This window comes from Eleutherodactylus coqui, chromosome 2 (genome assembly GCF_035609145.1).
Source record: "Eleutherodactylus coqui strain aEleCoq1 chromosome 2, aEleCoq1.hap1, whole genome shotgun sequence".
In the NCBI taxonomy this organism is placed as follows: Eukaryota; Metazoa; Chordata; class Amphibia; order Anura; family Eleutherodactylidae; genus Eleutherodactylus; species Eleutherodactylus coqui.
The window spans coordinates 133,455,690-133,577,585 of record NC_089838.1 but is presented as its reverse complement, the minus strand read 5'-3'; the positions used below and the strand labels follow the sequence as shown (position 1 = coordinate 133,577,585).

The 121,896-nt window shown below is 42.4% G+C and overlaps 1 protein-coding gene across 6 annotated transcripts; it reads left to right on the top strand.

The window, feature by feature from the left end:
• The first annotated feature begins 416 nt into the window (after nucleotides 1–416).
• On the top strand, nucleotides 417–64,822 carry TBC1D30 (TBC1 domain family member 30). 6 transcript variants are annotated; one of them, XM_066591576.1, is made up of 15 exons: nucleotides 417–494; nucleotides 950–1,869; nucleotides 18,875–19,039; nucleotides 33,225–33,286; nucleotides 35,215–35,280; nucleotides 41,672–41,797; nucleotides 47,332–47,517; nucleotides 49,363–49,531; nucleotides 53,386–53,554; nucleotides 54,128–54,233; nucleotides 55,904–56,016; nucleotides 58,582–58,721; nucleotides 60,620–60,826; nucleotides 60,925–60,984; nucleotides 62,879–64,822. In XM_066591576.1, exons 2-15 carry the CDS (start codon nucleotides 1,377–1,379, stop codon nucleotides 63,628–63,630), a joined length of 2,814 nt encoding a protein of 937 aa, XP_066447673.1. In that variant the 5' UTR covers nucleotides 417–494; nucleotides 950–1,376; the 3' UTR covers nucleotides 63,631–64,822. The 6 variants fall into 6 exon arrangements, with proteins under 6 accessions (XP_066447673.1, XP_066447676.1, XP_066447674.1 ...); XM_066591577.1 differs by lacking the exon at nucleotides 417–494 and adding an exon at nucleotides 502–616; XM_066591578.1 differs by lacking the exon at nucleotides 417–494 and adding an exon at nucleotides 580–595.
• Nucleotides 64,823–121,896: the final 57,074 nt, after the last annotated feature.

The window sequence follows — 121,896 nt, the reverse complement described above, 5'->3', positions numbered from 1 at the left end:
CACGTTGTGTTGTTTTTTACGCACATATTATATGCAAGCAATATTTGCGAGGGGAACAGCGAAAATCAATTTATTTAAATTGCTACGATTTACCACATATTATGCAATTCACATGCGCTGGTGTGAGCCGGCCTATCTTATACCCCCGGTACCATCACACATAGAAAGTCATGACAGCTCCATGTGGGTGCTGGGTGTTTATAGACAATGAGGGTATATTTCTGCTGTGCCTTTACTTCTTTTTACTTTTTAGGTGACCCCAGCCTGCCATGTATGAGGCAGCCTGTAAACACCCTGAGCACATAGCACTGTTTGCACATCCTGGCACATGATACCGGTGTGAGGCTCCGAGCGGCTGACATCAGCCTGTGTGTCTCCTCAGCCGGCCGCTCCCGCCCTACTCCCATGGCTCCGCCCACTGCACCGCACGGCGGGGGTCACAGCTCTGCCTCCCGCAGCAGGTGGAGGAGTCGTGGAGACTGTCAGCATGCCAGGTGTGTATGTTGTGCCATGTGCCGGGGTGCACTGCTGCAGAGAGGAAATGCCAGAAGTCCCTGCATGATCACAGTGCACGGAGACAGCAGGCACACACCAGGTTGGCACCATCTTGGATAAGGTGAACCTGCTGCCCCTCACCTGGCACGGGGAAGTGCTTGAGGCCATAGTGTGTACTTGGGGTGCTGGTTTCTATTTATGGTGTATTAGGTGTGAATTAATGGGAGGGGGATCCCTGTGTCCAACTTTGCTACTTTTTAGAAGTTTCCTAGTACTAACTGATACTTATATGTTTTGCTGCAGTGACGGTAAAGTGGGCAGGGGGCACGCTGCAGACCCACAGGTGTCCTCTGATGTATATAAAGCCCTTGTGTAAACAAACAGTAACTTGTTACATTGTATATTATGTCATGCAGAAGTCCTATTTTGTGTAACTCTCTGTTTCTGCACACAGGGCAGACGCCACCAGCTGCAGCGGGTTGTAGATTTTGCAAAAAGTAGCAAATAAGGCTCAGTTTTTTTTCCTTTCCACTGTGAAGACATTTTGGGATGGCTTGTCCTGTGTCTCCTGGTCACCCCACCCATCCTGCCAAGGAGCAGAGGTGACGTGTGTGAACGCAGGCTGCCGCAGGTGGAAGGACTGGAGGCGGCACTCTTCTTCTTCACTTGCTCCTCAAGTCACTGAGAAAAAGTTACCAGACCAGTTCCAACCATTGTGAGCTGAAAGAAGGGGAGAGTAAATAAATGTGTCGGCTCAGGAGAGAGGACGGAATCATGGAAAGCGCTTTACTTCCTCCCTGCCGCTGTGAATAGTCCATTCCCGGAACTTTTCAGTGGAGGAAAATAGGACTGCAGCGGTATGGATATTGTCTTAGGATGACATGAGTACTAAAGCCATGTCTGCACAGGAAAATGGGGAGGAACTCCTCTATGATGAATTGGATGATGAGAGTGGTGTTTTTGTTAACAGCACTCAGCCCGACTCTGGGGGCACACAAAACTTGAATTCGTGGCCCAATAGTCACCCAGTTGTGGTCTGGCCACTACCGTCTCCTGAGGATAGTGAGGCACAGACGCTTGCTAGTGAGAACTCAAGTGGAAGAGGGAGCACTGATGGGGCCAACTGTAATGATCCCCAAGAAGTCCGCAGCCGCACATCATCCCTGGTGAATGGTTTACTCACAGAGCTCTATGACTCTTATCGGAACGGGGCCGGGTCTGCGCTTGGCCTGTACCATGACAGTGTGGACAGCTCGACGGAAGCGTCCGGGTCCGATGCCTTTCTTAGTAGGAGTAACCCCGAGTCCGGATTCCTGCTAGAGCTGTCGGAGAAGCAGAGCCGCAGGCACCAAATACAGTTCCTGGGGCAGAAAGGTAAGAATGTATCACCTCCTGTGGCAGATTGCACAGAAAATAAATGCATTTTTAAGCCGGTCTCGCATGTTGCATTTGGTGACTTTTTTCCCCCCACTGTAACACATTTGCATCATCCTAAGGGCTCATGTCCATGATCGTTTTTTTTTCACAGCGTATTGTGCATGCGTTGCACGGCCGCATGATATATGGTGAATAGAGTCAATGAAAGGCAATGGACTTGCATTGATCTATGTGTGTGTAGACACTGCGTGTTAAAATGCACGAGAAATAGATCACAGCATGCTCTATTTCTCTGCGTACCATACAGCGAGAGCCCTATACATTTGTATAGGCAGTGTATGCAAACTGTCCATATGCAATATGTTACGTATTTACAGTGTTTTTAATACTCCATACCGATTATAAAAGAGCGAGGGGAAAAAAAAAGTCTCACTGCGAATGTTTGTGTGCGTGAGAGATGCGGAGACCCACAGCGTTTTACCAATACATTCGTAGACAGGAAGCCTCAAGGCCGGGCTCACGTGAGCGTAATTTCATTGCGTGTTATAATGTATAATACATGGTAAATGGGGGCAATAAAAAGTACATTGATTTTCATTGATTCATACACAGTTACATAAGTTACACAGCCCCCAAAAAAGAACAGAACGTTCTATTTTACCACATATTACGCGTCATAGAGCCCTATTGTTCTCTTGGTGTGTGATAAATGCTGTACATACGTAATTATATTGTGTTGCGTTGTTCTTATGCAACGTTGCTAAGCGTCAGAGATGGAAATGAGAGTAAAAAAAGTCAAACTACGCATGTCAGCGTGCGTGAAATATGCTATGCTGCACAGTCAAAAATCGCTGTCTACGCCGGCTCACAAAGCGATTAAACGCTGCGTTATAACTGCAGCATTTTACCACACACCTGCGTGAGCCCGGACCGACTTTTTTCTAATATCTAATCTGTCTTCTTCCTTACAGTTTCGCATTGCTTCTAGTCTTTCCTTGTGCAAATGAGAATAGGGCTGATCCCTCTGCACTGTGACAGCCCTTCAGATATTTGTAGATGGCATTAAGGCCTCATGTCCACGGGCCCGCACGGTTTCCCCGTGAAGAATCCCACAGCGGATTACTCCCAGCTCACAGACATGAGCCCAAAAAATACATTATACTCACATGTCTGGACGCTGACGAGTTCTTGTCTCTCGCGGCCGGATCCTCTCTCTTCTGCACAGCGGATGTGCTTGAGACTCCTGCTTCTGCGGTCCGTGGCATGGACGCGGTGACAACTACGGAAGTGTTGTGGCTCCCATTAGCTTCAATGTAAGCCGTGGGAGCTGTCCGTACAAGAAAACTGCGTAAAAATGGAGCATGCTGCGGTAGTTTTCCCGCTCGTGCGATCCGCACACTGGGGGAAAATGACATCCACAGGTATTTAATTACCTGCGGGTGCCCAATTATTCCGTATGGGCGTTGATCACACGTGTGGGAGACCCGTGCAGATTTTGTAAATTGATTTATGCCATGGGCATGAGACCTGAGTTTCCTCTTAACCTTCTTTTTTGCAAGCTAAACATTCCCAGATCCTTTAACCGTTCCTCATAGAACATGATTTGCAGACCGCTCACCATCTTGGTAACTCTTCTCTGAACTTGTTCCAGTTTGTCTTTGTCTTTTTTAAAGTGGGGTGCCCAGAACTGGACACAGTATTCCAGATGAGGTCTGACTAAGGAAGACTAGAGGGGGATACTTTTTCACATGTGCTGCTTAGCCCAATTCCTCCCATTCTGTATGTCCTTTTTTCATTTTTCTTGCCCAGATGCATTTCTCCCTGTTAAATACCATTCCGGCTGCTGGCAGTTTATGAACAGGTTAGATATAATTACGCGGGATAGTTATTAATCGTGCTGGTTAAATATTAATTCTACAATATGGATGGTATCTAAAGACCTCACACACTAAACTGAGGCAGAATTATCATGGAGGTTTTTGACTGCATCAAAAATGGAAGTGTCAGGATGAAGAATGTCATGTAATAAGGTATAAGCGGAGCCGCTACTAGTACAGGTGTAGCCGGGTCTGGAGAGTCTGACCTCCTTGTCATATGCAGTCCACCTTTTTTTCTCTTTTTATATTTCCCAATGGCGTGTATACACACCGCCCATACGTAATCACATTGCATATGGCCGCACGTATATACACACCCATAGAGAACAATGGGCTCTCATATACGCTGCAAATAGAATATGGTGCGTTTTTTTGCTCTTGCATATTAGACAATTCCAACACACTAATGTGTGTTGGAATTGTCTAATTCCAAGAGTAAGGCTAAGTAAGGCAATGTAATTGATTGCCTGCGAGTTACCACGTATCATGCGGGCGTACAGCGCACGCGTAATACCCAGTAATCATACGCCCGTATGAGCTTGGCTTAAGGCTGTATTCACGCAGGTGATTTTCATGGGTGAATTCTGTCACATTGCGAGATGGACAGAACTTGCACGTGAAAAGTAGCCATTTTTTCCAGTGGGTTAACACGCAAACTATTTTTCTCTTGGGCCAATAGTCCAAGATGGAATAAACCACAGCATGTCATCTTATCTTTATGCGATTCTTAAAGAATTACCCATTTTCTATGGAAGTGTAAAAAAAAAATAGCATTGCATGTGATTGCCATATGTTTGTCATGCAGGTTACTTTGGGGACCACCTGAAGAAAAAAAAAGAACTAGGAAGTGCAGAGAAAATCACATGTAAATCTGATGCAAAATGCATCACTCATGCATGAAAATCACATGTAACATGGCAGTGAAAACGGTTAGTTTCACTGACCTACATCGTACTGAACGTGTGAGGTACCCGTGGATGCGAGGAGTTTTTTAGAGCAGTAAAGTAGAGATCTCCGGCCTGGCTTTCAGGTAGACTGCTTTCACTAACTGCTGCATTTAGGTGAAAGATGGAGAAGTAGTCGCATATCCTGTGGATATGCCATAAACGTCTGCACTGCGAATACTTCTTTTAAGTGTCGTTTTTGCATCCAGCATTTTTTTTTAAATGCATATTTTTCTTTTAGCCCTTTCATGACTAGCGCCATACATATAAGGCATAAGTAAGGTGTTACTGTATACCTGGGCTCGGCGTTAACTAGGATTGCGTCCGCTAATACTTTAGATGCTGATGTAAAAAAAATTTTCTGACAGTGTTCACCATGTATGATAAATATTATGTTAGATCAGACTTTTACAGATGTGGTTATACCAAATATATTTTAGTTTTGCTTTTTTTATTATAAATACGGCTAAAGGTTTTTTTTCCATAGCTTTCATAGCCTTCTTTACAGAAAAAAAATAAAAAATTAAAAAGAAATTCAAAGTCGAGTGAAATGGGGAGAAAAAAAGAATTCTGACATCTTTGGAGGGGGGGGGGGCTTGTTTTTATGGCGTACATGCGGCACATAACTTTATTCTGTGGGTCAGCACAATGATTACTATGATACCAAATTAACTTTTTTTTTTTTTTTTTTGCTGTACTGCTTTTAAAATATAGAATATCTTAGGAAAAAAATCAAATTATTTTCAGCCACCATCTTCTGACAGCCATAACTTTTTTAAAAAATTTTTTTAATTTTTCTGTTGACATAGTTTTGCAAGCGCTTGTTTTTTGCGGGAAGTCCTGTAGTTTCTTTTGGTACCACTTTGGAGTACATACATACGACTTTTTGACTGCTTTTTATTACATTTTTTATTGGAGATGAGGTGACCAAAGAAGCGCAATTATGGCTTCTTATTTTCTTCTGACGACGTTCACCATGTAAGGTGAATAATAATAATAGTTATCCTATAGATAGATCACACTATTATGGATGTAGCAATATCAAATATGTCTTATGTTTTTTTTGTTTGTTTTTTTTAAAATTTAGATTCTTTTATTATAAAAATGGGTATTTTTAAAAATATTTTTATTACCCCTTTATTACCCCCCCCCCCCTTTTTTTTTAACTGTTTTTTTTTTTTTTGTTTATTAGTACCGATAGGCGACAGGAGCTTGTCATGGTTTTATCACTCCCACAATGTTATGTAATACTACAGCATTATATTATACCGCGATCTGACAGGCAAACTATCAAGCCATGCCTGCAGTTCTCTGTTTGTGGCCTCAGACCTAGTTCAAAGTATGGCCAATACAAATATTTGCAGGTGTAAGGGCCCGAGACTGCTTCCGCCCGCCCCACATCCATTCACAGTAAACAGGCAGTCATTCATAGATGAACAACTGTCTGTTTACAAGGGCCGATCATTGTTTGATTTTTATGCCTGCCTCATCTGAACGATGAACAAATGATTGTTGCTAGTGCAGATGGTGCCGGCATTTACACGGAACGATGTTGTTCACAGTCCCACCATCCAGCGAGAATCTGAGCCATAATTGTTCAGTGTAAAGCAGCTGCCTGTGGGGTGAGGGGAAGTAACTGAAGCTCCACAAACCAAGGACAGTTCAGAATATGCAATAACTACTCTCTGGCTCTCCCCACACATCGTGCCACCCTGGGATTGTGGCCTACTGGCTGCTGGTGGGTTTTTGTGAATTTAAAAAAAAAAACCAAACAGTAAAATGTAAAAATGACAGTGTGTGTTTACGGTCCCAGACATTGTTTGAAGTTGTGAATCTGGCCAATACAGATTACTAGCATACGTGATGCAACTACCAGGGGTTTTCTGCAAACTACAAAGCTAGCTAAAAAGTTAAGTAAAACCTAAAGACAAAATGAAAACCTAAAGAAAATAAAGGGTGGGTGACCTGTTGGTCATGGTGGTAGTAGTAAAGGACGGGCCAAATTGGCATGTCAAGTGGTTTCCACTGAAGCATGAGCTCCACGTTCTACAGGAAGTGAAGCAAGCCGGCTGCTATCCTGCAAAAGGGGTTCTACATGTCTTTTGCATGAGCAGTACACAGAACAGGTCGTAAAATGAATGATAAAACATGCCTCAACTACCGCCACCTCCTCTTCCTCCCAGCTGCACACACATGGCAGTCAGCCTGCACTACTTGGCCACGAGCATGCCCCCTCTACCTCACCCCATGCCAAATGCCCCGCACACTCTAAAGCAGTCCACATAGATTTAGCAGCTGTTTGATCCAAAAAATTTTTTTTCCTTTTAACCACCAGTTAGAATTTTTTTTTGAGTTTTCCTATACATTAAACTAAATGGTACCACTGAAAAATACAAATTGTACTGCAAAAAACATAACTTATTTTTCTGCATACATAGTTATGGTTTTTTTTTGTTTTGAAGTTTGAATGGAAAAATGAAAAAGGGCTGCAATGCTAAAGGGTTAAAAGCTGCAGCGAGATGTTGGTTCAAAGTCAATAGAGAAGTATAAAAGTACTATAGTGTGTGTGTCTTCTGTTGGTGTTTTTTCTTGTTGTTTGTTTAGTATTTTTTGTCAGCTTGCTTTAAGCCGGTCTCACATGACTGGGTTTGAATTTCAGAATCTGCCATTGTCACCTGCACGGACGATCAGCGGCATTCTGCAGACATTCAAACAATAGAACATTCGCACATCCGCCCACATGAGCGGACAGCGATTTACGATTTTCCAGTCACGGAAATAAAATTGCAGCATGTTCTATTTTGGTGTGGACCCGCGGCCCAGTACAGATAGGTCGTGGGTACCCGTGTCATCACCTAGCAACCGCGCGAGAAAAAGATTATTTTATTAATTTTTAAAAAATCTGTACGGCACATGTCTGAAGGTGGCTTGCTGTGACCATCCACAATACAAGAATTGAAAGGTACATGCGGACGCCAGCCGGGGACAGGGACGGATTCCGCTGCAGGCTCCCGCATGCGGAATCCGACACGTCTGTGTGAGACCGGCCATAAATGTGGCTTTTCATACATTTTCTCCAGGGTTGTGGAGTCAAAATCCGTTTTTGAGTTGGAGTGAGACGGTAGAAATGTATCGGTTGCAGCTTTAAAAGAAAAATCTATTACTTATTATGTAATAAGTCTGATTTTACTACAATAAATTTGTTAGTACTAATTCTACATGAGCCATTTATCAGGGAGTTGGAAGTTTCATTTGCTGATTTTAACCCCCCCCCCCCCCCCCCTCCAACCCCCTGCTGTAGATTTCCCATGGGCTTGGAAAAGACACATGTAAAAAATAAACCGTCAGCCAATAATGCTTGTAAGAAATGCATTCAATTCATGGAGTTTCTTTTACAAACCAAAAAACACAGCAGAAAAGTGTGACTGCAATAAATATATAATCCTGATGTGTAAATGGTAAAGGATGGCTTCTTCTATATACAGGCGTCTACAGCTGCAACAATCAGTCATCAGGGATAAGCCCGCAGTAGTATTTGCACAAGGGCAGAAGACAAATGGCACAGTATTTTTAAAAGGTGTCTCTTAGTTGTGTGTAAATAAAGCTACTTCACCTATCCGGTGGGCATGCCATAAATGTCTATAATAGGAGTAACCTTCTAGAGCGAATCTGTCACCATATTTATGCTGCTGTACTATTGCGAAGTGGGCTAATGAGCTTTGCCTATGCTATTACAAGTGCCTGCTTTATTACATAGCTGGCACCCTGCACAACTCTGATCCCGGTCTTGGCAAGCGCAGGAGAAATTGCAGCATGCTCCATTTTTGTGCCGGCTTCGCATGGACTGCTTACATTGAAGTCAATAGAAGTCGTTTGATCCGTAGCCCATCGGCAATTATTATTGTGGGCAGGCCGCAGATTCCGCCTAGCGACGCCGCGGGGGAAAAAGATTAAACAAAAAAATCTAATATCTGTATTGCGCATGTCAGACGGCGACTCTAGTGGACTATCCACAGTACAAACGTAGTAGACGAGAGAGGTACATGCGGATGCAGCTGCTGCCAGGATCGGATTCCGCATGCCGAATCTGCCGCATGCATGCGGCCTTATAATGCCTTCACATTGCAATCGCGAAATCACTGCGTTTTTTTTTTTTTATATAATGCAAATGTCAATACGACTTTCTAAAGTTAAAAACGCTTCGTACACAAATCGCAGGTTTGTGCTCTGCGATTCTTGGGCGATGCTTTTTTTTAACAGAAAGTCCTATTGGCATTCACAATAAAAAAAAATGCAGCTATATCACGTTCACAAGTGTGAAGGCTCCCTTAGATAAACTTATTGAAAAAGAGACGTTTTGGTATCTTCGCAATTGTAGCAACCTGCAGAATAAAATTATGTCATTTATAACTGTACTGTGGATGCCATAAAACAAGAAAAAAGTTGGAAGTGCTGTGGTCTTTCACCCTGTGCTGTAATTTTTAAACTAAATTATAATCTTATGTTGCCATTAAAAAGTCTTGCATTTGAAATATGGAGATAGATGTAATTTTTCTTACAACAACAATATTGCGTAACATCAAATTAATTACAAAGGTTTACGCTGCACAAGACCGCGTGCGTGAGGTACGTCAGGCGCAGTGCACTCGCTGCCATATGCGTTCTCAGGTGGGTCACACAGACCAGTAAAATGCTGCATGACCCGTGCAGCGTTGATGTACATGCTCATGTGAATGAGCCCAAAGAATGCATTCAAAACCAGAAGTGTTAATAGTTCATTTTTATCAATTAACAGAGTGCAAAGTGAAGGAACCAAAGATAAACCTAAATCAAATCAATATTTGGTGTGACCGCCCTTTATCTTCAAATCAAAATCAATTCTTCACACTTGCACACAGGTTTTGAAGTCACTCAGCAGAGAGCTTGTTGCAAACATCTTGGAGAACTAACCACTGATCTTCTGTGGATGTAGACTTGCTCAAATCATTCATAAATTCCCAGACAGACTTGAAGATCTTGAGATCAGAGCTCTATGGGTCTATATCATCACTTCCAGGACTTCTAGTTCTTTACTCTGAAGATGGTTCTTAATGACATTAGCAGTATGTTTGGGGTCAATAAGGCACCTTATATTTTTGAAAAAGGACTTCTTAATTTGCAGCATTTTATCTACACCTTTCACACAGTACTGTATACACTTTTTGTAAAATAAAAAAAACAATTTCTGTCAAACTCGGCATGCAGTTACATCTCAGGCAGGTATGTAATTGATTAGAGTTGTGGTGTGATTGATGAACAGATTTGCCACCTGAGGCCCTAAAAGTTGTTCCAGCTGTGGCCTATAAAAAGGCTCTCAGAGAGGACTTGAATGGAATCCCTATACCAGAATCCTATGGCCTCTGCAGGGGTAAACTGAATCTTCTCAACCTCATTCCCCGTAAGAAATGGCACTCGACAGGGTTGCCCACTATCTGCCTTACTTTTTGCCTTATACTTAGAACCCCTGTTGAGAACCATCAGAACTAATCCCAACATCACAGGTCCCCCAGATTGACAAAAAGGAGGTCAAAATAGCTGCATATGCAGATGACCTTTTGCGTTTCATAACTAACCCGATAACAACCTTCCTTTGCTTATTAGATGAATTTCATAAATTTCAAATTATCTCTAATTTCAAGATAAATTTTCAGAAATCAGAAGCACTGAATATATCCCTATCTCAAATATTACAAAGTTCCCTCTCCTCGTCGTTACAGTTGAAGTGGTCCCAAGATGCCATCAAGTACCTAGGTTTGTGGGTCCCTAAAAACCTAGACTAACTCTATACGCGTAACTTTGTCACTGCTTAGAAACATCCGGAAGACTTAACGTGCTGGTCCAAGGGCCTATACACAAGGTTTGGACGATGTGCAATCTACAAAATGAATGTCCTACCACACATCTTATACCTCTTCCAAACCTCTCCTTATCAAAATTCCGGCCCATTTGTGCAACTCAATCTCCTCAGACCTAATAAAATGTATTTGGGCAAAGAAACCTGCAAGATTATCGCAATCCAATCTTTGTCTACCAAAGTCACATGGGGGAGAGGGCTTACTAGGCCTCAATCCTACAGAGGGTGGTGGACTGGTGTAGACATGACTCCCTGAAGCAGTGGGTTTCTATAGAACACACCTTTTCTCCGGCTCCCCTGCACCTTTTTCCCTGGGTGTCCATCCCCATCTAGTCCTCATTACGAGTTCACGCAACGATAGGACCAACACTCTCCCTATCAGGAAATTGTTACCCAAGACAGCACATGTTTTGGAATTCCTTCCCCCAACAGAAGGTTTTTGTAGATCAATCACGATATTAGAGAAAACCTGTCTGGGGCAAGGGCCCATTCAGCATTCAATATCACTGATATACGCTATGTTGATCTCGCAGCCGCAAGAACGCAAACCATCTTATTGAGTAAATGGGAGCGAGAGCTCGACTGCACCTTCTCCACAGCCCAGGTTAACAGAATATTGGAATGTACACACACAACTTTTATCACAAGTAGATATCAAGAAGCACGTTTTAAGCTCCTATTGAGATGGTACTTGGTCTCCGACAAACTACACAAAATTCATCCGTCCTCATCTCTACTGTGCTGGTGATGTAATTCAGAAGTTGGGTGTATTGCACATTTTTTGAAAGTGTCCACTAATACGCAATTATTGGAAGGCAGTACACTTTACCATTGGGAGGATACTACATGTGAGCATTCAGCAATCACCAACCCTATACTTATTCCATCTCCTTGAGCTACCCATACGCACATACTGCAAATCAATACTCGGACACCTCATTAATGCGGAACAAGCTTGCATCCCAGTACTCTGGAAGTTTTTTTCCACCCCTCACTGTCTCAGTGGGTTCATATGGTGGAGGAGCTCACAGCCTCCCTACAGGATAAGCATGACCTTTTGGTACCAAACATGGACGCCTTGGGTTTGAATCCAAAGTGTTAGGTCCATTGTTTAGACTTTCTCCTCTTCCCCTGTGTATGTCAGACGCAGGCATCGTCCTGCGCTTTTTGTAACCTGAGCTCATATCTTCTTCCAGTACTTCTAGAGTGAATGGCTTCAGAACTTCCAGCTCAGCCGTAGGACCTTTTCAAATCCCTGCCTTATATAGCTGACCTGGGACTTCCTTTTAGTGCTGTAGTGTTGTTGTGAATTCAACTCCTGTAACTTCATGCTTAGCCCATGCTTCTGCAGTTATCTTGTGATCATTCCATACTGTGTACCTTATTGTTTTTCCGTCCATGTAGACTGCTGTCTGCAGTTCCTGTGTACCTGCTCCTCTATTTTCCCCTTGTAAGCCTGTTCCTTCTGTTTCTGTATTCCTCTCTGTATAGGTTTGTCTTTGTTTGTATAGGTGTTCTGTCCTGTCAGGGTCAGTCAGCGCCTAGAGGAAGACCACAGGGTCGTCCTTATCAGGACACCAGCCCTGCCTACAGGCAGCATCTTCCCTCTCCCTATTAGTAGCTCAGGGCAAGATACCTTCCCTAGTTCTCACCTACGGACTGGATTTCATATATCTGGTATCTTCCCTCCGTACTTCAAAGTCAGGTGTCAGCCGTGCTGGGCTGAGTCATCACCTATCTGGTAGGTTGACACAGCGGTTCTACATCCAGTGTCATTTCACAAAGCACTTTGGAATATCGAACAATAGTGGATTCCAATTAGGGGAGAGGGTAAAGGAATTGGCGCCGAGAAGTGGGGAATGGGATAAACCCAACGAGCACATCCCATCATATTGAGATGGGAGACTGATGAAATCCTGAGCTTGTAAGCAGGTTTTTTGTTTTTGTTTTTTTCCTTTGTGTGATCGTTTTTGTTTTTTTTGTCTTTTTTTAATGTAGCCCCAATAATGAATTATTGTTTTGTTTTTTTTGTTTTTTCTGCTTGAATCAATCTTCAGGGTATACATAAAAAAACTGTTTGAAATGCAAAACACAATTCTTATAGTGGCTAGAAATAGAGCTATTCCTTATGCAGGGGCTTAGCTAAAGCGGGGCAGGCGAGGCATGTGCCCCTGGTACAGAGTTACTAAGGACTGGAAGGATGCATGTACACCTAGAAGTATGTTTGTTTGTTTTTTTCTTTCACATTTTGTCTTTCTTTCCTCTAATCCAGTGAAGTGAATGCTTGTACACCTGCATCTATGTTATCAGGGCTGCAGGGGTTAACCTTCCTTCTTATCTCCTTTAGGCCACCTGCACACAGGATTCCCACAGCAGAGTTCGACCCGGTGCCCAGCCGGTGATCCGAGCGTACCTCTCCTCCATCTTCTCCTCTGCTGCTGATGCACCGTCCGGAACACATGCACGTAGAACGAGGATGCCGTGCATGCTGCGATTTCTTCCCCGTGAGCAGAAAATCGCAATCGATTTCTGCTCATGGGCAGGAAATCGCGTTTTGCCATAGCATGATATGGGCTGGATTTGCTGCAGAATCCAGAGGTGGAATTCCGCTCCAGTTTTCGCAATGCCAATCCGCTCGTGTGCAGAAGGCCTTAATTTGCTGGATATCTCCTATAGATCTCCTCCTACCTTTACTGATTAGAACTGAGCTTCTAATGGCTGTAGCTGGGCGAGTAGGAATGAGTTTGTGGACACATTGGGAGAGCAAGCCATGAAGAATTCAGGCCCAGCCCAGTCCTCTGCTTTCCCTCTAGAAGCACTTTTTTGTATGTATTATGTGTGTGATATATCTGTGTGTGTGTGTGTGGTACTGTGTAGTGATACTACCAGGCTGCAACCTGAAGGTTGCGGGTTCAATCCTCGCATGGTTCATGGTTAACTCAGCCGTGGTCGGTAAAATGAGTACCCAGCTTGCTGGGGGGTAATAAATTACCTGAAAGCGCTGTGGATAAGTTGGCGCTATATAAATGACAAGTCCCTTTCCTATTTAGTGCCCACAGTTACATTTAAACATCTTGTCTTCCTGAACAGGAAAAGAGAATGCCAGCTGGGGATGGATTCATCTAATGATGGAGCAAATGACAGCCAACATAATTAATTTAATTATAGTGGGGTCCGTTGAGCTTCTGTTATTTCACCCAGCATTTTCCTGCATATATAATATAATTATAGAATTCCCTAAATACCACACCAAACATTGACCTTTTGCAAACACATTGTTTCTGATGAGTCAATCCAATACCGGAGATTGTGGTAATTGACCTTATTGTTCACATAAAACAGTGCAGAAAATATACGCAATATGGTTCGCAACCTGAAACTGCAAATACTTCTGTGCTGTGAAGAAATATTAATGCATTGCGCCCCGTCACATGGCAGCTTCTAGTGAGCGCTAAGGCGCTGGCTTGGTGATTTGGAAGTGGCGATCTCTCTTCATACACCACGTGTGCCTTGCTTATTACAGCTGATACCCGGCTATGGCATTACATCATACTGCAGGAGTGATTAAAGCATCGAAAGTTGTTGTCGCCTGTGTAGACTGAAAAAAAAAAATAAGACCAGTAAAGTTTTAAACTTTTTTGTCATATTTATAATAAAAGAATCTAAATCATAAAACAAAAATACATATTTGGTATTGCCGCGTCTGTAAAAGTCCGATCCATCAAAATAACGCATTATTTACCTCGCGCGTTGAACGTCATCAGAAAAAAAAAAACACACCAGAAATGCACTTTTTGGTCACCTCGTCTCCAAGAAAAAATGCAATACAAAGCGATCAAAAAGTCGTATGTATTCCAAAATGGTACCAAAGCAAACTACAGGACATCCTGCAAAAAAAAGAGCCCTCACACAACTGTCGTCGGAAAAATAAAAACGTTTTAAAAAGTTATTGCATGCAGAAGATGGAAGAAAATTTAAAAAAATACAAGCAGTGCAGCAAAAAAAAAAAAAGTTTAGTATCATAGTAATCGTACCAACTAGAGATGAGCGAACGTACTCGGATAAGCACTACTCGTCCGAGTAATGTGCCTTATCCGAGTACCGCTGTACTCGTCCTGAAAGATTCGGGGCGCTCCGCTGCTGACAGGTGAGTCGCAGCGGGGAGTGGGGCAGAGCGGGCGGGAGAGAAGGAGAGAAAGATCTCCCCTCCGTTCCTCCCGACTCTCCCCTGCAGCTCCCCGCTCCACAGCGCGTCCCGAATCTTTCAGGACGAGCACAGCGGTACTCGGATAAAGCACATTACTCGGACGAGTAGTGCTTATCCGAGTACGTTTGCTCATCTCTAGTACCAACCCATAGAATAAAATTATCATGTCATTTTTCTTGCAGTTTGTGCGCCGTAAAAAAAAAGACGCACCGAAAGATGGCGGAATTTCATTTTTTTTTCTCATTTTACTCAACTTAGAATTTTCAAAAGTTTTTTAGTACATTATATGGTATATCAAATAGTACCATTGAAAAATATAACTCGTCCTGCAAAAAACAAGCCCTCATACAGCAACGTATATGGATAAATGAGTTATGATTTTTTTAAAGGGGGGGGGGGGGGAGGGAGACGGCTTAGACATTAAGGGGTTAATGTATTTCTCATGAATTATCAGTGATCAATTGTTGTGCTATTGTGAATACGTATTTAAATGATGTTGCACAAGTCCCTCAGAAGTTAAAGGAAATCTCTTTCTTTCTTTTTACTATAAGTAGAAAAGAACTTAAGTCAGCAACTTCCTAACTTTGTTACCCAATTGTTTATCCCAATGTCACCCAATGGGATAAAAAATATAGGGGAGGTTTATTGGCTTGGTCACAGAGGTGTGTCTGGGTGACACTGAGCCACCTATTGTGGAAAAGCCTTAGGATGTGGTGGTAGGAACTAGGTGTAATGACTGGTGCAGCACTAACCATTAACCATAATACTAGAGTAGAACAGTATGTAAGAGCTGTAAAATGTCATTGAGGTAGTATTCGCATGAGCTACAAAATTTTGCTACAATGTGAAGCCCATGGTTTCCAATGGGTTCTTTCACATGAATGATGTTTTGTAGCGAGATTTTGCAGCCCGTGCGGATGCAGCCTAAGGCCTCATGTCCACGGGGAAAATCAGGCCCGCTCCAGATTCTCCATGGAGAATCTGCAGCAGGTCCCTCCTGCCCCGCGGACATGAGCGCTGAAAAAAAGAGTAAATAAGAATAAACTTACCTCCCGCCCGCTCCGGATCTCCTTTTCGCCGCGACGTCATCTTCTCTCCGACGCGGCCGGATCTTCTTTCTTCGGCTCGGCGGATGCGCAGGATGACGTCGGTGACGTGCCCTGCGCATGCGCCGGCCCGAAGTAAAAAGATCCGGCCGCGACGGAGAGAAGATGGCGCCTCGGCGAAGAGAAGAACCGGAGCGGGTGAGTAAATTCCTATTTTAGGTCTCCCGCGGATCCGGACGGCTTCCATAGGCTTCAATAGAAGCCTGCGGGAGCCGTCCCCGCGGGAGACCCGCATGAAAATTGAGCATGGTCTGGTTTTTTTCATGCTCCATTTTTTTTAAAATCGCTTTTATTGACCATCCGCGGGTATTTATCTACCCCGCGGGTGGTCAATGCATCCCTATGGGCGCGCGGACCCGCGTGCAGGAGAAGAGTTAAAATCCGCTGCGGATTTTAATTCTTCTTTTGCCCGTGGACATGAGGCCTAAGGAGCACATTGTGGATAAAATGTGAATCCTCTTATTTAACTTTTTTTTTTTTTTTTTAAATGAATGAAGATTTGAAGTCTTGTTTATGTGGACACCTGATCATCACACCTATATGAGCACGTCTGTCCTCTCATTCCAAAACTATGATTATTCATTTCGAGCTGGGCCCTCTTTTACCCCTGGAACATCATACACTGGTCTGTGGAGGTTTTCCCCAAAATTGTGAAGTGCACCTGTGAGAATTTGTATTTGTGAAATCAGACATTAATGTTGCAGTCGCTTATCTAATTTATCTCGAAGGTGTCCGATGGGGTTGAGGTCCCCATGCCAAAATCACCAAACTTTGTCTTCATGTCCATTGCTCCATAGATGGACAGTGCACAGGGCTGAAGTCTTAATGGAATAGGAACAGATCTTCCCCAAACTGTTGTCTAAAATGTGTTTTGTATGCTGTAGCGCTGCCCTTCACAGGAAATAGTTTACCATTTCCTCTCCACCAAACGTTACAGTAGGCACTATACGTTCTAGTAGGTAGCGTTCTCTGGGCATCTGATCTAATGTGCCTAAACCCCTCTACTCCAGAATAATAGCACTTACAGTTGACAGCTCTAGCAAATCAGCAATCTGGCTTGTGGCAAAGGTAACATGACAGCGCCACATTTGAAGGGATTTCCCACTATAAAAAAAAAGAATAAACTGTCTGGGCATAGCATAAAATAAAAAAGGAATATACTCTCCTGTCTTCAGCCCCTTGGGAAACAGGACAGCAGCTCCGACTACTGGAAAGTAAGTCCAGTCAGAGGCTACAGTGTCAGCGTCCCAAACTCCTGGCAACATGGTGCCCAGGATGTGAGCACTGATGTCAGATGTTTGCACTGTGAAGCTGCAGGCGTCACCTGACGTAGAAGACAGAGCTGCTTAGCTTTTTCCCAGAGGGCTGCAGGCAGGTGACTAGAATGCATTTAATTTAGCCTTTGGGAGAAAAAAATATTTTAAGCAAGTAATACCCTTTAAAGTCATTGAGCTCTTTATGCACCTGTTTGCAAAAATAGGTGTGGCCGAAATACCTAAATTTAATAATAAAGGGGGTGTCTGGATACATCATACATTTGAGGGGGGTAATTCATAAATGTGCATTCACATGGGCATATTTAGTTTCAGTCCTTGAATACGCCGTGTTTTCACAAACCAAAGCTGTGCCTCTTCCTGTAGATTTGGCCCTGCTTATGAATCTTTGTGTGTAGATAAAGTTTTTTTTTTTCATGGGCGCAAAAAAAAATAAATAAGTGAATATAAAAAAAATAAATCTTATTTGTATAGCTCCTATTTATTCCGTAACACTTTCAGGTATTTTTTTTATTTATTACCCCCCCACCAAGCTGGGTACTCATTTTACCGACCTCGGAAGTCAACCTTGAGCCGGCTACCTGAACCATGTGGGGATATTTCGGTCCGTAATACGGATCAAAATACGACAAGCCTTAAATTTTTTTTATCCCCGCACGTAAGTACGCTTGTGAAAAACGCAGATCTGACTAAGGCCGCCTGCACACGGGCGGAAATCCTGCGGCGGGATTTCCGCCACTGAAAGTTTGCATAGGAGTGCATTACAATACGCACTCCTATGCAGACGGCCGCGGTTTGGCCGCGCGAAATCTCGCGCGGCAAACAAACCGTGGCATGTCCTATTTTTGTGCGGGGCACGCACTCACCCGGCCGCCGGCTCCGGTCTGCGCATGCGCCGGCTGCGCTGCAGCCGGCACATGAAAGAGCCGGGGCCGCCAGGCGCGGGTGAGTACGCGCTCGTCTCTGCAGGCTCTCAGGTCGAGTCCCGCGGCGAGAATTCTCGCTGCCGGATCCGACCCGCTCATCTGCAGGCGGCCTAACCCAGTGCAAAGAAGGGGTTTTAGTAGTGCATATTACACAGCACAAATACACCTGTGTGTATGAGCCGTATTTTACACCAGAATTCTGACATAAAGTTGCAAATATTTGTGCAAGTCCCACTTGACAAATAACTGCAGCTGTTCCCGAAAAATGAAACAATTACAACACCCATGTAAGAAAATCCCCTAAAGGGATTGTCCAGTTGATCAAGAAGACACAAAAGTAACAAATGTTCTACAATTTAAAAAAAAAAAAAAGGCAAAAAGATCATTTGTCGCCACTTCAGTTACCAGCCAACCCAACGCTGGAGCTCCAGTGGCCGCCTGTTGGAGTTTCTTCACAGGCTGCCAGTGATCTGCCATGCCAGCATGTGACTGCTGCAGCCAATCACTGTTAGGCACTCATAGGCAGCATCGCTGGCATCCTCGCTGATCGCTGCAATGTGTTTATCTTAATTTATGCTTTGTTCAAACATAATATTTTGCCACAGCATGTTAACTAATTTCAATTGATCTGCACCGTGTTCATACACATGGAATAACCAACTGAGTATAATTTAACCTGCTGGTTTAAATGCTTTCTTTTATTGAATATACATTTCCCATGTGCTTCTAAATGTGAAGTAGTTTATTTCTAATTAACTGAATTTGATATTTACAGATTGCAATGAATTGAAAGCTATAAGAGAAGAACTAAGACGTCGAACTGGAGTTCAGTCTGCCAAGTTACTTCGACAAGTGAAGCAGAAGGATAGACTTCATCAAAAAGTGCAGAAGAATTGTGACATTGTCACCGCTTGCCTGCAGGCCGTCTCCCAGAAGCGCCGTGAGTATTCACTGGGAAGAAGCATACAGGATGGCATGTACAAAGCTGTGAGCTTTACAATATGTCTGTAGAGCTATGTACAGGAAACGTGCAGCAGCACACGTAGTTTCTTTGGCTCTGTCCTATATACCCGTAGGCACTCCATGTGACACTGTATGCTGCTCCATATGGCACCATACCTTCAGACATATACTCTACACATAAATCAATAATTCTAATTAATATTATGAAGATATTACATTATTTCTTTAAACATGAGACTAATGAATCCTACAGAAAAGGAAACCTTTCTGTGCTTCTTTATGAAATCAGAGGTACAATAATGCTCCATGCACTTCTGTGGGCACTGTTTTATGGCTTCATACAATTTGTGCAGAGCCATAATACTGCTATATGCTTGGGGCCTATCTTGAGCACAATGTAAAGTGTTTTTTCCATAACTTTAAAATTTTTCTACCACCTTGTCCTTCCTGGTTGCTGCTAACCAGGACCTGTTACTGCTCCAGCCAATCACTGACCACAGTACTAGTTATCTATAGCCAGTGATTGGCTGCAGCAGTCACCTGGCCTGGTCAGACGCAACCAGGAAGAACAGAGTGATTGTGAAGCAATTTTAATTTGTGGAAAAACCCCTTTAAAGGGGTTTCCAAAGCTTTTACTGCTAGAAATTTTCAGTATTTGCCGCTTTCAGTTGAAATGTAGGCTTTTGGTGTCTTAATGCCCTACCCGAAAAGTTGTTTTTATTAATGTCCTCTCTCTGTTTCATTGACATGCAGCATGGCATTATATTGTATTAAGGTACAGTACAACTGCACAGAATGCATGATGTTTGTGATGTTTGCGTCAATGTTTTTCCTTGCATCGAATTAATAATTTGCAATGTTTGGAGTTTTTTGTGCCTCAGTTTCAGTTGTGTATGTTATGTATGTTATAGATAAATTACACTGTTTTATGGCCAGTGTGAAAACTAGTGGGGAGGAATGGGGATGGCTTTCTGTCTCTTTAAGGCCCCCTGCACACGGGCGGAAATTCTGTGGCAGGCATTAGAATACGCAATCCTATGCAGACGCAATCCTATGCGAGAATTCTCGCAGCGGGATCCGACCCGGCCACCTGCAGGCGGCCTATGAACAAGACCTAAATGTGTTTATTCACCCACAATGTTATGCTTGTTTAGCCTACCACAGTCCTTAATGACAGCATGTAAGCAATTGGACAAGGATGGGACTTCCTATGTCTCCCCCTCAATATCGCAAGATGCCAATGCATTGCCGCCAAGGTCCTAACAATGGCTTAACAATTATTGCTTGGATAGCATCCAAGTAAAAATTCTATTTTTTTTGTTCCCTCCCCTTCCAAAAAGTGTAATTAAAAAGTCTTAGGCCTCCTGTCCACGGGCGATATTTCATTGCATTAGCCGCGTCAATAATCCGCATGCGCTTAATGCATGGAACTCTTTCCATAGGATAACTATGACCAGCACAGCCTAATCTATAGGAGCAGAAATCCGCCACGATTTTCCACTCGCATATAAAAATCGCGGCAAAGCCAGCACATTGTGCAGTGTAATAAAATGTAAAAGAAACTACACTTCGTCAAAAAATAAAAACAAGAACCTAGAAGTTGTCATTTTGCTGCAAAACTCACTATGCAGTTACATTTAGCAGATTTGTAAATGATAAGAGCTGTGGTGAATATATGAATGGTCTTGCCACCTGAGGCCCTAAAAGCAGTCCCCCCCCCCCCCCCTTGGCCTATAAAACGGCTCTCAGAGACTACTTGTGTGTATTAGACCTAGTTTTCAACTTGTATAGAGCTTGTTGACCACTAGACGCCTCTATGATGCAATCAGAGATTTCACCCAGTTAACAGAGTTTGAGAAGAGGCACGTTATTGGAATCTGAGAAATTGGATGGGCGTTTAGACGAATAGCCCACCAACTGGATAGTTCTGACCAGACTGCCAGGAGGTGTTGGGACCAGTGAATGTGTAAGGGCAGGCGCATAAGTTGACCGGGCACAGGATGCCTTTAACAGATCACCAGTAGAGAGGATTGTCTGACAAGCACAAACAGCTTCAATTCCTTAGTTATCTGCCATATGGAGACAGGTGGCACCATCATTACAGGCCCCTTTTGTAGGTCTAAACCACTTCTAGGCACTTGGATGAAGGACATTTGGTCTCATGGCACCCATTATATGTACTGCCTTTGACACCCACCCACCATCGCCTCCGTTTACAATGGTGTTGGGAACAATAAACTGGACTGCTATGGCGTGGATCCGGGTTGTCTTCAGTGACAAATCCAGGTTTAGTTTGTGCACTGATGACGGACGTGTTCATGCCTGGAGGTGAGCGCCTCAATCTTGCCTTTGATGTAAAGTGGCACACTGTCCCCACTGGTGGTGTGATGGTCTGGGAGCCATCGTATACAACAGGTTGTCTGAAAATTAGAAAAAAAAACCCTTTCTGTTGACATTTTCTGAGTTTTTAAAAGGAGTACAACATGGACTATATAATGCTGTAAAAACGCACCCACTATCCCCCCCCCCCCCCCCCCAATTTTTTTTTAAAATTTGCATTTATTTTTTCACCCACATAAATCTTTGATGTTTTTCAGTGCATTACATGGTGCATTAAATTGCATCATTAAAAAATACAACATGTTCTGCAAGAAACAAGCCCTCATACCGCTATGTCAGTGGAGAGATTTAAAAACGTTACGGCTTTTGGAAGGTGGGAATGAAAAAGCAAAAACTTAAAACTGAAAAAACTTTTTTGCTTTGAAAGGGTTACGGTTCCTTTCAGCGCTTACGTTGGGAATGTTACCTTTCATGAAAAGGTGCCGCCACACATTAATCTATTCAGGAAAGAAAATCTCATTTAGGAAGTGTGAATTCTCCCTCCATATCTTAGCGCTGGCTCTGTGTATGTGTTTATGAACGTCCCCGGCCTTTAGTGACATTATGATCTGCAGTGTGGTTTCCATAACGGCTGCTTGAGTTTGATTAAAAAACGAGGTTCTCAGAAAAGACATCGATGACATATTTGTGAGTGTGACCTGCACATCGCTGGGATGAGGTGTCAACGCTGTTCACATGCTGGCCACTGACCATTAACAGCCAACCTTTACTAACCACTTCCTGGCATTGACCCCTTTTAGAAGCAACGTGTTAGAAGTATATTGTCTTATGAGACGCGGCACACAAGGTCCTCAACAGGTTTCCATTACAGAAAATCTAAATGCTGTACTGCATTCTTTTTCTACTTTGTTGTTTTCTTAATGCTGGTTGACCACAGTGGTACAGAGGGTAAATAGTAAGTGTTTCTACTAATTTCTTACAGCACTGTATTAAAGAATCTTTCTTGCAGTGGTCATTAGGGACTTCATAAAAGCTAAAGTGTCTGCCATAACATGATGGGTAGCATGTGCTGGCAGTTGCAGTTTTACAAACTTTGCAGAGCCACAGGTAAAAGGCCACAGTAGTATACTAATATTATTTTTTTTTAAAATTTTCACATTTTACTTTATGCTAATTTCGACACGTTTTCTATGGAAACTGTTTCATGTCCGGTGGCATCGGTTGTGATACTTGACAGAAAAATGTTACATTCAGCATTTTACTGTCTGGCTATAGACTGCAGACCGATGCACTCAGTGCACAACATTGTCATCAGTTTTGTCTAGTCCAGGTTTAAAAGACGTGATGTAGGAAAGGAAATGTCATCCAGCTCCGGAATAGGCAGAATAAAATACTTCTTTATTGGAGTCTATTAAAATCCAGCAATATGACTCCTCACATGCACATTATTGTTGCCTGGCAATGCAGGATCCGTACATCGGAGTGGGTGGATATACACAGGACTGGTGAGCTGGTTGCCCTTTCTTTTTAGAAAAGAAGTGACAAATATAAACCCAGCCTTGCAGGATTACCTGTGGGCTGTACAATATTACTCACCTGCACGAAGTTGTACACAATGGCATTGTATGTGAACCAGGGGGAAGCAGCCTTAGAGAGGTGGAAATATACTGTTGTGCCTTGGGAGAAGAATTTTGTCTAAATTTAAAATATTGTGTTTTTTTTTCTTCCCATTTCACATCTGCGTTGGAACCGCCGGCTGAAGGTTCCGTCACAGATGCGGCTCAAAATACCAGAAAAATTAGTACTGCATGCAGGGTTTTTTTTTTCCGTCCAAAACTGAGCATGAAAGCAGAATTCCCAACAGAAATGTGAAACCACCCAAACTGCCTACAAGAATACCAGGACACCTTTATTTAACATAACTTAAATGCATGCACAGCAGTGCCTGCACTCCAACCTGGGCCACTGCATTACATGTCAGTTTCTGCATGGGTTTTGGGTGGATTGTTTCTACAACTTGTGGACACAATTTTTAAAATCTCATCCATTTTGCCACTACTGTAAATGCAGCGGGATTTCTGTGGAGGGAGGGGGGGGGGGGGTAGGCACATGGAAATTCTGCAGCAAATCCTCCCTATCTGGACCTCTGTTTAGGGTATGCTTACCCACTACCGATGTTGGTGCGGATCTGCACCAAAAGCCTCATCAAAATCCACCCTATTTGGGGCGTATTTTGCTGTGGTTTTCGATGAGGATCTGCCACAGATTTCGCCCTTTTCAATTGAAGCGGTGAATTCTGCTTTGGATCTGCACCAATGGTGCGGTTATTGACGAAAATTTTGGTGTAGATTTTCTGCTGCGGATAATCGGCACCAATTCTGTGCATGTATTTCCATTATATAAAAAAAATAAGGGGAAAATTTCTAAATTACAAGTATATGAAACATGGGGTTCTCCAGTCTGTAGAGCCCCCCCACTACATCAGCATCACACCTTCCCCCCCCCCCCCCCCCACAATGGAGAAAGTTCACAGATCAGGGGTACAGCACACATTAGGCAAATTGGGGCAGTGTGTGTTCTCACTGAAGACCCAGAGCACTCTGCTTGTCTCCTTCACTGTTTAGATAAGGATCAGCACACAAGAGATGCTATAACACCCTCCCATCCTGCATACAAGGTCACACTTAACCCTATACACTACACAGCTGAAGGGACACGCAAGGACAAGCCGAGCCCAGTAGAGGACACAGAGGAGGAGGCAGGGCTTCTCAAGCTAACCCTTTCACTGCTGCATGGACTCCACTCACCCACTGAAGAGAAGCGTTGCACCTTTTGCAGTGCACTTTGCAGGTCCTCCTACTTGCACTGCCTCTCACTGCCCCCTCTCCTACATGTGATGAGAGGATGCTGTGGGATAAATTAAATTCCGCAATTTTCACGAAATTCCGAACCGTAGAGCCCCGAAAAGGCAAATTAATTTAATTTGGTTAATCACCCAGCTCTATTTGGGAGGTTCTTCAGCTCTAGACATTTGTTTGGTGCCGAGTTGGAACAGAAGCCTGCAGATGGGGGTTGGTATGAGATATCTAGGATGGACATCACTTTTTTAAATTACATTGAGCTCTACAGAAGATGCAGAAGACCCTGATGATCAAGTGCAGTCACAGCACAATACACAGCAATCTGATGACTCTCAGTGGATATCTTCTCTGATACTAGTCGTTCTCCTTTCTCTTTATATCCATTTAGCAATGACGCTTCTTCTAGTCGTGACTCGCCTGATGCCATCTTGGGTTCTCCACTTTCTCCATCCTCCTCCTCGCCTTCTCAGACACAAACTCCCCATCCTGGTGCCATAATAATGTCATCTTACTGCTACTCCTAATACGGTGCTTAGTGTTCTATGCAGTACCCCCAAATACAGTACTACGGAGATATTAGCAAGATAGTAATCCTTTAAATATATTGCTATGGAGTTAGTGCACCAAAAATTTTGGTGCACGTACACCTAGTGTAATTGGAGCCACAAAAGGTACCCCAGAAAATAATTGTGTACAGATACTGCCCCCTACAGTAATTAATGCCATACTGTTCCCTTGACAATAGTAGTGCCAATAAGATTGTGCCCCTTGACAATAACCCTACTAAGGAGACAGTGCCAACCAAAAATAGCTGTGATCAACAGATGCTTTGAATCAGTAATAGTGTCCACATAGTACCCACAAAATAACGTGCCCCCATAGTGCCTGGACATTAATAGTGCCAGCATTGTATCCCCCAAGATAACTGTGCCAAAGTAGAGATCGCCCCAATTTACCCAAAACATTAATAATCGCCAAAGTGACTCCAATATTCAGGGATGAACATGCCTTGTACCCACTGGGGAAAAGTGAGCTGGTCGGGTGCTGGGGCTGGAGCAGATGGAAGTGGGAAAGAAACCTTATTCTCACCTGCGTCTTTCCTCCTAGCGCTGTCACATGGTTGCTTCATCCAGCATGGTAGAGCCCTTGATGTAACGTGACAGCGTAATACTGAAGTCACAATTTGTCCTGAGCGGACTGGACTTCAGGAGCCAGGAGGAGAGACACGGATGAGTATATGAGCTTTTTTTAATACGTGTAAAACATTGCTATAAGGGTAACAAGAGGGGGCGTTAATACCAAAAAGAGGGCCAGTAGGGGCAATATTACTAAACAAGGGTCTTGAGGTGCAATCTTACTAAAAGGAGGGCCAGGATGGGGCATTATTACTGAATGTAGGCCAGGAATGGTATTATTACTACTAATTGCACGCTAGAAGGGGCATTATTATTTGAAGGAGACCATGAGGGGCCTTATTACTGAGTGGAAGCATAAAAAAGGGCACTACTACTGTGTAGAGGCACTAAAAGTGTCACTTACTGTGTGGGGCCTCTAGGGAGCACGCAGAGGAAACTACCATGTTTCCCTGAAAATAAGACAGGGTCTTATATTAATTTTTGCTCCAAAAATGCACTACGGCTTACTTTCAGGAAATGCGTATGAGAGCCCGGCACTTCCAACCCTTAAGCCTCCCTCACAGACATTTTTTACTGCGATTAGCATGGCGCTTTCAGCACTGCACTAATCTAGGTATAACGCTCCCATTGTTTTCAATCCGACCCCCTCAGACAGCCGCTCGATCGCAGGGCTTTTCAGCACACACCACAATTTAAATTGCATCAATTACTGCAACGCCTGTGTGAGGGCGGCCTTATTGTCGCTCGCATAAGGCCGCGTTGTTATCAGTATTTGTACTGCGTATTTTGCGCAGTAAAAACGCTGACAAAGCCCTTGGCTGCCCACACAGGATCACTTCCTTGGTACAGGATTCATAAATTCCGCCTCCATGAAAGATAGCTGTGATTGGTTCTTTGAGCACTGCAATGATTGGCTGAGCAGTGGGAATTACCTGGACCAAGCCTCCTGGGTAAATGACTTGGCTGACCTGCATAAAAAGCGCTGTAAAAATGCAGCAATTGCATTTTTATGTCCCTTTTCCATTACCTAATGCATTTCTATTTACTTTTTTCATGAACTATAACTTGGGTTTTATTTTGGGGGTAGGGCTTATATTTCAAGTCTCCCAAAAATCATGCTAGGGCTTTGTTTGGGATCTCTGCCTGGATTTGACAGGAAGATTAGTGCAGCACACAGCACTCTTCTGTCAAAAATGACAGGCATCATGTGGGGAACCCAATGAACTCCACTGTAAGGTCACCATGGTGTCCCGGGGAACCTAATGAACTCTACGGTGGTGTCTTGTGTGATGGATCTGGCACTGCATCATGGTTTGCAAACCGGAGATGGGAATAAAAAGCTGCACATTTTTATACTATGTCTTGCCAAAAAATACATATGAACGTCTCTAACAGGTTCAATGGATACAGACCACACACTAAGCCTAAATAGAGAGATGTTGTTTTTTTGCCTTCCTCTGGATCAACAAAGGGGGGTGGAAACAGGCTGAACTAGATGGACATTGTCTCCTTTCGGATATATAGTAACATAGTATGTTGGGCTGAAAGGAGACATTGTCCATCTAGTTCAGCCTATACATCCTAAGCCAGAACCTCCTTTTATGAAGACCCCAGATCACACCTGCTAAAAATTATAGACCCCATACCATTTCCCTGTGTATATAGAGACTAATTCTCTATATATGTATGTATGCATGTGCATTACTTTTATATATGATGTCTCCCTGAAAATTACATAGCCAAGATCAGACCCCCCCCCCCCCCCCCTCCTGGTTGAAAACCCTTATAATATGCGGATGCCAGATTAAAGAGTGGGCTACCTGTGCTCGGCGGGCTTTAAAAGATGACATGGTTACTATGTGAACTTTGTTGGCTCACAGATTAGCCCCCTAGCGACTAACAAGAAAACATTGTTGGACTCTGGGGATGTCTTGGATTTTTTTCCTTCTCCCAACCATTGTACCTCCTGAGGCTGCAGCACATTCTCCCTAATGTATGTGTACAAGGGCAAGTCTTTCCACAGTCTCAAAAATAGAACACCTTGCGTTCTGGTGCTGTGCCTTTACTACATTACACAAATGTGTTTTGTTTCTGGGATTAGGCTTTTATCTTGACATGCAACAGTTTTTGAGTGTTTTGCTCACAGATGTGTTTTCTAACCACAGTCAGATTCTACATTGTAATAAATGGGTTATCAAAAATCTTGTAACATAACGCATCACAGAGCAGAACAGTATCTCAACCTGCATTATTGTGCCCATCTGTTGACATATCAGGTTCTGAAGCACTTTTGTATCCATTAGTGTTTATATGCTGGAGTGACCGGCTAATTGCCACGATCAAGGGTGCATAGCTCCAAATGTCACAGCACATCTAGAAAACCTCCCAATCCAAAAACGTTTGCAATATCAAGACAACAATGCCTTTTCTGAGTCCCCAGACTTTGAGATGCCAATGGAGTCCCTAAATTGTTGCAAGCAGTAGTGATTACAACAATATGTATTACAGTAATCAGTTGAGGCAGCTGCACACAACCGAATTCCAATTGCGGAATCCACAACCGTCACCCGCGCAGACGATCCGTGGTATTCTGCAACTATTGAAAAAAAGGAACATTCGCATGTCTGCTCTGACAATATGCCTTTTTACTGACCTCACTAATGGGCTTTAAGCTGCGCAGACAACTTTTTAAGGTAGTGGTTTGGTCGCCTACTTACAGCCAGGCTCCTGCTCTAACTGCCATTAGCAGTGAAACCTTGGATCCTGGTAGTTTAATACCTTACACATCACAATAGTAACTGCCACATGTAAGTAGATGACAGGAGAGGGTATTCTTCCCATCACCAATTGGCACTTCATAATGATGTCACAAGGCACAAATGGCCTTCAATGGCAGCCGCAGGCCTGACCAAGGCCTCTGTGAAGACTGAAGAACGATAAAAAAAAAAAGGTCAACAAAAACCAGAGAGTCAGAGTTTTGCACTACTTGCCAGAATTAGCAAAAATGACATTTCTTGGTGTATGCGTCAAACATTTAAAAAAAATATTTAAAATGGCTTACAAGAAAAGCTACTGCATAATCACCGGCACTGACAGGGAAGGTGATCAATGAGTGGAACAGGTTACCACAGGAGGTGGGGAGTTCTTCAATGGAAGTGTTCAAACAAAGGCTGGACAGACATCTGTCTGGGATGATTTAGTGATCCTGCACTGAGCAGGGGGTTGGACCCGATGACCCTGGAGGTCCCTTGCAACGTTACCATTTTATGATTCTATTCAGGATCCCCCAATAGGAATATTGGAGATGTAGTATAACCCCTATTGGAGGTTATACTACATCTTTCCGGGATATTTCCCCTATTTTGCTAGAATATTGCATCCATAAGGCACTTCTGTGTGTCCAAAGGGTCCATGCACCTCATGCGTGTTGCCTGTAATTGCTCCCCAGGAGCGTTAAATACTGAGTTCTTGTGTACCTTCTTATAACCTACTATTACTCACACAAGTGCTCACTCACACCGTGTATGTACATGCATGTTTGCTGTGTATGTTAAAGGAGTTTTTCAGGCAGTGCTGGCTACAGGTGTTGGAGTGGATTTTAATGAGTGCTGCACCTGCAATTACAAGCATCGGCCACTATACAGGTCAGAGGTGCGGCTTTCACTCCGACCACGGTGTATCACAGCACTTACAGTATGGGCACTACCTGGAAACCCCCTTTAAATCTCTATAGCCTTTTATTGATGCGCATTATCCACCAAAAAAAGGACACGCTACCTTTTTGCGTGCATAAAAAACTCGAGTGTGAGTGGCCCAATAGAAATCAATGGGCGCCACACATTACCATACACATGTGAAAAATACTTGTATAATATTTACCCCATGCATCAGGCAGGCAGCTGAGGTAAGTGTTTTGCCTTAAACGTGATCACGTAGAGTAAACCAATAGTGGACAAATGTTGCTGTATGCATTTGCAAGGCTGTTCAGTGGTCTGTCGCACGTAGAACTTGGAGCAGGAACAAGCTAAGATGTAAACCACATTATGGCTACATGTGATGTATTGTTTTATCCTATAATTATGATCAGCTGGATTTGTAAATATATCCCTGTTGATGATAAACTGGCAAATACTGCATTCCCCGCATGCATATGAGCCCTTAAGTATCTGCAATTGTGGCGTAGGTCGCAAAAAGTGCCTTCTACATAGATGGTCACGCAGATTTTTGGCTTTTTTTTTGCCACTATTGAGTGTTTTGTGGAAATATATTGAGACAGTCTGGGATCTGATTGTAAAATGTTCAAGTTTTCAATCTGCGCTCTATGTATCCTTCCACTGGTTGTTGAACGTCATAACCAAGTGTACTGTTTGGTTTGGTGTGCGTGTTCAAGGCATGAATGTGTCCAGTCTATCAGTATTCAAGTCTCTATTCTAAGCCCTGGAGATGGTGTGCCGAGGGTACCCCCTGTCTTTAAATCTCTGTGTAAAAGGAACTGGTCTGTTGCTTGAAATCTTGGGGGAAACTACAGTTTCTCTTCTAAGGCACAAGAAGTGACCTATTGGTATCCTATCTCGCAAGTGCTTGGGATGGAAGCTGGAATAACAAAGAAGACTGTTGGTAGCAATGCTTTAGTGATGTAAGGTAGTAGCCACTTCAACATAAATTGTAAGGTCCAAAAAATCTACTGAAACAGTTGACATCTGCAAGAAAGATAAACCACTGATTGATTTCACCAATAAATTGCTTACATTCTTCATCCGTTCCTTTCCAAAGGAGCAAGATGCCAATTTATCTAACTGCATGCGTGCCGTAGGCACAAGATGGGCACTCGTGCATCACCTCCAATCAAACAAGAAATAGGTTTTTAAGACCAACTCTCTGCAAAAAAGATATACATCCTTTATAAGTGTGTTTCTGTTGACTCCTGTTGTGCTGGTGTGCCGCGGCGATGTAATTCAGTGCTGTGGTCTCCTCCCTGTTTGTATTCCGCTTGTGCTGTCTGCATGCTTGTTCTGCATTGCTTGTGTCCATGGTCAAAAAACTGGTCTTATTATCTGCGCCTATGGATGCGTTATTATTTTTAGTGGTGACATTTGGGCCATTTTTCTTATTGCCCTTATGTGTCCACTTATATGCCCTTCTCTTTTCATAGTTGGTTTTATTGTTTTGAAATTTACATTTCTTTGTAGTTATAAAATCATATAACACTGGGGCTGCATTATCTGTTGTGACATTAGGAGTTGTCATGGGGACCTTAACGTGCAACATTGCAGATTTCATGTAGCTATTTTTGTACATTTTCCTTTCATTATATAGAAGTACCATACTATGGATGATAAGGGGAGGGGTGCGTCGAACTGGCACAATAATGGTTTGCTTAAGGGTACCTTCACACTGGCCATAAAATAGTGCGATGCAAGAGTGAGTGAAAATGCAGAATTATAAAGACGATGTTTTTCAATGGTTTGCTTCCCATTTGTGATGTTTTAACTCATGCGATGTTGCAAGAAAAGAAAATCGCGGCATGCCTTATCTTTCTGTGTTTTGCGTTTTTGTTCTTTTTTTATCTCCCATGTTTCCCTGTGGAGCCTCCTTTTTATTGCATCACAAAGCACGAACTTGCAATTTTCGTGCAATGCGTTTTTAACATTTGAAAGCCCTATTGACTTCCATGGAAAAAAAATCACGCAATAAAAGCGTGTGAGAAAATTGTGAGCAGCAGCAATGTTTTAGTGAGGAAAAAGCAGCGCTGACGCTCAAAAATCATGGAGGAAAAAAAAAGCTATTTTTCTCGTGGCGATATCGCTCTCAGCAGTGTGCAGAAGCCCTAAGGCCACTTTCACACCAGCGACAAAATTGCATGATTTTCTTGCAATGCGACAGCGCTACAAATCTCATGTATGTGAAGCCCATGCTTTCCAGTCGGTTCTTTGACATTAGCAATGTCTTTTGTAGGCTGCTACGTTGCGAAAAAGAAAAATGCGGCATGCTGAATATTGCAACTTTTACAGTAGATGGTCCTACTGTTTGAGCAGTTTTCATGCAATGCAGCACATAGTAAGGCTCCATAGGGAAACATGGGCTACAAAACATCGCAAATCGCGGCTGTATAGAGCATCCGGTGATTATTTTTATTCTCTCAATGTAGCAGCCTACAAATCATCACTAATATTAAAGAACCCATTGGAAAGCATGGGCTTCACATACATACGATTTGTAGCACTGTCGGATCACGAGAATATCGCATGATTTTGTCGCCCGTGTGAAACTGGCCTCATACAAAGATAAGTTTGGACAACATGGTGCCTGTTTAACAAATGTATGGTTTGATTGTTGCTGCAGTTGACATGCATATTAATACAATAGTTAGGTGCAGGCAACTTCTGTACTATCTATTGTGACATTAGGAGTTGTCATGGGGACCTTTAATGTGTAATATACATGCAACATTGGAGCTGTATCTTTTTTAGCAATACGGACAGAACCCTGGAACTGACAGGCTGCAGCCGCACAAAAATCTTGTGTTAACCCAACCTTGACGGATTTTGACTATAGTTCTGCATTCCAGTTTTGGGATGGCACACTTGGACAGAAGCAGAAAGGCAGTGTGATCAGAGCCTTCCACTTAGAGCTATAAAGATGCTGTACATCTATAGGAAAGCCGGTGTGAAGGTGCAGAAAGCCTTGAGTGCTCTCCAGCAGGATGCTGTGCAGCAGGATGATATAATGTAGTAGGTGGAGCCTCTCCTCATCCGTACATGCTCTCTCTGCCGCCTCTGCACTGCAGATTTCCTCCACAAAACAAAGCTGGAAATACGGGCGTTTGCTCCGGACCCTGGAAAGCCTCTTCCGTTTGTGGTCACATCTGGGAGTTATTTGCTTGGATCCAAGTGTATCCATGCCAGGTGGCTGCCCGAAGCCTGGACATTTCCCAGATGCATGTGCGTCATTCATGTGAAGAACAACGCCTGAGCTCAGCAGCTGTCGCCCAGGCTTCTGCCGGAGGATTTTTCCAGCTCCTATAGATGAGACAAGAAAGGCTGTCCTGTAGCCTGAGGCGAGGGGGCAAAGGCTTGAAGAGGCAGAATGCAGGAGGAGGAGGAGGAGGAGTGGGCAACATCCTCAGCAGTGTGCTCAAGAAGAGAAACTGCATCTCCAGGACGGCTCCCCGCCTGCTTTGCACCCTGGAGCCAGGTGAAGCTATAGCTTCTACTAGGATGGCTGCATTGTCAGAGCCTTCCTTGTATGTTGTGTAGCATGGCTGATTGAGTCATCCGTTTGCCTGGGAAGGAGTTCTTAATTAATCATGGCTTAACCCCGGGTTGGTATGGTAATCGGCTCAGCACCAGTTGCACTGTTGTTTTCCCTGTGTTGCAAGACTGGGGCCGGAAGAGTAGCACCATGATGGAGATAGCTGGTAAAGGAGAGCCGTTGTTATGTGGTGCAGCATATGGAGAGATGGCAGCGTTTTATCTCTCTCCCTTTCACAGGGCATCAGTAGATCTCCTTTTTTTTGTAGATGGAAGTGTAGTAGTGTTTGGCATGTTGTAGATAACCGCAGGTCCAGTATATGCATGTAGTGTGCACTGCTGGGGGAGAGCTGGTTCAGCACTGGACAGCGCCCTCCACCTTCTAGCCTGTGGATGGTGACTGACATGGGAAAGCCTTGCTAGCTGTCATCTCTGGACAAGCTCACATACTAGAAATATATCGTCTGTCTTGTTCTTATTGTATTACCAGGGTCGAAAACTAGCAATGTAGATAATTCCAGGTGCGTTTTACAGTGTATCAATTGTGGAAGTAACATTTTTGTCCCTTCCCGTAGGTGTAGACACAAAGTTGAAATTTACACTTGAGCCTTCACTGGGCCAGCATGGCTTTCAACAGGTAAGACAGACTGATGGTTTTTCTTCTATTTTACTGTCTATCCATTTTTTTTACTGTCCTTAATCATTCAGTACTATATGACTTGGGTCTCGCTGCATGATATGTGCTTTGTTTTACATCTTCGTTAATTCAGCTTTTCAAATGTGGCAAAAGTTGGAATTACGAGCTCGTGGAATTCTTGTAATTTTTCTCTAAAATCTTTACTGTGTTCCGTTTTAACTGAGTTTGCTTATTTTTGAGCAGTTAATACATGTAATATTCATATACAAAGTTATAAGGGGAACACGTCAATTTGTGGTAAAATGCCAATTAGGAGAGTAAGCAGGATGCATATAATAAACACACACGCTTTATCTGATTATAGTGAAATCGCTCAAAAAACTGTATCTGCTCAACTTTTTCTTTACATCTCCTAGTCATAAAATAGTGCAACTATGTACTGTTTTAGTTTATTCTGTTTGCGAAAGCTGAAACAGATGCTTCCTTTATTATATGTAACATGTGAATACAAATCTTGGTCAGCTTATGAGAATACTTTTATCAGAACTGCAAACTAGACCTTCTAATTAATTATTAGGAAGTGAGCAACGCAATACAGAATTATCATTTTGTGGGAAAAGCTTTCTTTCAAATGTACACATGCATTTCTCCATGGAAAATGTGAGCCATAGAAATGGTTAAAAATCTTTCTTCACATTCTCATATGAAGCTACATTTGTAATATGCGATTTCAGCATTGTGTGTGACATGACTTATTTGATATAGATTATTTGAAATGAAGAATAGCGCTATGAATGACTGACTTTTTTTTCCTGAAAAGAAAGTACCTGTAAATATAAGTCTTTTGATTAAATTTGAACTTACAGGGGTTTTTTTTTGTTTCTTTCCTTTCGTCTTCCAAAAGAGACCATGGGAAGTGACTGTATCTGATATTAGGGCTGCTGACAAGGCTTCACAACCCCTTCCAATGTTAGATCTACAGTCATAGGGGACTACAGTCATAAGGGGTTTAAAAGGGGACTTGATGTCTTTCTGGAGGGGAAGGATATTACAGGATATAAATCTTAGGTTAATTGTTAATCCGGGTTTACAGGCAGATAGGAACTATTAGGGGTTGATCCAGGGAACAGTCTGATTGCCATTAGGGAATTGGGAAGGAATTTGTCCCCCAAAAGGGCTAATTGGCTTCTGCCTCTTGGGGTATTTGCCTTCCTCTGGATCAACAACACAGGAGGATAAACAGGCTGGACTAGATGGACATTGTCTTCATTCGGCCTTACATACTATGTTACTATACATTGTCTGTACTGCTACTGGGCAGATTCTTAGATCCATAAAAGCCCAGTGATTACATACTAGTAGCTGGAATGATTGGTATTCTTTTTTCTTGCTCCTTTTTGAACATCATGAGCGGTGGCATACAAAGAAGAGAGGAGCCCTGTAACAAAGATATATGGGAAGCTTCTTAATGTGCAGGATTTTGGTACCTATAACATAAGTGTCTGGTGTCTTTTTTTTTCTTTTTTTCCTGAACTCCATTCCCATGACCCCGAAGATATTTCCCAACCTTCTTGTTTTAGAAGGACTCAGTTCTTCTGGAGAAGGGAGTTCTGCACTAGCTTCAGCCACCCAGTAGAAAAGTGAGTGGAACCAAATATTGATGGCTCCCTCTGTCCATAGACCCCATAGCAGCAGACATGGTCTGCCTCTGTGGTATGTGCACCCTTGTCCCATGAGAGAAAAGCAACTTGACTATGAAAATTGTTTTCTAATTTTACAGAAGACAACAAAAGAACTTGTATTTACCTGTACAGTTTAACTCTCAAATGATTTTTAGACTATAAGCAATCTACTATACTTGGGTGGAAACCTTTTCTTGTAGTCTTTTAAATTGCCTTTCATTTTATTATGATCTAATTGTTTTATAGTGGTACGATGCTCTCAAAGCTGTTGCAAGATTACCTACTGGAATACCAAAAGAATGGCGGCAGAGGGTAAGTTCTTAAAAATGTATGTATTTTTGAGAGAAATATGGATTTTAATTGAATTTTTGAAGGGTTCTGCAAATGTAACTGCAGTAATAGTGTGAATATTCATACTGCAAGCATACAATGTATGTATTTTATTAGTTTGTGAAAAGGGAGAATACTTAAGTTTTTACATAAGGTCACTCTAGGTGATGGTTAGTATGTTAGGCATGTCCATACTAAATATTTCTAATTTCTTATATGTTGGTGTCTAGCCACAGTATGAGGCCAGTCATACAATACATCATAAAAAATAATAAACAGAACATTGAGCATAGCAATGTTTAAAACAAAAAGACATTTGACTGTGGGAATCTTCTACTATTACTTAAAGTGTGCATCCAGTTGTCAAGAAGGGTATGGTTTCTTCTTGGGGAGACCACCTAGTGAGGAGACTTATAAGGTCATCCATGTACCTCTAGGACATTTATGCAAATTAAAGATGGAACAATGCCTCTGCAGCGCCACCTTTTGGAAAGCAGCATTACTGCAAGTCAACATCTGACTTTTTAACAAGCCTTGTAACAATAAGTGGAAATATAAGCCAAAGCCAAAAGGAAAAGATAATCCATACACAGACAGCTGTTTTGGGGTATTTGCCAGCCATCAGTGTGCTGACTTGACTAGGTGAGAGGCCTTTGACGGGGGTCTTCTCATTAGGTGCTCTTCTCAATGAGAAAACCTACCCTTCCTGACCCATGTCAAAGGCCTGTCACCTAACCAAGTCAGAAAACCTACTATTTACTGACAAAGGGCAAAAAACCCTGAAACAGCTCTCTGTGTATGATTTATCTCTTGCTTCTGGAGATGACTCCGGCTTTGGCTATATTCCCAGTCATCATTACAAGGCTTGTTAAAAACTTTGACATTGACTTGCAGGAATGCTGCCATCCATTAGGTGGCGATGGAGAGGCATTGTTCTATCTTCCCATTTCAAGTTGCGTTCTCCTGCCTGATCAGAAATTGAGAGATGCTACTGTACAGTGGGTGATACCAGGAGAGTATCTCTTGAATGGGTCCTATTTTAATTAGAATAGGAGTCATGCCACCCAACCCGTTAAAAGACAACATTTCTGCAATAGCTCAAACTGTATTAAAATAGCAGAGCTGTACTTGCCTGTCTTCCTGTTGCGGTAATCCAGCGATGTTACCCCAACATCCTCCCGGTAATTGCTGTGGAAGATTACGTCATCAGAAGGCACCTAACTGCTGCAGTATCTCTGTTTTGAACTCCTGACCTCCTGACGCCCAGGATGTGAGCACTGATGCTAGGATAATGAACAGTAACGCTGCAGCCCCTAATTGGCTGCAGGGGTCAGGTGACTCCTGTTGACTTGGTCCTCCACAAAAATCACCGGGGAGGATGGTGGAGCAGCATTGCTGGATCCTTGCTGCAGAGGACGGGTAAGTACTGTTGTTTATTATTTAAAGATAGTTCAAGCTATTGCAGCACTGTTGTCCAGTAACTAGAGAACCCCTCTAATTTAGTCCTTCAATGGAAATCAACCCTCCACACCAAAGGCTTTGATGCCACCCAAATATACTACCAGTGAGCTGGTAGTAGATTTGTACTTGTATGCAACAGCTAATTTGAAACTTGCCGAACTGTCCCATAATGCATTGGGGAAGGACAGATTAGCAGCCTGCACCGTGTCAGCCATATACAACTGTCATAGACTTGGACAGCTGAAGAGAGGTTCCTGTGGTTGGAGCTGCAGGAGAAGGAGACCGCACATTGTTGATTGCTGATTGAGAGGACCCTGCTTATGTGCTGCTGTGACTGCATTGATGAGAGGACCAGCGGCAGAATGAGGGCGGCCTGAAACACAGCAACAGAGGGAGAAGACCACACATGTGGGATTCCCTAGGAGCAAAAAGAGGCAGCACCAAACCGATTGTCAGCAGGGACATCCTATAAATATAGGCGGTGTTATATTTATGGGACATCACAGCCTTTATCTCCTACGTGATGTCAAAGGTCACATGATCGGTCTTGGAATCATAACATGAGCGCATTATTATTATTTATTTTTTTTATTGAAAATTATATTTCTGAATACAATTTAGCCATTGATTTTCTGACATTTATGTATAATATATGTATAATATACATAAAACATATCATTACCCCACCCAAACAATACAATCCTAACGTAGAGGAGATCTCTCTCTTCCCTCTCTCCCCCCCTGCTCACTCCCGCAACTCACCTGTCACCTGCGGCGGCAGCCGACTCTTTAGAGACGAGCGGGCAGGTACTCGAATAAGGCACTACTTGCTCGAGTAGTTTGCCTTAGCGAGTATGCTCGCTCATCTCTACCTAAATCTTTTTTTTCCCAGTTTTTTTTTTTTTAACCTTTTATTGGCAATTGCTGTAAATAATAAGAAAGCATATGTCTATATAAATAAAATATTGCACCCTTTGTAGCGCAAGAATACCCAAGAAAATTCACCAAAGGGTGTCAAACTGTTAGCACAGATACTGACCAGGCCTGAGCAGCAAACACATGTCATAACTGAAGGAACTGGAAAATAGAACTGTGGGAAACATTATAAAGCTCTCTAAATTGTTTTAACACTTTCCAATCCACTGTCTGACCTCTGATTTAAGGCTGTACAGTTCCGATGTTGGAAGACCTCCTTCGGGGTTCTCTTACTGTATATTGCCAGCCTCTCTGCTGTCAGAGCCGATCCAATGTGTCATCTCATGCAGTACTGGCTTTAGCCAGCAAATAGCGCCGTTGCATAATGGCAGAAAAAGAGTAAGCCCCCTAGGAAAACCAGGATACAAATTGGATTGGAAGGGTTAAACTATAAAAAGACCTCCCAGAATGTCCCTGTTCCAGAAAGATTACTCCTCTCTTCTCCCATTGTGAGAATCCCTCCAACTTTAAACCCTGAGGCCTCCTGTCCACGGGCAAAAGAAGAATTAAAATCCGCAGCGGATTTTAACTCTTCACCCGCACGCGGATCCGCATCCCATAGGGATGCATTGACCACCCGCGGGTAGATAAATACCCGCGGATGGTCAATAAAAGTGATTTTTAAAAAAATGGAGCATGAAAAAATCTGGACCATGCTCCATTTTCGTGCTGGTCTCCCGCGGGGACGGCTCCCGCGGGCTTCTATTGAAGCCTATGGAAGCCGTCCGGATCCGCGGGAGACCAAAATCGGAATTTACTCACCTGCTCCGGATCTTCCCTTCGCCGCGGCTTCAACTTCTTCTCTCCGTCGGCATACTAGCACTTTCTGCTTAGGTTAAGCAGCGCTGCTGATTAGAGCCACTCTTCGGCACCACGTGACTATAATCCGCGTGCACGCTGCGTAGTCAATCAGGTGGCTCTAATCAGCAGCGCTGCTTAACCTAAGCAGAAAGTGCTAATATGCTCTCCGTCACAGTCGGATCTTTTTTTCTTCGGGCCGGCGCATGCGCAGGGCACGCAACCGACGTGCCCTGCGCATCTGCCGGGCCGAAGAAAGAAGATCTGGCCGCAATGGAGAGAAGATGAAGCCGCGGCGAAGGGAAGATCCGGAGCGGGCGAGAGGTGAGTTAATTCTTATTTTTATGCCTCATGTCCGCGGGGCAGGAGGGACCCGCTACGGATTCTACATGTAGAATCCGTAGCGGGCCTGATTTTCCTCGTGGACATGAGGCCTTAAGGTTAGGCCTATTTTGGCATTGAGGATCAAACGATTTTTGGTATTTTTTCATCTCCATTTTTCAAAAGCCATAACTTTTTTATTTTTCCATGGACGCGGCCGTATAAGGGCTTGTTTTTTTTTGAGTGGCCAACTGTAGTTTTTATTGGTACCATTTTTGGGTAGATAGACTATATTGTAAAACTTTTATCATTTTCTTTTATGATCGTAGGGAGAGAAAACGCATCAATTCTGCCATAGATTTTTAGTTTTTTTTTTAAAAAAAAGCGTTCATTATGCAGCACAAATGAAACACTACATTTTTTTCTGCGGGTCGGTACAGTTACAACGATACCAAAATTATTACATTTTTTTTTAGGTTTTTCCACAATAAAAACCCTTTTTTTGAAAATTATTTTTTTCTAATCTCACTGCATTCAAAGTGCTATAACTTTTTTATTTTACCATGGACGGAGCTCTCTGAGGGCTTATTTTTTGTGAGATGAGCTGTAGTTTTTATTGTTACCATTTTGGGGGAACACACATTTTTTTTAATCATTTTTATTGCGTTTTTTGGGAGGCAAAATGCTAAAAATTAGCATTTTGCCTCAGTTTTTTAGCATTTTTTTTACCACTTTTTGCCGTGCAGGATAAAAAGCGTGTTCAATTTATTGTACGCGTGGTTGCAGACGCGTCGATACTAAATATGTGGGATTTTTAATTTTTTATGCTAGTATGAGAAAAAGCATAAAGTGTTTTTTTTGTATTTTTTGTACTTTATTTTGCTCTTGTTTTTACACAATCTGTGTCCCTCTGAGGGACTTACACAGCAGGACTGCAGATTGCTACGATAAGGCATGGCAGGACTTCTCTCCTGCCATGCCTTATCGCTTACTATAGCGATCACAGGCTATGGCAATACAGGACGCCAGTATCTGGCGTCCTGGTGCCATAGCAACCAGCCGGGCTCTTGCGATGTTATCGCGAGAGCCGGCTGGAGTCAGATGGAGCACGCTCCCTCTGTGAACCCTTTCCCTGCAGCAATCTACTTAGATCACGGCAGGGAACGGGTTAACAGTGGGGGGGCGCATCTCCGATGCCCCTCCGCTGTCGCAGCGGGAGGTCGGCTACTAGTGACAGCCGGCTCCCGCTGCGGGATAGTGTGAGATCTGCTATGATCTTGTGCTGCTATCCCTATGACGTAAGGGTACGTCATTTTGTGGGAATTACCCCGCTCCCATGACGTACCCTTACATCATGGGGTGGGAAGGGGTTAAAAAAGAAAAGCTCTGGCAGTTTAGGGTTCCTCCAGAGAGGAGCATGTATAGTAAATCCATCTAATTTCAAAATTTGCTTAAATCTATTCCATTATTTAATTAACGTAATAGTCTGATATAATCACTCCTTTCATCACTCATATTATAGGGGGGCTACAACTTGTCATTTTAGAAACCAATCTGCCATTCAATCCTATCCCATTTCTTTCTTTTACCGCTTCAACTGTTGCAATTGAGATGCCAAAAAATATATCCAAGCTTTTGGAATTGCCAACCCTCCAGACCATTTATCCCTTATCCATTATGATGGAATCCAAACTGGAAAGTTTTGAAGTATACAAAAAAGGTTGCGGCATCAAAGCCATTTTGATACGATTTCCCCTGCCAATTATTGACGATAGGAGAAGATTCCAGAATTTGACCTTGTCCTCAAACTTTCATACCAATAGAAGTAAATTGGCAGAAATATAGTCTTGAGACTTAGAAGATTTCACAACTCCCAAATATTTGAATTCCTCTCCGGTTTGTAATTGCATATGTTCCAATGAATAGTTCACTGGCAAGGGATCTAAGGGAAGAATCACAGATTTTTCCCAGTTAATAGTGAGACATGACATTTTACCAAACCTATATATAAAAAATGGACTTAATAAGACTCCTATATATCAAAGAGGGCCGTGCGTACTTCTCTCAGTAAGGCAGCCCAGCAGAGTTACAAACACCGCCTTAGGCTAAGTGGGCATATTTTTGCCATGTGAGTAAATTCTACAAGTCCAGGGTATGGGCTCATGGATGCATATAACACACACAACTATAACCCTGACAACCCCTTTAAGATGACAAGTGCACATCTTTTAAAGTAATACATTTATATAACTATCTAATAGAAAAGAAGGATAAACAGAATATTAGTGACTTGACTTATTTAGAGAGGGTGTAAACAACTACATATGAAAATAAATCTGTAATGAAACATATTTGGACATATAATTTGGACTAGAAAGTCTTAAAATGTGCAAGATTTATCATAGAGACTCTTGCTGGTTAATAAGGCACAATATCAGATTGTCTAGTCTAACTTTATACCACCTATTGGCTTAGTTTACACCAGATTCTGTGGCACAATTTTAGTGCAAAATTAACGCAATTTTTGCTGATTGATGTTACTTAGGCCACACACACTTTATTGGCAGTCATGCCCCCCTTTCAGACGATCTGAAAAAAGTGTCCGAGTATGTAATATCAATCAGCAAAAATTGCATTAATTTTGCACTAAAATTGTTATATGTCCGAGTATGTCTGAAACACATCATAAATGGGATGCAAAGCATGTAAAGTAGTTTTCTGGTGCACTGTGCACCAGAAAACTGTCAAACCTTCAATAGTAAATCTGTCTCATTGTTTGTTTTTTTTCTTCAGTACTGATTTGTATTTGTATTTTTAGGTATGGCTGACACTTGCAGACCAATACCTGCACAGTATTTCTATAGATTGGGAGAAAACAATGCGCTTTACATTCAATGAAAGGAGCAATCCCGATGACGACTCAATGGGCATACAAATTGTGAAGGTAATAATAAAGCCACATGGGGAACTGCAGTCATATGTAGTTTTACAGCAAAGTGCAGTGGTTGTGCAATACATCTCTTGCCTGTGTAGTTTTATGGATTTTTAATCTGTTTTACTGTGTACCCAAAAACTGCATCTACACCACTAGAAGTGCTAAGCGGCATATTTAATAGTTACACCAGATTCTTAATTCAGATGTCCAAACAGAGTTGAGTAGAAGCATCTCAATGCATAAAAACATGGATACATAATCAAGAGGTTCAGTTATTTAAACAAAGGATGAGAACGTAATAAATGTGATCTGAAGGCTTTTTGAATGTGCAGTGATTGTTGATGGCTGACATGTTGACTTGCATAACTCCATAAGCATTTTGTAAGGGCCTGTTCCAGTCACTAAATAACTTGAAGGGGTTTTCCCACAACTTAAAATTGCTTCACAGCCGTTCTGTCCTTCCTGGTTGCTTCTAACCAGGACATGTGACGGCTGCAGCCAATCACTGGCTATAGAAGGTCAATACTGTGACCAGTGATTGGCTGCAGCAGTCGCATGTCCTGGTTAGAAGCAACCAGGAAGGACAGAATGGCTGTGAAGCAATTTTAAGTTGTGAGAAGACCCCTTTAAAAAGAGGTCGGATAAAAAATGTTCATACTGCATTTTGCACTTAGAGAAGTCATAAGGATTATTTTACACAAGTAGATTTCTGTCCTAATGAGTTCTGATTGACGATCTAGCTAGTTGGCACCCAATTAGGCCCCCTGCGCACGGGCAGAAATTCTTCGGCCGGATTTCCCGCAGAAGTTCTGCCTGTGCCCACTGCCATAGGATTGCATTACAAAACACAATCCTAGGCACACAGCCGTGATTTGTTTGCGTGTATCGCAGCATGTTCTATTTCTGTGCGGGTCTCGCAGAGGCCTGCACAGAAATGTCTCTCCCGACACGCCGGCTCTGCTCTGTGCATGCACTGGCTGGGCAGCAGCCAGCACATCACAGAGCAGACGCGGACGAAGGTGAGCCGTACTGCTCACTGCAGGGGTGCGGGTCTGGTCCCGCAGCGAGAATTCACAAGCCGATGCAGACTATATGGGGTATGATTGTTAATAAGATTGTTTGAGTCCAGTACAGTTTGCATATTGTACAGTGTACAACCTCTCTTCATGCAGGAAGGAAGATGTGCTGCCAACAAACGATTATTTTTTTGCCCCACTCAATGTTTGCAATCAACTGAAAGAAATAGTGCTCATTTATCAGCTGATTGTTGCCCTGATTACACAGGGCAGTAATTAGGATCTGACCACTTACTATCAGCTCATGTAAATGGTCCTTAACCATGTGTTTATAGTAATGCTTTAGGCCTCCCTCACACAGGGCGTTTTATACAGCGTTTAGCACTGCCTTTTCAGCCCAGCACTAAACGCTGTACAACACTCCCATTCATTTCAATGGGGCTGCTCACACAGAGCTGAAAACGCAGCGCCTCCCAACGCTGCGCTTTGACAGCGATGCATGTTCTATTTTTGGCCGTTTTCAGCCCTGCGTCGCCCATTGAAATGAATGGGCAGCGGTTTTAGCACTGCTGAAAACGCGGCAACACTTGGTGCCGCGTTTTTGGCAGCGTTAACCGCTCTCCGATTTTCGGGGTGAGGGCTTGCAATAGAAGCCCTACCCCGAAAATCAGTCCCAGCTAGATATAGAAAAAAAAGAAATACTCACCTAGCAGCTGCAGTCCGGGTCGCGGCCGCTGGTCTCTGCCGCTGATCCGGGCTTCTCCAACACTCCCAAGTCTATTGCCGGAGGCCAGGTTTGAGAACCCTGGCTCCGGCAATAGAGTGCTGTGATTGGTTGTCGGCGCTTGCTCGATGCCCAATCACATCGCTTCATTGACTGTCTCAGCCAATCAGAGCTTGCCGGCGCTGATTGGCTGAGACAGTCAATGAAGGGCTGTGATTGGGCATCGAGCAAGCATAAAGTATGCCAGCGCTGCTGAAACGTGGCAGAATCTGCAGCAGATGCAGCGTTGCAAAGCGCTGCGTTTCTGCAAACGCCCTGTGTGAGGGAGGCCTTAGAGATCTCCTTTTGAATGGGATGTTATAAGAAGTTAGACTTTAGACATATCGCTATCTCCGAGGAATCCTAATTTTTCTGAATACAGTCTGCCATATGCAAGTATTTTAAAGGTTAAAGTTGGTGTAATGCAATGCAGAATGTTTTCTTGACACACGTGAAACATAAGTTGGCCATCATTTAAATGCCACAGGCCAACTGAATATCCCTGCTGACCATTTGCATCCCTTGACTTAGCCATCTGTTTTCTAATGGCTAATTAAAACATGACAATTATCATGTTGCAAAGTGTTTGCCACCTTGAGCCTTATCCATAAATATGACCATGAAATTATGTATCCTTCAATCACCCGTTCAATCATCAGTGTACAGTCTCAAGGCCACAGATATTTGCAAAAGCAAAAAGCCTCTATGTAGACTATAGATATGTCTAATTTCAATGGAATGTGTCATCAGAAAATGACTTATTGTATAAGTCAAGTTTTTATGTGAAATATATTTTTTAAGAATCCTTAGTGATTTTTTTAAATTTTATTTTAAAGAAAAAAAATCCTAAAATCCTGCAGTTTTCATACTGACTACTAGGCCTAATAATAGTCTGACACTTCCTGTTCTGTAGAAAGAACTTTTCAGCCATCTTCTCATTCTAATCACAGTCAGGGTTACAATAATCGGTGACCCCTATACAGGGTGATTCGTAAAGAACCGTGCAAAAGTAAATCTGACTTATTGAAATACAACAGCCAGAATTACATCAAACGTTAGAAAAAATCTTCAAGTATTTAATGCACCTTACAGATGTTCGATGTAGGTGCCAATGGTAAGATAGAAGAAGTCAAGTCAGTAGCCCAGTTCTGTTCAGTCGTGTCCCAGCATATCCTCTGTTATCAATATCACTGCAGCAGAGGTGGGTTGTTTTAGGTCATTTAGTGTTGCTAATGGCGCCCGCATTAAAAACGTAGTTCTATGGTTTGTGGGGGCGGCCTGCTCTCCCTCGTACCGTCTAAGTTAGGCTGAGTACATCAGCTGAATCAAGCAAATATTTTGTAAGTGTTTATACCAGTCTTATAACTCGTTTTCTGATCTGTCATTAGATGATGTTTAACGCCACACGCAGGGCTATTCATGCATATAATCCATGCAGATTTGCTTTACTTTAGTGGTGTCTGCTCTCCCCTTCCTTATGCTTGGTTTTGGATATGTATGTAAACCTATAATAATATTAATAAAACTTATTTGAACCTAAAAACTTAGTTCTATCTTTAAATGTCATTCTGGCTTGTGTGTCAGTTTTTGAATCAACCTGCACTTAAATAACACAGGATCCACTATTCACAATAAGTGATTTACCCTCCCTGCACAATGACCTCTGTACAGATCACAAAACCTACCTAGAAAAGTCTCCCATAAAAATTCCAGTGGGTCAGCTCCTGGGTAGTATTGTACCTTAACGCCACCAGGAAGTAGTGCTGGAGAGAGCACTGACAGGCCGGTGACGCCCCCAATACCTCATTCGCTGCACAGGTGTCTTCCCTGCAGGTCCTGTAAGGTGAGTGTAATTCTCCCCTCTGCTACCGGGCAAGAGTTGTCACTCTGCCATCAGTCTGCCAGGCTCCCCGGGGCGGCCCACATGTTAAGCTTCCCAATGCTGCTTAAACTTTCCCAGGCTCCCCGCTCAATACGTTACCTCCCTTCTGCAGTTCTGTATTGGCCGTCCGCTCCCTGCTGCTGCTGCTGATGTTCCTCGTTGCTGCTGCTCAAACCCCCGCTCTCCCTGCTGCTGATCTACGGGGTAGGTGTCCAGACTGGCCGCAGCCAGATATGAAGTGTGTGCTCAGCCAGCAGCACCAGAACAGTGCTGTCGGGCCCTTGCTGCCTGCTTCCGCCCCGCCGTCTGCAGCACACATCTACATCATGGTGATGCAGTGTTGGCAGGATACTGCAGTCCAGTTATTCCTCGGCACTGCTGCTCCCTGCTCTCCATCTCCCTTCTGTCCAGAGGCAGCAGTTGGCAAGGCCACATGGAAGGGGGACGCCAGGTACACAATGCAGCATCATGTAGCATCAGAGCATTTTGAGATTTTTGCGGCCCCTGGACGGTTAGGGTTAGGGGTAATTTTCCAGTGAGGGTTACATTATTCACTGTAAATGCCACTGGAAAATAAACCCTAATCGTAACTGTCCAGGGGCCGCACAAATCTCTAACCACTGTGCTGCTAGGACCTTAATGACTCAGCCTATGGGGAGCTAGGGGTGTGACTGGGGCGTTCTTGCATCCATTCTTTGTCAAACCCCTAGCTTCCTCGTGGTGTCAAGATATAATAATACCCAACTCCTGTCCATTGTGTGAATGACCCATGATTTCTGTTGTAAAGCTTATCTGCAGCAAAAGCAAGATGCCAGCTCTCAGTTATATGCAGAAAATCTTCAATCAGAAAATAACAAATTAGAAAAATGGAATATATTTTAATATTTTATTTAGTAAAAAAATATGTAGTTGATACATTCCCTTTAAGAAGTAGTTAGGCTAATGCTATTAGGGTGATTTTTTTTCAGACTCTTGGGCAATCTATATATTAATGTTAAATAAATGCATCGCACAGATTTAGAGTTTGCAGCACAGGTAAACTGCACCATCAGTATTTATGTACTGTAAATGCATCTGCCAATATAGTGTATATTTAGCTTCTTCTGTAGCAATAGTGGCATGGTCTGCCCCTCATAAGCATGTTTATGAAATAAATGTTCATGTTCATGTACAGTTTGGTGTAGTTAATATTGTACAACTTTTTAAATGTAAAGTGTGTAAGAGTTGTATGCTGATTATTCTTGTAAAGGTCTATTTACAAGGGATGAATTTCAGGCAAATGATGCCTGACGCTCGATCCTGTTTGTGTTCTCAATCCCGTGCAGCTGCACAGGAGCTAGCATCGCTGGCTCGCTCACAGAGCGGCCAGCAGGGGGCGGGGAGGCTGCAGGAGATTTCACACCTCACTTTCCCCCGCCCCTCTCCATTCACTTAACACAGGGGTCGTTCAGTACTGAATGGCTGCTGTTTACACGGCACGATCATCGTTTAGGATATTAAGCTGCATAAAATCCTTAATGTGTGTAAACAGCAGCCATTCAATACTGAACGACCGCTGTGTTAAGTGAATGGAGAGGGGTGGGGGAGAGCGAGGAGTGAAATCTACTGCAGCTGCCCCGGCCCCTTGCTGGCCACTCTACTTGCTCCTGTGTGACATCATGGGAGCGAGGACACACAGGGATGAGTGTTGAGCATTGTTTGCCCTACATTCGTTCTGTGTAAATGGAGCTTTAGTCAGTTCTTTAAAGTTGATTAGTAGTTGTATGTTAATTGTGTAGGTATTTGACATGTTAATTGTATGGGTACAATTAACATGCCTGAAAATTCAGACCAAGAAAAAGCCAGTGTGCATATACTCTATTTTATTTTTGTTTGTTTTCAGGATCTGCATAGAACAGGTTGCAGCTCCTATTGTGGACAAGAGGCAGAACAGGACAGAGTGGTACTTAAACGCGTGCTTTTGGCTTATGCCAGATGGAACAAGACCGTGGGCTACTGCCAAGGATTTAATATTCTGGCTGCTCTTATACTGGAAGTGATGGAGGGCAATGAGGGTGATGCACTTAAGGTGGGTAAAGCTCCTTGAACCTGACCCTAAGGCTGAGCACATACTTAACAGCCTGCGGGTCGACCAAAACCCCAACACATTCAAGTTGATGCTGTCTTCGGATTGAGCAGAAGCTAAAGCAATTAGATACGGTAGTAAATGGCTGTATGCTAATGCCCCCAAAACTTGCAATATAATTCAGTAATTTGCAATCCAACTGCTTTTATCTGTACCCAGTTAGAAGCCTGTGTTGACTTGGATGTGATGGAATGTGAAGCAACTTTTGCAAATGACTCTTTAGCTAGCAATCTCTTAGGCCCTGTTAACACAATGCAGTTTCAGCACAGATCCTGTACCAGTTTGCATTCTATTAAATGCTATGGAAAAAGGCACCGTACAGCACAAAGTTTTCCACTTTCTGATTTTGATATTCATGTTGCAGGAAAAAATTAACATGTCAATTCTTGGTGCAGTTTTCTCATTGCGGAACGCAGAATTTCCCTATTGGCTTGGGGCTACATTGGTGCGCAGCTTCGTATTAAAATAATGTATTTGCGACCGAAGCCTTTGAGTTCTTCCACAGATTAAAGTGTCAGATCCACGGTAGAATGTTCTAACATTACTGCAGTTAGCTGGCCATGTGAACAAGGCCTTTCAGTTTTGTTTTTTTGTCTCCTTGCTCTTATAGAAGCATACTATGTGTTTCCATGGTAACAGAATACAAACAAAAGCTGTTCTCCTCAGTATTTGTACTACAGAACATCAGATTTTCTTTAGAGAAGTTGTTTTTTTTTTAGGCCCTGCTCAACTAAAAAACCCAGTTAAGAGAAAGTACACCCTCCTGAACTTCTGTGTTTCTAAGTATCTTTTCTGATGCAAGAGCAACTGCCGCGTCTTAATGGATGCATGAGAGATTATATAACCCAGCAATTTCCTACAGTGAAAGTGCCTGCTCTTGTTAATAAATCATGAAGAACGGCAGCTGCATAACTTACAAAAAAAAATAATAATTAGTCGCGTTAATTTCATCAAAGCTTCCCTAATGTAACTTATTTCAGAGAACAAGTGAAGAAAAAAAGATGAAATGAATATTTATCAAAATTCAGATGAGTGCTTTATCGCTTTAGAAATCTTGAAAGGATGTGCATTAATTATTTATATCTGTTCACAGCCATTGTTGTGTCTCAAGAGTATTTAACCCTGCATAAAGCAATGCTATCCGTTTTAACTCCTGATGGTCATGAGCTACTGACTATCCTCTACTTTATTTTAATACATATTAAAGGGATTCTATCACCAGGTATTTTGGACTCTGAGCTGAGCTCCAAGTCATGGAGGTGGGCCATGCTAGCCTTTCCCCTCCCATAGCATGAAGATTGACAGCTTTCTCCCTATACTCAAAAGGGGAGAGAGCTGTCAATCTGCACAATGCAGATGGAGATAAGCTGACACGGCCGGCCTCTGTGGTGAAGTTTGACTGAGAGCTGAACTTCGAGTCAATCTAGTGACAGCTTTCCTTTTAATGAGACTCTATCAGCTTCTATGAGCCCCATAAATTAAACTTATTGGCTCCGAGGAGCTGGGGTGCTGAGTCGGGGAGTGTCACTCTGATGCTAGCCTGCCTCCACTTTCCCTCATTGACCACCCGCAAAGCTGTGACTGTTTTTGTACAGTGGGCTATATATGTGTGTGCTCCTAATGAAAAGCCCTGTGTGTATGTCTATCATATACAGTATATTGTTTACATGGTAAATACTCTGGTATTTTTCTGTTCTTTAAAACACTTTTCTATGTGATATGAAGTTTTTTCAACCATTATTTAATATTTTGTTGACTAAACATAAACCTTGTTTATCTCTACAACAGATAATGATTTATCTTATTGACAAAGTGCTGCCAGACAGTTACTTTGTCAATAATCTGCGGGCACTGTCAGTGGATATGGCTGTTTTTAGGGATCTCGTGAGACTCAAGCTTCCAGATCTATCTCGCCACCTGGATGTGCTTCAGAGAACGGCAAATCGAGAAAGTGGAGGTATGCTAGTTACGAATGATCACATTTAAACTCATTATGTGCTTTTTATTAAAGGTATATTAAAATGGAAGTTTTATTTTACAACTATATTAATGGGACTTATTATTATTATTAGATGCAGTAAATGCAATGTTTTATGTATTGTTTTAAAATCACTGTATTTTATACAACTGTGGTCAACATTATTGGCTTCCTTGATTGTATAGTATAAAAAAGTCAATCTCTTCAGAGAAAAGTGAAAATGTACTAACTTTACTTCATTGGAGTATTTTAGTAGCATGTCCAAATAGATCTAACCTGTCACCATGCATGCAGTCATGTTTAAGGTCGCGCCTTGTTTTCCCCCCATTTTCGTCCCGTCTTGTCCCCCTTCCTTTTAGAAAAAAAAAATCATAACTTTTATCTATCCATCGACATCGCTGTATGAGGGCTTGTTTTTTGCAGGACGAGTTGTATTGTTCAATGTTACTATTTAATGTACCATATAGTGTACTGAAAAACCTTTGAAAAAATTGTAAGTGGAGTGAAATAGAAAAAAAATAATAAATTCCATCATTTTTGGGTGCATCTTATTTCTACGGTGTACACACAGCAACAAAAACGACATAACTATATTCTATGGGTCAGTACGATTACTACAATACCAAATTTATATTGTTTTTTCCTTTACTGCTTTTATTTTTTTTCAAAGATATTTAATTTTTAATAATTATTTACTGCCGTCATCTTCTGACAGCCATTACTGTTAATTTTCTGTCTACAAAGTTGTTCAAGGGCTAATTTTTTGCGGGACGCCCTGTAGTTTCTTTTGGTATCATTTTTGAGTACATATGACTTTTTGATTTCTTCTTTCATTTTTTCTTGAAGAAAAGTTGACAAAAAAAGCACAATTCTGGCGTTCTTTATTTTATTTTCTGATGACTTTCACCATGTGTTGTAGATAATGCGTCTCTTTGATAGATGAGACTTTTATGGACATAGCGATACCAAATATGTTTTTTTTGTTGTATTATTTAGATTCTTTTTATTATAAATATGGCTAAAGTTTTTTTTTTTTTTCTTTTAACCTTTATTACTTTTTTTTGTAAAAATCTGTAAAACTTTTTTAAACTTAATTTTTCCTTTTTTTTTTTTTTTAGTCTCCACAGGAGACAAGAACTTGCAATGCTTTGATCGCTCTTGCAGTATGATGTAATGCCATAACATTACATCATACCATGATCTGACAGACATTCATTCAAAACCACTCTTTCAGAAGGCCCCGGTTCCCATGATAACCACACGGCAACCTGCGATCTCAACGCTGGAAAGTGAACTTCGGTCAGGGCATTTAAATGCTGCTTTCATAATTGATGGCAGCATTTAAAGGGTTAGCAGCTCCGATAAGTGGCGCAGCTTATTGGAGCTGTTATGGGTGTCTGTAGGCTGTAAGAAACAGCTGTTACCCGCATTATATGGAGTGGAGTCGACCCACAATCCCCTTCCATACATACCCTGAACCTCCAGGATGTAACTGTACACCCTGTCATTAAGGAGTTAAAAAAGAAAGGAAGAATACGCATGGGCTATGACACACAGGATAAAAGGCACTCTTCCCTAATACTTGGTTCCGCACAACCTTTGGCAACAATGACAGTCTACAAATACTTTTCTAGCCATCTTTGAGCTTCTTGCGCCCGTCTGCTGCTAGTTTTCTTCCACTTTTTCACTGCAGTTATCTGAAGCTCTTGAGTATTTGCAAGATTCATTTTCCCAGGAGCAAATTTCAGCGCTCTTTAAATATATTTCATTGGATTGAAACCCAGACTGATTGCAAATTTAAAATGTTCCATTTTGTATCCCCTTCTTAACCATTCTTGCGTACGTTTGGATGTGTGTGTTGGGTCATTATCCTGCTTTTGAACACCTTTTGTTCAGGTGAAACCTAGTTTTCGTATACTTGTGAGCACATCTTGCTCTCAAAGGATCTGATAAACCTTTGATTTCATTGTCTCTGTAACAGAATCAAGACTTGTAGTCCCAGAGGCAGCAAAACACCCGCCACTTATGGATTTTTCTTTATTTTTACCTGTAGTTTGGGTGTATGTTTCTTTATAGGTCGCATCCAATCATCTTTAACCATAACAATGGTATGCATTGCCTATGAGTTCTAGTTTGGTTCAATCTGTCCATAGAACATATTTCCAGAAACATTGGGGTTTATGTATGTAACTTTTGCAGAGTTTAGTCACTCTTTTTTTATGTCTCTCTTTAAGCACTGGGGTCCTCCTTGGCCTTTTTCTTAGAGTCCTGTTTTAGTCAGTGAGTACATATGTTACTTGTTGAACCCATCACTCCCAGGTTTCTCCAGCTCAGCCCAATGGTCTTTAAATGGCTTCTTTGCCACATTTTGAACCGACTTTCATAGGGTTCCTGTTTCCAACACTTCCTGGAAGGTTCGTGATTTTTCCATGAAGCAAACTTCAAGCTGTTGAAGCTGGGATGCAGAGGTCTTTGGACATAGTCTTGTATCATTTAGACTGCTTGTTCTTGGGGATAGTAGCATACCTGGTCTATTCGTACAACTCTCTTGTCTGTCTTTTTCATTGTGAACAGGGAATTTAAACTGGCTTTTTAAAGCTTCAAAGCCACCATTCATAGGCTAAAGTCATGTGAGCACTAACAAGGTGGAGACAGGGAATCTGATTATTGTCCTTTGTGCCATTAATTATTTCCTTGCATTTTTTTCAATTTCTTTACCCCTTTTTTCATTTTTGTGTCTTGTGCTTTTCTGTATGAAATACGTGAGTGCGGGGAAACGGCTAGGATTAGGGATGAGCGAGTATACTCGCTAAGGCACTACTCGTCCGAGTAATGTGCCTTAGGGCTCATGTCCACGGGCAAAAGAAGAATTAAAATCCGCAGCAGATTTTAACTCTTCTCCTGCCCACGGATCCGCACCCCATAGGGATGCATTGACCACCCGCGGGGTAGATAAATACCCGCGGATGGTCAATAAAAGGGATTTTAAAAAAAATGGAGCATGAAAAAATCTGGACCATGCTCCATTTTCGTGCGGGAGACCTAAAATAGGAATTTAAAAGAATTTACTCATCCGGAGCGGGCGGGGAAGGTCTTCTATTCCTCACGGCCGGATCTTTCTTGCTTCGGCTCGGCGGATGTGCCCGGCGCATGCGCGCGGCGTGCCGGCGACGTGCTGCCGGCGTGACGAGTTCATCCGCCAGCCGAAAAAGAAGATCCGGCCGTGAGGAAGAGAAGACTTTCCCCGCCCGCTCTGGATGAGTAAATTCTTTTAAATTCCTATTTTAAGCACCCATGTCCGCGGGGCAGGAGGGACCTGCTGCAGATTCTCCATGTAGAATCCGTAGCGGGCCTGATTTTCCCCGTGGACATGAGGCCTTAGCCGAGTATCTCCCCGCTCGTCCCTAAAGATTCAGGGGCCGCCGCAGCTGACAGTTGAGTTGCGGCGGGGAGCAGGGGAGAGCGGGCGGGAGAGATCTCCCCTCCGTTCCTCCGTGCTCTACCCCGCAGCTCCCCGCTCCGCGCCGGCTCCCGAATCGTCAGGGACGAGCGGGGAGATACTCGGCTAAGGCACATTACTCGAGCGAGTAGTGCCTTAGCGAGTATACTCGCTCATCCCTAGCTAGGATACATATAAACACATTTTTTTTAGAAGGGTCTATAGTGTTGACCATAACAGTGCTTTAATGAAAAATGTCACTTGTACTATGATGTACAAGCATAAAAGAGCTGTTAATTAAAATGTCAATTAATGAATTTTAGTGTATTAATACATTGTTTTGTTTTTTTTAACCTTCACTAAACTAAAAAAAAAAATGTACCTTTTGTTGCAGGTGGTTATGAACCCCCTCTCACTAATGTGTTTACTATGCAATGGTTCTTGACTCTATTTGCAACTTGTCTTCCAAACCACACTGTTCTTAAAATCTGGGATTCCGTGTTCTTTGAGGGCTCTGAAATCATCCTAAGAGTAGCACTGGCCATTTGGGCAAAGCTTGGAGAGTAAGTTTTTTCTCTTGGATAATAACATTTCCGTGTGTAATATCTTTTTTTCATATACACAAAAATATCTTGCTTTGTCGTTAAATGATTGTTACAATGGACCGGACTTTCTGTTGGCGACCGACATAGAAAGTGAATCTACACCTTAAAGGGGGTCTCCGGTCTAATGAAGATAATCACTTACCATCATAGGGATAGAATTAGTATACATACAAATTATATACCACATATCAAGTTACAAAGAGTTTTATGGTCCATGAATGCATTAATGATTCTGCTGGCTTCAGAGCTGAAATTTCCCAGCATTCTTAGCTGGCTGAGTGAATGCAAAAACTCTTGTGGTTTCCATTCTGGGAAGTTTCACCAGACTCTCAGCAATGCTCTGAAGAAGAAACTTAATGCCAATTATTTTTATCAGCTATTAATAGTTTGAAGCCTGGCTAACAGGAAATGAAAAAATTGCAAACTTCAAGTTTTTTTTTTTTCTTTGCTTATATGCACATAATTTTGCATATATTATGGTTACTCATTGGTGGTGTTAAATGCTATTAAAATATTCTTGTTTTCTTCCAGGCAGATTGAGTGTTGCCAAAATGCAGATGAATTCTACAGTACAATGGGAAGACTGACCCAGGAGATGCTTGAAGATAACTTGATAGACAGCAATGAGCTGATGCAGGTAATAAGCAAAAGCTCATTTTCTAGGTCATAGTTAATTTATAACTTCTGTGCACGAATTGATCTACAGTGCGGTCACTGCAAGCTGGTGTGATTTGGCGTATAAGCTGCATATTATCATTGGTGTCATTTAAAATATGCCTCAGCAAAAAGCGGTAACACTGTTTTTTTGGCTGCTGTCTCACATACCGTATTTTTCGCTTTATAAGACGCATCGGATGATAAGATGCACCTGGGTTTTAGAGGAGGAAAATAGGAGAAAAATATTTTGAACTCCCCAGACCAGGCAGTGAGGGAGGTATTACAGGAGAAATAAACAGCAGTAGTACCGCCTCGGAATGAAGTATATACCACTAGGTCAACCTGTCATTCAGGATCCAGGAAAGCTGAGTATAAATGTAATGGTGATCTCATTACTTGTCATCCAGCTTTCCAGGAGCCCTGAATCCCACGTTGAATAGTTATGGCAATGCATGTGGTATGCATGCTTGCATAACTCTGCAGTTGGCATTCAGGATCCTGGAAGAGCTGAGTGACAATGTAATGATTCCATTAGTTGTCACCCAACTTCCCCGGAACCCTGCATGGCATGTCTCATTATGGTTATGCATAACTAGGCACAAATATATACACAATGCAGGCAGCTCTTTCTCCCTCTGCCCCTCCCTCTCCTATGTAGCTAGCAGATGTGAGAGTGTCTGTACATACAGCTGATTGCTGAGGCAGGGGGGAGCAGCAGCTTCCTCTCACTAATCAGCTGTTGTATGGGTGCTGGTGTGCAGCGGACCTGCTATCTTTATCACACTGTCAGCAATATAGCAGGAGCTGCCTGTCTGTACAATAGCTTCCTGCTCCTCCCCCCGCCCTCAGCAATCAGCTGTTGTACGGGCTGCTGTGCTCCCTGCTCCTCCCCCGCCCTCAGCAATCAGCTGTTGTATGGGCCGCTCTGCTCCCTGCTCCTCCCCCGCCCCCAGCAATCAGGTGTTGTACAGGCCGGGCTGCTCTGCTCCCTGCTCCTCCCCCGCCCCCAGCAATCAGCTGTTGTGCGGCCGCTCTGCTCCCTGCTCCTCCGCTGCCCCCAGCAATCAGCTGTTGTACGGGCCAGGCCGCTCTGCTCCCTGCTCCTCCCCCGGCCCCAGCAATCAGCTGTTGTGTGGCCGCTCTATTCCACTGCTGTGCCGGCTTTGTATGCAAACCGCCGGCAGCACAATGAGAAGGACTTGCGATCCTTTTCAGCTCCGGCCGGGTCTGATCTCAGCACGTTCGCTCTATAAGACGCACTGACTTTTTCACCCAACTTTGGAGGGGAAAAAAGTGCGTCTTATAGAGCGAAAAATACGGTATAGTTCTGGTACTTCAATCTCTAATAATCTCGCACTGTGATCTGCAAGCTTTCCTTTCTAAATATTTAAGAAGGATTATGTGAACATCATAGTGATTAACCTTCATGTTAACCCCGCTCATTTGGTAAACTGCATAATTCATATGGAAATGGTATTAATTTAATTTCCACTATGTTTTTAAAAAAAAAAATTTATTTTCTGAATTGCGTTTTGCTAGTTAATAAAATGTATGTTACTGTTTATCCATCTGGGTATGAGATGTTCTCTTTATATGTGCATTGGTACAATATTCAGAATGAAGGCTGAGTTTTTGTTTCTGTTCTTTTAGACTGTATACTCAATGGCTACCTTCCCGTTTCCACAACTAGCGGAGCTGAGGGAGAAGTATACATATAATATCACACCTTTCCCAGCACCAGTCAAGTCTGCCTCATTTTCTGGGTAAGCCATCAAGTCTATGACCAATCCCAAGTTAGGTGGTAGAAAGATTGATACCATATGCTTGATACCTATTAAGATTGTGGTATATATTATCTCAACGCTTTTAGTAAATACCAGTTTAACTGAATAAATGTTGCCATGTTATATGCTGAGCTCTTAGGCCGACTTCACACGAACGGATTCCTATTGCAGGTTTCTTGATTGGTGTCTGCTCTGAGAATCCGCAGCAAATCACACGCGTTGAAAGGCATGTACTTTTGGTTTTTCGCCCACACTCGTGGATGCAAATTGTGTATTCTGCAAGCAAAGGAAAAATCGCAGCATGCTCTATTGTGCTGCGGACTCCATGCAGACTGACTCCATTAAAGTCAATGGAGGCCATCTGACCCCCAGCCCATACGTAATGATCATTGCGTATGGGCCGCAGGTACCCACATCATTGCTTAGCGACGTCGCAGGAAATACAAACATTGAAAAAAAAATCTGTACTGCGCATGATCAACGGCGAGCCGCCATGGTCATCTGTAATACAGGAATCACAGGTATGCAGGGTCGCCAGCTGGAATCCGCTGCAGGATCTGACCCGGTTGTGTGAAGCCGGCCTTAATCTATTGTCATTCTTCATGCAAGGCTATTTTGTGTATGGATCACATGCCTTAATATAGGCTGCGGCTGAGCAAATGCCAAAAGTCTTGGGACAGGAACTAATATCGTGTTGAACCTCTGGCCAGGTGAAGTGCAGCAACTTGATGTGTTATCAATTCCAAAAGTGGATGAAAGACATCTGGAGGGATGTGGAGCTATGTTGTCTGGGTATCCACCTCCACAGCCCCATATTATTTGTAGGTGCAGGATCTTGTGTGCAAATGAACCTCTCCACCACATCCCAGAAATGCTTAATTGGTTTCATGTTGGCAACACCATTTCTAGAAACTCTCTACAATGCTCCTCAAGCCAATTCTGAACAACCTGGGCCAGATGGCATGGTGCCTTATCCTGCTGGCATATCCCATCATTATGTGTTGGGGGAGGGGGGGGGGGGGGGTTACATGAAGTTCATGAAGGGCTGTAGATGGTCACCAAGTAGTGAAATGTAGCAGGCATCAGTCAGTAACTTATTTAGGTGGACCCAACCCATGCCATGAGAACACAACTTACAGCAATATAAAACCACCACCAGCCTGCACAGTGCCTTGTTGACAACTGGGGTCCATGGCTTCATGGGTCTTTGTCATGCACAAACCCTACGATTAACTCAACAACTAATGCTGTTACTCATTGAACCATGCCACTTGTTGCCAGTCCTGTACGGTCCAGATAGCAACACCTTATGAGCCCAGGTGAGATGCTGTATCCAATGTCGAGGTGGTAACAGAGGCCCTCTGGTGGGTCTTCTGCTCCCATATCCTATGGGTGCTAAAGAGTGCTGCACTGACTTGCAGAACATGTCTTTAGGGCTTCCTACATTGAATGTGGATGCGATTTTTTTTTTTTTTTTTTGGCAAGGTCGCTTCACAAAGATAGTTCTATCCAGACGCTGCCAATCACGATCATTAAGCACCCGTGGGCGGCCACCGTGCAGTGAGATACTAGCGCAGCCTGCTGCTTTTACTCATCAAACTTCTAAGTGTGTTTTTTCTGAAATGTAGCAGCATTTCAGAATAAATCATATGTGGGACGAATGGGTATACCTGTTCTGGGTTTATACTGTTCATGGTTTGGGCAGCATGAACCCGGTGACAGGTTCACTTTAAATGCACACACAACTTTGGAAATTGAATGTCCCATCTGTCTGACACACTCTATCATGCCTCATCCGAATCCTGATAAGTCATGTCTCCTTTCCATGACTATGCTAGCCAGTATTCAAGCTCGTTCACAAGATAACACCTCATAACTTATACTGGTATGAACGTTCCAAAGCCATCACCTGAGGTAACGCCACTTCATAATAAATTTACGTACTGCTTTCCCATGACTTTTGGCACGTTGGTGTAAATTATGCTATTTGGGGACTAACACTAGAAGGCTATTTAAGACTTCTGAGCTATACACATGTACGCTTCATGAATTGATGAATTTGGAAGAAGTCCTGAATGAAGGTACAAATACTTCCTGATCTTTACATTTCTTTATTATAGTGAATTACTATAAAGAATAAGCCAATTGGACAGTGTGAGCCAGTTTCTTTTGCTTGCCCTCAACCTGGCAAGTTGCAAGTCTTTCAGTGATACTGGTCCACAGCCAACCTGTAATGTAGATTTGGATAATGACAGATAATTATGAGTTTGGAAAACTACACATGGTGTTTGTTCTATAGCTCTATTATGCCTTGATATGCCTTATTGTGGCAAGTTAAGCTTAACTTATATCTAAACATGAAATCTTCAAAAAATACTCAAACCATTGTGTTTTTTTTTACCTATGAAAGAAAAATGATCTGTCTTATAATCTTAAATTATATAAAGAATTATTATATTAAAGAATAAACATAATGATCATTATTTAGAACCTAACAAGTGGCATTGAAACTGTATCGTATTTATAAACGTTTTAATTTTATAGACACCCAAGCAAAATGCAAGACAGTGATGAAGAAAATGACATTGACGATGATGACATAAACGCTAATTCTGTTGGGTGTCTTGGCCCATTTAGCGGATTTTTGACTCCAGAATTGCAAAAGTATCAGAAGCAAATTAGAGGTAAATAAGAAAAACAAAAAATATTTGCGGTCTAAAATGGACCTATATTTGAATACAAAAAGATTAAATTGTATAGCATACAAGGAGTGCAAAAAAATATTTTATTGGTCACAAAGAAATCTACAGACACATAAAGCAAACCGATGTAATAAAAATTAAAACAACCTATCTAAGGTTGTATTAAGCCGACACTCGTCCCAGTCTTACTTGCTCCTGTGCTGTTACACAGGAGCAAGTATCGTTGGCGTTGCTGACAGCGCTGCCGGAATGGAGGCGGAGCAGGCCAGGGGGCGTTGTTCTCCCGTCCGCCTCTTTTCACAGTAAGCAGACAGTTGTTCAAAAGTGAACGGCTGCTGTTTACACTGAACGGCATGTTCAGTTTTCTGCATGCGTTTACACGGGACGACTATCATTCAAATTTCCGCTGAACATGGGAATCTGAACGATAATTGTCCCGTTGAAAAAGGGCCATTAGACTTTGTGTATAATTGGTGTTAAAAAACTCTGTAATGTGTAGGTTAAATTATTAGTGGCACAAAGAAAAAGTATAAAAAGTAGACATAAGAGTAATTGGTTAGCTTTGAGGATGCTGGGGACCCCACACTTATGCACCCACACCTTGAGAACGTGACAAACTAGTATTATTCCTGAACATGTTGTTGACATTCCAGTTGGACCTCCTCTCTTGTTCAATCACATCAGTTCAGTACAGTGGAAAATCTCCAGAATGTGCTGAAGTTAACACGCAACATTGTTCCAAATGAGGACTATTACACTATTACAGCAATACCAAATTTACCACTCTTTTTTTTTTGTTTTACTGTAAAAGCGCTTTTTCTGTGGGGCAAGTTGTCGTTTTTATCAGTACCATTTTGGGTTATATGAATCTTTTTGTTAAATCTTTATAGATTTTTGGGGGGAGGCAGGGTAACAAAATCCTACCCTTACACACACTTCTGTAATACAACCTACCCCCGCTCCCATAATATGGCATTCACCCTGTGGGCTAAATAGTGCAATATTTCAATAGTTCAGTCCTGTACGGATGTGACTATACTAGTGATGTGTTTTTTTTTTTTTATTTACGTATTCTTTTATATGAAATATGGGGATTTTTTTTTAAAACTATTACTATGGTTTTATTTTATTCTAAGTTTTTAACCATTTTATTACTATTCTTTTACCCCCCCCCCCCCCCATAGGGATAGAGGACTTGAACTTATGATCACTTGTACTAAATACTACCATACCTTTATATTTTACTATGTAGTATTTTCCAGTGTCATCTGCTAAAATAGGCATTCGTGCATGACAGCCCTTGGTGTCTTCACTAGGCCCCAGGCTGCCATGCTAACCCATCCCCTGCGATTGCTTCACAGGATGAGAGGGGCAGCGATGGGGTGCTTAAGGGGGTTTCCTTCCCCCCTCAGGCTGCTTAGATGCCCAAGAACATCTTTGATCGTGTCATCTAAGTAGCTAATACCCATGAATGGAGCTTACTCTGATGACAGCAGTTGTGGATGGATTGGATTTGGTTCCCGAATCTACCCTATACACCCATGGCAACTGCATGATGAAAATTTTTGGCATTCGGTTGGGAAGTGGTTATCCTCCCCCAAAATGCTTACAATTTTTATGCTGTTTTGCACATAATACATTTCTTTTAGAGAGCAATGAATTTGATCCTTTTATAAAGGTAATACTCATAAAAATGGCTAATATTTAAAAATAATGTATATTTGTGGATGTTCTTACAACTGGATATGCAGACTAAGATTGTGGCAGGTTCTGGGTGACTTCCAAACAGCCCATAAAACCCTTTTTAAGTTTAACTTTGCTATGAAGACCTTTCAATAACAATTTGTACTCACATTTTTGACTCTTGGTCCACTCTTCAGATCAAAAAGAAGAGCAAAGCCTGAAACTTGGCAACATTGCAGAGCTAAGTCCGGGTGCCATTGATTCCTGCCGAGGAGAATATCAAGCTGTATTTAATAGCATGATGATGGAGCGCATGACAACCGATATCAATGCCCTGAAACTGCAATACTCCAGGATTAAGAAGAGGCAGCTGCAGCAACTCCATCAGGTTTACATTCGAGCAGGTATAGCTCCTAGACTATCCACAATTGTAAATATCTTAATGCACATGTTTAAATCCTTTATTTTGCCATTTACCTGCCTGTTTTATTTTTTAACATAGGACTCGAAGAAGATAAAGATCCTGGGATCCCACTTGATCCTAGTGATCAACTTAACAATGGTATTTAAAAAGAAAATACCTATTTGGGCTTCTTAGTTTTGTCTCTAACACATGTCTGGTCATCTTTTGTCATGAAACATCTTGATCACATTTCTGGATAGACAGAATGAGGATATGGGAATATTATATGTCCTTACTCATTGTTAGGTATATACAGCAGGTTTATGTTTAATTTACAGTGCATTGTAGCATTTAACTGCTAATGAACTGCACAAGCTCGTATACGTAATATAGTGTATGCTGTAGGACTCTGAAGATGTTTCACCACTATAAAGGATTGCCATGCATATTTTGATTATCTTGAATCACAAACCAGCTTTTCAAATCTTTCTTCACAAATCAGGTTATGGACTTGGATTACCTCATTTGCTCAAATCTGTGATTACTTTTTGATTTAATATTCTGTCTGGTGGTGGAGAATTATGATCTAAATAGTTTTTTTGTAATCAAGGGTGAGGGGACAGTTGTTTGTCTTTTGGAGTAGTGTAGGGGTTAAAAGACTTATCCAAGACAGATACTGATGACTTGTCCTTAGGCCTCCCTCACACAGATTTTTTTTACAGCGTTTAGCGCTGCCTTTTCAGCGCTGTGCTAAACGCTGTACCACACTCCCACTCTATTCAATGAGGCTGTTCACACAAGTGTCTTCAACGCTGCGCTTTGGCAGCGTTGCATATCCTATTTTTGGCTGTTTTCAGCCCTGCGTCGCCCATTGAAATGAATGGGCAGCATTAGCAGTGCTGCTGAAAGTGCGGCACAACTTGGTGCTGCGTTTTGGGCAGCCCTAAACACAGCGCTAGCTGCACTACCAAAGTTATACTCACCGATGCTGGCGCTGTCTGGGTCCCTGGTGCTGATTTCCAGGGCTCCGGGCACTTGTCAGAGGATCTTTTCCTAGTAACTGGGTTTGAAGGCCCCACCTCCAGCAAGAGATTGCTCTGGTTGGCTAATCTAGCGTCAATCAAATCCAACGCTGGATGCACCAATCACAGGCATTCGATGAATAAATGTCTCATGGCTGAGCCAATCAAAGCAATCTCTTGCTGGAGGCGTGGTCTTGAAACCCCATTACCAGCAAGAGATGCTCTGCAGGCACAGACAAGTGCTTGGAAGCCTGCAGGGATGGCGGACAGCGCCTACTAGGTGATTTTTTTTTTTCAGCTTCCTTGGCTGCGTTATTAGCTGTGCTGAAAATGCAGCCATAATGCAAGCCAGCGCTGCTGAAATCACAGTAAATGCAGTGTTGAAAAACGCTGCGTTTACTGCCAACACCTGTGTGAGGGCGGCCTTGGGGTAAGTCATTACTATCAGATTAGTGGATGTCCAACTCCTGAAACTTCTGCCAATCTGCTATTTCAAGAGCCCATGGCCCTTGGATTAGTGGTGTGGCCTCTTGGCCTGTGACTCCACATTAATCTGTCAAATGGCCTTTGTGTAGCTGAATGGGATTGAGCTACCTCATCAGGCACAGTCACTACACAATTTATGATGCCGTGCCTGGTATACAGTAAAGAGGCCAAAGTGCTTACCTGAGCCTCCTCCCCTTCAAATGACTGATCGGCAGTCACAGATAACCCCTTTTAAAAGGTCTTCAGAACAGCTCTTAATGTATCCTTAAGGAGAGTATCTGCACCTTCATGCTGGAGCACTTCTACTCTTCTGGCCTTTTTGGGTTCCATATAGCACTACATAAGCGCCGTATGGAGCTGTCATCAGCTACTGGAAGGAACTGACAACGATTGATGGAGTACAAGCGCTCCAGCATGAAGATGGAGGGCCTTTTTTAGGTATACCATCCACAGTGACTATAAATGCAAACCTCCATCTGGTGTGATGATGTGCACTAGAAAAAGGACTTCACATGTTTAAATTATGCTGTATCACCTCATTTCAGATAAAGGACCTGTGAGCAGCATACTGCCATCGCAAGTTAATCATTCCCCAGTAATAAACCATCTGTTACTTGGCAAGAAGTTAAAGCAAGCAAACAGAGCTTCTAAAAACACAGTAATTCAGTTACCAACCTCTAAGTCCATGATTCTACCAGGTGAGGAAGCCAAAGCAAAGCTGAATTCTCCATGGTGTACCCACATTCGAGTTCATAGGAAAAACATAGCAAGGGCCAAAGGTTATGGGGATACAGTTGGACTTATAGAAGAGCAAAATGAAGTCCCTAAAGACCAGGTTGATGCCGCCAAAGAACCTGAGGATATTGAGCATGATAAGCCCACAGTGGAAAGTGCAGACAGCAGCTTAGATAGGACTGTAATGAAGGCTGATGGACACTCTCCTGAACCTGTTTTCGAGGATGAAAATGCAAATGTGACTGTTGTGCAGAGCAAGCTGGAGACCTTGGAGCTCAACTCTAGTAAAGACTCTAAAGACATGTCTGGGGTGATTCAAAATGTTCAAGAAACACCGTCAAAGTCACACAATTCCTCAAGTGAAAGTGGAACTTTATCAAAGCCTCCCAAAGTCCCTATTTTCAGCCCCTTCCCAAGTGTTAAGCCTCTTAGAAAATCTACAGCTGCAAGGAATTTGGGGTTATATGGGCCAAATAATAGAACCCCAACAGTAAATTTCCCACATATGAGCAGAAGCTTCAACAAGGCTGCCAATGGTGCCACTGGGAGCAAAAAACGATAACACAATTCTAGCACTTTATTATTAATGTTGACTCTTTTTGATTGCATTCTATCAGTCCTTAAGCTTTCATAGCTGTCATGGAAAATGTGTCCACACTTGACATGTTTCTGTAGCTTTGTGGGTCTACGTGAAAGGCTTTGCTTGGGTGTTAAAGGAAAAATTATTGGAAAAGGCCTCAAATAAGGAAGACTGCTAGAATGATTTAATTTCTGTTTTACCTATCTTGCCTTGTTGCATTTTGCCATTGACTATATAGTGGAATTTTTGTTTGCAGTCATTCCAGTAGGGGTAGGGTACTGTAATTGGAAAATGTTAGATTGTATGGTGGTTAGGCATAAATGGCATAATGTGTTTTCTGGCCAAATACAATGCAGTCTTGATGTGCTATGTATGAGAAGACACAAAGTCTTCCGCCCACTTTCAATGGAGTTTTTTCTTTCCGAGCTAGGATTTATATATTTAACTTAGATTATTATCTAATTATTTGTGTTAAGGGATTATCAAAAGTGGACATTTTGTAGGATCACTGTGTGTTGCCAAATGTCAGCATGTATACATTTAATGGAAACCCAGGTATAATCCAATGGCCAACTGGCTTATACTTCAGTTTTGTGTAATTGACACAAAGGTAAGTTATTGCAGAGCAACGGAATAGTGTAATATTTATATCTTTGCGCCATGATGAGGTTTGCCATCATATAATTCTATTTAATTATAAAATTGTCCTATATGTTCTGAAATTGTGTACATGCTTTAGGTTTATGTAGTGCGGCAACATGGTAAGAAAGCATGATTTCCCTTATTAAGCCCTGGGAAATGGCGTTGTCTGAAAGTAAAAGGGAAAGTCTCCATATGAATGCTTCATTTGTGCATGCTTTAATTTGCATCTTGCATTAACTTGTTCTTCAGATTTGGTATTAGAAAGAGATGATTTCTTCCTAGAATGCAGTTAAGATGTTCTTGCTGATCTTTGTCACTGTTCCCATAGAAAAGTTTCACTGATGTGCTAACTTTACTTTTGACCTAACTGTAAAATGTCCAACTAATTGTAATTTCCCAAATATCATTTGTTCTTATTTCAAGTGCCAAATGCATGGTTTCTCTAGAAAGATAAAACTGCAAGGTGGAATCTACTTATGTGGTATGTGTTGTCTTTCTTCCTTCTTTTCCATAATAAAGTACTAGAACAGCACAGTGTTGGTGTCATAGTTATCACAGATGCTTTTGACAAGTGCCGGATTAACAGAATCTCTGGATTATTAGTTGATAAATGCTAACTAAATAAAAGAGAAGTTCCTTGCCTTTAGTAGCAGTCATCCGTACAGTAGCACCAGGGAATTATTCCTGTGCATCCATGACAGCTGTAGTTCAACCACACACAAGGAAAAGCCTAGAAAAGAAGCTCCAAGATGAAGGAATTCTGGGCAAACGTTGCATTTTCAACTTGGTCAGTCTCACTTAAAGGGGTTGCAGCAGAATTACAGGTTAACTTGCTGATTGTTGGGGGTTTCACCACTGAGAACCCAGCCGAAAGTGAGAATAGGGATCCTGTATACCACTCTCCTCATCGATGTTGGGATGCTACTCCCCCCACAGTGACATCACAGTAAATGGAGCACTGGTCGATCATGCATGGTCAACGTTCTATTCATTTCAGTGGGGATGACTGAAATAACAGACTCTTGCAGTCTCATTGAAAGTGCATGGAGAGGTAGTGCTCCTCTATGACCATCGCTCTATTCACTCTCTTTCTCACTGGGAGGTGGGGGGTGGCGGCACCACCCCTCAGTGAGGATCATGGGGAACATGGGATCTCTGTTCCCAGGATCTGTAAGGGTCTCAGCAGTGAAACCCCCATGGATCAGCAAATTATTCCCTATCCTGTAGGTAGGGAATAACTTGTAATTCTGGTAAAACCCCTTTAAAGTTCAGACTAAAATTCACACTGCATGTCCAAGGTGTCTGTCTTATCCTTAGGATAGGCCAAGAATAGTAGATCGGCAAAGGTCTGAAGAAGAGAGAAAAGGATTCTCTGAAGAAGTCCCTTGAAGCCTGTCCTATTGATCACAACCAGTGGTCTACTCTTACCTCCAATGGCAGAGCTTAGAGGCACATCATGTACCAAACTAACTGCTCTTCTGAGAACACCCGCTGAGTTGCTCTCGAGGACAAGAGGAGACGGAGAAAAAACTTTCTCTCTGTGGCTGGATCTGCCTATCCTGGATTGGACTCATGAGCCTGTAATAGACATAGACAGCCCTTTGCTAAAATCTTTGTTCGCAAAGTCAAGACATACTATACTATAAGTTTATAGGTACATACCGTGTTTCCCCGAAAATAAGGCACCCCTGAAAATAAGGCACCCCCTGAAATTTGCAGAAGTCCAAAATATAAAGCACCCCCCGATAGTAAGTCATAGTAAAGTGTGCAGGCAAGTCAAAAGGCCTGTCCCCTGCTGCCATCCCCGTTGTCTCCTACCTCCAGATGTATAGGTAGATCTGCAGACAGTCTGCTGTTATCCTGTCCCAGCTGTGCTGTTGTGAGCTCCCCTTGCTGGCTGGAAAAGTCCATACTGTACCTTCTGTTCCTGCTGTACATGTCTGCTGTGATGAGCTCCCCCTGGTGGCCGGAAGCTGCAATACCATCCCTGCTTACAAGTGGTACAGGAACTTCTTTCTGCAAACAGGTACGTTACTGTACAGCCCTTATTTTTTTATGGCTCTGTGTGTGAGTCAGGCAACCTGTGTGTGATTCTTAAGGCTGGGTTCTCACAGAGCGTATTTCCAGTGGAAATCTTGCAGTTTGGTCATAGCGATAAACGGCGAGATTTCCGCAGGGAAAGCGCTGCTTCAAAACCCACGGCACTCAGCCGCTTGTTTTGAAGCGGCCTGGCTGCATGCTTTTCCGTTTCTGTGGCCGGTGAATCCGCACCACAACACCGGCTTCTCCCAGCCTTGCCGTGACAGATTTGCTGTCCCATGGGGACGAGATTTCTGAGAAATTTCGTCCACAAAGCTGGCCAATTGAGGGATTAGCGGCCACAGACGGATTTGCTGCGGCATAATAAGACACCCCCTGAAAATAAGACGTGTCGCATATTTGGGAGCAAAAATTAATATAAGACGCGTCTTATTTTCGGGGAAACAGGGTAGCATCAAGATTTGCATTAAATGTTAATATGTCAAAGCGGCTATAGCTCTCCGACTTTGCAGGGATCAAGGATTTACCAAGCAATAGCTACTTATGCTCCCTTTTGTGGCTGTCTTTAAGGATTAATTTTGAAGCGCCGTCTTTGTTTGCACAATGAGTTATGATTTCAGTTGGCGCAATCTGGTGCTCCACAATGTGTTCATATACATCATTAGGTAATGGACAGTTACTAGCTGTTATTTTATTCCTTGTTGCTTTTGTCCGAACTACATTTATTTATTATATCCAATATAGTAACCTAGAATATCTAAAAAGTTTTTGTTACTTTGTATTTAAATATACTTATGATCCAGTTTTCAACAACAGAGGGCGATATTGCACTATGCTACTTCAGTGGGTGACACAACACGAGGCGGACTGTAAAGTACATGAATTTGTTCATTTAAGCTGCATTTCGAACTTTTCTTTAATTTGTATTTTCGCAAATTTGATTGTAATTGATCTCTATTGTATTGCTGTTGCTTATGGTGGCAGTTTGGTATTCAGTTTACATTACAAGTAAAAATAGGCATGTAGTGTCTGAAGTGTCGGCCATCAGAATGGGCCCCCGGTTACCTGCGTTGGATGCATTGCCCGATACTTGGGTGGAGTGGATGCATGTCATGCCACATTAGACTTTTCAAATAAGGTTTTGAAACCTTCATATATAACACCTTTGATTGTGCTAATTCCTTGGTAGTCATGACCATTGTTTTTGGACACAGACTTTATCGTGCATTCTGGTCACTTAATACAGTATGATGTATTCCGGTGATGAAAATTCGGTTTTGGGGTGCGTTTACACATAACTGATTGGCTGTAGATTTGATGGAAATGTGGAGCAGACCTCATCCTTCAATTTGAATTTAAAGGGGAGGTCTCGCGAAAGCAAGTGGGGGTATACACTTCTGTATGGCCATATTAATGCACTTTGTAATGTACATTGTGCATTAAATATGAGCCATACAGAAGTTATTCCACTTACCTGCTCCGTTGCTAGCGTCCTCGTCTCCATGGTTCCGTCTAAAATCGCTGGCAGCTTGCTTTTTTAGACGCGCTTGCGCAGTCCGGTCTTCTCCTTTCAGCACGAGCCTCTTCAGTGTGCTCGCCGCTACAGCTCTTCTGCGCATGCGCAGACGAGCTGTCACTTCTCGGGAGCGCGCTGGAGCGGCCATTCTGTACCATCCTCTGTTAGAGGAAGGTGCAGAAACTGGAGCTGCCCAGCGGAGAAGCCCAGCCCAGCCGCCCTGAGAAGCCGCCCAGGTAAGTGATGGGTCGGGGGGTGATCTTCACTAACAGGTGAAGGTCCCGGGCCACAGCGGTAGGCCCCCGGAGCCCACCGCTGGGCTCCGGAACCTAGCGCTGGGCTCCGGAACCTAGCGCTGGGCTCCGGAACCTAGCGCTGGGCTCCGGGGCCTAGCGCTGGGCTCCGGGGCCTAGCGCTGGGCTCCGGGGCCTAGCGCTGGGCCGAGGGGGCCTTCGTCTGTCAGGGTCTAGCGCGGGGGAGGCGGGGCGGTAGCGCGGGGGAGGCGGGGCGGTAGCGCGGGGGAGCCGGGGCGGTAGCGCGGGGGAGCCGGGGCGGTAGCGCGGGGGGGGCCGGGTCTAGCGTGGGGGGGCCGGGGGCTGCGCCGGTTACCTGCTGCCTGGCGGTGGGTGACTGGTCGGCCGTGTTCAATCCAGGGGTCCGGTCGGCGGCTGCGGGGCGTCGTGTTGTCATGGAGACACAGCTGGCAGCGTCTCGGGAGCGCGCACGTCGGGCTACAGCAAGCGACGGGAAAAAAGCCGGCGGCCATCTTGGGGAAACTTTTATAAGTTGCTGAAACGCTGGAACGGTAAGTACAAACCAGCTAGAAAAGTCATTTACAGGGGGGCTTAGTAATGTATGCTTAATTAGGGGGACTGGGCAAAAAAAAAAATTCACTGCTTTCTCGATACATCTCCTTTAATTAACCCTTACCAATCCAATTTTGGATTCAGGGTTTCCTAAAAGGCTTTCTCTTTTTGCTGTTATACAACAGTGCCATCTGCTGGCTAAAGCCAGTGTGTGTGCGCCAGAGAGGCTCCGACAGCAGAGTGGCTGGCAATAGACAGTAAGAATACCCTGTTGGACGTCTTCTGACATTGGAGCTGTACAAGCTTCAATCAGAATGTAGGAAGACGTCAGATAGTGGGTTGGAAAGGGTTAAAAGGATGAAATCTGCTGCAGATCTGCATCAAAATCCACAACAAAAAATGGAATGTGCGAATAAAGTAAGCAGTAGCCTAAGGCCACTCTCACACAGGATAATTTTGTTTTACACCATTTACCGCGGTGTTTCAAACGTTGCGCTAAACACTATAAAATGCCTCCATTGATTTCAATAGGGCTTCTCAGACGAGCGTTCGAATGTGTTGTTTCTAACAATGCGATTTTCGAACGCTATCTGCTCTATTTCAGTGCGTTTGAGCAATTTGTAACACCTCTCATCACCCATAATGATTGGGTCTGTTAAAAGCGATGTCACCTAGCCTTAGAAAATAAAACTGTAGAATGCTCCCCACAAGGGTACTGTTGCTTTGTAGGCAGAATACCCAGGAAAACTTCCATCAAACTTTGTCAGAATATTCCCACTATAAATATCATTAACCCCTTAAGGAGAAGTCCTGTTTTGGACTTTAGAGTACAGTGATTTTGCTTTTTTTCTGTTGACACAGCCATAAGAGGGCTTGATTTTTGCAGGACAAGTTGTATTTGTAGCATACAATGTGTTGTATGACTGATTTATTTTTGTTGGTGGGAAAGAAGGAAAAGCAGCAATTCCGCCATCATTTGCAACCAGTTTTCTTCATTTATCAGCCAAACCTGTAGTACAATAACACGAGTTTAATAAAGAGAGAAAACGAATGTGTAGACCATTTAACCCCTTAAGGACACGGCCTATTTTGGGCTTAAGGACCAAACGATTTTTGGTAGATTTTCATCTCCATTTTTCAAAAGCAACTTTTTTATTTTTCCGTCGACGTGGCCGTATAAGGGCTTGTTTTTTGCGTGGCGAACTGTAGTTTTTATTGGTAGTGATTTCTGGGTACATAGACTATATTGTAAAACTTTTATTATTTTTTTATGATCGTATGGAGAGAAAAGATATCAATTCTGCCATAGACTTATTTTTTTTTTTTAAGTGTTAATTATGCAGCATAAATGAGACAATACATTTTTTTCTGCGGGTCGGTACGGTTACAACGATACCGAAATTCTTATATTTTTTTTTAGCTTTTACCACTTTTCCACAATAAAAACCCTTTTTTTGGAAATTATTTTTTCTAAACTCACTCCATTCAAAGTCCTGTAACTTTTTTTATTTTTCTATGGACAGAGCTCTATGAGGGCTTATTTTTTGCGAGACGAGCTGTAGTTTTTATTGGTACCATTTTGGGGTACATACAATTTTTTAAATCACTTTTATTGTGTTTTTGCTTCAGTTTTGTAGCGTTTTTTTTTAAAAACGTGTTTTGCCGTGCAGGATAAAAAGCATGTTCAATGTATTGTATCAATACCAAATATGTGGGATTTTTTAATTTTTTTAATGTGAATTAAAAAACACTTTTTATATGGTTTTTCAACTTTTTTTTTTTAACATTGTTATTTTTTGTACTTTATTTTGCTCTTATTTTTACACCATTTGCGTCCCTCTGAGGGACTTGCACTGCAGCACTAATGATCGCAACGATAAGGCATGGCAGGACTTCTCTCCTGCCATGCCTTATCGCTTACTATAGTGATCTTAGGCAATGGGTATACAGGACGCCGGTATCTGGCATCCTGTTGCCATAGCAACCAGCTGGGCTCTCGCGATCTCATCGCGAGAGCCTGCTGAAGTCACAGCGGGAGCGCGCTCCCTCTGTGACCCCTTTCCCTGCCGCGATCTACTTAGATCGCGGCAGGGAAGGGGTTAACGGCAGTTGGGCGCATCTCCGATGCCCCCCGTTGTAGGCTCCCATTGCGGGATAGCGCGAGATCTGCTATGATCTCGCGCTATCGCTATGACGTAAGGGTACATCATTTTCCGGGAAGTACCCTGCTCCCTTGATGTACCCTTACGTCATGGGGAGGGAAGGGGTTAAACAATCCTATATAGATATGATCAGGATATATTTAATATCAGATATAGGACAGAAGGTATTTGACTGTGGATGATTATAATGGAAATAAAATTGTAGAATAATGACAATCGGTAACAAAATGACCTTTACAAAAACATGTAGAAATACCGAGCCACATCCAGTCCACCTAATAATACACTAAAACCCAATAGTGCGTGCTTTACCAACATGGCTTTTGTATATTTGTACCAGGCCAGCCCCAACCACTGGTATATAGACATATGAATATAGTGGTATGGCCATTAATTGCAGTTGTTGGCCCAACCACAAATCAGGTTGAATCGCACTCCAGATTTCCTCCAGAATTTACAAAGGATTTGGACAAAAATGTACGCAAACCTATTAACCGCTAAACAAAACATTTGTATGGTTTATGTTACACTAATCTTCTTGGACACTAGATCTTTATTCTATCCCCACATCAAAAGAGCATGTTTGCTATGGTTAAGAACTTGATACTAACAAGCAATTCATACAGTAGGCTTTTGTTTCCAAACCTTCTTTTATATTTCATGATGGCAATGAATTCCTGATGTGCTCTCTATTTCACTACAATTTGCCGTTTTACAATTAAATATTTGGCAGCTATCTGTCATTCTTAGCCAGAGATAGTTTTTCTTGGAAATTACACTGCCTGCTGAGAAGTGTTGTGAAGGCTGGATACCGGAATGCAAGCTGTGGTCCATCAGCAATTAGTAATAGACTAATCACAATTATGGATTCCACCTAATGCTTTATCTGTTCTCCCAGTATTAGCAGACTAAGGCCTCATGTCCACGGGGAAAATCAGATCCGCTGCAGATTCTACATGGAGAATCTGCAGCGGGTCCCTCCTGCCCCGCGGACATGAGCGCTGAAAATAGAAATTTAAAAGCATTTACCTTTCCGTAGCGGGCGGCGAAGGTCAGCTGTTCCTCACGGCCGGATCTTCATTTTCGGCCGGCGGATGAATTCCTGACGCCGGCGGCACGTCGCCGGCACGTCGTCGACGTGCCGCGCGCATGCGCCGGGCACATCCGCCGAGCCGAAGCAAGGGAGATGCGGCCGTGAGGAAGAGCAGAGCTTCGCGGTCCGCTGCGGGTGAGTAAATGCTTTTAATTCCTATTTTAGGTCTCCCGCGGATCCGGACGGCTTCCATAGGCTTCAATAGAAGCCCGCGGGAGCCGTCCCCGCGGGAGACCCGCATGAAAATGGAGCATGGTCCAGATTTTTTCATGCTCCATTTTTTTTAAAATGCCTTTTATTGACGATCCGCGGGTATTTATCTACCCGCGGGTGGTCAATGCATCCCTATGGGGTGCGGATCCGCGCGCGGGAGATCCGCTGCGGATTTTAAATCACATTTTGCCCGTGGACATGAGCCCTAAAGGCTGTATTATGATGAATATCTTCAATTTCTAGTAAAGCATAATGTTATAAACAGATTTCACTGGCCTATATCTACAACTTGACTCTTGGTGGTTATCCTGGACTTAGATGTTGATGATAACCTATTTGAATTTTCATCAATGCCCAATTGATGGGAGCTCAATTCTTGGCCCCACCTCTTCATTGTATACCAAAAACACATTTTGTAGACCCACTTGAATGGGATTAAGCTACAGAGAGGGAATGTGACTAGTGGACATGCTATTACATGCAACCCCTTCAAACAGCTGATTGGTGGGGGAGTTGGACTTCCAATCATCTGATATTTCTGACTGTTCCTAAAGATAGGCCAACAAATAAGTACTGGATAATCCCTTTAATAGGGTTCCTCTCTATCACTATAAACCAGGATTATTTCTGAATCAGGGTGTTATCTTTTCTATAGACTGATTCCATTTTGGAAATTGAAATTTTGAAAAGCTTGTACTTAACTATTTTCTTTACATGATGGGTGGAATAATGTTTAAACTTGTAGACATGGTAACGGCATAATACAATTGTATACTAATTTCTTTAATACAGTATGTATCCGAATGGTTAATGTACGGAGTTTAAAATTTGGCTATTAAGTACTTTTAATGATGCCCATAAGGCTATACTCCATTTTGAATAACCACTATACTGTATTCTTCAAGTGGCTTTCTATTTTGCATATTAGATGCACACTGCATCTCACTTCCATGGAATGGTAATAGGAAAAAAAAACAAAAAAGCATTGTGAATAGTCTAAATAGGTGTGTTGGGAGACGTCAAACATTAATAAAAGCTGGAAAAAAAATTATAACTGTTGTGTGCCCCCAGTCTACTCCAGAAGATTAAATGTTAATTCCCAACAAGTCACCTGCAACTTTTACCCATTGAGTTCAAACAGAACAATTTTACTGCAACTGTTACATGACCAAGTATTAATGAGGAGCCATAGTCTTCGGATGTGTTCATCCCAAAATTGAGAATGGATCCTAAAAGTGTTTCCTTTTATACTTCCTGCTCTTTAGAATTGTTTTGGTTAAAATAGCAAAAACTCCAATAAAACTGGGACCCTTGTCTTATAACTGACTGTAAGGCTGGTTTCAGGCAACATATAAAAAGATGTCTGTAATACGGATCCTTGGGATAGACTTGTTTCAGAAGACACTGCATTCACAGGTCGGCCACTTTTCATCCATATTTAGCTTGATCTGTATTTGCCCAATAGAAATGAATACAAATACATAAAAAATAGTTCATGTTGTGTTTTTGAAAAAAACAGCTGTAAAAAATATGGCCAGGTGATTAGACCTATAGATTCACATTTTCTCCGTATCACGGTCCCCTTAACATGGGCGCAATATAGAGCAAAAATAGGCTTATCAGAAAGCAGCTTAAGAGCCTTTTCACATGAGCGAGACTTGTGTGTTGCGAAACGCATAAAGCTCTCACGAATATGAACTGCCGCCTTTTGAATGGACTTATTCACATAAGCAGTTTATTTTTTTTTTCTCTTGCAGCATCACTAGGGAAAAGTCACAACCTGTTCTATCTTTTGACGTTGCCTCGGAACACCTCGCCCGTTGTTTTCAATGGGACCTTAAAAAACATTGCATGGCACTCGCATGCTGTGCAATGTGCATGCAAGACTGATGTGATGTTTCCCATTAAAATCAATAGGAAACACTTGTGATCTTGTGGCGCACATGAAACTGGCACCTGAGGATCGCAATTTCACAGAAGCGATGCGTTTTTGAATTAAAACCGCCTTTCCCCGGCGTTATAAGTGCACGTTGGCAAGCGCGATATTGGGCCGAGTTTCTCAGATGATATCTTACTTGCCTGTGTGAATCCAGCCCAGGGCTGTAGCACTTCTGTAGCACTACGAAAACTTTTTGCAGTGGTGGTCTTACTTTTACTGCATTTTTGGTTCCATGGCACTTTTTGGAAATTGCAGCAGGCTCTGGGTGTTTCCAATTTTGTGCAGTTATTTTTATTGTAGGCTCCTGTTTATGTTTTTTGGTTCTGCATTGGCATTAGCTGATCATACATTTTCATTTGCTTTCTATATTGGATATGCTGCTGTCTGCCGGACGTGTTTCTGCATACAATGAAATATGGGATGTCTTTCATGTGCTTTTGAAAAAAATAAACTTTCTATGTTAAGTGTGCCTCTGGTTACATTTATGGGAAATAACAGCCATTACTGCTGAGGAATCACATTTCTAAGTAAGTGTTGTAAGATATTCTATACACAGTGGCTACAATGGCCGTCTTTTGTAAGAGCACCCACATCTGGATACAGGATGTAATAGCATTGACAGAGGTATAACCTGCATGGTTCTGGTTAGCCAGTTCAGCATAGTTTTACATTAATGTTTTACTGGAATGTTAACAGTTTAAGACTTGTAGATAGAATTTCTGTACAAGAATGATGGGCATTTAAAACCACCTGTTTCATAGGCCGTGCTGCTACCGTATGTCATCTCTTTGCTTTACCTGTTAGATGCTTACACATAGTTTAACAGAATTCTTTCAAAATTTACTTTGTTTTTTTTTAGCCATTACTAAAAACAATAATTTTACTTATTAGCCCTTTATTTAATCTCTCCCCAGTCTGTGGTGCAACCTGATATTCTAAATTTTCCTGTTTTTGATAAAAGCACAGAATGGACGCATACAGAGTGCATACAGTATGACCAATTCTTGTGATATTACTTGAATCTCTGTTATGCGATTAGTTCTCCAGTTATAACTTGTAATTACTAAAATGTATTTGATTTCATTCTGACAGTCATGGCTATAGTCTGTAATGTAAGTATAATTTCTCATCTAGTATGAACTGGACATGATTAAACTAGTCCCTTTATTAGAGACATCAATCTAGTAGCACATTGTATCTCCTTCTGCCTTCAGAACTGCAGAGAGTCGTTGTGCTATAGATTATTCAAAGTGTTGAAATCCTTCTGCAGGAATGTTGGCCCATGCGGACAGGGTAGCTTCTTGCATTTGCTGTAAACTAGATGGAGGTACTGACCTGCTCTTAGTTGACCGGAAGGGTTCATTGATTCATTTTGTGTGCACCAAATTCTGACCCTCCCATCAGCATGGTCCAACAGAAAGCTGGATTTATCTGACCAGAAGTTGTTCCACTGCTGACCCATTGTTTGTTTGTTTTTTTCCACTGCAGTCCTGCGTTTTCTGTTTCTCTTAAGTAGGAAAATGTGATTCGTTCTCAGTAAGAGAAACCAAGTAATCTTGTAGATATGTTTCCTTTAAATTGCTAATAAAAATACATGATGTAATAGCGAGCTTTTGAACCTATGCAGGGTTCTTCCTCAGGGTTAAATGGATAGATCAGAAGATACATAGTGTGATTAATTTGCGCTTTAGACAATACCAGAACAGAATGAGTAGAGGAGTAAATATTTAATTAGTCTTCTGATAAGGCATGTGAAAGTTTTATGGTCTCTAAATTGATGTTAGGGGGTCACCAGGCATGTGTGTTATCTCTGCTCCAGATTTCTCATATTGTCCACTGATGCAAGAAGCCCCCTCCGAGGTTCATTCCGGTCTTGACAGCGTCAAAGGTTGTTATAAATTTGTACTCCCAAATTCTTCTCTGTTGGGATTTGAAATTGCCTTTTTAATATAGTAACTTTTATATGTTCTGTGTTGTGTCCTTGACTAGAAAAAGGCTCAGCCACAGGTAATTCTGTCTTCCTCTCTTTAATCGTGTGGCGATGAGATCACATCCTTGCTTTAAGTTTGTGTCCTGTTTCTCCAACATAAAGGCCCCCAACAGGACATTTACTCCACAGCATTGGATGTGGAACATGTGAATGTCCCAGGGATACTTGTATGTGTGTAAGCGTGTGTGTATGTGTGTGTATATATGAGAGAGACTATATAAATATATTGTGTGCCTATGCCTCTTCTGATCTATTCCATTTAAGCCTGAGGAGGAACCCCTGTGTAGTTTTGAAAGCTCACTATAACCTTATGTATTTTTGTTAGCCATTAAAACGTATCATATCTACAAGGTTACGTGGTTTTTCTTGCTGGCAACAATCACATTTTGCTCTACTGGCTAACACAGTACCAAACTTTTTTCGGTTTACCTCTTAAGCAGCAATAACACTCAAGCTAGTTGTCTTCTGTTACAGCCCATCTATGCTTAGGAATGACCAGTCTTGCATTCTGACACATTAATTGTAGCACCAATGTTGTTTTCGGCTGCACTAGATTTGAATACACTGCCTGTTCCTCAGAATGATTTTTGAAATCCTTCTCTGACCCCTCTTATCGGCGAATTGTTAGCATCCACAGGATCTCCTTTTGCTGGATGTTTTTCTTGAATCACACCAGATACACTCTCAACAGTGTGGCGCTAGTAACCAGACTTTGTTTAAAGTCTTGAAGATCACTTGATTTTCTCATCCTAATGTGGATTCACACTGAAACTGATCCATAGAAAACTTTCTCAGTTGATGCTACGCTGCACTCAGGGGTCACAAGCCTCTTCTCTATACAGAGATGCTCAATAAAGAAAGGACCAGTGTCTCTAATAAAGTAGCTGTTCAGTGTATATGCAGATACCCAATATGTATTTGGGAGGTTTAGTAAGCATGGCAAACTAATGCAACCATTGTTTACACTGCTGCCTGCATTACCAGAACTAGAAAGTTGTAAAGAATGGAAATAAACTTTTATATTTCCAAGAGTATGTTCAGATGGTGGAAGTTTGCCATTGATTTGATGGGAATGCACGCACAATTCGCATGAAATTTGTGGCAAATCTGCACCAGTAAATTCTCACCACATTTCTTGATATGAATTCCATGCTGAATCTGCAAAAACGTACGGAACTGTAGCATAGAGGGGCAAATGGATTTCTGCTGCTGTTTGAGGAGGAATAGAAATGCCTTCTTTTCTCCTTAGGGAGATCACCTAGACGGTGAGTGAGGAGACTCAAAAGGCCATTTATGCAAATAAGAGAGATGGAATAATACCTCCACAGTTCCACCTATTGTAAGCATTCTTTCAAGCCAAAGTTAGACTCTTTATACAAGCCTTGTAACAATGACAGGGAATTAAAAGCAAAGCTAGACTCCATGTACAGACAGTTGTTTCAGGGTGTTTGCCCTTCATCAGTTGGTTCTGCTTCTTTGCATTTGGTAGGCCCCCTCTATTGACAAGTCATTGAGAGAAAAGGGTTTTGGATGTACTCTTGAAGTAATTTTTGATACCACACATGGAATCGGTGCCTCCTGAAGTTCGCTTAATGTGGATGGTGACTTCTGCATTATAGTGGTGTCCAACTTGTTACAACAATTTTCTATGGGGTTAAGATCTGGGGTGTTTCCAGGCCAGGTTACAACTTCAATAGGGTTTTCCTTAGTTTTTCACCTGTTAGAGAAATACTATTTTGGGAAACAGATTTATTGTAATACTGCTTTAACCCCTTCATGACATGGCCTATTTTGGGCTTAAGGACGCAACAATTTTTGGCGGATTTTCTTCTCCGTTTATCAAAAGTCATAACCTTTTTATTTTTCCGTCGACGCGGCCGTATGAGGGCTTGTTTTTTGCGTGGCGAACTGTAGTTTTTATCGGTGCCACTTTTGGGTACATAGACTATATTGTAAAACTTTTTTTTTTTTTTTTTTAATGATAGGGAGAGAAAATGCATCAATTCTGCCATAGATTTAATAATTTTTTTTTAACAGCGGTACTCATGCAGCATAAATGAGACATTCCATTTTTTCTGCGGACTGGTACAACGATACCAAAATTCTTACATTTTTTTTTAGGTTTTCCCACTTTTCTGCAATAAAAACCCTTTTTCTGGGTAATCTTTTTTTTTTTTTTTTTTTCTTAATTGCTGCATTCAAAGTCCTGTAACTTTTTTATTTTTTGATGTACGGCACTCTATGAGGGCTTATTTTTTGCGAGACGAGCCCTAGATTTTATTGGTACCATTTTGGGGTACATACGGCTTTTTTGATCACTTTTATTGCGTTTTTAGTGAGGCAAAATGCTAAAAATTAGCATTTTGCCTCAGTTTTTTAGCGTTTTTTTTAGCGTTTTTTTCCGTGCACAGTCAAAAGCATGTGCAACTTATTGTACGCGTCGTTACGGACGCGACAATAACAAATATGTGGGATTTAATTTTTTTTTTACCTTTTTTTATGCTAATCTGAGAAAAAGCATTAAAAAATGGGTTTTTTACTTTTTTTTTTTTTATATTTTTTTAAATTCTTTTTTTAATCTTTGTTTTTTTTTTACACTATTTGAGTCCCTCTGAGGGACTTTAACCACTGCCCTGATGATCGCTGGTATAAGGCATGGCAGAGCTACTGCTCTGCCATGCCTTATCGCTTGTACAGCGATTATAGGCATAGGCAATACAGGACGCCAGTGTCTGGCGTCCTGTTGCCATGGTGACAGGCCGGGCTCTCGCGATGACATCGCGAGTTCCGGCCGGAGACGCAGAGGGAGCCACGCTCCCTCTGTGAACTCTTTCCCTGCCGCGATCTACTTAGATCGCGGCAGGGAAGGGGTTAACAGCAGGGGTCGTATCTCCGATGACCCCCCGCTGTTGCAGCGGGACGCCGGCTGTGACTGACAGCCGGCTCCCGCTGCGGGATAGCGCGGGATCTTATGTGATCCCGCGCTATCTCCAGGACGTAAGTTTACTTCCTGTTGCGGGAAGTACCAGGCTGCCAGGACGTAAACTTACGCCCTGCAGCGGGAAGGGGTTAAATGGATACTAAAGAAGAACTTCCAAATTAGCTCGCTGACATGGTGAGGAATCATATTGAAAAATGTAGTTTCAGGTATCACCAAGCAAGTTTCTAATGGTGGGAAGTAACTTCCTCTTCAGAATGGTATTATATGCTTGACATTGATGGAACCTTTATTATTAATAATAATCTTTATTTGTATAGCGCCAACTTATTCCGCAGCGCTTAACCTTTCACCAAGTCTAGGCGTCCAACTCCTTTACAAGGAAGGCATCTACGATACTGGGTACTTAACAGTAGAGAGGAGCAAACATATCCTTTTGGGGGGCCAAACAGTTAGATTCCCATCTGATCTATGCAGGTTAATCTTGCTTTCAGCCAAGAAAAGCATGTGTTTCACTCTTTTTCAGTCCAAGTGTCATGGTCATTTACCCATTTCTGGTGGCCAGCTTTCGTTTCCTGCATTGAGATGTTTCTTTCCTGGATGACGTGTCCAGACCACTGAAATTCAGATGTCTATGAACAGTTTTCGTACTCTCATTTACTCCAAATGCCTAATCCCACATTGTTCTTAGGTTGGAAATTGAAGATCTTCTGTTTTTCAGAGCCAAACATACCAGATACTGATCTTGTGAAGCTAAGGACGACTTGGTACATCTGCTTCCTTTCTTCTAATTAGTGCTTTTTGTTTCTGCCACTTTCTGTAGCAGCTGCACAATTGACGATTAATTAAAATTGATTTGATTAGCTATCTAATGTGTAGCGTACCCCTCATTATACAGGGCTACAACACCATTCTTCTTTCTTAGAGTTTTCTGACAAAACTTTAGTATGTTGCCAGTAGCAAACAATCACTGTGCAGCTTTCATTTTTACACAGCAGTTTAATAAATGAATGCTGCGCTCTGATTGGTTGCTATGTGTAGCATTCATTTATTAAAAGTTTTCTTTTAGTCAGTTTTGATAAAGGAGCTCCAATGTCTTTCGTGGTGATGCAGATTTTTGTGGTCCACTATATATCAAGCATGTTGGGAACTGTAGTGATTTAGATGTTATCTATGAGGTAAGCCAGAGGCAAGTGTTAAATTTCCCTATAAGACTACCACTGGTGGAATAAAACCTTACATGGTGGCCATTAAAGTCAATGAGTTATTCATATAATAACTGTTACCCAAAAGACACCCTCCTCCATCTTCCTAGAATTTCTCAATATTTTTCAAAATCAGATAGTCCATCTAAGGTTATAAATTCTTCTGCATAGGTTCCTAATGGCTGCATACCTTGTGGCCACTTTCACATGGCAGTATTCTGGTCAGTATTTTGTATCCGTATATGTAAATCAAAACCTAGGAGTGGTTCAAGAATATGGAGGTGCCAATCTTTCAATGGCACTTTTTTTTTGCCTATGATCCATTATTAGTAGAGATGAGCGAGTATACTCACTAAGGCACATTACTCGAGCGAGTAGTGCCTTAGCCGAGTATCTCCCCACTCGTCTCTAAAGATTCGGGGGCCGGGGCGGGTGACAGGTGAGTTGCGGCGGGGAGAGAGGGAGAGGAGAGATCTCCCCTCCGTTCTTCCCTGTTCCTCCCCGCCCCCCGCCGGCCCCCGAATCTTTAGAGACGAGCGGGGAGATACTCTGCTAAGGCACTACTCGCTCGAGTTATGTGCCTTAGCGAGTATACTCACTCATCTCTAATTATTAGTTTTGAATTACAAATCCTGAAGCAAAATAATGACCAGAATACTGCTGTGTGAATGAGGCCTTAATCATGGTGCACAAATGACTGACTAGCATGATTGTGTACCCAAACTTGACTGGCGTGAACCGTCTTGGAGATGCCTCATAACTACGTAGCGCACATCATTTGAAGTAGAACTACCTTTACTCATCTTCGGCATATAATTGACATTTTTTAATGCTCGTTTTCATATTCATACTTAAGGGAAACTTACAAACAATAGATTTTGACTTTGGAAGATCATTTGAAATCTATCCCTTTTGTTTCCAGCATAATTTTCCTGTAGGCTACTATTAAACTGTCTGGAAAATAGTTTGAAAATGGAAAGACTGATATTATCTTTAAGTAGCACATTTTCAGAAAACATTCTGCTATCAATGTCTCCACTATGGTGACCATAATCAGCGAGTGGGCATTTGTATTTATGTTTAACTGCCAAATGAGCTGAACTGAATGTCTCTATGTAATTAAAATGTCGACTTCCAGCATTGTCTGGACATTCCGTTACAGTATGTTTCCCATCAATACTGCCACAGTGCAAATTGTCACCCTGTTTGAAACATTCTGCAATTTCTTTCCATTTTTCTTTGTACTGGATTTGGAAACGGCAGATATTTTCCCTCTCTTTTCGGATGATGAGTTGACATGTTTTTAGAGCCAATTTTAATTATGTTGTACAAACAAAATGGAAAGCTCAGGATAATCATTTTTGTCACCTAATGGATCATAAAAAGTGACATTTGGTTATAACATATATAGTTCAAATGGAACAGATAGAGTTAATTTACAGCAACGTCATTCTAATGAGATATTTCCTAAAAGTTGTGCTTATTCTTATAAAATGCTGCAACTACTGAATACAGTCGGACTGTACAATGCTATATAATACATTCTGAAAATGAGAGATGGCATAAGATTACAGTTGAGCGAACGTACTCTGGCGAGCTTGATGCTCGTTCGAGTATTGGCGTGCTCATTACATCAAATCGTGTTCAATCCCGCCCCAGCTTTTGGCTCCTCCCTGCTGTGACGCAGTGCGCGTCATTGGAAAATTTTTGGTCTGGCAGGAAGGGGAGAGGGAGACCCCCCAAGAAAAATAAAAAAGCTCAGGACCCTGCGTTCCACATACAAAAATGCTTGAGTCTCCCATTGCAGTCAATGGGGTTCGTTACTCGAGTAAAGCTCTCGAATTTTAGGAAAAGCTCGACTCGAATAACGCAGACCTGAGCATTTGGGTGCTCACTCATCTCTACATAAGATGCTTAGGTGTCAAATCGGAGATGACAAACATTTGTACACAGTGCATAAAGTAGTGTCAAATAGTGTTTTTCTAAAATGCTCAATTATATCACCATACTGTGTTCAAATAATAGTGCCAGATAGAGCTAAATTAAAATCAGCATTCAGTGCTCACACAATACCACCATCATTTGCACTTTCAGTGAATTTGGATCTTTAATTCATACCCATTTATGTATCTAGACCTGCACATGTGTTGACTCTTTGACCCCTGCTGACAAATCTGTATTTTTATGTATCTATCACTATTATGTCCTGTAGGTTAATTTGTATAGATAAAGACCAATGATATCAGAGACAAAAGCATTAAAATGGCAGAAAGCTAAGGGTTGTTTGTTTAGTAGCTGTGAAAGTATTAATTTGATGTGCTACACTTGTTATTTTTTAATATAGCTTAGTCTGAAGCTCCCAAAATTGCACAAACCCTGACTCGTGGGGACTTAAGCATTTCCTGAAGACCATATTTAATTGTATCCGCATTCCTTACTCTTCTAAAGTAGATAATATGTGATGTATTCATTCATCAGTGATAAACTTTGTAATGATTTTTGCTACTTTTAGGGAGTTGTCTCTTGTGATTGAACACCATACCTTTCTTTGTCCTTCTTTGTACTATTAATAAAGCGAATACTGAATTGGTCCCTCAGAAAGAGGATAGTAGTGACTTCACACAGTTGATGTCTCTTGTTCTTTCTCTGAAGATAATTGTTAATTAATTTGGACACATGAGAGAATTCAGATCCCGGTAGACTTATTGCCGATTCAAAATTTTAAAGCAGTACTCCAACAGAGCCATCAAAGAAGTTGGCCTCTCTATCATTATTTTACAAAGGTATTGGAAATCACACTATCAGCCACTTACTAATTATTAGATAATTAGCTTTAAAATCCTCCTCTAAGAAGCACCAGCCCCTTATTTGGTTTAACCCTTTCAAATCCACTGTCTGACGTCTGAAGACATTCTGATTGAAGCCTATACAGCTCCAATGTCAGAAGACATCCAGCAGGGTATCCTTATTGTATATTGCTGGCCGCTCTGTTGTCGGGGGCCTCTCCAGCATATCCCATACCACAGTAATGGCTCTAGCCAGCAGGTGGCGCCATTGTTTAATGGCAGAAAGATAAAAACCCCTAGGAAACCCTGAATCCAAAATTGGATTGCAAAGGGTTAATATTCTACACAGTGCTTCAGTTCTCAACGTGGCTGTTGATGGAGGGACACACAACCAGACCATTCCTCACTAAACTTCCCCTCCTGAATCCATCCCAAATGCAGCAGTCAAGCTCATCTTTTGGTCTAACCACTACGCCAATACCGTCACATTTTGCCAGTCACTGCACTGGTTTCCTATCCACTATAGAGTACAATTTAAACTAATCACTCTTATCCATAGAGCAGTCCACAGTGCAGCACCAGATTATATCATCTCCCTTAAAGGGGTTGTCCCGAGGCAAAAGTGAAAATTTTTTTTTTTGCCCAGTCCCCCTTCTAAAGCAAACATTACAATTTACACGTTTAAAGCGTTTTTAAAGATGGTTTATACTCCCCACTCCAGCGTTTCATGAACTTATAAAAGTTCTTTAAAGATGGCTGCCGGTCCTTTCCCAGGGATGCACTGCGGTTTTCTCCCATGGTGCACCGTGGATGTCTTGCGTTCCACTGCCGATTACAGCCACCTAATTGGCTGATCGGCACCACGTGACGGGGCGGAGCTATGATGACGACGCGCAGACCAGCTCTCCGGCGCGAGCACACAGCAGAAGCACGGACTGCGCAAGCGCGTCTAAAGAAGCCAGAAGACACAGAAATAAGTCGGAGCCATGGAGACGGGGACGCCAGCAACGGAGTGGGTAAGTGATTAACTTCTGTATGGCTCATATTTAAAGGGGTTGTCTCGCGGCAGCAAGTGGGGTTATACACTTCTGTATGGCCATATTAATGCACTTTGTAATGTGCATTAAATATGAGCCATACAGAAGTTATTCACTTACCTGCTCCGCTGCTGGCGTCCCTGTCTCCATGGCTCCGTCTAATTTCGGTGTCTTCAGGCATTTTTAGACGCGCTTGCGCAGTCCGTGCTTCTGCCTGGTGAATGCGGCCGCTCGCACCGGAGAGCTGGTCTGCGCGTCGTCATCGTAGCTCCGCCTCCGTCACGTGGTGCCGATCAGCCAATTAGGTGGCTGTATCGGCAGTGGAACGCAAGGAAGGAGAAGAAAATCCACGGTGCACCATGGGAGAAGACCCGCGGTGCACCGTGGGAGAAGACCAGCGGCGCCATCTTTAAAAGAAGAAAAGAAGAAGCTGCAGAACGCTGATGCAGGTAAGCGCAATGCTATTTTTAAAAACTAACCAATGCTTTCTTTTTAACAGGGCAGAATGCGGGGGTAAGTGGAAAACAAAAATTCGATTTCGCCGCGGGACAACCCCTTTAATGCACGATGTACATTACAAAGTGCATTAATATGGCCATACAGAAGTGTATAACCCCACTTGCTATCGCGGGACAACCCCTTTAATCCTGTCTACCACTCTACTCGTGCTCTGTTCTGCTTAGAATCTCAGGCTAACACGTTACATTATTTGAATCTCCCACTTCCATTTCTAGACTTTTGCTGAGCTGCACCAGTGCTCTGGAATGCACTATCCCAAACAACCAGATTAATCACCAATATCTACAGTTTAACAAAACACATCTCCTTTATGTTGGCCTATCAAATCCGCTAATTTAACTGTCCCCCATTCTCCCCTCTTCTGTATTCTCTCTCAATCTACCCCCCTTCATCTTACTGCATCAGCAACATTTCATGACCCTAATGCACTTTATATTTGTACATACACAGATTGCGGCTGTTGCTCAGCTCATGTAACTTTATGTATGTACCCTATATAGAAAAAGGTGACTGGACCATTTCAAGTTATCCTAAACGTTACCACATTTTCATAGATAATTTGATGTGTATTTCTCACTGACAAATATATAATTACATTCCAACTTCTGTACCTCTTTCTGGAAGATCCTAAAATTGGGCCAATAAAAATGTTTTGTTTTATCATTGCATATATATATTTTACCAGTGTGCAGGTTACAGACATGGTTATTTGTATAGACCAAGACCTACTTTAGCTGCTATTCCTTCTATTTCTTTTTGTGGCGCTAGTGTCTCAGGACCACCTGCCTTTCCTCAATCTATAAACATTCAGCAGGTGAAAAGAAAAGGACAGTTAACTAAGATCAAAAGGACTGTTCAAAAGAATGTGTTAATCCAGCTGGAATTCCTCAGAACTGTCAATCACAAATACAAGACTCACAGGAATTTTAAGCAGAAGTTATATTTCCCCTCTTTTCAAGCTGGAGGAAGTTAAACTGAAAACTTGGATGGCAGTTGGCACTCTCTTTGAGACAAGAATTGTTCTGTTGGGATGATTGAGACTCCAGTTTTGCGTAGAAAAGTTCCTGTTTTGGCTTTCTTACAAGTCCCTGCTTGCCTCTTCGACTCCTAATCATCTCTTTACTTAATTGCGTTGTAGTAATGAAGCAGAACATTCGCTTGTGTTTTGCTGGATCTGTAGGAAGTCCTATTGATCTCTAAACTCTGCAGCTATTTCTCTTGTCATTAGAACAAAATGCAGAACATTACTGCCATTTGGTTCACTAGTTATAGTGACTTTTTCTGTATAGATGTACATGGGGATTTCATCTTCTCAGTCCAGGATGCTATTTCAAAGTACAATAGACTGAGCATGGCGGTTTCCTGTCTGAACTTTTAATTACAGCTTTGATGTTAAAATGCATGTTTGTTAGACCAATTACGTCATGGAGACAAGATTGCCAGGAGCCTCTGACGTAACCAGGCAGTGATTAAGAAACGCTGGATGTCCTTTCCTTACATTTCAGTAAATAGCAATGAAGTTGTGACATCAAAGACACAATTTAACAGCTTCAAGCAAAATGGTAAAAGGAGCATTATATAACAAACCTGTGCAGCTTCATATGCAACAAGTAAGTCTGCGCACTCTTGTTATATATGCTAAGTGCTGCCAGCCTAGTTACAGTGGTCAACCCATGGTTGTGTTGGCATTGGTATTCATGAAGTAAAGTAAAGGCTATGAACCTGATATGACGTATAGACGTTTAAAGGTGCTAGTGAAGATACTAGTAATGTATTTCAAGGTGTTAAAGCGTACCTGAGTTTTCAATAAGACTTTTAATACATACCAGGTTCTCCTTCCCCACTGCTTTGCTACTGTTTGCACACTGTTTCCAGTCTGTCAGTTCTGATTTTCAGCGAGTCTTCCCTAAATTTTCTATTGCCCCGATGTTTGCAATCCACTTTCAAGTAGGGGTGTATAGCAAGCCTACCATCCTGACAGTAGTTCACTGTCCTGCACTTGCTTGCCCCGACTTCCAATGCTGCATTACGCAGTCTCTGGTCCAATCAGCAGGGGTGGAAGTATCTGAATGCCCGCCACTTTGCTCTCATAGGATGATTTAACCATATACCAGAAAAAAACAAAACTTTTTCTTCTGCGCTACCAAAAATGGATAAACCTCTATATCCAAAGAGAGGGTGGATTTTCCAAAGTTTATTTATAAATATAAGGCAATATATCCTCCAATTAAAAAATAGATGAAGTAGTTTGCAACGCGTTTCGGCATCTTGGATGCCTTTATCAAGCATCATAGGATGATTTAGATATTCTTGCCAAATGGTGAGTAAAGCACATTGCTGCCACTGTAAATGTTGTGGGTTTTCTGTGCACAAAAGTCCACAGCAAATCCTTTCTGTGTAAACAAGGCTTTAAGGTGCCCAGTGCAACTATATATATTTTTTCTTTTAATAACAGAAAACTGTCTACTACATTTCTGAAGGGTCGCAGAAACCAATGCTCCCATCCTTTTGTATATGTGTTAAGACAAAGTCCTTTGATACACACAGAAGTACAAATGTATCTCCTGATCCAGAAATTGTAACATCCTAGCTCTCGCTCTGGATATGTGTTCATTATTTATTGATATTTCATAACTACCGGTAGCAGTGTCTATACTCACATAGTTTTCCTATAATAATAAATTAAACGCAAATGAAATTTGTGCCTTTGTGTCCACAAACCACATTTTAGTGCTTATATGTATAGTAAATATTTTTTAAGGAATTATGGGAAGAGAATTTTTCCTTAAAAGGGCCACAAGATTATTTTAAATCTTTCTTTCCCTTTAGAATTCATTCCTATGTTAAAATGTAGTGTAAATGTGTTATCCCTATTACCTCTCATTAACCTACCAAAATGTTGGGAGATACAGTGCTAATGTTATGTTGCTAGAGTAGAAGATACTGTAATGGTACCTTTACATAGGCTGATTATCGCCCAAATAATCAAATGGGCACTGGGCAAGAAATTGCTCACTTGTTGAAGTCGCTTGGTTTTTAGCTCACCTAAAAATCAAACAACTATTGGCCCCTGTAAACAAGAGATGTTCCTCTATGACAAATAACTGTTTGCAGTGTATGGAAGTGGCCGTCCGGAAAAGATTATCGGCACAATCCGCCCCCATTCAAGGAACTACTATCGCTCCTGTGTGAAAGCACAAGAGGGACAGTGATTCCGTGTAAAGGTACATTTAGGCTGAGTCTCTATATATCCGTCCCTTAAGCTTTTCTTGGTCCGGTGTTGTAGTGAATACCAGAACTCGATCCTATAGCTTTCCATGTGATGCATCAGTTTTGATGCTGGATACCTTCAAGTGCCCGACTGAAAAAAGCTGCATGCGAAGTACACCAAAATGACATCAGTTGTATTCAGCTTCGGTAAATAATCACTGTCTGGACAAAATTGGTATATGGGAATCCAGACTGAGGGCTGATTCACACAGACGAGCGTGATGTCGGGGGGAAGAAACTCAACCCAATATTACGCTTGCCACCAGCCATTAACCACGCAGTTGTGAGACATTTTCATTGAAAAGAGCCTTTTGTCACTTCTGTAAAATTGCGAACCTCAGGTGCGTGTTTTATGCACGTCCAGGGGATTGCAAGGGTTTTCCATTGATTTTATTGGCAAACATCACCTCGCACGGCCTGCAAGTGCAATACAAAATCTTTACAGGTCCCATTGAAAACAATGGGTGAGGCATTCCGAGGGAATGCCAAACTGTGAAGAAAGCACTAGAAAGAAAATGTAACTGATTAGAGTTTAACGCTCAGAGTGCTAACTGCTCTCACCTTTATGACATTCGCATCTTCAGGGTAAATCCTACTTGGCACCATTGAGTTTTGAATGTTTTAGAGGGAAAAGAAATAAAGAAAATTACACTTTATCACATTCCTTTGTAATAGGTTGCAGTTCTTGGGCAGGGTTGCCACTCTCCTAAACTGTCAGCAGGTTTGCTGGGTTGGGAGGGGTTTGTGCTGCAACAGGTCTGAGCCAAAAATACGTCCAGAGTAGTTGTATGTTATATTCTCCTTCACTGGAAAATAAGTTCTACTGGAATAGAAATTCGTCTAAGGGTGCATACACACGGGCGATTAAAAAATGGCGCCTGAGATACTTGGGCACAACTCATATCAGACACCACTCGCACATCCTGTCCATGTGCTGTCCAATGTGCTGAACACTGCATACTGACATGTACTATTTTAATCTGAGAATCGGACTAATCCTATTTTTGTCCGATTCTCAGATTAAAATAGTACATGCTGTGATTTTTTTTTCACTTGACTATTCTTCTAAGTACAGTCATTATCAAAAATAAAATCAAGAAGGAGAGGGAGTTGTCGGAATTGAATGAAACTTTATATGTGTGATTGTAACATTGATATAAGTGATTACAATTTCAGAGCAAAAGCAGAATTTATAATGGAAAACTGAACACCTAACAGGAGGCTCTAGTACCTCATTGGGTTGGCTCTAGCTTGGATGCAAGATGTCAAATGGGTGGACATAGAGGTATGTAGGTTTTGTATGGCATCTTCAGGTCCAGATAAATTACATTCTAGGATACTGAAGGAAGCAGTAGAGGTAATCACTGAACCCCTCACTCTAATCTTTGAAAACTCCTGGAGAACAATTGGAAAATTGGAGAAAGGCAAATGTGGTCCCTATTTTCAAAAAAGGAAAGAAGGTGGATCCAGGAAACTACAGGCCTGTGGGCCTGACTTCTATACTATATTAAACAGCATGTACTTGGATGAGAATGGATTAATCAACCAGAGCCAGCATCGGTTTGTAACACACAAGTCATGCCAGACTAATCTAATTTCCTTCCATGACAGACTAGGTCAACCAGGAAAATACGGGGAAAAATGTAGATTTTGATTTTAGTGAAGCTTTTGACCAAGTATTTGGTACCATCCTTATTGAAAAGATGACCAAATATGGGATCGACAAGGCAACTGTTAGGTGGATTCACAACTGAATGATCGTACTCAGTGGTCATAAATGGCTGCACATTTAATTGGAAGAATGTCTCAGGTGCAGTACCACAATGCTCTATCCTGGGCCCAGTGTTTAACATTTTTATAATCGATCTAGAAGAAGGAATTGAAGAGAAACTTGATATGATTACCGATTACACAAAGCTAGGAGAGATAGCTAATACTAGAGAAGATCTAGACAAGCTTGAACAGTGGGTGGTGACTAACAAAATGGTATTTAACATGGAGAAATGCAAAGTACTACAACTGGGCAAGAAAAGTTGAAGAACATACAGAATGGGAGAAATTGGGCTAGTAGTAGCATATGTGAAAAAGATTTTGGTATAATAATAGATCACAGACTGAACATGAGTCAATAGTGTGATGCAGCAGCAAAAAAGGCAAACAATTCTGGGATGCAATAAGAGAAGCATAGAGTCTAGATCATGTGAGGTCATCATCCCCCTCTACTCTTCCTTAGTCTGGAATACCGTGTCCAGTTCTGGGCATCCAGATTAAAAGAAGATATTGACAAACTGGAGCAAGTTCAGAGAAGAGCCGCAAGGATGGTGAGCGGTCTACAAACCATGGCCTATGAGGAACAGTTAAAGAATCTGGGAATGTTTAGCTTACAAAAAAGAAGCCTGAGAGTAGATTTAAAATCTGTCTCCAAATATCTGAAGGGCTGTCACAATCCCTCGTTCCACTACTAGGAGTGACCGTCAAATGAGATGCCCCCCCCCCCTGACCATCACAGCAGCAGTGAGGGCACTGGTCCACTGCACCTCAAAGGCAGGATTGAGACGCTCACCTCTAGGTCTCCAGACATGAACATGGCTATCGTCAGTGCCCAAACTAAACCTGGATTAGTTGCTGAACACAAACCGGTTCCAGACATTAGCAGCCCACTCTCATCGTTCATGACACCACTGCAAACAGAAGAGATGGTGGGTGGGTGTCAAAGGTAGTACACATAATGGGCATCGTGAGACCAAATGCCCTTCAGCCAAGTGCAAGAAAATGGATCTGACAGACACAGTGGCCTGTAACAATGGTGCCATCTGTCCGAGGATGGTGGACAATGAAACAGTTGGAGCTGCTCATATTTGTTGGACAATTAGATGATCCTCTCTACTCATGATCTGTCAAGGGTGTCCTGAGCCCGAGCGCCTTGTGTGTGCCCTGACGCATCCTCTGATCCCAACACCTCCCAACAGTCTGGTCAGAACGGCCAAGGCAGCGGGCAATTCATCGATACGACCATCCAGCTTCTCACATTCCAATAATGTACCCCCTCTTGAACTTTGTTAACAAAGAGAAATCTCGTCGATTTGCATCATAGCGGCGTCTAGTGGTCAACAAACTCTACACAAGCAGAAAAAGATGTTCACTACACACAAGGAGCCTCTGAAAGCCTTTTCATAGGCAAAGGACAGAATCACTTTTAGGGCATCAGGTGACAAGACCGTTCATCTAATCCCACCACAACTATAATCATTGGCATATCAGATGTAACTGCGTGCCAAGTTTTAAAGCAAAACGACAACTCCGTCTGGGTGCTTATTTTTTTTTGGACAGTGTTAAAAAAGGCCATGTGAATACATACTTTCAAACTAAATTGACTTCAATGGGATTTGTATGAGTCTCCATGCAGTGAGCTCCCTCTGCTGCTCAATTAAAAAAGAGCTTGCTCTGTTGGCAGTTGCAGACTGTCAAATAGAAAGCGGTCCCTCAAATTCAATGTAATTAAAAGTTACCTAAAAAGTGATTTACATCTTCTAGCAACTCTTACTGACTATTATATGTAATGACTTGCTTGGTCTTTATGAATTATCTGCTTTATTCTGTTTAATCATTTTTTTTCTTATTTTGGGGGCTTCAGAACCAACTACTAGTTTTCCATTGAGTTATGGTCACAAGACATATTTCCAACTTAAGAATATTTAATTAGTTTCAAGATAACTATTGCAATATAAGGGAGCACTGTATATCACTTAACTTGATAGTGGTGTGAAACGAAACATGGGATCAGAAGCACAGAGCTCCAGCCCCTGATAGATCCATTTAGATTAAATAAAATGAAATAGATACACTTTTCTGCTTTGGACCACCAGCATTTACCACTTCATCTTCCTAAACCATATAGTAATAAACTATATAGCATATTTTTCTAACCATAAGGTGCAAATATTGGCATGAAAAAAAATTATAGTCCACAGTCAGAGGGGCACAGCAGCGGTGGACCATTAACTACATTCTTAATGATTGGGCAGAGTGCTTATAAAGTACTCTGCCTGATTAGGATAAGAACTGCACACACCTGCTGGAGCACTGGCATATTGGCAAGTAGTAGAGCGGAAGGAACAAGGACTTTACTAACATTTTGCTGTAACTCATTCCTCACTGCCAGAGGAGCTGCAGCGATGGATCCCGGCGAGAGGGGGTAAATATGTTTGTTTATTATTTTAATGCAGGCAGTGCTATTGCAAAGGGGTTGTCTGGTAACCGGACAACCCCATTTAGAATACACTAAAATGTGTGATGTAGTTAATGTAGAAAGTTGGTAAAGGGAGGATAACTAGGTAAGAGTAATTTTGCCATTTCTGTCATTGGCACCATTGCACTTGGAAACTCCAGATTTAAAATCCCTCTTTTATCTTCTACCTACATTGAAGTTGAGGAGCAAATTGTAAATGATTCCAGTAAGAAAGTTATGTTTTGTGTGATCTAACAGAGAATTGCAATATTTAATTGTGGGACAACCTTTTTAATGGGTAAGATATGGATTATAAAGAAGCTGGTGGCACTGGGGAGGGGTTTGTGTAGAACAGCTATTTCGTATCTCTGTTACTGTCTTCCGGACAACTGCTACATTGGGCAGTAGAAGGGTGAGTGACAAGTGCTGCAAGATAAACAAGCCCACATGTGCTTACTGATCGTGGCCAACATGGACAGCAGTACTAATTCTATCCAAACGTATATTTCTATTGTTGTATAACACATGTATCAAGTGTGAGCTACATAAAGCCCTAAATATGGTACGTTTCCAAGCCAAGAACAAGTCAAATCAGAAATGTTTAATTCCAAGAAATTTATTGGTCCAATAAAGGAAACCAGTGTATACGACCTTCCATCTGATATGCCGGTGTACAATAATTATACAGAGCCTGCAGAAGTAAAAACTGAATACAAATCTAGATATACTCGAGTATAAGCCGACTTTTTCCGCACATTTTTTATGCTGAAAAAGCCCCACTTGGCTTATACTCGATTGAGCTAGGTTTAAAGAAAAAACAAAAAACGCAATACTGACCTCGCAGCCTGCAGCCACGGTGGTCTCCCCAGCGGTGTGGCAAGCTGCTCTGTAATTCTCCCTGCTGTCAGCTCTCTCTGCTAAACGGGGCTTTGAATTTCCCCGCCGTCAGCAAGTAAGCGCTGTGATTGGATCAAAGCCAGCCAAACACAGCCGGCGCTCGATCATTCACAGCTATTCAGTGAATGACATCACTGAATGACTGCGTAAATAATTGGATCAGAAGCGGCGCTCCAATGGTGTACAAGAAAATTGAAAACAGAATAAATAGGGAAGGAAACTCACCGCAACTGAGTCGGTCCTATGAAATAGAGACCGGTCAGTTCGTGGGTCCACTGGGGCTTTTTAAACCAATTTATGGCAAAATACGTTGGCGGTCCTAAGACATCCCCTGAGGGAGAGCAGCAACGAGCAACTCCGAAACCATCGTGTCAAGGAGGAAAGAAATGTATATTCAGAATAAGCAAAAAGACTCACTTAATGCGCTCCGTCCAACCGTATCAAAGTATGGAAATCTTACTTGAAGCGGGGTGCCTGGACTCCTGGCACCCCAATATCCAAAGGAAACAGGGAAAATTCCAACGAGGCAGGGGTATTCTTCATAAAACAATTTATTGCATACAGAAACAAGTGGGTATCGCAACGCGTTTCGGCTTTTGACAAGCCTTTTTCAAGCAATTGTTTTATGAAGAATACCCCTGCCTCGTTGGAATTTCCCTGTTTCCTTTGGATATTGGGGTGCCAGGAGTCCAGGCACCCCGCTTCAAGTAAGATTTCCATACTTTGATACGGTTGGACGGAGCGCATTAAGTGAGTCTTTTTGCTTATTCTGAATATACATCACTGAATGACTGTGATTGGTTCATCGAGCGCCGGCTGTGATTGGCTGGCGCTTGGTCCACTCACAGCGCTTACTTGCTGACAGCAGGGAAATTCAAAACCCCATTTAGAAGAGAGAGCTGGCAGCGGGGAGAATTACAGAGCATCTTGCAGCACCACTGGGCAGACCATCGCACGGGGGACACAGATGCCGGCTGCGAGGTGAGTATTGCGTTATTGTTGTTTTTTTACCTAGTCTAGCTAGGCCTAGGCTCGAGGCACCTTATTTTTCCAGTAAAATTAGGTGCCTCGGCTTATACTCTGATCGGCTAATACTTGAGTATACACGGTAGTTTGCCATGTGTGATCGTTGGATGCATGACCTGTGTCACAGCCAAAGTTGCCATGTAGCTCTAGCCTAAATCTTTGTAGTGTATTTATCATATACAACGGGATTTGGAGCTCTAAAAAATGATGGCAATAGGCTCACAGGTCAGAGAGAGCATCACAAAAAGTGATGCCTTCCAACATTTAGGCTGGGTTCACATGGGGCGGATTTGCCGTGGAAATTCTGTGCAGAATTTCAGCGCGGCAAATCTGCATGCCGCCGCTAATCCCGGGATTAGCCAGCCATGTGGACGAGATTTCTCGGAAATCTCGTCCACACGGGATGGCAAATCCCCTAAAGCTAAGTCAGCAGAAGCCGCTGCTGCGGCGCGATTTTGCTGACTGCAGCATGTCTGTACGCCCGTGTGACCCGCAGTAGCTCACAGACAATTGATTCCATTGCCTTATGCAGTTCAGCTCACATTAGTGTGTTGGAATTGTGTAATCCACGAGCGCAAAATAGAACGTACCATGTTCTATTTTGCAACATATATATACGAGATAAGGCCCATTATTCTCTATTGTTGCGTATATACCCGCAGCCAGGGGTGTATCTATAGAGGATGCAGGGGATGCGGTTGCACCCAGGCCCAGGAGCCTTAGGGGGCCCATAAGGCCTCTCTTCTCCATATAGGGATCCCAGTGCTAGGAATAAAGCATTATAGTTGAGGGCCCCATTACAGATTTTGCAATGGGGCCCAGAAGCATCAAGTTACGCCTCTGCCCGCAGCCCAAATGCAATTACATTGCATATGGGTTGTGGATATACACGTCATGCTAAGCGATGGTGACGGACAAATAAACAAACAAAAAAAAGGTGTACTGCACGCGACCGCCTGCGTGAGTATGTGGTCAAGCGCAGTACAGTAACACTGGCTCACAGTTGTAAAACATTGCGGCATCACCGCTGCATTTTACGCTTACGGCCATGTGAGCCCGGCCTTAGCGTTACAAGGTTCAGCATTGCATAAACTAAAATTTCTGTGCATCTGTTGGCAACATTTGGCTAACAAAGCAGGTAAGCATGATTTAGTGAAACCAGCAGTGTGGCAAGTGAGGTGATTCACAGCATTTTCACACATCCATAAAGGATCCTACAGATCAGCGGTTTCTATGGGTGTATCTCCCGCTTGGCAGTACACAATTCATTATGTACTGCCTCGTGCCAACAAATCCCCATGCACTATCTGGGCATATATGCGCACCAAGATAGGGCATGTCGTGTTTTTCTTTTTTGCGTGCGCATTTCGCATGCTGTGTGTGAGAAGCCCTGCTGAAAGTAATGTAAAGTTAGCTACAGCGTACTACACAAGCACAACCCGTGCGTGTGATACGTGGAAAAAACGCTCATGGGAGAGAGCCCTTATAAATACAGGAATGCTTAGCACATTGGAGCCTGGTTATCAGTTTGCTGTGCCCTGAGAGCATTTACATATTTAGTTATTTCACCAAAAATAAAATTATTGCATTTTGTAAAGGGAACATTTGCAGGAATATTAGAGGGACAGTGTCCAAAATATAGGAACAAAGAAGTATAGAACCATTATTATGAATTATGACAAAATGATTGAATGGCAAGCATCATTCTTTATTATGTCCTTTAGTTGACCATTACAATGACAGAATTCTGCACCATAGTCAGGGCTGTTTCTTGACCTCTCTTTAATGTCTAATTTTGCTTCTAACAGGTTACTTAATGACACATCCTCTCTGGCTCCCTCCAGTCTGCTGCCTGTGCTGTCTGTTTATTTTAGTGCAACCACTAGAGAGAGGAAAGCGTGGATGGGCCTGAGCAAGCTGACGTCGGTAATTATGCTTGACACATCAAGCAATGTCGTTGTGTATGGCTGCTGTGAAAAGTGAACATGCTTGTAGGACGGATAGGATGAAATGTCTTGAATATTCATATATGTGCTAATGTGTGACATAACTCTTCTATCATAAACAGCCAATTTTACAATCAATGTAGTTAGTGTTAGTAACAAATGCATGCTTCAGCACTCATACACACTTAATATCTGCATGAAAATGCATAACCTTTGTTTATAGTAATCGCTTAAAAATGCAAGGTTCTAAACACACAATTTGATCAAATTCGTTGTGCCCATCTGCCACGTTAAGGCAAACTTTAATGGCTGGGTATCTAGCTCTACAGCCACCTCTCTACCTATAGTATGCGACATTGTTCCAAGTCTCCTCAATCAGTGGTGTGCGAGAAATGTACTGCAAGATAATACAGCTGTGTATCTGGAACTGCCATCCCTCCACTGTCCCAAGGATACGGCATGGTACACCATGATAACTTGGCTTTACTAGATTGCCACATGAAGGACATCAATCAGGAGTTGTATTCTTTGAAAAGTAAGCTGCAGGAGATAAATAGGAAATTGCTGAGTCACGTAGAGTTTTGGGCAGCAAGACCATCTTGGTGAGGTTGACTCTACCCACCACTGTCAGGATTGCATCTTGGTGCAAACATAGTGAATTAGGGATACAACATTCAGTGTCTGAAAGTCTAGAATACTACTAGTGACAGTCCCCTAAAAGGTGTCTAAAAGATCTACACTATTGCAAGGGCAAGGTTGCCTGTTCGAGGGTTTTTGGAAAGGGATCTAGTGGCATGGTAAGGGCTTTAGCCCAATTGATAGTAAGGCCAGGTTATTCCCTAACCTATTTATTAGATTAAGAGCCCTCTGCAAAAGTGGGACCTGGGTCTGCCCAAATACAGTAATATGTTGTCTATGTATAGACCTACTCGTTCTTCTAGATTGTATCTATGGAGGCGCTCGATATAGCAATCTAGATGCAAGATTTCAGCTAAAGGTTCTATCGACAATGCATAGAAGAGTGGAGATAGTGATCACTCCTGCTGCGTACCATGGTCTAATTAGGCCAAAAGTAAGAAAAGGGTCAGAGATACAGCTGTTATTGCAGACACTTGAGATGGAAGCATGATAAAGAAGGCAGACCCATGCTATAAAGCCAGATCCAAAGGCTTACAATGCCGTCTATAGCTAGGGCAATTTGACTGAGTCAAGGCCTTTGCATCATCTTATGAGACCACCACTCTAGTGTCAGCATTTTCATGCCTCGCTTGAATATTAGAGTATAGTATTGAATATTATGCCTAGCTTAAATATTAGAGTATAATCACTGGATGCTCAAGGATGTGGCTTTTCCTGGCATGAAGCTTGTTTCATCATGATTAGTGATTTTGTAGCTGCGATAACACGATCGCCTGTGTGAAACTGGCCTGAGTATACAGTCACACCTCTAGTTTCATTGGTAATCCGTCTGAAAGCAGTTGGGCAAACTTGAAACCAATGAAATTAGAGGCAATTTTTTCATAGGAATCAATGTAAATCCAATGAATGTATTCTAGACATTCTAATTAGAATTTCAAGACATTGAAATATAAGCCCTCCCCCGAAAGCACTACATAAAAAAAAAATTACTAACCTCGAAGGCAGCGTTCCTTTCCCTCTCACTGCTCTCCAGGTGCTCCGCCAGCCTTCCGTGTCTGCTTCAGCACTGAAACACAGTGGTTTGTGTATTGAATAAAGGACTGTATATGGAGAACTCAATGTGAGTATCATCTGGTTATCTACACCTCTGCTGCTTCTCCACCACACTATTTGGAACCATTCTCTTCCTGATGTCGGTTGAATACCCCACCTCCAGGAAGAGAATGCTGTGATTGACTCAAGATTGCAGCTTGAGCCAATCACATACGGCGCTTGATGAGCCAATCGCAGCCATTCAATGAATGACATCATTGAATGGCTGTGATTGGCTGAGCCAGGGCGCACCTGAGCCAATCACAGCATTTTCTTTCTAGAGGCGGGGTATTTAAACCACGTTACCAGGAAGAGAATGGTGTTTCAATATTGAAGCTGACACGGAAGCCTGCCGGAGCACCTGGAGAGCCGCAAGGGAGATGGCCATCGGCTGCTGGCAAAACTAGAAAGCCAGCAAAACTGGAGGTGAAATCGTGCCTAGAAAAATTGGCGAAACTGGAAACCAGTAAAAAGGAAAGAGACAAGAAAAGTAGAGGTTTGACTGTATATTCTTTTATTGTTTTTCAGCATCACCTGCTGTTTATTTTAATTACTCAGAAAACCCCTTGTAGGGGTGCGCTAAAGAAGATGGCCTGTAGGGGGCAACAGACAATCAGTCTGGTGCCTGAAGCAAGAGGGAAAATACCCACAGGTGTGGTCAGTGATATAAAAAGGATGGTTCCTGCTGAAGTGACAGTGTGTCTGGCTGAGAGAGCCAGGAAAAACAGCTCAGTGGAGCTGGAGGGCTGTTAGCCCAGAGTGTGTGGCTGAGAAGGCTAGAGGTGGACAGGGAGATGCCCCTTACCTCAACACCTAGCAGAGGTGTATGTCTGGGAGGACCAGACTTCAGCTAAGGCTGTGTTGCGACCAGACTGGGAGCTACGTGGTTCCAGCAGGACCCCTGGAGTACGCCTGCCCATGGACTAAGGGTCTGAAGGCACTAAAGACTGAGGACCAGCTGCGCTCTGGACATCCACAAGTCTGTGCAAAGCAAATGGACTTGTTATTGCTGTACCTTCAGCCCTGTGGAGGACCATATTGAAGGGTCTTTGAAAAGGACTGTGAAGGGACGTTATATGGAAGAGACTTTGTTGTTTCAAGCATTTATTATTGCCCTGGAGACCCAGTCGCCTATGTTTCTGTGAAAGATTGTATGTAAATAAACCAAATAAGAAGGAAAGTGACCGTTTGGCGTGATATGTAACCCCCGTGGTGATATTTAAGCCCCGTGTTTTCACACCCCTATAAGGGAATATCAGTGTTATTATCACTATACAGTCACATCACTTTGTGCATTATCCATATGTTGTGACATCACTTTGTTTATTATTCCTGAGACAATACTGCTGTTCTGTGACATCACTGTACACATTGTTCCCATACTTTGACATCACTGCATACATGCTTTACTATGACCTAACAGTTTTTATGCACTGTAATACACATTTTACCTGCATTAATACATTGTGCCTATGAATACAGTGTTTATTACCCCTGACCGTGGCTACTGTTCTACTACTTCACTTTGGTTACTACCCTGTCCTGTGACTTCCATTTTTTTGTTCTTCCTGTGTATAGAGCTCACTGTTATCCCCATACTGCCACATCACTGTTTTTTTATTCTATCTAAACTATGCATGTAATGTATAGTCTTTATTATCACTGTTGTGTTACATTACTGTATTATACCTGTACTGTTACATCATAGAAATATTTTTTTAAAAAACCAGCAAAAAGGAGTACATGGTCCATCTAGTCTGTTCTTATATTGTTTCATTTTAATTTCAATCCTAGGATGGATGGATGATTATCCCAGACATGCAAGAATTAATTTATTATTGATTTTCCAACCACGTCTGCTGGAAGTTTGTTCCAAGCATCTACTACTCTTTCAGTAAAATAATTTCTGACCTTACTTCTGATCTTCGCCAACTAAGCTCAGATTGTGCCCCCTTGTTCTAGTGTTTAGCTTCCTAATAAAACACTTCTGTCCTGAACCATATTTATACATATAACATATGTAAAGATCCTGATCATGACCCTCCCTTCCCTTCTTGCTTCCAGGCTATACAAATTAAGTTCATAGAATCGTAAAATTGGAAGAGACCTCCAAGGTCTTTTAAGTTCTTTAAAGCGTATCTAAGTTTTCAACACATTTTCTAAAATACCCACTGAGCTTTGCTGCTGTGCGTTTCATGATTATAAGTTCTGATTTTCAGAGGGTCTTACCTAAATGTTTCTGCTCTTCTGCTGTTTGCAATGCACTTGAGGGAGGATGTCTGTAGCAAAACTAGCATTCTGCCCGTTGTTCACTGTCCTGCACTTCCTTCTCCTTAACTCCTATGCTGCACTGCACAGTCTCTGGTCTAATCAGCAGATAGGCAGTATCTGAATGCCTGCCCTGCTGGGCGCATCCAAGAGAGGCAGAGATGGTTATCACAATGTTTGCACATCTGTCAGCCTGCAGCCTCTGAGTGCAGGGGAGTGCCCCTGTGAAAATAGAGCCTCCCCATTGCCAAGGAAATGTCCCTGTGTCCTTATTACTAAGAAGCTCTGTACCTAATGAAATACAGTGGTTTGCAGAGGAACTAGAAGGGAGAACTAATAGTAGCAGACACTTCAAACGTGATTTACAGTGGTAAAGCAACACAATTTTTAGTGGAAAAATATATCAGAAATGACATGACTAACACAAGCTAGTAAGATGTCTGAAAACTTAGTCCCCTTTAAATACTTCCTGATAAGTTTTGTTCTTGAGACCTTCCACTATTTTTGTAGCCTGTCTTTGGATTCATTCTAGTTTATTAATGTCTTTCTGTAGATGAGGTCTCCAGAACTGAACACAGTATTCCAGATGTGGTCTCACCAGAGCTCTACACAGTGGGATCCCAATCTCACTCTTTCTACTGGTTATACCTCCTAGCTATGCAGACAAGCATCCTACTTGCTTTGCCTGCTGCTTCACCGCACTGTTGACTTATTTTAAAGCTGTCAGAAATTGGAATCCCTAAACCCTTCTCTTCTGACGTGCAGAATGATAACTTACCACAAGGATAATATCACATCACTGCGTTTATTATCTTGCAGTGAGCGGTCATTGAATGCATTATCCAGTTTCAGTGACATAACTGTAAGAGCCGTTCCCATGTTGTGATATCATTATGTGGATTTTCAGGGTTTTAAGTATATGAAGTGTGGGGACCGAAGAATTTCAGATTTCAGCTCTGAAGCAAACACACAACCATTACAGATGTACAGAAGTGATGCTACGTAAGGCACCTTACATGTAATGTGATTCTTCTGTGACACAACCATAGAAACCTAGATACAAAACATTGCATTATTCAGGAAATATTCCTTCAACTGTTTCCACATGGCAATGGCATTAAAAATGAGAGACCAATCACTAACGCTAATAATTTGGCTTTTGCGCAGTAATAAAATGTTGTAGTGACTAAGAATCTCATTGGCCAACTGTGTGATCAATAATATGGAAATATACACAGTAAATATTTCAACGGCTTCAAGTAGCATGAGAAACACCTTTCAAATGACTATCCATCTGACAGCAGATACTGTTATTCGCCAGCTGGAGACACAGTTTACATTTGGGACATCTGTTTTTAATCATGTTATCCCATTTTGAAATTGTGACAGTATCACAATTTCAAACAATAACAAAAACTTCCAAAATGTTACTTCCTCAGGATTCTCCATTTACAGACCAATAAAAAGAAATAGCTTGGGAACACATAACATGGCTAGTAAACCAGTGGGGAAACGATCTTCCAACTAACAGAAGAAACGCAAAACGTATTCACTGAGGCAGAAAAGTGTATATATTAATGGAAAGCCCTTCACAGTATAGACATGTACTAAAAGAAATAAAGCTTATTAGGACTACGTCTCCTCATCCTCTACGTCTAGAAGAAAGAAGGTTTCATCACCAACATAGAAGGGGGTTCTTTACTGTAAGAGCAGTGAGACTGTGGAACTCTCTGCCCGAGGACGTGGTAATGGCAAAATCCACAGAGGACTTTAAGAGGGGACTAGATGTCTTTCTAGAGTGCTATGATATTACAGGATATAGACATTAAGTGATCAGTGGGATTGTTGATCTCAAATGTTGATCTAGGGATTACTCTGGCTGCCATTATGGAATCAGGAAGGAATTTTTTCCTCCATAGGAGCTAATTGGCTCGCAGGTTTTTTTTGCCTTCCTCTGGATCAATAAGGGGAGGTTAAAACAGGCTGAACTAGATGGACATTGTCTTCATTCAGCCTATCATACTATGTTATTATGTATCTAATAAAATAGGGCACAAAAGTGCCCTGCTTTTTTTTTTTAGATAGTCTTAATAAACTTTATTTCTTTTAGTACATGTTTATACTGTGAAGAGAAGAAACATAAAACACATTTTTTATCAAAGTGCTTCAGTATTTTTACGGAACCTGCAAAATAAACAGTTAAAGGCCTTTCTCACAGGAGCATATTGTCATTGCAACACGCAATGCCGATAGCCCATTGTTTTCCATTGGGCCATTCACACTTTTTTTTTTTTGCGCACATATTACTTGCAGCATGTTCTATCTCAGCATATATTACGCTTGCATACATGCCAAGATAGTGTATGGGGATTGGCGGCATGCTGCAAGCACGCATGTCATTGTGTACTTGCTGCATGTCTCTCGCACGTAGTTTGCCACTACTTACAACCATATGAGCCGGGCCTTACACTGTTACAAGCAAACACAGCAAAGCTTGACATCCAAATATTTATGTATAAATATATAATATACATATCGCTGTATCGTCGCCTGTGCAGTAATTGCAAAGTTATTGGGGTTGTCTAGCAGTAGTTCGGTGTTTTGCATGCCCATTTTCATGTATATACTATGGAATTTATGAGATAGATATGATGCCCTGTTCAGGATTCTCATTCCTTGACCAGGATGGGTAGCGCTACAAGGAATGTCTCTCACCCTGGAGAACCTGTCCTGTCCTGCATTTCAAAGTTTTGGGTTCACTTTTACACATAACTGTAGTTCTGCATAGGAGCTAAACACCAAATAATACGAATTTTTAAGACTAGCCATTTGCAAAGTTGCTTCAGTTTAGAAAGCTAAGAAGCAATAAAAAATCCACAAATGTACATTTTGTTAAATGGTTTGAATTCACAAATCTGCTGTATTGTTCTCTATATTGCACATACTAGTAATACGGTAGAAAATAAAGACCTGATACAATAAACTGTTATCCTGCTTAAATAGTCTGCTTTCAAATTCCATGCAAATTCAGAGGTTCTTTGGTTTACCTTATTTGGAATCTTGAGGATTGAAATAAATAACTAATGATGATCTGTAAGGGGAAATTTCACAGCTTGACACCAGCCGCTACGGGGAAATTTATGACTGCCATGCACCATGCTTTAATTCTAGCATTAAAAAAAAATTTAACATTTTTGCACAAGTCGTAATTTATGACTTTTGGACCTTTCTACTCTTGCCACTTGAAAAACAATTGGAATGGCACAACGGGAGGGGTTGTGGCATCCTGTGGCCCAACAGATTCACTGTAATAAATGCCAGAAACTGGAAATCTACTCCAGCGCATAGCTGGCATAGATTTTGTTTTTGGCACACACATAGCCTGAGATACACCAGATGTATCAAGATGTCTTAATAAACTTATCGAGTTTGACGCCAACAGCATTGCACTAAGACCAGCGTATGAAATGCCGGAATTAGATAAATGTTACCTATGCGATTTTGTTTATAATTGCAAGCTTAACACGATGAAGAAGAATACCACGGCCTTGGGGAACATGCACATGGATGATATTACTGTCCAATTTTCAGGCCGAAAGATCAGTCCAAAAACTGGATAGAAATAGAACCCATTCATTTGAATGGCTGCATGCACATGGATATTTTTTACTTGGACTGATAGTCCGAGTGAAGGTAATCACAGTATGTCCTATTCTGGTCCAATTTTTGGATGAGAGTAGTGCTTGTCAATTTGCCGTGTTCAGCACATCGGACAGCACACAGATGGGATGTCCGAGTGCTGTCCAATGCGAGATGCGCCCCCAAATTTTGGGTGCAACTTTTAGAACGCTGTGTGCATGTACCCTAAAGTGAGCAGAATCTAAGGATTGTGTATGTTACAGTGACTTGTCCAAACGTTGTAGTACGTTGTTGTCATCTATAATTATAGCAGTCACAGTCAAGCTGTCTTAATCCTTCACCAACATTCTTTATCCACTGCTGATTGATGCTGTGCCAGTAACTTCAAACATAAGATGCAGACCAAAAGAATCAAAGAGAGAACGAGCGCATTGCCGTGACTCCAGAAATGACTATAATACCAGTGTAATACTATTCCTTGCACTTGTGCAGTTTCTCATGGTTGTAAATATTTATGACTACAAAGAAAATAAAGTGCAGTTCCCATAATAATTAAGCAATGCTATTATCTACTAGGGAAACACAACTAGTTTTGCATGATTACTATATATTCTACATTTCTATAGGTCACATAGGTCATGGAAGCACTATGCTGACAATGTAGGACTAAGACCTCTCTCACACAGGCGCTTTCAGCACTGCGCTAATCGTAGTACAACGCTCCCATTGTTTTCAATGGGACTGCACAGACAGCCCCTTGATGGCAGCGCTTTTTGGCACTGCGATTTTTGAGTGGTGTCTGTTCTATTTTGGGGGGTTTAGCGCTCCTCATCAATGATGTTGGCAGAGATATGCCAAAACACTGTCCTTTTTGCATGGCGGGTTTACACCTTTTGAATTAATGCTGGACGAAGTAGGCTGCTAAAAACTATATAGACTATGGTATACATTTTTTATATTGGAAGTCAGTGGCAGATATATGTAACTGGGTAGGCCTTTTAACAATACAAGTTTTTGTTTCTTTTTGAATCATACAGTTGTATGTCTCAAATGTGGTGCGAACGTAGCCTAACAACAATAATTTGTACTAGCCTTGAGTCCAGCATCTGACAGACCATTTTCTGTACAGGGTATGTCTTAAGCTTCTGGCACACTAACATATTTTGGGGCCATGTGCTGTCTATGGAATTATACAGATGGCACATGGAGCCATTATAACCTATGGGGCTATATACATGGACATTTTTCCACTCAGATCAATGGTCCACGTGAAAACTCATGGCATGTTCTACTCCTGTCTATTTCATGGATGAGAAATAGGACATGCTAATGCATGTGAATGTGCTGTGTCCATGTATATTGGTAAGCAAATGGACAGGTACCCACGTGCTGTCCAATGAGAGCTATGCCCAAGTTTCTTGGGTGCAACTTGCAGTCATGACTAGTGTGCACCTAGCCTAATAGATAGTGTCTTTTATTCTTGATGGATAATGTGAGACAATTGTGTTTCATTGGGATAAGTCTCCGATAATTTCAATATTCCTGGAGGGTGTTACTATAGTTAACTGGACCCTGAACAGACATTAGGGCAGTACTCAGACGTTTTAGACCATAAATAAGTTGTTTAATATTCGAAAAACATGACTGCTAAGCACTGATAGTAAAACATGACTGTTAAGCACTGTTATGTTTCCCCAGATCAGACCCCTAAATTATATTGCAAGGCACAAATATTATCACCATTCATGTTAGCTCCATACTGTCATTAAACAAGATACACTATAGAAAGACCAATATTACCAATAATAACACTACATAAAGCCCAAATAATATCTTTAGCCTAGTGTCTCAGATCATCGGATGTCCGCCACTTTCAGTTACATTCTTAGTTGCTCTAGCATACGCTTCCACAGTGCCTCTGTTTAGAGATAAATACATTACTCCCCTGGCTTTTAGTTTTCAATTCCCAATCATTTTTCTAAAGACCTGTATAAAGGGTCTGACATTGATTTGCAGGAATGCTGCCATCCAATAGGTGGCGCTGCAGAGGTTTTGTTCCATCTTCTTTATTTACAGAATTCCCAGAGGAGCATGCATGGCCTTATATGTCTCCTTACTGACCTCCTAGGTGTCTTCTCACACACCTTCTAGGTGCTCTGCTTAAGGAGAGATGATACCCTTCCCGACCCCGGTCTAGTCTCACCTGGTTTGGTATGGGATACATAATGCTCAGCATATGTGGTGTGGTATTGGTGCTGACTGGCTGGCTATTCATATACATATACATGGACACATATAGTTCACGGTCATTCTGGCTTTTTAACACCTTAACGCCACAGGCTGTAATTGTACGTCCTGGCAGGGAGGTACTTAGCGCAACAGGATGTACAGTTACACCCTGAGGATAGCACGAGATCAGAAGAGATCCTGCGCAATCCGGCAGTGGGAGACAGCTGTAACTGTTAGCCGACTTCCCCCTGCAACAGTTGGAGTGTGTTAGAACAGCGACCCCCGAGGCTAACTCCTTACACATCGCGATCTATGTAGATCGGGGCATGTAAAGGATTCACAGAGGGAGCCTTCTCCCTCTGTGACGTCATTGGACTCTCGCGATATAATCACAGAGAGCCCGACGGGTTGCCATGGCAAAAGGATGCCAGATACAGACGTCCTGCATTGCCACTCCCTAAGATCGCTAATACAAGCAATAAGGCATTGCAGGACAGTCCTCCAAAGCCTTATCATAGCGATCATAGGTGCTATTTACAAGTCCCCTACAGGGACATAAAAAAAAAGATAAAAATAATGTAAAACAAAGAAAAATGTAAAAAAAATATATTAAAAAAACGTTCTGCTTTTTCCCACATTAGCAAAATTTTTTTTAAATTAAAATCCCACATATTTGATATCGTCGTATCCATAATGACGCGTACAATAAATTGAACACACTTGCCCACATCTCTCATGGATTGGCCGTATCCATAGCATCAAAATGACCCTACTACCCAAAATGCTCTACCTATTTAGAACCCTCCCAATACCAGTCCCAACCGGGGACCTACAAGCTTTCCAGAAAAAAATATTCGCCTTCATATGGGCACACAAACGACCCAGAATTCCCAAATCTATCATGTGTCTACACAAAAAATACGGTGGCCTGTCAGTACCCTGCATCTTGAAATACTACAAAGCTGCCCGCATGGCGCAAATCCCACCTGTTTATGCCGGCCACCAATCCTCATTGTGGACCTCAATTGAAGAATCCCAATTTGCCCCAAATACCTGGCCAGCCCTACTCTGGACAAAAACATCCCTCCCGCCCGGGTTCAAATCAAGCTCACCTTTCACTTTCTACTCTATTCTATTGTGGAGACAAGTTAGATTTAAGCTTAGCACCAAGAACATTCCTTCTCCACTCACCCCCTTACTACACAACCAAGAGTTCCCGCCAGGCCTGGAGGGAACCCAATTTACGTGGTGGAAAACAAACAATCTGACAACTTTATATGACTTCCTAATTCATGACAAGCTGACCTCGATGTCTACCTTTACCAATCAATATAGACCACCCGCACAAGAATGGTGGAGAAAAACCCAGGTCTTCCACTACTGGACCTCTATTCTACCCTCCAGTACGAAGGCAGTAATGATCCAGATGGAGGCAATGTGTAAATTCTGCCCTACACATCCAGGCATTCTTTCTCACTTCTATAACATGCTGAATACAACATTACAAGACTCCAAACTCCCCTTCATGGTACAGTGGGAATCTGACCTACACTCATCCCTATCATTAGAGAGATGGCACCATTGCTGTGAGACCTTGGGCAAAAACAGCTGGCAGGTCTCCCTAACAGAGACATCCTTGAAGGTGTTGCATAGAGCATACCTAGTACCAGAAAGAATAAACGCAATCTATCCAGAGTCACCCAGCCAGTGCTTCCGGGGATGTAATGAGGTCGGCTCACTGCTCCACATTTGGTGGACATGCCCAGTGGTGCAGGAACTCTGGAAAAGAGTCTCCTATCTTATAACCACAGTGAGCGGTACCTCCCTTAGACCCAACCCTTATGTGTTGCTGTTGGGAAACAGACCAGCTGGAATGCGTAACACCCCCTTTAAACTTCTACAATATATCACAATGGCAGCACGAATCCTCATAGCACAGCATTGGCGCAAGCCAACACTTCCTTATGAGCAGCTGGAAAAGTACATCAACAAAACCCTCCTAAACGAGCGGCTCATCGCCATACGACAAGACATGGTCCAGCAATTCGAAAAAGTGTGGAATCCATGGATAACGCACATTAACATACCAAACTTGACCTACGTGGTGAGATTGTAGACGAAAAATGGAAAGGTCACACCTTAAAAACAATAAAATAGACCCTAGTCCCACCCCGCAAATCCATTTAGCCATTATTGCACAACATAACAATGGATGGAGGACATCGAGGTCCGCTCCTCCTCCCCCCTAAAAACAAGATAAAATGAGATGGCGTTAATCACGAACATATATCTGAAAGCAGTACCCTGTATATCGGCTATACTTGTTTTGTTAATGTTTATTGTTCCGCTTTTAACGTTTTACCCTTTTCCCTCCTTCCCCTCCCTTCCCCAGCCTCCCCACCTCCCCACCCCCTCCACCCCCTCCACCCCTGCTGTCAAGACCGCTAAACTACCAAGAAACCTCAACCTTTCCCCTACCTCTCCACCTTCCCTAACACCCTCCCAGTATTAATAATGCACATTCATCTGAAATACGAGATCTCTGTACTGCAAACTACCTATAGCCCCCTGTGCGGGGACACTGAGGCAGAGTGTTACCAACTGTAAATTTAAATTCAATAAAACCTTTTAAAACATAAATTGAACACACTTTTTATCTTGCATGGCAAAAAGCGTAAAAAAATCCCCTAAAAAACAGAGGCAAAATGCTTCTCTTTTTCATTTTACCTCCCCCCCAAAAAATGCAATAAAAGTGATCAAAAAAGCCATATGTACCCCAAAATAGTACAAATAAAAACTACAGCTCATCTCAGAAAAAATAAGCCCTTATACAGCTCCGTCCATGGAAAAATAAAAAAGTTATAGGACTTTGAATGCAGTGATTTAGGAAAAAAAATAATTTCCAAAAAAGGGTTTTTACTGCAGAAAACTGAAAAAACCTAAAAAAAATTATAAGAATTTTGGTATCACCGTAATCGTAGTGACCAGCAAAAAAAAATGGATTGTGTCATTTATGCTGCATGATTAACGCTGTAAAAAAAAAAAACAACCAAAAATCTTTGGCAGAATTGATGGATTTTCTCTCTGCTATCATAAAAAAAAATTATAAAAGTTTTACAATATAATCTAGCCCGCACAGAAACGTCACTGGTGACGCGCCTGCTCTGCTCCGCGCATGCGCGGTTGTGCGACAGCCGACACATTGCAGAGCGGAGGAGAAGATGCCGGACGGTCAATGCGAGGGCACGGGTCGCATCCCACTGCGTGACTTCTCGCAGTGAGATCCAACCCGACCATGGGCATGAGGCCTTAGAGACCTTGTGTATGAACTGTATTGTAAGCATGCGTAATTTAGTGCGTTATTTCTATTATCAATATGCTGTGTATATATGTTGTCCATATATACATGAGTAGCAGTTAACCAGTGCAAGTGCAGCGAGCGAGGAGCAGGCTCACGGTCGAGGAGATGGCGGGGATAAAGATGTCACTTGTCACCGTGGCACTACCATCTCCTCCCCCAAAAGGGAAAAACGAGACCTGTCCAGGCTACCACTAGGGGAGACGTCAAGGGTAGAACAAATCAAGATGTGACTTACAGTTCGATGTCACGTGACACCACTGTTCCTTCCTCTGCAGTGAAGCTGGTTGATGAAATGATAGTCCACACACACTTTAGTATGTTGAACACAAAGCTGGGAACAGTCGGCAATGTTGCTTTACTGGAAAAACGCCACCTTTAAACAGTCCAACAATAGATAGGCCCAAGCATAGCACTGGGGCAAGAAAAGTTAGTAGTGAGACAGGGAGGCAGAACACAGGATGAATATCAGGCCCACAGTCCAAGTTATCTGTTCAGCTCTGCTCCTGGACAAATAGCACACTCTTCTCCTTTCTGGACTCTCAACCTGTCAACACTCACTCTTTCCAGCCACCCCTCAGTGCTGCTTCGCTATCTCCTCTCCTTGGCTTCGTAGGAAGCACTCCTGGGGGTAGTAGTCCCAGGGCAACTCTCAGGGAATTGCTCGGCCTCTTCCATTCTCCAACTTCTCTCTCAGCATCAGGCTGGATTCACATGGGCGTATGCATTTTTACATTCGCCGCCAGTGACGTAAAAACGCGTGAATGGGTGCACAAATCTAACGTTAGTGCGCCCGTTCAGATGGCATGAGCCCGGCGCATATACACTGAGCCCACGATGCTCTGCTAAACTGTTCTCCACCTTCCCTCCCCCTTGCCGACTCTTTGCAAGGGGAGGAGGCGGAATGAGGCTGGAGCTAGTGTGCTAAGCTTCTGCCCCCTCTTGCAGTCAACAATGGGAGGGGGTGGGACAGGGCGAAGCTTATCTTCCCCCCACGTCACCCTCTCCCATTGCAAACAGCCGGCAGGGGGCGGAGAGGAGCAGGGAAGGGGGTGGCAGTTTAGCAGTCATGCTGCTAAACTCCCTCCCACCTCCCTTCTCCGACAGCCTATGCAGCCGGTGGTGGCGTAAAAGTGCCCCGGCCGAAATGCCCTATCTTGGCAGGCCGGGCGCTTTTACACAGCAGAAATACGCCCATGTGCATTGATGCATTGTAAACCAATGCATCAGAGGGGCAGCGTATATCGACCAAGCGTGAAAACCTGGCCGATATACGCCCATGTAAATCCAGCCTCATTCTGACTGACAGACTGACTTGCAGTCCACTTGCAAACACATATAACAAGCATGGTCAGGTAGCCACCAACTCACAACATAAAACGATACATTTCCAGACACACATCTCACATACCAGACGGTTAACCCTTTCAGTGCTGCAGCTATACAATACACATCAATCATGCAGCACAGAAGATACTAACAATACGCTTAGACAAATGCATGCACACTTTTATGGAGGGGCCACATTACTCTGGGCCACTACAGAACCTTCCGCATGGTGACTTTATTGCGCTGCATATGCGGCTGTATTGATGCTGGCTGGTTGGCCTTTCATTGGCAGACGTTCGCAGGTTAGTGCTCTATTTTCATTTAAATATATCTAGGGGTTTTTTCATGACTACAGGGTAAGCGCTATATTATTCAAAGATCACCTGCATTAATAAGGGTCATTGGCAAACTAATTTGGATTGATAAGATCATACAATCTAGTGCACTACTCTCATCATGAATGTGTATGTTGGGGGTGGTTCACATGCATGAGATGATGTTAATTGGTGTCTTTCTGGCAGGTGTTTTTTCATCACTTTTTAAAGTCTTCTTATAATAGTGTTTGAAATTCAACTTTTCAGTTCATGTGAGATATTTTGTTTTTTTGTGGGTTTTGTTTGTAAACATGTTTTTTGTGGGTGTTTTATTTTTGCTGGAGTTTGCACATTGATTGGATAATTAGAACCCGACTCTTGCAGCTTTGGTCTTGTGATCATGTGTCTTTAATTGGTACCATGTGATGACTTCTAGGAATTTTAAATACACTGTGTTGATTTATTTCACTTGCTACGGGAAAGGGCTCATGTACACGATCGTGGTTTTATCACCTATTACGCGTGCGTTGCATGGCCGCTTGGTAGGCGGTAAATGGCGTCAATGAAAGTCATTGGACTTTCATTGATCTGTGCACATGTGCATGTGGACACTGCATATCGATACTCATGAGAAATAGATCGCAGTATGCTCTATTTCTCCGCATACCACGCAGCATGATCTCTATACGTTGGTATAGGCAGACTATGAAACACTGTCCATATGCAATATATTATGGGCAGAGTTTTCATACGCTACCCTACTATAAAACAGAGTGAGGAATAAAAAAAAAAAAAAAAAAGAGCCACTCTGCGCATGTGTGTGTACGTGTGATACGCGGGCATGCACAGTGCACTCATATCCATGTGCAGTCCCTGTTAGCTCTCTGCCAGCAGAGCCAGTGTTTGCAAACTTCGATAAAATGCTGTTTTGGGAAAAAGAGGAGGAGGAAACATGATAGAAGCAGGTGACGGAGAGCAGCAGCCATTCAACCACCGCCAGCAGCAACAACACCTTGAGGGCAGAGTGTGCACCTCACAGAAACATGTGAGCTGTAGCTCCGTATTGGTATATTTTTCATTGAGGGGGAAGCAGGAGCGCAGCCCCACCGCCAGCCGTGACAGCACCTTGAGGGCACAGTGTGGTCTTTGATATAAATCTTTGCTCAGTCAAATGTGAGTAAAAATTGCCAGCGTGCTAACTAATCCGTAGAATCTGCCATGGCGGTGCAGAAGTCCAGTGAAATCATTTTTATAAACTTCAGGCAATCTGTATTGTCTGTGGACAGGCAGATGCGTCTGTCAGTTATCATGCCCCCAGCAGGGCTGAACACCCTTTCTGACAGCACACTGGCAGCAGGGCAGGCGAGCACCTCTAAAGCATGATGTGCAAGCTGCAGCCACTGGTCCAGCTTAGACATCCAGAAGTCAAAGGTGCCAATGCCATGTCTGAGTATATCTACACAGGAGCTGACGTACTCTTGGACCATCATGGATAAGTGCCGCTTGTGACTGTCAGTCCTACCCTATGCTGTTGCTGCCGGCTGTGATGGGCTGAAAAACATATGTCACACCGCTGTTAGATATTCCCTGCCACCAATAGTTGTGCTGCTGTGGTGGCTTCCTGCTCGTCCGCCATGAGTCATAGAGCTACAACCCATTATGGATGCATCCTTGCAGCCATAGGATGCATTCAGACGACCGTATATCGGAGCATGCCGCATATTGAATTTTGCCAGTGAACATCAATCACAAAAAATGGCCGTTACTTACTGAGTGAGGAGTGTATATGGATGCATCCTCTCACCATGCAGGTAGCTGACTAACAAATGGAGGAGCCAATAACACCTGTGCAGGACACCGATAAGACAGCCACTCACACTGCCTCTTGATAATGAGGGGGGTGGATGCTTGGTGTAAACTCCCACACATAGTGGATACAGGGTGCCAGACCATTCTGATATATGTAGTTCACCATGCAGACCAGCAACCTATCAATGACGCCATGATAATTTGGCGGGTTGCCCTGCATTTCCATCAGTGAACCACATTGGTACTGCCACCCTGGGCTCCCCCTGGAGTCTTAATGCCACGCTGCATGTAAATGATAGATAATAAATGCAAGGTATTGGCTGAATGTTGGCCAAGATACATGAGCCCACTAACCACTTCACGGTTCCTTGCGTTGTAGTGGGTCCCTAAATGCATCACAGAAGGGGAAATAAAAAATTAAAAACAATCACAGAAAATGGCTGCTACTTACTGACTGAGGAGTGCATATGGATGCATCCTCTCACCATGCAGGTAGCTGACTAACAAATGGAGGAGCCAATAACACCTGTGCAGGACACCGATAAAACACTCACTCACACTGCCTCCTGATAATGATGGGGGTGGCTGCTTGGCATATACTCCCACACATAGTGGATACAGGGTGCCAGACCATTCTGATATATGTAGTTCACCATGCAGACCAGCAACCTATCAATGACGCCATGATAATTCGGCGGGTTGCCCTGCATTTCCATCAGTGAACCACATTGGTACTGCCACCCTGGGCTCCCCCTGGAGTCTTAATGCCACGCTTCATGTGAATGATAGATAATAAATGCAAGGCATTGGTTGGATGTTGGCCAAGATACATGAGCCCACTAACCACTTCATGCCAGTGAAGATGAGGGCTTAGGCACGTACAAATATTTAATGCAGATTTCCACAGTGGATGCACTGCGGGTCATCTTAAAATTGATTTTTTTTTTCCTTGTGGGAGATCGCAGATTGCAAATTTTTTCAGTGTGGCTGTACATGGATGCACTGCAGATCATCCATGCGGAAAAAATCTGCAACTCCACCTCTCTAATTGCTTCTAACCATCAAATCTGCAGCGATCCACAAATGCATTTAAATATATTTGCGGATGCAATGCAGATTCAAGGTGTAGTGGCCCACACATCATCCTGGTCCCCTCCATAAATGTCATACATGTTTGTCCCATGTAGATGCACTGTGCAAGCATCTCTTGTCATTTGCAGTGTGTGTGTTGCACAGCTGCAGCACTTGAGAGGTTAACTTCAATAAAATCATTGCCTGCATGTAAATTTATCAGTTTGTCATGTAATGTGGTTTGAGTGAAGGTATAAGTAGGAGTGCATGAGAGCGGGAAAGGAGTTCCATCTTGTCTGCTGCAAAGGATTACACCTAACACAGAGCCACATGGAAGCACCTTCAGCTTCCTTGAGGTGAAAATGAAGGAAGATTAGAGATATCCCGTGATGTCTGAAGCATGGATATGAGTGAAGTGAGGTCAAGCCTAAGAGAGAGCAGTTGTAAGTAATCACTTTCCCTGGAAGGAGGCCAGTTCAGAGATACTAAAACAAGTTTTTATTGTCTGATTTTCCTACACGGCTGTCCAGAATTAGGATCACCATGTAAAGGTACACCCAATAATTGTGACACCCACATGTCTAGAAGTCTATGAGAGCGGGGTGGAGATACTGCCATTCTAGGGCTTCATTTACACTTGTGTGTCTTTCAGTTTAATGGAGCCGTGTTAAAGTGTAATTTCTGCACAGCATAATTTTACCTGCACTGTAAAGTTGAAAGCCTAAACTGCCTTGTACCATTATTTTCATTCAAGTAAAGTTATTGCCAGGCTCTGACCATTTCCAGCGATCCAAGGTACTCAAAGACTGTGTGTCTACATTTTTAATCCGCCAAGGGTCATACCAGTGTGTGTAGGAATAGTGGCGTCACCCATGACAACTACAGACCCCATCATCCTGATTATTTGCTCTCCCTATCCTAGGGGTGTCTTTGGTGGCCAGCAGTGGAACTCTAGCCATGCGTGCATACCATCGGAAAGGAGTTGGTAAGTGACACGTCCACACTATACCCTCCCAGCTCCCCCACGTATGTCAGGTGTCCGGGGTATCCCTATGGGACGCTGCATAAGATCCCATAGAGATAAATGGAGCCAGATCTGTGCGTGATCCGCAGTAAAATGGAACATGCTGCGATTTATTATCCGTTTGTGGCATCCGTAAATCAAATCCGCAGGACTGAAATGAAGTTCAAATGCCCAATGCTTCTCTATGGGTGGCTAGAGCTGCGGATCTCCCGCAAGGGAGACCCGCTCGGATTCAATAAATAAAATCCGCCCATGGCCATTGGGTCTAGAGCTGGCAAATAATTCATAGTGGCCGGCCTCGTGACTTTGAATGATGTCTGAGGCTGCTAACACACACTGTGTGTTTTGTTGTTTCCCTGTCTGGGTTTCTTTTCATTTTATATTAACAACAAAACCCCCAGCTAAAAAAAAGGGCTGCAATCCTTGGGAGGCACCATACAGGAGAACAGAAGGCCACACAGTACAACTTGTATCTTTGTGAGCTGTCCCTGTTTGACACAGCATAATTGAATTACCCAAACCCCACTGCTAGCTGCGTACGGTCGGCAAAAAACGTGTAGTTGCTGGACTGGTGACTTTGAGCCACGTCTGAAGCCACAAAAAGCGAACTGCAATATTCATAAAGCCAAGGTGTATTTTGTCTGTCTGCTTTGCTGCTATAAACATTGATAGCAGCAGAAATATACCCTCTCCCAATGTACAGACCACGTCTCGTATAGGCATATAAATGTGCTGCATCAACTTTCTCTGCTCCCTCCAATAGAACCTGTTTAAGGTCTCTGCTGGTATACAAGCTTTCACACCAGCAGCAATATATCCTCTATAGAATACACGTCCCAATTAACAGACCATGGGTTATATACGCATATAAACATGATGCAGCTTCTCTTTTCAGTGCTCAACTGTAAAATGGCCGCTGTTAACACTGTGCCTATGTTATATATGACTTGGTTATATGATACTATGGTATAAGGACTCATAAGCTATTGTTTCTCTGTTATCAGCCCAAAGGCTGAAGCATATTATATATTGTTATGTATCTACCAAATGAAATGTAGATACTGTATACTAACTTTACCTTTCTTAACTTTCGTTCTTTTAAACATAATTGCCTGTATATGCAGTCTGCTCTGCTGTGTATCTAAACTTTTCCTGTGTGATACTAAGCTCATGTGATCCCTACTCTGCTGTAATATGTCTTCCATACAGTTAGCTGAGAACGCAGGGTAAATGAATACTGGGAGATGCAGCTATGATCCACCCTGCCCCCCTGGTCTGACTGTCTCTCTCTTTCTGTATCTCCCTTCCAACTTTCCTTTACATTGCTGGCATAAGTGAAAGTGATGAAAAGATAAAGATGAACCAATAAGTATTAGCTTTTAATAAGCCTGCCTACTTAATATAAAAAGCCATGTCTGTGATGTAAGGGGGGCCCAGAGATTTGGATTCAATATACAAATATCCCTCTGGGTCGGTCGACCTTATAATAAATCTTTGTTCAATTCCTACATCCCTGGGTATTGCATTGGATGTCAGATCGTACATCAATACAGGCATAGTAACATAGAATGTTAGGCTGAATGAAGACAATGTCCATCTAGTTCAGCATTTGAACAGACGTCCAATTAATCTGCTATCCATATGCAAGATAGAGCACACATTTGGTGACATCATCAAGGACTCCTAGCTGCTGATTGGCTGCATGCTGACCTCTATAGCAGGCATTATGGGAAATTCGATTTCCCTGTGATCTTCGCCAAAAAAATCAGGTCAGACTAACCCAATTAGATTTGGCGAAAATCAGGATGATCTTAACCCCCTGGTCAATCAAGACAAGCAACACTACACTCTAGCTCTTCTAGGCTAAACAGACCTTGTTTGCCATCTGAGCAAAGTATTTCGGCTTGAGAAGTAATGCCTCTTAAAGGTTTCTACAGTTTTAAAAATAAAGTTCATTGCGCTGAATACTACATAAGTCAGTGTAGGCCGGATTCACATGAATGTGTTTGTGCTGCGTATTACACACAAACAATTTCTGCGCAATATGATTTTAATGGGTTCGTTCACATAAGCATATTCTGCGCATGCATTTCACATAAGCATATTCTGCGCATTCATTTCACATAAGCATATTCTGCGCATGCATTTTGTTTATGCAAAAAATACGCAGCATGCTCCTATTTTTTACTGCGTATTTGCACAGGGAAAGAGTACATATTGAACTAATTGCGCATTTAAATAATTGGGAGCATGGTTGCATATTTTCGCATGTGCAAATGTGCACAATTGATGTATGCAAAAAGTACCGTAAAACATGCATGTGCAAATAGGCAAAATCCATTGCACAAATACGTGCGTAAATACGCTTGTGCTCTTGTGACACAGCTTTAATGTGTTATAGTAATGTATTGTGCATAGGCCGTGCTATTATTTTCCACACACTGGTCCATACAGCTGAATCTATGAACCACATTGCGAAGTTCCTTCACTTTTTGTGCTCAGTGAAGCAAACTATGAAACACACAAGAACCCTTTAATCCAGATGCTGTTATAGTGTGTGAACATATGATGTTATCTATATAGTAGATGCAGAAATTGCTTACAATAGACATTTGGAAACATCTCATGTCTCCATCATTTAGATTTCCCAGAATGAAAGCGAGCCTCTAACATCATTAGCAAACTCTGTTGTTTTATAGGCTTTTTATAGAATCCATATGTATTAAGTATTGCCAAGGAAAGACAAGTAGTTGGTCTCGTATGTCCAATACTGCAAGTATTTTCTGTAACCCAAATCTACTGTCAGGAGCAGTAAATAACGAGTACTCTGCAGTCATGTTTGCCTTTAACTTGAATCATATGTGGAACTGACAAGAACTCTCCAGGTTCACAAGAAGTCAAGATCCTATAAAGCATTACAGCATAATGTCATTTCCTATACATCATTTGTATTTCCTCCATCCTCTGAACAATTTCTTACATAATAGGAAATTACAACTTAAATAACTTATATATACACATGGGCTTGAGGGAAAGAGAGACGTATTTCAGAATCGGATACTGTACTTTTTCTTAGTATGCTTGTCCAGAACCATAACTGGTACTTAAAAGATGAAAATACGCTCTTCAAATGTGTGCATCATACATATTAGGGACAACGGTCATAGTAAACTAGTTTCTTTAGCAATACTTTTTTTAGCAGTTTTTTGGACTCATGCCATGTGAGTATTGTCTACAATTATGTCCATCAACCTTATTAATCCGGACTTATTCCTATAGTAGTCTGCATAAATGTAGCCTTGAACATAGTAGTCTATTATCAATAATTGAAGCAAAAGCCCTTCAATTGCTGATTCAATTCAAGGGATTGGATAGACAGTAGAGGCGCTGATTAGAGATGAACAAGCATGCTCGCTAAGGCAAACTACTCGATCGAGTAGTGCCTTATGCGAGTACCTGCCCGCTCGTCTCTAAAGATTCAGCTGCCGGCGCGGGGGAGCTGTGAGTTGCGGGAGTGAGCAGCGGGGAGAGAGTGAGAGAGACCCCCCCCCCCGTTCCTCCCCGCTCTCCCCTGCCGGCAGCCGAATCTTTAGAGATGAGCGGGCAGGTACTCGAATAAGGCACCACTCGCTCGAGTAGTTTGCCTTAGCGAGTATGCTCGCTCATCTCTAGCGCTGATCCAAGAACAGTATTTGTGCTCTGTGCTCTCCAAAAATTCCCTCATATGTCTCTAGGTAATTGTTCTGGTGGAATAATGGTCAAAAGTAATTGTTACTGAGGTGACTGATTAGTACACCCTAATATGCAATATAATAGATATTGCAAATCAAGCTATCTTTCGGGGAAGCAGTGGCCCCTGCCTACTTGGTTGCACATGTGCTATTTCAGCTCCTGGTCCTGTGTTTCAGTCACAATAAACCCTCTTAGTATTCGTAGCTTCTTGTAGTATACAGAGGACTCCAAACATTGACACTTCTTCCCTGGTCTGTTCTACGTATTGTAAAATACATTGCACCTTCTAAATTATTCCCCTCAAACTTCCAAAGAAAGTCAAAGTTTCCAGTTTGGCAGGGGCCTGGGTAGGATCACACCTCTGCCTTGCCTTGTAGATCATCCAGCATCTTACTTTACCAGACCTGGTACATGATTTCGCTGTTTAGTACAATTCACGAAGAACACTATGGTGATACTTAGATTCTGTACCATGCCACTTCCGCAGCACCTGACCAGCAGCGCTCTGCTCACTAAAGGGTGCCGGGTAAAGGAAGCAGTCTGCGCAAAAGAATTGCTGCATGTCCTATTTTCGTCCGCATCACAGACAAATGTAGGACATGCAATGTCCACTGTTCTTGCCACTCAGACAGCACACGGATGTGTGTTTGTGGGCTGCCTGATGCGAGCTGCTCCCAAGAATCCCAGGTGCAACTCGCATATAGAGATGTAAATAAGCCTTTAGTTAAGGCGCAAAAGCAGATAGGGTTGGGATAAATGACTACCAGCAACGCTCGGCATGGCTGACTATCTCTGCCAGTGACTTTTCACATTACAAGTGGATGTTTTTCCCTGTAACTGGGGCGGTTATGGAGTTTATTTTTATTCCATCTTGTTTTCGGTATTTTTCCCCAATCCCTAATAGGGTTAATTAGCGGCTGAGCTACGAGGTCAGGTTCGTCCTTGTCAGGACGGGTTATCAGCTGAATAGGCAGGTCCCTTCCCTGTTTTAGTTTATCAGGGAGAGTTTGTTTCCTTTATGCAGTTGTCATTACTTTGTATTGTTTAATGTGCAGTAGCAGTGTTTTCAGGTCATGTATCCAGCGTGTCCCATGCAGACATAGTATGTTAGGCTGAATGAAGACAATGTCCATCTAGTTCAGCCTGTTTCACCCCACCCCCACCCCACCACCATTGATCCAGAGGAAGGCAAAAAAAACAACAGACCAATTTAGATCATTTGGAGGAAAAAATTCCTTCTTGACTCCATAATGGCAGAGTAATCCCGGGATCAACATTTGTGATCAACCACCCTGCTTGTCACCTAATGTCTATATCCTGTAATATCATAGCGCTCTAGAAAGACATCTAGTCTCCTCTTAAACTCCTCTATGGAATTTGCCATCAACACATCCTCAGGCAGAGAGTTCCACAGTCTCACTGCTCTTACAGTAAAGAACCCCCTTCTGTGTTGGTGAAAAAACCTTTGTTCTTCTAGACATAGTGATTACCCTTTTGTTACCGTCATGGTCCTGGGTATAAACAGATCATGGGAAAGATCCTTGTATTGTCCCCTCATGTATTTATACGTAGTTATTTGATCACCCCTTAGCCGTCTTTTTTCCAGGGTGAATAATCCCAATTTTGTTAGCCTCTCTGGGTATTCCAGTCCTCCCATTCATGTATTAGTTTAGTTGCCCTTCTTTGAACCCCCTCCTGCACTGTAACATCTTTCCTGAGCACCGGGGTCCAGAACTGTGCGCAGTATTCCATGTGGGGCCTGACAAGTGCCTTATATAGTGGAAGGATAATGTTCTTGTCCTTCGCCCCTATACCTCTTTTAACGCACTCCAAGACTTTATTTGCTTTTGCAGCAGCTGATTGGCATTTGTTGCTCCAGTTAAATCTACAATTCACTAGTACCCAAAGGTCTTTTTCCACATCACTTTTCCCTAGCAGTACCCCATTTAGTGTATATTGCTGACATCCGTTTCTCCTGCCCATGTGCATGACCTACCTTACATTTATCAATACTGAACCTCATTTGCAATTTTTCTACCCAAGCCCCAGCTTATCTAGGTCCGTTTGTAGCCGTACATTGTTCTCCGTTGTATTAATTACCTTGTATAATTTTGTATCATCTGCAAATATTGATATTTTGCTGTGCAGTCCCTCTATTAGGTCATTGATAAATATATTGAACGGAATGGGACCTAGTACTGAACCCTGTGGCTCCCCACTAGCAGTGATGGCCCAATCAGAGTAGAACCATTTATCACCACCTTCTGCTTTCTATCTGTGAGACAGTTCTTTACCCAGAAACCCATTCCTATTCTTTATTTTGGCATTAATGTACTAAATTTAAATATAAATAATTAGAAATAAAAGCCCTTTTTTAGTCTTTTATACACATTACCCTTAATAAAACACTCGAAAAAAAATCGGAAAAAAATTCTGTGAAAAAAGGTGTTAAAAACAACCCTACATGTCAAGAAAATAAATTGCATCGAATATGATTTTGGTAGCCCAAGGAAAAAAAAATATGGTCATTAAACCACCACATACATAAAATCGATAAAAAGTGTTCAAGACTGAAACACTCTGGTCATTAAGGGGTTAAATATATTAAGAGGATAATTATCTGCATAAAGTTGAAACAAACACCTGATGGTGTGGACATTGCTGTACATACTACACTTCCTATAGCTACCTTTACCACACTACCTATATCTACCTCTGCCTACCACTACCACACTACCTACAGTGAAGGGACAAAAAGTTCCAATAAAGACTTATGAAAAAACCTAGGAACCCTCCATGTAGCTGGCAAATCAAGTTCATAAGCAAGCGGATTTACTACACTCGTGATGACAAAGGGACCCACATAACACGGCGCCAGTTTCAAAGACGGAACCTTCAATTTGAGATTTCTAGAAGACAAATATACCTTCTGTCCCATCCTGTAAGGTTCAGATACTGACAGACTCCTCCCACTACGCAACTGCATACGAGCCCCCGTTGCTTCCAAGTTCTTCTGTACTTCTTTCCATATCCCCTGCAGCTCATCTGTGGTGCATCAGCTGCAGGACAGGCAGACAGCGAAGAATTAGCTTTAAGGAAGTGAGGATGCTGACCATATACGCAAAGGAATGGAGATACCCCAGTGGAAGAACAAGTACGGTTGTTTAGAGCAAACTCTGCCAACGACAGGAATTCTGCCCACTGATGAGTCTTTTCGCTAGCAAACAACCATAAATATTGCACTTAATCCTGGTTCTTCCACTCAGTCTGACCATTAGTTTGCTTGTGGAATGCTGGCGAGAAGGAAAGTGACGTTCCCAGATTTCTACAGAAGGCTCGCCAAAATTGCGCAACAAACTGAACCCCGTGATCAGATACAATGTTCTCGGGAACCCCATGTAGACAAATGATTTCTTTTACAAAAATCTTGGAAAACTCTATCGCAGAAGGTAGCTTTAACGCCACAAAATGTGCCATTTTTGAGAAACAGT

What these genes read in the sequence shown, in the direction of transcription:
- TBC1D30 (XM_066591576.1), top strand. Translation starts at nt 1,377, where the DNA reads ATGAGTACTAAAGCCATGTCTGCACAGGAAAATGGGGAGGAACTCCTC. An exon ending in ACAGTTCCTGGGGCAGAAAG is followed by an intron (nt 1,870 to 18,874) that starts GTAAGAATGTAT and finishes TGATATTTACAG; the next exon opens with ATTGCAATGAATTGAAAGCT. An exon ending in CAAAAGAATGGCGGCAGAGG is followed by an intron (nt 35,281 to 41,671) that starts GTAAGTTCTTAA and finishes TTGTATTTTTAG; the next exon opens with GTATGGCTGACACTTGCAGA.